Below are 142661 nucleotides of genomic sequence, written 5' to 3' on the forward strand. Positions count from 1 at the left end.
TTGACTCGGGGGAAAGAGAGTGTATTTTTCAGGGTAGCGGTAATGATCTGAAATCTAATGACTCATGACAAAGAATTGCTTTTTGTTTGTGATCATTTAAGTGTTGTGCCTTTTGATGGATGAAGAAATTAAAGTTATGGACTGCAAGAATATTGGCCTTGAAATGTGAAAGAACCGAACTTTAATCCTAAAGTAAAAGAGAGATTGTACTACTTGCTTTTGCGTGTGGTATTTCAGTTTTCTCACTTAAGTGCAGGTTTTGAGATCACAGAACTTGCATAATTCCTGTAGTGAATTTGCAGCTAAACAATTAGACAGCATGTGGTCATTTGAATGATTTTGTGTTTTTCTTATTGTCGTCACACTGAAGCGGTGTGATTTTCATAGTCGTGTACCCTTTAAGCTCACCTTAAAATAATATGATATCTTTAAAATTACAGCACTGTAAAACGACAGACCAGCTATAAACTGTCAATTTATAATATTATGGATGTAAAAGTACAAGCCAGTAATGCCTGAAGTAATATGTTAGCGTAGCACACAATCTTATACAGCTAGTCAGCTAACTGAGCTCTGCAGCATCTGCGCTACAGTATGTTGCAAAAACTACATTTTGGATCTAATGTTATTATTTCCCACATCCAAGTTCCAGGTTATAATATGCAAAAGTCTGAACATGAATCTCTTCATTTTACAGTAAGTAGTAAAACTTACCTAAAATAAAGGCTTAAACATCTAAAAAAACACATTTAAGGGGCTCCTCTTTTGGTGAAAGTTTTTAGACAACTTTCAAAATGGCCGCCAGACAGTGTGAACACATGGAGACTCATATCTCAGTGTGCAATGATCTGGTTGACTTGAAATTATTGGAGGTATATAGTAACACACATATAAATTGGTTAAGACATCAAGTAGGATAATAAATATTTTTTTCTTTTTATAATCTGATCTCAGAAATGGAAGTGTGGTTAATGGGTACATGAGCTTAATAGGTACGTTTACCCTAGTTGCTGAACAGCTGTTTTCCTGATTTGTCAGACATGGTAGAGATACCTACATAGTAGATTAAGGTTGGTTTAAGTTTTATTCATAATTGTGAAATTCAGTTGCTCTTCAGTAGATTTCAGTTGCTCTTGAAATGTGCATTATTTTTTTGTGCATATGCTATTCAATTTAGTTAAGACAAACCACAGACAACTTTGTCAGTAGTCAGAAAAAAAAAAAACATATTCTGTCCTCACATCAGAAATGATTGCTGTGCTCCTGGTTTAACTTGTGTGGCATTCATTTGCTGCCTATGAAGTGCATCCCAGTCAGTTTATTAGAATTACTTCATATTTTTGCATATATTAATTGTTTCACATATTACGTTTTCATTCAGTTATGATTAATGAACATGTTTGGCTTAAAATTAGTTAAAAGTCTTGTTTAAAAAAAAGTTTATACTCTGTAGTACAGTGGTTGGGAAAAGGTAGATGTGCCATCAGCCTTTCATCCTTTTATACTGAACTGGAAGTAAAAGTAGAAAACTGTGAAGATGGATTTTATGAGCAGTGTCCTTTTGTTCTGCTGACCAACTTTAGTAAAAATAACTATGTTCTGAAGCTGTCTTTCCATTCCAGCTGGATATCTGCCATGTTGTCGGATCCATCAAATGATTAATGGACAAATCTCTTGGGATGGGTCTGATCAATTAAAAATAGATACTGAGACAGTCTGCAAGAGCGATTGAAAAACAAAACGCATCAATTACAGAAGGATGTCGGTTCTTATTTGGTGAACCACATTGATGACTAGACCAAATCTGCTGTGAAGCCATTTTCATTTAGTTTCTAAGCTCATGCCTTGACAACTGACAAAAGAGTCATCGCTTTGCTAGAAGACTGTATGCTTGGAAGATTCTCGCTAAACATGTAAGAGGTAATAATTGCAAAATGCTAAGGACAATTAGCACAAATAAAGGAAGATCACGAATGACTGGAGCACAGATGGTGCATGCAAAAACACACTAGCATTTGTCCAGGATGTCTTGCCAGTTTCTTAGATTAATTCTGGTAAAGATTTGATTGTCCCTGCAAGGAGAGGGTTTCATTAGAGCTCTATCTTCTGGCGCAATCACCACTCGCTATTTATTGAGAAATTCCCACTTTCAAAAGACTGCATCACACAATCTATAGTCATCATGAGTCCTGTTTTCTTACCTCTATCTTTTTTTCTTATGAAAGACAGGTTTTAGTTGTTTGAGCTGGAGCCTGACTGATGGATGTTTTGGGAGATGAATTATTTGCAGTAAGTTTGCCCTTGAAAATTAATTCACGGGAGCATAGAGGGCAAAGCCACCATGGCAGTGGGAGCTCAATTGAGATTTTAGTCAACTGTACTGACCACTCAACAGTTTTGCTTTGCTTATGAGTGCCCTTAAGTCTTTAACTCACCCTTTGGTGCTGTATATATGTACTTTATTGACTCGGGGGAAAGAGAGTGTATTTTTCAGGGTAGCGGTAATGATCTGAAATCTAATGACTCATGACAAAGAATTGCTTTTTGTTTGTGATCATTTAAGTGTTGTGCCTTTTGATGGATGAAGAAATTAAAGTTATGGACTGCAAGAATATTGGCCTTGAAATGTGAAAGAACCGAACTTTAATCCTAAAGTAAAAGAGAGATTGTACTACTTGCTTTTGCGTGTGGTATTTCAGTTTTCTCACTTAAGTGCAGGTTTTGAGATCACAGAACTTGCATAATTCCTGTAGTGAATTTGCAGCTAAACAATTAGACAGCATGTGGTCATTTGAATGATTTTGTGTTTTTATTATTAAAGGTGCCATAGAATGGAAAACTGTATTTACCTTGGCATAGTTGAATAATAGGTTCTGTACATGGAAATGACATACCATGAATCTCAAACACCATTGTTTCCTCTTTCTTATGCAAATCTCGTGAATAAAAAAGACCACTGAAAAATAGGCAAATCAGAACATAACACAGACTGTGACTTAACAGTCGGGATCACTAGTAGTTACGCCCCCAACATTTCCATATCATCATTTGTATAACATCTGCCCATGTTCTTGGCCAGCCACCAGCCGAACCATCAGAAGTTCTGCAGTGAAGAAACAAGCGAGGACAACAGCGAAAATGGCAGATCATGGAAATAAATGTTATATTCCAGGCTGTGCAGGGGATGTGATGTGCAGGGATGGGTTGGTGTCTGTATTCAGAAAGGCACGGAAAGCAAATAATGCGTTCTAATAAAATAACGCGAGCCACTAAAGGGACATGGTTAGCTCCTTGCTAGTGGTAGCCTGTTACATTGCAGTACATAAGATTTCACTTACCACATAAACAGAGTAAGTAGAGATGACTGCGAATGATTTACAGATCCTGAGTACCAATGACAAGCGTCTGATCTTGTGAAATGTGTGGTAAGTAGCCTACTGCTGCTCCATAGTATAAACAGAGTTCGTGCGATCGTGAATCTCGAAAGTGAAAGTAAAAAGCGATCGTGCATTTGAAAGCAGTTTCAGTGCCCCGCATATTAATATAATTACACGACGTATAATAATATTAGTATAATTACCCGACGATATAACTGCGAGAGAAAGTATTGAAATATATTTTCCTCCCTGTGTTGCCTTCCTGCTGTGAGCTACTGAAATGAGCCGCACTGTGAAACAGCCAATCAGAGCAGAGCCGCACTGTGAAACAGTCAATCAGAGCAGAGCTCAACATTATTATTCATGACCCTTCCAAATAAGTCAATAACAGACCATTTCATTCTAGGGAGAAATCCTAGGGTTGTAAATGCACATTTAAAACCGTTTCTGGAGAATTTTTGCCCTTACCTAAGCCACATACCTTCTATGTAGATATCAGAGAACAATTTAAAATATTGTATCAATGCATTCTATGGCACCTTTAATTCAAATAAAAGAAAACTTCACAATTGGCGACCAATTATTTCTATTAAACTGAAAGAAGAAAAAAAAAACACATTTTTGTCTTCGAAGGTCAAACTTTTACTTGAAGTTGTCCAGTGTGACCTTTTAATGACATTTGAGGAGGTTTCAGACCCGAGTGTAGCTTGACCTTGAAGGTCTGGTGGCCCTGCATTGCTCACCATGATGATTCTTCAATTACAGGCAGGGCATTCTCTGACAGGAGATGACATCATGTTTCATCTGTACTGGACAGTCTCTTTGCTTCAATTGCGTTATTGTGACTTGAGGCAAACCTTTGGCTTTGATGAAACCGTTTTGCCCAAAGTTCGTCTTTCTTCCCCATAGATGTTATATTGGATCAGTGTCAGCAGATAAATTGTTGGTGTATGACTGAAATCAAGTAAGGTGAAATAGGAACATAAAAAGGAAACGGAGAAAAACAAAATGGCCTTGTCCCTCTGACTCTCATTAGAAAAGTCACATGTGGTTGAGTGCACCAACAAAAGGTCAACAATGGCCAGTGTAAAATGCAACCAAGAGTGAAATAATCTAATGTGGGGCAGTGCAGCATATTTTCAGGTTTTTATTTTTTTTCAGTCTTCATCCTTCAAAGGCTGTGTTCAAAGGTTTGAGTGCAATGACAATGCCAAATCAATGTATTATACAGGCATCTCTCAGAATACTAATACACAGATGACTTTTGTTTGAAAGTGCTTGATGGTTCTCTCTGCTGACAGGCCTTGATTGATTGGGCGACCAAAAGTACCAAAGCATTTCAAGCTTAATTTTGATCATTTCCATTAAAGCCAAGTATAAATGGTAGCAAGAGTCATCAAGGGTGCATTTAAATAAAACTACAATTCTCTTCTGTGTAAGGATTGCATTATTGGTGCCATATTGGTTTGGTTATCAGCTGATATTAGAGATTTTGGTAACACGTTACAATAAAGTTCCATTTTTAACCAACAATGAGCAATACATTTGTTATAGTATTTATTCAATGTTAGTTCAAGTTGAACTACTGATTAAATCTTATTTTAAAGAGTTACCAAGATATACACATGTGTGTGTCTATATATATATATATTTTAGGGGTGTCAACGTTAACGCATGCGATTAATCAAAAAATTTTAATGCGTTAATATTTTTTAACGCAAATTAATCGCTTGATAGGGTTTGACCCCAACTTCTTCCCGTCATCGCAGCGCGGAAGGTTATCTATCATTGTGTGATGAGGGTACAGCGAGCCAGTGTTGCCAGGGTAATGGAACAAGTGGGCTATTTTGAAAATACAGTCGTGGGAAAAATGACAGAGCAGTTTTGGGCTACTTTTTTAATGTACCACGGCCGCCCAAAGTGTATATAGACAAATAAAAATTAAAAAGATCCTTTTACTAATGTGTATTATACTTGGAATGTATCCCTGGCAACTTAAGAACGGAGAGGCGGTAACATCACAAACAACGTGAGTTTCAGCAGAAATAAACATGACAACAGCCACTATAGATTATATAAGATAATAAACACACGATTACGATAGGATATGGTCTGTATGTTATTTTTTTTTAGTTAATGTGTACATCTGAAATGCTAATTTGTGCAGCGATATAAAAGGCTATAAATAGCATATTTTAACAGTAAACGACCAAATTCCACATGTGATCGCAAAAAGAAGTTATTACAAACACTCGATGGTGGTTTGAAGTGAGTTCTGAGTAAAAGTGCATTATTTGTCACAAACAGAGACGTGAACCAAGAGTGAGTGTACGACAGTGATGTTTATTAACAGATAGCTTGAGAAGGATAATGACGTGCGTCTGCGATGAGAGTGAGTGTCAAGTGGTCCGTTGTGGAGATTGACTGAATCTTCTGATAACAGGTGAGTATCCGAAACTGCTGTTACCTTCCCCTGGTCCATCTGGATTCCCTCCTCACCGATGATGTAGCCGAGGAACTGTACCGTGGGGCAATGGAACTCGCATTTTTCTATGTTTTCTAGTTTGAGGTAGAGATGTTGTCGGAGCTTTTGAAGGACCTGCGCAACGTGATGGCGATGGTCGGCCAGGTTCCGGGAGTATATCAGGATGTCATCGATGTAGACTATAACAAAGTGATTCAGGAACTCCCGGAACACCTCGTTCATGAATCCTTGGAATACAGAAGGGGCGTTGGCAAAGCCATACGGCATCACCAGAGATTCGTAGTGACCGGAGGGAGTAATAAAGGCTGTCTTCCATTCGTCACCTTCCCTGATCCGAACGAGGTTATAGGCGCTGCGCAGGTCCAGCTTTGAGAAGATGCGGGCCCCACGGAGTTCCTCGAAAGAGGCCGGGACCAGGGGAAGTGGATAGGGGAGCTTGACGGTTTGGGAGTTCAGGGCACGGTAATCAATACATGGCCGCAAGCCCCCGTCCTTCTTACCCACGAAGCAGCTTGATGCCGCGGGAGAACTGGATGGCCGGATGCACCCCTGTTTAAGAGCCTCCTTGATGTACTCGTCCATGGCCTTGCGCTCCGGGATGGACAGTGGATATACTCTACGCTTGGGGAGTTTAAATCCAGGCAGCAGATCTATGGCACAATCCCATGGTCGATGTGGTGGTAACTGCGTGGCTGCCTGTTTACTGAAGACATCCTGGAACACCCTATTATCAGATGGGATCGTGGGAACTACGGCTGACTCCGGACTCTCAATCCGTGTGGAGGCAACTTGAAGATCGGAAGACTTGAGAGGTCGTGGAATTTCCTTGAGACAGTGTTGTTGACACCATTCGCTCCAGCGAATTACTTCACTTGATTCCCATCTGATTTCTGGAGAGTGGAGTATGAGCCAGGGGCGTCCCAGGATGATATCCACGGTTGAGCCCTCCAGTACCAGAAATTTGATCTCGTCCTCATGTAGAATTCCGATCTTGAGCTTCATCGAAGGAGCTTCATACTTCACATTCCCACGTCCTAGCGGCTTTCCATTGATAGTTTCGACTCTGAGCTCCTGGGTACGCCGTTGGAGGGACAGGCATAGGCAATCGGCGAAGTCTTGGGAGATGAAGTTACCCGAGGAGCCCGAGTCGACCAGGGCAGAGGCTGGAACGGATTGAGTGGGGGTGAGTAGTTGCACCGTGATCACAAAAAGCTTGGAGATTAGGGGATTTATATGAAGTGTACTCACCGCAGGACGTGGGGATCTGATGGGGCACGACTTGATGAAGTGATCGGCGGAAGCACAATAGAGACACAGGCCTGATGTTAAACGGCGTACTCGTTCTCGACTGGTGAGACAGGCTGTGTCGACTTGCATCGGTTCTGGTACTGGAGGCGCGATGGCGGGTGAGACTGGCTGGTGCGCGGCTTCGGGAGTCTCGCAGGCTGAGAGGCGTTGGGAGATTCGGTTGGCTCGTTGCATAAAACCTTCTAGTTCCAATGAATCATCATATATCGCCATCTGCCTGCGAATAGTACGTTCCAACCCTTGTCGGTAAGCGCTGATGAGTGCAGTCTCGTGCCATCCACTAGAGGCCGCCAGAGTGCGGAACTGTAGCGTGTATTCCTGAGTAGAGGAAGTGCCCTGACGCAGGCGCAGAAGTTGAACCGACACCGAGAGCGCTCCGGTAGATGATCCAAACACCTCCTTGAAATGACGAGTAAACGCTTCATAGGAATTAAATATGGCAGTATTGGCGTCCCATATGGCTCTAGCCCAATTTAAAGCTCGGCCGGAGAGAATGGAAATTAAGAAGGCTACCTTGGAGCGCTTGGTGGTAAACTTTTGTGGTTGCATCTTTAGGTAGAGCGCCATCTGGAGTAAGAAGCCGCCACACTCAGCCAAATCACCCGCATAGGCAGCTGGCAGTGCCATGGGACTGGCAGAGGCAGATTGGGGAGGTGGTGGTGGGAGAAGTGAGGCCCGCAGAGTGTTGACCAGCTCCTCCAGGATTTCCGAGGGTGATGAAGGCCGGGGATCCATACTGGTGACGGTGTTAGTCCGGTCTTCTGTCAAAAACAGAGACGTGAACCAAGAGTGAGTGAACGACAGTGATGTTTATTAACAGATAGCTTGATAAGGATAATGACATGCATCTGCGATGAAAGTGAGTGTCAAGTGGTCCGTTGTGGAGATTGACTGAATCTTCTGATAACAGGTGAGTGTCCGATCGAGAACCAGGAAGCTTTGTAATCCACCACGGGGGAAACGTTGGAGAGACTGGGGAGAAATACTGCGGAGCAACAGGTGGGTAAACACACAGGTTGGTATAAGGAGAGCCAGGTTACTGTTCTGCTAGTGAACCATAGACCGGACGATGAATGTCAGAGAGCGTGGGTGCTTTATGGGAGTGCTGATGAGGGTGAGCAGGTGCAGGTGATTAGAACTCAGGTGACTGTGATCTGGTGATTGCAGTTGATGACGGTGACTGTGACTCTCTGACACTATTAATCTCATAAATTGCCTTATGAAGCATGATGCTAATATTAGCTCTAATGCAGCTGCAGAACAGGTCCAATTCTTCTTTATAATGCATTTTGTCATAATACTTCATAAAGTCGCAAGAAATGTTTTGTTGTATTTATTTAGAAACACGTTTGATAATAGTTGGGTAAATGTATACTGGGATTGAAGCGATGTGGCTTGGTAAATGTTGTATTGCCAGTTTAAAGGCTGATAATGGCCGAATAAAAACAAAAGAATAATAAGGACTATGTCTCATATCTGGCGGAGGTGTGAAAGGACTTTTATTCAAACATAATAGCGGTGATGGTTCTGTGGCGGCCGACCAATACACTTATAAATGTAAGTATTGTACTTTAATTTACTCAAATAGCTAGCAAAACAAATGTTAAATGTTAACTTAAACTAACAATACCACTGAACAGATTCATTTGTTAGGTGGTCTGAGGCATAAGTTCTTGTATTTATTAATTTGAGGGCTGAATATGATAATTCCTTTACTGGGCATACAAACTCTGCCATTCTACAACAATAAGACAAGAAGTAGATAAGGCTTAATTAGATAAGTCTTTCACTTGCATTTTTATTTATTTTTTATTATAGTGCTGTCATGCTAGATATGTCCACAAATGTTTTAGGCAAACTTGATCCAGAAATATGATTTCTGGAGTATTTTGTAAGCATGTCCTGCTGTGTCATATTTTCTAACCTGAAGATTGCAGCCCTAATTTTCATAAGTATTTCCCTTTTCTTTTAGGACAGTTCTGGAGAAAATGGGGCTGATGGGAAACTTAAAAATGTAATGAATGAAGTTGTTCTGTATTACTTTTGTAATTTAAGTTATTTGTAAATTAAGCAAAGTAATATATGTGCATTGTTTTATTTATTTGTATTATAAGTTGAAACGTCCTGGAAATTGTTTATTTTTGCAAAGCAAGTTATAATTTGTAAATGAAAATAAATTGTTCTGTACTAAAAGTGCTTTTTAGAACCAATTACAAAATAACTTCAATTCAACATTAAAAAAAAAAACATAAAAATAAATTAACAATATATAAAACAGATTGGAGAAAAAAAAAAATGTACCAAAAAATTTGGCCTATGTACACTTTCATTCAGCTGAGAAGGGAGACAGACCCTGGTGGTGCTGCTGGACCTGGATGGGCTGCTACAATAGTGTGGCCTCTGCCAGTGGGACACCATCTGGGATGGGTTCCAGAGTGTTTGAGTGCATATTTCCACTGTCCAGCACTGGGACGTTCAGGTTTATCTTATAGTACAGGTGTTACGTGTTGTGCCCTCAAGGAGTACGGGGAGATGAAGGAATGATGAAATCATATACTTTAATCGAAATAATCAGTTCAGGAACAAATGAAACAACACCAAAATAACTTCAAGACTCGACAAAGGTGGAACTCAAACTGAATGCTTATAAAGCAAACTGAAACTAGGGAGGAAACGAGATCATGACAAAAACCCAGGTGAACAGACTTAACCTTAATTAACTAATGAAGAACTAATGAGGAAAACCGAAACAAAACCAAATTAGGGAAAACAAGAACAGATAGATGAAACAGAAACAGACTAAACTGAAGTCCCAACTCCGAACAACAGGGGTCTGGTCTGATTTAAGGAAAGGAGGAAAGCAGGAAAGGACAAAATGTGTAGAGCTATGAGTCTGACAAAGTAATTGATGGAAAAAATATTGGGTAACACTTTATTTCGATAGTCCACTTTAGACATTCTACAAACAGTAAGTAACTTTGCAACTACATGTCAACTAGCAGTCATTAGAGTATTAGTAGACTCTCTGCTTAATATCTTCTAATACTTTATTTTGATGGGTCCACAACATACAACATACTGACTACGAGAAACTTTGCAAGTATGTCAACTTATTCTACTAACCCTAAACCTACCCTACTGAGAGTTAGTAGACATGTAGTTGCAAATGAAAAAGAATTAGTTGACATGTAGTTACAAAGTTACTTATAGTTAGTAGAATGTCTAAAGTGGACTATCGAAATAAAGTGTAACCAAATATTGATTCACTTTAATGAAGTACTTTCAGTAACTACGAATAGCGCATTGAGGAAAAACTGCATGCATTTAAAACCTTAATTAAAAGTATTATCTTTAATGTGCTTATGGTATGAAGAGTATAAGTAAAGGTACGAACGATACGAACGCTATGTGTTTACTGATACGTTAGTTCATTGACAGATTGATGTTACAGCTAATGGTCATGAAAAATAAATTCGGTAAATGTAGGCTTGTCAGTGATGCGTAACGTTATCTATGCAGTGTTAGGTACAACTCTCAGGGCGGAAACACTGATATGAGGTCACGGCAGGAATTTTTCATATTGAGAACGTCAGAATAGAAAACTTGCATGTACCCTGAATGTAAACATTAGCCACATACATCGTGAAGCGTGCTAGCGATTTGCAAAGATTAATATAAAGATTAATATAAAGGTTAATTAAACGTTACACTCACTTCTTCTGGAGGTTCAGCAGGAACACGAATAGTTGGTACCGATTCTTTTTTCAGGAGCAGCTTCTTAGCAAAACCAGCTTTATACTGACATTCATTTATAAAGCAGTCTGGTGAAAAATGATTCGCGCAAACATGAAAACATTGACGTTGCTCGTGGGGAATATTCCTTCAAAAGCAAAACTCAGCCACTGTGTCTTCAGCGGTTCGGACTTAGGAACATCAAAATGACTGCTGTGTTCATTATTGCACCGAGAACAGAACACCACAATCGCTTAGACGCCATTCTGCTCATAGACAGCTCCAGCGTATATCAACAATGACGCGCGGACTATGATTGACAGCTCGCTCACGAGCAAGGGCGGGTCTGTGTTGAAACACTGCTGTCAATCAACCATCGTGGGAGGGGCGTCCGACCGTGTGGCGTCACACGGTCGAACGGCTTGATTTGAGACAGGGTAAAACAAATAAGGAGATTAAAAAAAAAACACTGGATGGATTTTTATCATTTTATGATGGTTGTGTACAGGCACTGCTAACACACATTTCAGTACAATCAACTTGTAAAAGTGCATGTACCATTATATGACCCCTTTAAGACAAATTATATCACTTGGCGGCCATCTTTGAAACACCTTTCGGGCATGCAATTGCAGCTCCTATCTCTTTGAATGGGGAAACATCAAATTCTCCAAAACTGTTCACTAAGCTTACGATTCAATTTCATATTTGAAATCACCAAAGAAATCTGTCAACAACTGTATCATAAATGTTATTTCTTTTGCTCAAATAGTGTTATAAAAAGCTTATTTTTCAGGCTAGATCAGCCAGTGCGCATGCGCAGTCCTCAGCGAACGTCTCAGAGCGCTGACTGTTTCTACAGCAACCGGGGCTTCTAACTGCAGCTGCAGTGATGCGCTGACTTTACCGATTAGCGATTGGCTCTTTCATTCAGAAGGCAGGGCTTCAGACTACACGATTCACACAGATTGATTCCTCTTTCACCTCTCTTTGAACGGAACCATACATACCAAGTTATGTATAAATACCCATTTTGGCAAGCATTCTGGTAAACACAGTCGATGTCTTAAGTGAACCGAAACAGCTGAGAAAGAAACCAAATGTGTGTAAGTATTAGGTACGTGCATTTGGTCTTAAAGAGACAGCAGCCTATAAATACCTGCAGTGAAGAGCATTATTGTGCTATTTTACAATTAATTATTACATTTCTGAACCTGAATACTGAAGACTTTATTAGTTCAGCTAGTAGTTTTGCTGTGGTATAGAACTCCGAACCTTGAGTTTTGTGATCCGTTGCACCACTATTTGCTTACCAGTGTCAGCTTTTTTTTTATATTGATACATGATATTGTACTTCTGTGCCATATCTACATACTATAACCATTAATATTACTATGGCCAATAATAGAAATGAATAGTCCAGGTTAAGCACAGAAATGCATTTTATTTCACCATATCATGGCTAAAAACTGTGTATTTTGTACAGGACAGCCTGGCCAGCAGGGTTTTTGCTTTATTTAATGTGAATCACAACCCCAGTGTTCAGTGAGAAAACAAAAATCAGCATGTGTTTTTATATGAAGAACAGCTGGTGCAGAGATATAGCCAATAATTTCAGTCACCTCAGACCTAGAATATGTAATTTTCTACTGCAGGCCCTTTTACTTCATTCGCCTGCTTCACTCTTTTGTTTATACTGAAGTACATATTCTCCTCTTAAGGCTGGTGTGTTTTTTTGTTAAAATTTTTGTTAAAATTAACTAATATTGATAGGCAACTAAAAATAAGCCATTCAAAGGTTGATTTCCAACTAAAATAATAAAAAAAAGTGGCTGTGTGGTGCTTTCAGATATTGCTTTGTTTCAGTATTTTTGCAGTTCTGTTTAGTTCCACAGAAACTGCAGTTCACCTTTAATCAAATGGAAACTTTGCAATGTCAGACTTTTCTCCTTAATTACTTCAACCATGACAGCATGAAGATTGATCTACCCAAGTACGGGCATCAGATCCATGGCTCATCCAGAGAAGGGAACTTGTTCAAGCACTGTTAGACCCTCATTAAAGGGCCATTCTGGGGCTATACGGGTAATTGAGATTGTGCTGATCACAACCTGAAGGAAGAGGCTGAAGCTATTCAAGTCTACTAGAATTGAAGCCTGGCATTGGAGACAGTTGGAGGCAATACAAGGTATGCTGGACTTCCTTCACTTACTAACTGGGAAACTGTTAGCATGGTATGTGCTGCAGTATGGATGGATGTACTGATACTGTCACCTCGTCTGCCTCATTCTGTGAGGAAATCTGTCTGCCTAAGAAAGCAGTCATCAACAATAATAAGTCCTCTCCGGAGATTTGACAGGGCTCAGAAAAGCAAATGGTCTACAAATCAGGAAGCAGAATGGAGGACAAGGAAACTAAATTGAACAAGGATGTAATGTCTGCAAAGAGGGATTGCAAGGAGCAGCTGGACCATGACTATACAAACAACATCAGTGTGAACATCTCAACAAATAGTCAGCAGGTAGTTCAGAGGCGAAATTATTTCTTAAAAAATAAAAAGGAAACTGCAAACAGATGAATTAATTAAACGACAAGGACGCAAATACAAATCAAATGTAGCTAATGTTCCATGATGGTGGTCAGACTGCATGTGCAAGCGTTTGAGCAAAACCCTGAAGAGGTGGAATAAACAAAAGATAATAATTACTCATTCTAGCATACATCTGTCACACCTTAGGACTGTCTGTGTGTGGTTTTCTGTCTTGTGCTCCCCTCGACTTACCCAGGTAAAAATAAATATATTTAAATTGTGCTTTTTCAGACACACTTAATATATTTATATTATACTATACTAAGTGTATATTAAATGTATTATTTTGAAACAACTTTAAGTATATTAAGTGTATTTCAAGATATGTTTAAGTTAAATTTTAATCTATTTGTAATATATTTAATATATTGAAATTGTGTTAAATTGGAACCACTTTAAGTATATTTAGTGCAATTTAAGTGTATTTCTTAAAATACATTAAAAATGTACTTTTAATACTTCATGAACTACAGTTAGAGTAGATGTGAAGCATCATTTTAATGTGCTTCAAGTACATTTCAATTGTATTTCAGCTCATTAGAAATGCATTAGCATTACACTACTAGTATATTATATTATATTTATTAGTATTATATTTTTCAGTATATACACACACGTACACTTTGATATCTAGAAAACTTTAATGTATTACATATTGTGTACATTACAAATATTCATAAAGTACATTTAAAAAAGTACAGCAGCATATATACTTTGGTGAAAAACAAAAAAAAAACATACTATTAAATGTATTAAAAATGCACTTGAAATACAAGTATGTTTATAGTATATTTGTATTACTACAAACATACTCAAGTACATTTTAAAACATTATACAAAAAACATAATAAATGGAAAAAAGACTGAAATGCTATGGAAGAGCCATCATATCCATTTGTAGAACATTTCAGTTATACCTGTATTACTGAAAAGTAAAGAATTTTACATCAATGTATAAATAAAAATTACAATGCAATTTTCTGAAGAAAAAAAACATGTAAAGTGAATAGATGTGTGTGCAAAGACTGAAGATGATAAAGTTCAAGCAACAGAATAGGGAGGGATGGAGGGGGTTTTGGAGGTGGACGAGGAGATGGTGTAGGAATGGTGATGAGAGGATGACGATGATGCCCTGGCGGCTTAGATGGTGTTTGGCACATGGCACAGACCCAGAGCATCCCAGTGCTGACAACACACGGCGGAGTCGAGGGAGGGAGGAGCCAAGATGTAGATGGTGTGGCTGCCGACATCTGGGGGCCGACCGATGGAGACAGAGCTGGTGGACCCGAAGGCGCAGACTAAGGGCCAATGGAGCTGAGCGTCGTCGCAGGTTCCGGAGACCTGGGCACAGCCTAGTCAGTAGTGCCTTGCAGCTTTAGAAAAAAAATAAAACAGAAACAAAATTAGATAACAGATTTGTACATGAATGACTGAAAAGAAGCACAAGTTAGCCACCTGGAATGGACACATTGCTAACGTTTTTCTTCCTAGATTGACCGAATCCCCCTCTATTAGGCCTGATTCAAAAATCTCTGTAACAGAGGTGATACGACATTAAAATATACTTACTATTCCTTTGCTTGTCTCTGCACTCAGATTTCAGTTTGTCTTCTATAGCAGCTGATCTGAAAAACAACAAATGTTAATATTTCTTACACGCACACACACAAAAAAGGCAAATGATGATTGATGATTTGTTTTCTATTTAAGAATGACAGAACAATGTACCTGGCTGGAAATATAGTCAAAAACCTTCCCAGCCTCAGCAGTTTCAGATGTACTGTATGCTCTTATAAGCAACCCTTCTTACAATTTAATCTTTGTTCTTATCTGTAATGAGAAATATATATATTAGAAAATAAAGTCATAAGGTTGTCAAGCTTGAACAAATATAGACACCAATCAACCACTACCACAGTTTGCTGATCAGCCCAAGACAAAGTAACTGTATGTTCATAATCATGTTTTTTCAAAGATCATTAACATCATTACAATGAAGCCAAATTGTTCAGGAAATCAGAAATAAATATACTTCATGCTGCAAATAAAATAATGTTAATGTTAACTAATTTTATTTTATTTTTTTCTGCCAATGTGTCAAAAACATGACTGGTACAGACAAATAACGTTAATTAAATACAAATCTTACCTGAAGTCACAGTGAGGTTCCAACAGCCAGACGCCATACACGCTCGCAGAAGCTGATAAAAATAAGAACATACCGCTATATTTTCTAATTAATTTCATAATTCCCCCAAAACAATTTGAATTCTGCCATCACTCACCCTTAAGATGCTCCAAACCATCTAAGACTTTCGTTCATCTTCGAAAGAAAAGCGGAGATATTTTAATGAAATCTGAGATGTATGTCCCTCCGATGAAAAGATTCGTCAAAGATGTTCACGTTTCAAAAAGTTAATCGCAAAAAAACATCGCCAAAGTAATCCATATGAATTTAGTGGTTTCCTCCAAGCGCCCTAAAGAGACACGATCGCTCTATATAATATAATACTGTTTAAATTTAGACTTATATGCACATTCAAGGGACATTTGCACGCACATCATATTTGATTTATGAAGCTCTCTGCTGCGAGCTCATTATCATGAGAACCAATCAGAGCCATTCAATGGCTCTGGAACCAATCAGGTTTAGTCTGTGTTGTTTGAATTTAAGAAATTTTAAGAAAATTGAATTTATTTCAGAAATATATATTAGAAAATAAAGGCGTCAAGCTTGAACAAGTTTATAAACACCTAGCTTATTACAATTAATGTATCATGTAATGAACAACAGCCTAATCAACCAAAGTAGCATAACCCATATTAAACAACATATTTTAAATACTGCAATGGTTAATAATATTTGACAAAGGTTTGTACACTGTAAATGTAAAAAATTTTTTCAAAATATCGTACTTTTCCAAATATTAAAATTATAAATACATAAATATTTCAAATATAACCATGTGTAGACCTACTGCAATATAAAGTACATTAAAAACCTACTAAAAGTGTAATCATTTTGTTACGTTCTTACACAAAGTACACATAAAATATACTTTAAGTAAGAGTAACATAAGTGTGTTTTTTGTAAATACACTAAAACGTCACTAAAATTATGCTTGTGTTTAGTATATTCCTTAAAAGTGTAACTAAGAATATATTTATTAACATAGTATTTCTACTATACTTTTTAGAAATATAGTAATAGTGTGCTTGTGTTTAGCATATTCCTTAAAAGTGTAATCAAGCATATATTTATTACCAAAGTATTTCTAGTATACCTTTTATAAACACATTAAAAGTATGCTTGTTTAGCATATTTATTAGAAGTATAACTAATCATATATTTAATACAAAAGTACTTCTAGTATACTTTTTAGAAATGTATTAAAATGAAATTCAGTATATTTTTAATGCACTTCAAATAAGCATGTTGGGAATACAAATGTATTATAAACATACTACTTGAATTTCAAGTATATTTTTAATACATTTAATACTATGCCTTTTTCACCTGGGATGTTCTTACACAAAGTACACATAAAATATACTTTAAGTAAGGGTAACATAACCTATGTTTTCTGTAAATACACTAAAACATCACTAAAAGTATGCTTGTGTTTAGTATATTCCTTAAAAGTGTAACTAAGAATATATTTATTAACATAGTATTTCTACTATAATTTTTAGAAATATAGTAATAGTGTGCTTGTGTCTAGCATATTCCTTAAAAGTGTAATTAAGCATATATTTATTACCAACGTATTTCTAGTATACTTTTTTTATAAATACATTAAAAATATGCTTGTGTTTAGCATATTTCTTAGAAGTATAACTAAGCATATATTTAATACAAAAGCACTTCTATTATACTTTTTAGAAATATATTAAAATGCAATTCAATATATTTTTTAATGCACTTCAAATAAGCATGTTGGGAATACAAATGTATTATAAACATACTACTTGAATTTCAAGTATATTTTTACTACATTTAATACTACGTCTTTTTCACCTGGGTAGTTTTACCTCTTGTATGCCCATATTTGGTTCTGTTCCTGTCCTTATTGTTTTATTATGAGTTCATTTGTTTCCGGCTGTGTTTGTTTAATTATCTCGTTTACGTTTATTACTTAAGCCCTGTGTTTTCTATGGTCCTGTGTCCGGTATTAACGTCGATGTTGTGTTTCTGTGAGTCTTCCTGTCTTGTGTTACCCCGTTTCGGATTATCTATAAAAGACTTTAGTTCGAGTTAATCCTCGTCTCCAGTGTTCTTTGTTTTGTAACAGTCTGCAATCGTGACAACATCTGTCTTGTTTTTGAATGTATTTCTCTTGTGTTTGATGCTGTCAACCAGTCAGACACAATGAACTTTGACCGTGAATACAAAAAATTTTGATATATATCTTATTAGTCTATCTTATTATAATAAGTGTTTATTTCCACTTGCTGGACATTTTATTTTATTACTTAACCTCCATTGAAGTTGCAGCATTGTATTACTATGGTAATGACCGTATTACTCTTAAACTACAATACCACACTTGAAGTTAACATTGTGCTATAGTGTTGAGCACCTTGAAGACATGACATTTTTTTTTCTTATAAAAAATAGCATCTGAGTTACAAGCTTGTTACATTTTTATTAACTTTAATTTAGTTAATAAAAATGCAAAGTTATTTGGAATCAGGTACTAGGAAACAATAGAAATACAAAAAGAAGAAAATATCTAATTTTAAGAGTTTTTGAGAAACAAGTCAAAAGGAAATAATATAAATTAGTTTCTTTTCTCAGTGGATGTTAACCAAGACTTGGCTGGGTTTTAGACTGGCAGCTAGTAGCCAGTTGAACTGTGTACAATCTCTTTACATCCAATTGCTGTCCACTGACATGAATAATTGCTTGGTATGATCAATACCATCTGTCCCTACAACTTGCAACATTTTATACACTTGAGTTGCACTGGAGTTCTTACAAAAGCATAATACTTTGCAGTAATTGGTATAGTTTGAAAACCTACCTTTTAGGGACCTAGTGGGACACAAGGGTGACGATAGTCTTGTCAGCTGATGCGCTCTATTCTTGAAAAGTGCTTGACCTGGCTGGCTCTGGAGTGTCACTGTGCCTTGAAGGATACAGCCAGAGGTTAGAATGCCTAGGACTCAGGCGTCAAGCCTTGTGGCAAAATTGAGGCTTTTGAGCAAATCACATCCACCAGCAGACAGTCAGAGACAGCAGAGTTTGACCTATGACACCACACTGAGGAACAGCTATAAATGTGTGCTATTTCATTTAAGAAGTCTTTACTCAGCCGGCAACATGAATCCAGACCCTATGTCATTTTTTTGTTTTGTTTTTTTATTGTTGTTGCTAAATAAGTACAATTAGCGCAGTTTTCTCAAATAAGCTGTCAAATCTGCTCAAATAAGCTGTTAAATCTGTCAAAACTCCTCAAACTTGAATGGTAGTGTAAATTCAGTTTACCCTTCTTTATTACATTACATATTAAGCTGCTAACAGGCTGAAGTATGCAAGTGTCATTGAGGCTGTTTTCTCAGCCTGACGTTGGAGTGCTAGGTATCCCGTTTGACCATGCTAAATGTCTTTTTGCCACTTTATATCGATTAGGCCAGCATGTTAGGAAACTATTAACGCTGTCTTTCAAAAGGTTGAGGATTGGTGCCATCTCTGCTGTTGAGCTTAAATTATATCACACACATCTGTGAAGTGCAAAGTCTTACACCAGCTGTGCATCATTTCACACGATGCAAATGCAAAGTGTGGAACTAATATATAGGTAGATCAGAACTGGGGCCACATCCCAACATCCCAATCACACTCACAACCTCACACACCATTTATCTTTCATCAAACAAACTGAATGTGCCCTAAATATGGAATAAAATGAGGGGAAAAGTGGTTGCTTATCGAGGAACTCCCAGGTGGCAGTGCTTAATGTATAATTATGGCGTATGGCATGTGGCTTTCATTTTGAAGAGAGCACCGGTTTAATTACAGAGCTACCTCTGTTGATAGGAGTGTCTCGGCGTCTGCTGCCGTTGTCAGCTAAAAAACTCTGTGTGATCCCATGTTCAGATACTCCACATGTCTCATTAACCTGCCGGCGCTGCTTGTGTTTTTCCTCACAGAACTGCAAGACGTTAGTCTTCTAAAAGGCAGTAGAAGTGTGCCTTCAGCATCCTCGGTGTTGAAATCAAACGTTTGAAGTCGCAGCTCTATATCTGATGACACTCAACCACAGGAGATGGTAGACATGCAGTTGTGTGTAGAGGTATTCAGTGGTGAATCATCCATATCCATCTCATTATTGTCAAAATAGTAAAACGAGGCTGGCAAAAACATTGTAAAGATAGGTCGTGCATCATATTTTAACATATATGAATATGCCATCTACAGAGCTAGCAACTGCCATGTGTTACATGTCACTGAATGGCAGTCATTTTTTCTGGGCACAAATTAGCACTCTTTCGTTTGAGAGACGGATTTGTAGCAGTGAGTCAATTGACCAAAAGCTAAAGTCCTTCACAAACAGTCTGTATGCTGTCTGTGAGCATCTGAAAGGTACCTTCTTGTACTTCTTGTACTCCCATTTACGAAAAAAATAAGACCTGATTGTTCAGTTTTTGATGCTTTTTGTTTTAAAGCAGCCATCAGTGTTTCCACCATTCCTTTCCTGCACTGCAGATCACAGTCTTTTCAACCTGATGGAAAGCTTCGGTTGAATGAAAACCATAGTATATGCATATCATATGCATTCAGTTTGTGCTAAACTATTCTAGACAGTCGATAGGTTTCTCATTCATCTACAAACTTGATACCATATTAGTGGTCTGAAATTGACTGCTTTGTTTTAAAGGAATAGTTTGCCCACAAAATACCACATATGAGATTTGAGAGCTTTGTTTCTCACACAAAGCTATCATATGAATTCTGAAGACTTGGAATGAGTTTGAGTTTTAGAGACTATTTTATAATTCCTCAAAAGTTGTCTTTATTCAAATTTAGGGGTATAAGTAACCATCCTCTTTTGCTGAAGGCAGAACAGAACCTCTGACATTTTTTGTTGAGATCCAAGATAAAATTAGTGTCATGTATAATAAAAAAGTACAAACCCGATTCCAAAAAAGTTGGGACACTGTACAAATTGTGAATAAAAAAGGAATGCAATAATTTACAAATCTCATAAACTTATATTTTATTCACAATAGAATATAGATTTTTATATATTGAATATATTGACATTTTGAAATGTCATGCCAAATATTGGCTCATTTTGGATTTCATGAGAGCTACACATTCCAAAAAAGTTGGGACAGGTAGCAATAAGAGGCCAGAAAAGTTAAATGTACATATAAGGAACAGCTGGAGGACCAATTTGCAATTTATTAGGTCAATTGGCAACATGATTGGGTATAAAAAGAGCCTCTCAGAGTGGCAGTGTCTCTCAGAAGTCAAGATGGGAAGAGGATCACCAATTCCCCTAATGCTGCGGCGAAAAATAGTGGAGCAATATCAGAAAGGAGTTTCTCAGAGAAAAATTGCAAAGAGTTTGAAGTTATCATCATCTACAGTGCATAATATCATCCAAAGATTCAGAGAATCTGGAACAATCTCTGTGCGTAAGGGTCAAGGCCGCTGCATCACATACAGGAATGTTACTGTAATGGAAATCACAACATGGGCTCAGGAATACTTCCAGAAAACATTGTCGGTGAACACAATCCACCATGTCATTCGCCGTTGCCGGATAAAACTCTATAGGTCAAAAAAGAAGCCATATCTAAACATGATCCAGAAGTGCAGGCGTTTTCTCTGGGCCAAGGCTCATTTAAAATGGACTGTGGCAAAGTGGAAAACTGTTCTGTGGTCAGACGAATCAAAATTTGAAGTTCTTTTTGGAAAACTGGGACGCCATGTCATCCGGACTAAAGAGGACAAGGACAACCCAAGTTGTTATCAGCGCTCAGTTCAGAAGTCTGCATCTCTGATGGTATGGGGTTGCATGAGTGCGTGTGGCATGGGTAGCTTACACATCTGGAAAGGCACCATCAATGCTGAAAGGTATATCCAAGTTCTACAACAACATATGCTCCCATCCAGATGCCGTCTCTTTCAGGGAAGACCTTGCATTTTCCAACATGACAATGCCAGACCACATACTGCATCAATTACAACATCATGGCTGCGTAGAAGAAGGATCCGGGTACTGAAATGGCCAGCCTGCAGTCCAGAACTTTCACCCATAGAAAACATTTGGGCGCATCATAAAGAGGAAGATGAAGAAGACCTAAGACAGTTGAGCAACTAGAAGCCTGTATTAGACAAGAATGGGACAACATTCCTATTCCTAAACTTGAGCAACTTGTCTCCTCAGTCCCCAGACGTTTGCAGACTGTTATAAAAAGAAGAGGGGATGCCACACAGTGGTAAACATGGCCTTGTCCCAACTTTTTTGAGATGTGTTGATGCCATGAAATTTAAAATCAACTTATTTTTCCCTTAAAATGATACATTTTCTCAGTTTAAACATTTGATATGTCATCTGTTGTATTTTGAATAAAATATTGAAATTTGAAACTTCCACATCATTGCATTCTGTTTTTATTCACAATTTGTACAGTGTCCCAACTTTTTTGGAATCAGGTTTGTAGGATTTCAAGAATAAAGTCATATTGCTAAAGTTATTTTATTGCTCATAATAAGCCTTTTACATGAATAAAATTATAAAATGAAGGCATTATGTGTTGAGGTATTATGAGAATAGAGTTGTAAGCAAGAAACAACAAAGTGGCATTCTTTTAAGGTGCTTTATATGAAAAACATGGCTATTTTCAAAACAGTGACATTGTAATACATAGTGAAAGACAACACTTTTGCATTTCAATCATATTGTCCTCCATTGAAAACAGTAAGAAAGACCTGCTGTTGATGTGACGTGATGACTTTAATCTCATAATGCTAGGACTTAATTCTCATAATATTGACTTTATTCTCATGAAAGGCATATTCTCATTCACATATTCTTGTAATGTTACACCTTTTGACATTATATATTACATAAAGTAATCACTTTTATTTTATTCTCAATGCTATGACTTTATTCTTTTTTTATTTATTCTAAATATTACTACTTTCGTCATGTAATGTTATAATTATATTGTGAAACCTTTGACTTTATTCTCATAAGAAGCATAATGAGATTAGCCTCAAAACATTAAAACAACTTAATGTTACAACTTGATGCTCATAATTTTGAAGTTATCCTCCATATTATTATTTCAATTAATTAATGTTATAATTTTAGTCTTGAAATATTTACTTTATTGCTTTTATTGTTGCTGTTGTTTTTTTTTTTTTACTTTATTCTTAATATTACTTTAATATTACTACTTTAAATCACCATTTTAATGTTACAGTTTTATTGTCAAAACATTGTGGCTTTATTCTTGTAAAATGGCTATTATGAAATTATTCTTGCGACTTTATCCTAATTTTTGTGGCAGTAAAACTCAAAAAGTCACCTTTTGTGTTTCACAGAAGAAAGGGGAAAAAATATAGGGTTGGAAGCTGGAACCACTCGGGGGTGAGTAAATGATGACAAACTTTTGGGTGAACCATTCCTTTAAGCCTTTGTTATTATCATTTAGCACTGTCAATATAAAAAAGTAATGCAAAGATCAAAGCAGAAAGACAAGATGAACTATTTGAAATACATTATTCAGTAGTGGTGGATACTGTTGAGACCACCTAGAGCAGATTTTTGAATAATTGCCCCCATAATGGCATTGGCTGTGCTTTTTGATGTGAAAGAAAGATAAATATTTCACATGCTGCTTCAGAACGCCGTCATTAATATCACTATGGCATCAAGAGTGACCTGTGGGAATGTGTTCTGAACAAAGCACTTCCTGTGGCATTCCTCTATTTGATTTCCTGCAGTAACCTTGGCGATCGGCTCTTAGGGCCAATTAATTCAGGTCACAGTTTCATCTTATTGGTCCATGCAGCAGAGTACCCAGCGCTGATGCAGCCTGAATACCAGCCAGGAAGAAATGATTCTCCGTTCCCCTGGCTCCTATTGGCGCCTGCCTGACACCACTCCCAAACTGGGCAAGTCCTTGGTCTGAACCCAATCTCAGCTGTCAGACCAGGGACCTTTCAACTTCCCTTTTAATTTACCCGGTGTGTCTCTTCCCTAGGAAAACGGCTTTTTATTCACAAGTCAATCTTTCGTAAGCCGTCTGTAAAGCTGTTCGTTTCTATTTGCGTCTCATGGCGATAGGGTGTAAGAAGACGTCGGCATGTGTGTTTGCATGAAAAAGGGGAGGCTTGTGCTTCTGTGAGTGGCTTGCAGATTACAAATTAGGCCCACATCCTTTGCAGAGCTCGTGGGCCTTATTCTGAGAACCTCATTATCTATTCAGGTCACTATGGGACAACAAAGCTGGTCTGCTCAGAATAAGCTGAATATAGCTGATGCACTAAGGGACGTTCGGCTTATTCAGGGCCTTGATTTCAGCTCCTCCTATAAAGTGGCAGCTTTGATGTCAGGTAGGTAGGCCTAATGGACAACTAATGAGCCATCACATGGTGGCCAGGCATTTTGAATACATGTCTGATCTTAGGATTAAAAGGCCTGCATGTCTCCATGTTGAGATGTACGCGGCTTGAGACGCTGTGAGATGAAAGATGAAAATGGCTGATTATTTGAATGATTTTCAAGGCTACATCAAGCCATACATGTTTTAGCTTTGCAGTGTTGTTGGTGTTTTTACGCATTTCCACAGTAGATTACTTGATGTTTTGGTGAGATAGGAAAAGATTTTGGACTGCAAGCTCGATATATGTTGCATAATACACAAGGTCATTTATAGAGTGGCTTAGCAATGCCCCTCAGTCCTTCATAAACACTGTAATTTTCCAGCTGTTTACATGCCAGTCTACCTGAAGTCCTACATTTTTGAGTCCATATTAAAAACAGCATTGAGTCCATATTAGTGGTTGATGCTGAATTCTTTTCAAATGTACATATAGCTTTAGATGGCAACTGAATAGTTTGTCCAGAGCGGCATGATTGCTTTCACTCTAACTGTTAATGTACCGGAGCCCATTCACCCTGAAGACCATCATTTGTAGCCGAGCGAGAGTTGAGAGTAGAGCATATTATAATGCAATACAAATTTGTGAATTAGAGCCGATTTGAGGCCACTCGCTTGTCGCTGCGCTCTGTTGTGTTATTTTGAAAGGTTATAGGGTTTATAGCACGGACCAGGCGCGTTTTGTAACCTTTTGTCATGATGTGCCAAGCCCCTCTAGGCTGATTGCTGATGCATTAGTGCTCTCACTTTGACTTCATCATACTGTGTTTAGAACAGGACACACTCACAGTTCCCTTTAAAAGCAGTTGTGACCCCTGCTTGCTATGTGCTGCTGGCTTTTCAGCTCGGTCCAACACAATAAATGAGTTTCTATTGTTACAAATCAAAAGAGCTCATATGAAAGGGTTGTGTAAAATTCTTGAGTAAGAAACGTTCTTGCCACAAGGCTGTTTTCTTAATTTGCTGTATGTATGCACAAGGACTGCATTTATTTCATACAAAAGATAGTAAAACAATAATGTTGTGAAATATTATTGCAATTTGAATGACTTATCTATTTTCTACAGTATGTATTCCTATGTTGTTGACAGTCATTACTCCAGTCTTCAGAGTCACATGATCCTTCAGAAATCATTCTAATATGCTGATTTGATGCTCAAAATACATTTCTTGTTATTATCGATGTGGAAAACAATTGTGCTGCTTAATATTTTTGGGGAAACCGTGATTTATTTCAGTTTTTTTTTTTTTTTTCTGAATAGGAAGTTCAAAAGAACAGCATTTATTTCAAATAGATTTTTTGTAACATCATGAATGTATTTAATGACCCCTTTGATAATTTAATGCATAAGGTATTCATTTGTATTATTTTTATAAATTAAGCCACAAATTAAGAATCCATCATTTTCCCTGTATATATTTTTTGCATGTCATTTGAGGGGCTTTGTAATATATGTATTGTTTGTTTATTTATTTTATTTTATTTATTTATTTTTTTGCTTTGTGCAGAGCCACTTCCAATGACAATAACTGAGTCCTATTGGGGTGAAAAGCATCTGTCTGAGCCTCATTGTAATTGGCATTGGTGTGCCGTCGTCTCATTAATATGGAGCCCATGAGAAGAAAACAGCCAACTTCTTCCCCAGAGTTTGACTGTTTGACTTGGTCTTCATTGATGCTAAATGCAGCTCACATAGGGCACTGCATGCCTGTTGCCTGTTTTGTTAAAATAACAAAAATTAATATTAATGTCACAGGGAATGTATTCTGTCCTAACAGAGGGGGGAGCTAAGAAAAATGCTGAAAGCGGTAATGCACCACATTGTTAGTGGTAAGCTATTTCGAGGGTTAAATGTTACATTTTTTATACAAAAAAAAAAAAAAAGAAGAATGCACCCCATTCCAATGTCTCATTTTGCAGCACAGCATTCACATGTTTTATTAAAGGCATCCATAAAACTAGCCAGGAAAATCTTTCATATGCTGAATGTAACTCTCTGTTTTTTTATATTTATATTTAAAAATCTTAAAAATTCATATACAATTTTTCAGTTTTGATTCATTACAGATGTTCTGAATTACAAATGTGCATCATGTTACTCATGTTCATCTCTTGACCACAGGCATTTGTATATGATGTATGCTTTAAGTATTGTACATGATTACACAAGAACATTTCTGCAGGTTTTTTTAGATCTAGCAGTGCACTGTAAAAAATGACTGTGACTTGAACGGTAAAAGATGCTACAGTAAAAACCTGTTATATGGTTAACGGTAAGTTCCCCTACTATTTACGGTGAAAAACTGTATTGGACATTACGTAATTTTACAGTAGTATACCGTTTTTGGAAGTGAAAAAGAATGTAAAATTTACTGTAAATTGACATTCCCAGAATTCCCTGTGTTACATTTCAAATTTGATGTTCTTTTGATTAAATAACTATGTTTCTTAGTTTTTTTTTCTTATCAGTTTTGCACATTAGGGTTGTATGTTGCACCATGTTGTGTTACCATGATGGTGTTTAGTGTTTGTGTGAATGACACTGTGCACCTTCTATCTATGTAAATATTTAAAAGCTTCTTGTAATAGGCTTTGGATCATCATGCGACTTTCTCATCACCACCTGTTTTTGGTGGTTAGTGCATTAAAAAGGTACAAAACAGATTTCAGTACTTCAATAGGTTGGTATATTAACATTATATCAGTTAATGAAATTACGGTATTTAACTGTAAATTTAAGTTAAAACCGTAAAACCTAAAGCTACCATATTTTTTTACGGTAAAATTCTGGCAACCACAGCTGCTATTTTTTTTTACCGTAAATTTTACAGATTTACCATAAATATTACCAAGGAACAATTTCCTCATCTCCCACTAGTGCTTTACAGAGTCTGTCGTCGTCAATGCAGGCTTGAGATGAACCTGATTGCCATTATATGAACGAGATGGTGATTCTGAAGAAGCAACTTGTGTATTAACTGATCCATTGAAGAGGCGCAGATCTGTGAAAACGCTTTGACGCTTTGCCTTTGTGAATCTGGCAACAGTGTGCTGGTGTTAGAGCTGTACTGTGTGAATATAGATGAGTCTCTGATCCCATTATCTAACCAGTTTAACTTGGAAATCCCCTTGGCTAAGTAATCGCTTTTGAAAAGCCTTTAAATATGAATGAGCTGTTTGTCTTGCTGTAGGGGTTACAGGAGGGTGGATGAAATGATAATCAATGTTTTAATGGTGAAAGGCAATGCTGAAATTAGTGATGATGAAGAATTGATGAGTAGAATTATTACAAGGAAAATGTATGATTGTGTTATTGTAAAATAGGAAAATCAAATTGATCAAAGGGTGGCTTGGCTTTGTCTTTGCCTACTGCACATCAAGTGTGTGTGTGTGTGTGTGTGTGTAGGCTATTACCTGAAGAATTCAAATCAAATGTTCAATCAAATCAAATTAATTATTTTTTGTTTGTTTTTTGCTCTATTACTCTAACAACTGATACATTTATTATTATGTATTATTATTTAGATATGCAAATGCAATATTTGTGGATTAATGTCAATCTAGCCCAAGATTACCTCAGACCTCCTATCAATTCACCATCAGTTATTTAAAAAAAAAAAAAAACACTTACTACTCTCATAGGAGCTGATTCATAGAGGAAATTAGAGGTCAAATTAAAATGGTTTCCTCATAGACTATTTAAAGACAGAGAAGAATAGATTCATAAAATTGTAAGAGACCTTTATATTCCCTGTGGAAAAATATTCCTCCACTATCTTTGAACAAAGTTCATAGAGCTTCAATTAACTGTAAGGTTTCAAGTTGTGCCACATCCCATTTCCTTTTAGTTTTCAAGGTAGTTTGAAATCCTCTGAGGTTCTTTCTCCTTGTTAATAAAGCATATTATTTTACAATATGCTTTAATAACAAAGCCAAGGCTTCCATTCCACTGCATGTTTGATGTTTGATTGAGTCCTCTTTTTCATTTGGACTCGACTGTTAATTGTTTTATATTTTGGTGTTTTTTAGGATTGACCTGAATGAGATGCAGTGAAATTCTCCTCCAGTTTACTGTGTGTGTGCTCTTTTAGAGCACGGATTCTTTCCTCCACCAAATCCCCTCCTCTCTGCTCATCCAACTGGCTGGAAATCTTCTAAACACCAGCACAATGGGTCTGCGGTGATGGCAGCCTGTTTAATAGGAGCTGATCCCCAGCTGTTTAAATATGCAGTCTGATTTACAGCGGAAACTTTGCAAGCTTCTAATTGATACTTAGACTTTTTGAAAGCACTATGGCTGCCTGGCACTGCAAGGTGAGATGGGCTGGAATGCCATTGTTCTCTTTACAAATTGGTGGTCTTTATTGGGGACTGCCATGTTTTAAAACATTGTCTCTAGGACAATCAGCAACATGCTGGATTGCGCCACCCTAAAGATGGTTCAAGGAAACAGCCCGTCATGCGTTTGAAGCCCCTTGGTCAACAGTGTTCTCAAACATAAGGTTTTATTTGCTTTGTCTGTTTTATTGCCTTTGTATCCAGGTTTTCCCATTCACTCTTTTTTTGTTGTTGTTTATTTTTTGGCGCTTTGTGTCCTTCCCCCCAGGGCCACCACCCTCTTTCTTCCTCTCAGGTTTTTTTTTTTTTTTCTTTGTCCCTAACCCTAAACCCTCTTCTTTTACTTTCTATAAAGCTCACTATCCTGTCTTCTTTCTTCTCAGTTATTCCTTACTTTGTTTCATTGTAGTTGGTGCTGTCAAGTATCTCCATGAGAAGTTTATTGCTGCAGAATGTATTTGTCTCACTAGGAGGGTCAATATGAGTAGATGATGGAACGGCTGTTGATAATGAAGTGTGAGTGGGTAGCACTGCAAGGACAGTAGACACATTCTCCTGCTCAGCCAGCTGTATGCACCTGCATTGTGAAAAGAAATGAGAGCAAATGAGGATGGAGGGAGTCAGAGGAGATGGGGTGGGTGGTGAGATTTGTGGGAAAGAGACAGGCAAAATGTTTGAAAAATCATCTTTGACAAATGTTCCATGGGGAGGTCAGATAAGCTCAGCATTTTGCCATTGCTTCAAAGTGCTGTTTGACCGCACTGACCAAATTGGCATGACTGAAATGAAGAATGATTGGTGTGGGTGAACAAGGTTTTAACAAGGTTCAGAATGCTAAAAGTGTACTCAGTGTTTTTTTTTTTGTTTTTTTTTAATTATTATTATTATTATTTTAGAGAAAAACAAAATGGAGAAATAGAATTTAAAAGAAAATTAGACCATTTCCACCTCAGAATAAAGAGGTTGCAACTTTGTCACCGATTTTTACTATATATTTCACGCTGTGACTTCAAGTCTCACAAATTGTGATTGTTTCTTTTTATTGCAATTTACAATGTAACTATATCTAGAAATTTGACTTTAAATCACACAGTTGTGACTTTTTATTTCCCAATTGTGATTTTATATCTCAATGTGATTTAAATTTTCTGTCTTGCCAACGTGATCGTCCCGGGTTACTTGACTGTAACCCTGTTCCCCGAAAAATCAGGAACGAGATGCTGCGCTGAAAGCGCTATGGGAAAACATTCTTTGTTCGACCGGTTGTGAAGCACGTGTGTCAAACACGCCAAGAATTGGCCTAAATAACCTCGGTTGGTGACGTCATGATCACATGCACCTGCGAGGTTATAAATAGACGTGACACGGAAACATCCTCAGGTTATACCTTTGTCTGAAAGGACGTCCAGGCACGACTACAGTGCGGCATTGAGGCACAGCATCTCGTTCCCGCTTTTTCGGGGAACAGGGTTACAGTCAAGTAACCCGGGACGTTCCCCTATCAAAAGCTACTATCGATGCTGCGCTGAAAGCGCTATGGGAACGAGAATACCCACGCCGCCGCACTGGAAGTGTCTGGACCCCCAACGTTGTGTAGTGTGTGCGCACAAACATGAAAGAGGTCTCAGACACGACTCTGGGATGTCGACTCAAGGACATGCGAGCCGGAGTAACATGAACATCCAAACTATAGAATCTAACAAATGTGCGGAGAGGACCAACCTGCCGCATCACAAACTTGCTGCAAGGGGACACCTCTTGCCAAAGCCATTGAAGATGCAATCCCCTGGTTGAATGGGCCCTTACACCCAGAGGCGAGCTTGACCACGCGCCTCATAGGCTAGGGCAATAGCATCCCTCACCCAATGTGACATAGTCTGTCGAGTGGCAGCTGCCCCCCGGTTGCGGCCTCCAAAACATATGAAAAGCTGCTCCGACTTACGCCACTGGCTAGTGCGGTGGACGTAAATCTGGAGAGCACGTACTGGACACAGTAAGTGAAGTTTCTCCTGCTCCGGTGTCGTGAACGGCGGAGGGCAGAAGGCTTCGAGAACAACCGGATTTATGGTCGAGAATGGAACCTTCGGAAGATAACTAGGGTGAGGATGCAAAATAGCTTTGACCAGCCCAGGGGCAAAATCTAGGCAGGATGACGAGACTGACAGAGCCTGCAAATCCCCAATTCTCTTCAGAGAAGTAATAGCTGTTAGAAAAACCATCTTTAGGGTCAGAAGCCTGACAGGCGCTGACTCTAGTGGTTCGAAAGGGGTGTCCACTAAGCCCTCAAGCACTATAGCTAGGTCCCATGAAGGAACTGTCGCTCTAGCGGGTGGCCTCAACCGCTTAGCTCCTCGAATGAAGCGGGCAACTAGAGGGTGTTTCCCCAACGAAACCCCATCAATCAGAGCATGGCAAGCCGAGATGGCGGCCACGTAAGTTCTGAGAGTATTAGGACATGTTCCTGAGGACAGTTTCTCTTGCAGAAACTCCAGTACTGAAACAATCTGGCAGTGAGCTGGGTCTGCATGGTGTGTCGTACACCAACTTTCGAAAACGCGCCATTTACTGGCATAAGTTCTTCTAGTGGAGGGAGCCCTAGCGCTCAGAATAGTCTCTATTACATCGGCTGGAAGGCCAGCATGTCTCAGTTGGTCCCCCTCAGGGGCCAGACATGAAGGTTCCAGAGCTCGGGCCGGGGATGAAATATTGTCCCCTGTGCCTGAGAGAGAAGGTCCCTCCTCACCGGAATCGCCAACGGCGAGCCGTCGAGGAGAGATATTAGATCTGAGAACCATATCCTGGTCGGCCAACGGGGCGCTATCAGTAAGAGGCGAGACCCTCTTGACGGACCTTGGCCAGGACTCCTGGGAGCAGAGCGACCGGGAAATGCGAAGACGCAGTCTGGGCCACACGTGGGCCATCGCGTCCAGACCCAGGGGAGCTGGATGAGTCAGAGAGAAGTAGAGGGGACATTGTGCTGTCTCCTGTGAAGCAAAGAGGTCCACCTCTGCTTCGTAAAATCTTTCCCAGATTTGACTGACTACTTCGGGGTGGAGTTTCCATTCCCCGTGTATCACAGCTTGTCTGGACAGCAAGTCTGCTCCCACATTCATATGTCCGGGGATGTAAATCGCCCTGAGGGACAGGAACTTGTCCTGTGCCCAAAGCAGAACGATTTATGTAAGAGACTACCGCCGTGTTGTCCACCCGCACTAGGACATGGTAGCCTCTTAACTGCTGGAGGAAGTATTTCAGGGCCAGAAATACAGCCTTCATTTCGAGGCAATTGATGTGCCATTCGAAAAGATGACCTCTCCAGATCCCTTGGGCTGGACGGCCATCTAAGACCGCTCCCCAGCCCGTGAGGGATGGGTCTGTCATTAGCATCTTGCGACGACAGCACGGACCTAGAGTGGGACCCAAAGTCAGAAACCGGGTCTGAACCACATAGAAAGTGCAAGCCCTGGCGCGTAACCCTTATTTGCCTCTGGGGATTGGCCCTTGGATGAAATCCCTGGCTCTGAGCCACAACTGAAACGATCTCATGTGCAGGAGACCCAAGGGTATCACCGTGGATGCAGCTGCCATGAGACCTAGAACCCTCTGAAGGTAATGAACAGTAATCCTAGCTTGATGTTCTTTAGGGGGCGTTTAGAATGGATTCGACGTGCAGGAGACAGCTGTGCCCGCATCGTGATCGAATCCCATACGACCCCAAATACGTTGTCCTCTGAGCAGGAGAGAGCGCTTTTCTTGGCGTTGAGTCTCAACCCCAGAGATTCGAGATGAGCTAGGACGACATCCCGATGTCGAGCGCTAGCTCCTGAGACTGAGCCAGAATCAGCCAGTCGTCTATGTAGTTTAAAATGCGGATGCCCTGGAGTCGTAGAGGAGCCAGAGCTGCATCCATGCATTTGGTGTAAGTCTTGGGGTGACAAGGCTAGGCCGAACGGAAGAACCCGATACTGGTAGGCCGCCCCAAAAGCGAACCTCAGGAACTTCCTGTGTTGTGGCAATATTTCTATATGAAAATAAGCGTCCTTTAGATCGATAGTCACAAACCAATCCTCTGATTGATGTGAGAAACAATCATCTTGATTGTCAGCATTTTGAACTTGTATGTTCTGAGGTAGCGGTTCAACCCGAAGATCTAAAATCGGACGCAACCCCCATCTTTCTTGGGAACAAGAAAATACCGGCTGTAATAGCCTGACTGTCTGTCTGGCAGGGGAACACGTTCTATGGCCCCTTTGTCCAGCAGAGTTTGCAACTCCTGTGTCAACAATGCGCTCGTTCCGGTTTCACGGGAAGTGGAGACCACGCCGTTGAAACGCGGAGGACGATATGTAAACTGAACCCTGTAGCCTCTCTACAGTCCTTTCTACCCACGGAGAGATATTTGGCAGTAGCTTCCACGCTGCCAGCTTCTCTGAAAGGGGCACTAGTTTTGACACTTCGCTTTGATGGGGGATGTTAGATGTCTGGCATCCTGAAACGTGGCAGGAGGAAACCGAACACCTAACATTTTGCTGGAGACCGCTGGTCCCAAACGCCAGTGGCGGCGGAGATTGTACAGCGGCCCCTGAGGGTGCCAGGAAGGAGCCTCTATTCTCTGTTGAATTGTACGCGCCTCCTGGGGACACACCCCACGGTCCTGGGCGCACCAGCCTCAGGACTTCTTTTGGCGGAGATGATGCTCCGCAGGTCCGGTCTCTTCGAGGCAGATTGAGAAGTGCGGCGAGCCGCTCCCAGTCTCACGAGGGGCGCACGACTCGCCACACTCTCCTTCTGGGCTTCTCGCCTCAGAAGAACCGGACCTGGTCGGGACTGGTGGCCGACAGTCCCGACGCTGAGCACGGCGGGAGGAACCTCACAAACGCCAGAGCGCCGCCTCCCGAAACCTAGTGGCGACCGTGTTGACAGCCTCGCCAAATAGGCCGGAAGGCGAGACGGGGCATCAAGAAGGAAAGATCGATCCTCTCCTTGATGCCCGTGAGGTTAAGCCACAGATATCTCTCCGTGGAAACCATGGCAGCCATAGAACGGCCGATGGCACGGGCCGCCTGCTTGGTCGCACGGAGAGACAGATCTGTGGCCCGGCGAAGCTCTGAAAACGCCTCCTCATCGATGGTGCCGCCTGTGCTCAAGTCTTTGAGCAGGTCAGCCTGGTACGCCTGCAGAACCGCCATGGTGTGCAGGGCAGCACCAGCCTGACCCGCTGCCTGAAAAGCTTTCCCCACCAGCGAGGATGTCATTCTACAAGGCTTGGTGGGGAGCATAGGCTTTTTCAGGGAGGATGAAGTCCCAGGGGAGAGATAGCCCGCAAGCGTCTCTTCCACCTGGGGCATCATGCTGTAGCCCGTGCCTTTGCATCCACGATAGTCGAATAAATCGACGTCGATGGCACGAAGACACGGGACGAATAGGGCTTACTCCATGACCGAACTAGCTCATCATGGAGATCGCCAAAGAAGGGGAGAGACCGTCGCTGAGGCCCCTCCCCCCGACCACCTGACAGAAACCTGTCATCTAATTTTGAGCGCTTGGGGGTCTCGTGCTCCTGTGGCCAGTCTAGTTGTAAACGATCGACTGCTCGAGTTACCACCTCGAGTAACTCCTCATACGCTTTATCATCGCGAGAGGAGCGCTCTGAGGTGGCACTCTCCATCTCCACAGAAGCATGAGATGAAGAATCCTCGGCCCGTTCAGAAGAAGCGCCGAAGCGCGCTTCAGAAGCGGACGCGAGGACCTCGTGATCCGGCGAGCGCGAGAGAAAGGCGGACCGTCTCGCGCCTCAGCCAGATCAACATGCGACCCCAGGATTTTCCCGAGGAGCGGCGGCTCGCTCGTCTTTGAAAAGCGAGCCGCCAAGCACTTTGATAGGCAGAACATCGCAGTGCTCGCATTCTCCCTCGAGCCCGAGGGCAGCGTGCTCTTCCCCCAAACACTCAAAACAGAATCTGTGAGGATCGTCCTCCGAGATGAGCCTCTGACACGGAGGCACGCATCTCTTAACAGACTCTGCCATCTTACTAATATATATATCTTATATATTATATATCCTTTTTTTTTTTTTCTCTCTCTCTCTCACAACACACGCACACACACAATGCGGTCCTTGAAGACAAAGAAACCTGAGGATGTTTCCGTGTCACGTCTATTTATAACCTCGCAGGTGACGTCACCAACCGAGGTTATTTAGGCCAATTCTTGGCGTGTTTGACACACGTGCTTCACAACCGGTCGAACAAAGAATGTTTTCCCATAGCGCTTTCAGCGCAGCATCGAGAGTAGCTTTTGATAGGGGAACTCATGATAATTCATATGTATTTTACGTAAAATGTGGTTCTATAAAACTTACATTTACTTACATTTTTACAGGCACTAAAACGTACAATACTGACCTATTTTCAGCATTTAAACATACAAAACTGACGTATTGACAACACCTAAAAATGAATCCTTATGAATATTGAAATCGCGGCATTAATTTTATTATTATTATTTTTAGTTGTCATATCAATGACCTTGTTTTCAATTGCATGATTAAATTGTTTACTCGTTTACTTAATATGAAATGATAACATTTCATTCCATTCTTTGCCAGCTCTTTTCCAAGAATAGGCCTACATAATGTTAAACAAGACTTCACTTCAAACCCTTAAAATAAATAACGTTTCTGCAATCGTTTAACCTTTACTTGTCATGTAATGTTTACTTTGTTTGCCATGGGCCACAAAAGGTGTTTTCTCCAACATACTGTGACTGACAAAAGAACTATAAAATACACCAAAAATGCAACATAATTCTGAAATGAGACAATTTTATTCGTGCGCTGTAATACAAATCTTCCGAATCCATAGGCTTGCAAGGAACAGACCCAAATCCAAGCCTTTATTCAGCGATCTCCATCTCAAGCAGCAAGTCCAGTGACTGTAAACAGCAAAGCCCGCGCTGACTGATTTGCTCTTTACAAATTCAAATGTTGCCGCTTCAAACGACAGGTTTTACTGCAGGATAGTCGATTGCGACATATCGTGTTTCTAGTGAGGTGTGGTTGAATGATGCGCGTGAGCCTTCATGAGTTCACGGAGTGGATCAGGGAAATAATCTGGGTAATATTTTCAGCGATTAACAATTTAAATTCTGCTCTGCACCTCACACAAACCTACTGTATTCCGCCAGAGAGGACTGCAGCTGCAACGCATCGTCATTTGTATTACTTTTGGTACTGATTTTGACATTTTTGCAATAAATAAATGATTGTAATTGCATACTGTACATAAATAGTCATGTTTAGGTTTAGAGGCAGGAGTGGGATTAGCAACTATAAAAATATTTTTAATGCTATGTTGTTTCTAAAATGGTTGTTTTCCTGCATATTTCGGTCACATGCATTTTATATCCTTTTATATTAGCTAGGTTTAGGTTTGGAGGTAGGTTAAAGGGTCTAAAAAAATCTAAATCGCTTATTGATAAAATTATAAAAATGCGTATTCGCTATAAAATGGGTAGGTTTAGATTTGGGGGTAGGTTAAAAGGTGTAAAAAATATAAATGGCTTATTGATAAAACTATAAAAATGCATTGATACGAATATCATAAGATAGACTTAAATATTTAGTTTTTTTATTTTTAGCTAAAAATATGTTTTAAATGTTGAAATACATCTAAATTGTACGTTTTAGCATAAAACAAAAATGAATGTTTTAGGCTTGTAAATGTTATGTATTAATACCTACGTATAAACAATGAGACCAGGCTGGTCTTGCAATGTGACTAAATATTACAAAATTCAATTTAGTTTCTCATAATTGCGACTTTGTCTCGCAATGTGACTTTAAATCTCTCAAATTGCCATTTTGTTTCTTTTAATTACAACATACAGTATATCTAAATCTATCAATTTGACCTCAAATCACACAATTGCAATTTCTTTCTCCTAACTGTGGAATTGTGTGATTTAAAAAGTTAAATTATCAAAAATTGCAGAAAAATCTCCAGTGTGACTTAAATTGAAATTTTGCAATTGTATTATTTTTTTTCTCACAGTTGCAACTTTCATATCTCACAGTGAGACATTACTTTAAACTTTCTATCACATGAAAAAGTACCTTTAACAAATGTGAATAAACAGTTTTATTTTGCATCCATGGCACTTTCATCAGTAAAAATCCAAGGCAACAGCCTTATCTCCACCATAAATGCTGAGAGCATCAAAAGACTGAAAAACTGAAAAGCTGCTTGCATAGGTTTTGATTGGCTAGATAATGCTGCAGTTATTTGAGGCTGTGATCTGCCCTGGCCTCTGCTCCATGCCTCTCTGATGAATCCACAGCTCTGAATGGCATCATTAATGTCCCTCACCATGTCCACTTTGTGGAAAATGGACATTGCAATTGGTGGTTCAGCCTTGCTTGTAAATTTGAAGGTAATCAGAAAAAGGAGCATGCGTTTACGTGTCCCCTCAACCTTGATCAGGTCAATAAAGCTCCGGCAGTGGATGATCTAAGCTCTATGATGGGCACAGAGGTAATGAGAGAGCTTTAGATGCAGAGTTGAAGAAAATTAATCTGACCTGATGGAACTGAAAGGGAAATGAAACAGCTAAATATCACCCGATAGAAAGACCGAGATTCTATCTCTCACAAATGAAATGTCACTGACAGTACTTCATTGAGACGTCCTTACCTGATGATCAATCAAACCATCACTCACCTTTTTTTCCCCACTTTCTCTTATCCTCATGCACTTCCAAGTTTTTACTGCAACTATCTAAAACTCTGTGCAGGGGAAATGGGCATTGGGGTGACCTATAAATCCTTCATCGCTCACACAAGTCCAATCAATTGCCTGATGTCTCCTAGCCACTCCAGAGAGTTAAGGTCACAAAGTTACATGTCCCAGAAGCTCCCGTCTTCGTCTCACTCTGATTCTCCTGGCACTTTTCCCCAAAATTTGGCATGCAGCCTCACTGCTTCGGACCCTCCTTCTCTGACTCTGACTATCAAAACAACAGTCATTAGGCAAATTTGCTTTGGTGCAAGATTATGTTAATTATCGCCAAATTATCACTTCATTAAAGCGGGCAGAGATAAATTATCTTTTTGATGAAATGGTTGCAGAATGGGAAAATAATGATCTGACTAAAATAAATGAATAAATGCAGTCTCGCGCAAATGAAATAAATAACTAATCAGGGGGAGCAGGCGGCAAGCCGTTCGCTCGCAGCACAATGGGGATGTGACAGAATGAGTTTTGTAGAGAGAGCAGAGACCACCCATTCCTTCCAGAAGTCTGCGTGTACGGCTTTCTATAGTGGGACCCATACACTTTCCTAATTGAGGTATACATTAATCATTCCAAATACCAATTATAATGAAGGCCTTCATCAGCCTCGCACAGCACCCTTTGTTTCCAAAACAAAGTGTGCTGCTCCAAGGAAAGACTGTGGTATAATTTTGTAGATTGATGTCTCCATAATAATCATTATTATTGTAGGTATTATCCTCATGACAAATTTTGCTCTGCTTCTTTCGGGGGGAAAGCAATTATGTTTGAATGCCACCGCTGCTGAAAACACGGCAGCGGAGGCATTCAGACTTGTTCTGCGATGCCGTAGCCTACCACATTATACCTGAATGTGTGTCAGAGGAGATTATAATGCTGGAGCCAGTGCCCAAGTACAGTATGTTCTAACTCTGGTCTGAGAACGGTGGAAAGATTGGATTGCCATGGCAACGTCAGCAGGACACCTCATTCCCTGTTGCTGGCCTGTGGTTGGTGGCACATAAAAACAGATGGAATGGGTTTGGCTTCAGAGAGCATACGCTCGGATTGGTGAAGTCTCTATGCTCGCGCTAGGCTTTTGTCCTTAATCCAAGGAGGTGCAAATAATTAATTGTGGCCCAGGTACAATTAGTATTATTGCCGTATTTACTGTATGCACTTTTTTAATGCCTTAATAGACTCAGTTTCTGTAAGAATGGTTTGTATATATTAGTGCTGTTGATCGATTAAAAAATAACTAATTAATCGCATATTACCATATTTATATTGCCATAATTTCACATGATCTCCAAATTAATGTAGACACAACATGTAGATGGTATATTTTAAATATGTGTTTAATTGCATCTTTTTGCTAAGTATCCTATTATTAATGAAGACCAGAAGACCTATCATTGATACCAATAATTATAATGTCTCTATTAAATGCATTTTCCCCTTGCTTTTAGCCATCATAAATTGTAAATGCATAAACTTTTTGTCATTAAATTAAGATTAATCTATAGTCAGCAAGCAGAAAACTGAGTGATTCGTCTTTTTCTTTTGCTCTTTGATTCACATCAATGACAGACTGCAGCAGGTTTCATTTTAAAAGCAGCACTCTCTCTTTAAAACCTGATGCACGTGACGTGGATCTGACACACATCCAGTTTTCTCCCAGTTCTTTACGGTCATCTAGGACTTTCCATTCTAATATGATGATTTGGAGCCCAAGAAACGTTTTTTTTTTTTTTTTAAATATACTGTACAGTATTATCAATGTTGAAAACTTTTGTAGATAGTTTTGAAGATACTTTGAATAGAAAGTTCAAAAGAATAGCATTAATTTGAATTCAAAGTTTTTGTAACCAATCTTTACTGTCAATTTTGATCTATTTAATATGTCCTTGCTGAATAACAGTATTAATTTATTATGGACTCTTTTGAACAGCAGTTTAAATATAACCAAGAATGGCATAAACAAAAACATTTGACTTTGTTGCAAGAAAGCATTTCAGAAAAATCAAGTTAGCCTTTTTCAAAAAGAATGGCTGCATTTGGCTGTCTTTGCTTATGATGTCTTTTCCTGTTGATGTCAGCACATTATCATTATGTTCGGTTTGTTTATAGTGCAAGACATTTGGTGGTGATTCTACAACATGAAGTTTGATGTGACTCACCTTCTGTTTGTTAAATTGTAATTATGTTAATGCGCGTGTTGACTAACACAAAGCTTTTGCTACTCAGGCCAGTGTTCCGTTTTCTTCGACACGACGGCATCTTAAATCTAGATTTCAGAGTGCAGGAAGATGAAATAAACTGTTGCCTTTGGCTGAGCTGAATCCAATGCTTTTGCATTTAGATCCCTGTGACTTCATGCCTTTTTGCTTTTCCTTTCCCTCCACTTATCTTTTCTCTTTCAGCCAAGCAAGGAAATTGCTCCTCTCAATCGGTTGCTGTAGTAGCCCAGTGAAATGTATTTTCCCGATGCTCCTCTGTCTGCACAAACTGAAACCCAGTGGCCGTAGATCACATAATCCCCTCAGGGTCCACTGCAATGGCACTGCAGCGTTCCACTGAAACTCACTCACTCACTGGTTGCGTCATCTGAATATAGGTATGTCTTCCTGTTCATTTGAAACAAGCATACGGATGCAAGTGTACGCTTCTCAAGCCTCTCCACTGCAGTTATTTACAGTCGTCATGAAAGCATTGTAGGGACCTTATATAACTCCAAGTTAAGTGATGTGAATAGGGATGTAACGATTACTGGTTTGGTGATAAATCATGTTAAAATTCCCCACGGTTAGTATTACCGTTTCATATTTTAATAATCATTAAAACCGTATTCGATTACCGCGATTTGAACAACTCACGATAAATAAATACTGTCCAGCATAAAGCACAGTTTTAAGTAACAGTCTCACGTGCGCACAGCAGGCAGAATAGTTTTGTTTTGAGTGAAAATAGGGCGTAAAAACTGGGATGTTTTAAAAGAGTGCTAAGGGAATTATACAAATTAATATATGAATGAATTAATTTTATGAATGTACCTCTGAAGGTTCTGACCGTCTTCAGAAACGATTTGATGGCATTTTGTTTTCATCTTCGCTCCATGTAATACCTAAAGGAAGTGTTCTTAATCGCAATACTGCTTTGTGCACAGAGTTTACAGGAAACAGCTGTAATTCAGCTTTTCCATAAGCGCCACCTGCTGTCAGTGAGTGTATTTACAGAGACGTACTGTATATTTACATTCAGCCTGTGTGCAGTTTCTGTCTGGCTAAAAACGAACCGAATTTGCATGCCCTGCTGTAAATTTTGACCGGTTGATGAAAAACAAGCTTATGTGGATTCTACACATTTAAACAATTCAGATAAGTTATCTAGAATTATTTATGGAGCAGATAAAATACATATAATCATTTATTAATCAATTATCATTTTGACTTTATTTAAAGGCTGAAATGTGAGGTTTACCCTTTTATGAAACTTTTTCAAAGCTTTATTTGAACATTTACATTAGATATTTGAACATGCTATTAAACTGTTGCCAGTCAAGTTGTCATTTAAAATCCGAACATCATTGGTAATGTTATCGTTTTAGTGATTATGCAAACAAAAAGTCATTTTATTTGTTGTTTGTTTATTTTTAAATATAAAACTTGTGAAGTGATTTATGTGTCGGTACTTTTTGAACATCTCCAGCACATTTTAACAATGTGATAATACTGATAATTTCGGTCACTATAATCGTGATAAGAAATGTTCATACCTTTACATCCCTAGATGTGAATAAAGACGCGATAGCAGCAGAGCATTATTGTGATTTCAGTAGCTCCACAGTTCCCGCTTCCCACAAACTGTAGATTGAACCTGCGACCTTTGTGTTGGCGGTTGAGATGTTCTGAATTTAGCATATGATTTGGCCACCGTGATTAAATAAAAATGGCAGAGTGGGCTCTCAGTCATTGTGAACTGATGGCGGACTCCATGCCCTACAAGGTTATGGAAATGTCCCAGTGGTAAAGTTGTTTATGGATTATAGACCTTTGTGGTTCTTCTGCCAGACAACCACTGCTGAAACATTAAATGGAGCACAAATAAACATCAGTCTAATGGGAGACTACATTTTCTGTGTACTAGTCGACAACAATACAGCTATAAATGTAATCTACTGTATAATTTGCAACTATCTCCTCTCTTTTTAATACAGCTCTACCTCTGATGATCTTCCCAAGTCAGGCTCAAGAGACACAAAATCCAATTTAGTCCTCCCGCTGTACTCTGTACACCTGTCCTCTGAGCTCTGGGCTCATTTTCAGCTTTTTGTTTCCACCTTTAATTAACAACTGAGAAAACAAAGGTAACATGCACCACTAAATAGTGCGATGTCACACAGTTCAGCAGAGACTTCCATCGACCACAATATTACTCTCAAATGGAATTAATCCCATTCTGGCACACTCGCTTACAAAGTACGCTAATGCGCTGTGTTATGTTATTCATTTATTCATGTGGGTTACCATGGAAATATATTCCTTTTGTTAATTGTCAGTGATTTTGTGTTTACAGTTGCTTTAAATGCATTTAGATTTAAAAGGCATCTCAGATTTTGTGCCTGCAAAGGCATAACATATTACTTTAGTAGTGCAATTTGTTATGTTATTAATGTAATTCAAACTATGCACAAACAAATGTATTATGTACATGCACAGTTTAGATTATATTTCTTTAGTCTTACTCATATCGTGCCGGTTGATATTAAATAAGGGATAAGATTTTATAATGTTTTAATTGTTAACATTATTTAATGCATCCGGGATCATGAACAAACAATCCTGGTAAATATTTATTCATAAATGTATTAATATATTTTTAAATGTGTTGGAATAGGTTTATAAGTATTTGTAACATTAATCTTAATAAGAATAGTTATTTATAAATGGAAAAAGAAGAAATTAAGTGTTACACATGGTTTGAAAACCAAAAACCACAGTGGGAACCATTCAATTCCTATTAACAGGTGCATGTTATTGTCTTGTGCACTCTGGCATCCACAATTCTTGTCCTTTAATTGCACAATTGGTTTGTGCACTTGAGAAACATGCATTGCTAATGTCTGATTGGGAGCTGATTAGTGAATGAGATCTCCATATCCCCATGAATGGTGTTTATTTGCCACAGAGTGTGGAAAGTTTCAGTTTGTGGTGAAAAGCTTGTGATTCAGGGACCATTTCATTGAAATGCGTGATCTGTAGGAGTCAGAGACGTCATTTGCTATAGATTTGCACTCATGTATGATATTGTTCAGGCAATTCTATGACAGTAAGGCATTGCAATTGTGAAGGAGGGGGGAAAACATGCATCTAAAATGAGATGGCAGATGTTCTTTCGTTCTAGTTTTCAGTTGTTTTGCTCAGTAACATGAATGAGTTTGGCGATCTGTCTTGTAGGTAAAGATTAGACGTCAAATGCCATCTTCCCAAATAATGAAATGTTTCTTGTCTTTACAAATTGGCCAAAAGTTTCCCACTGTGTAGATTTACTTGCTTTTTTGTTGTGCCATGATCAGTGCAGGCTATGTCACATCACATTACTTAGCAACATAATCTGCATTTTTCAGTTCATCCAAAACCAACGTGAGCTGAGCATCAAAGCAAACCGCTTCCTATTGATACTGAATGTTTTCTTTCGATGTGAAACAAAGCTAAAAGACAGCTAAAAGCAAAAAATAAAATAAATAAATAAAATGCTGCATTTGAGGCTGGAACCAGAAAATTAATTAGAAAACAAACTGGACAGAACATATGAATCTTAGTGGGCAAGCCAGTGTTTCATCTGTTTACTGTTTAAATCAGAGAAGCTGTTTGTTTGGCATTGTCGAAATATTCTGTATCCCTGTTGCTTCATTCTGCTCTCCTACAGATGGATTTCTCTCTTTGAGCTTCCTGGTTTATCGGCAGCAGTTCAACATTGCGATAGAAACTTTGGCTGCAGAGAGCAGAATGCTTTTCCCACCGGTGCGAGACTTCAAGATGTTGAGGAAGAACACAGTGAGTTTACTCTTCTCAGGGCAACAGGGTCACCATAGGGAAATACTTCCTTCCTCTGGAAGTTTATAACAAAATGCTGAAATATTTGCTCAGTATGCTGTGTGTTTTCACTTTGCCCTCCACAAAATGAATGCCCTGGGAGAAAATCATTATTTTATTATATCATGCATAACCATTGTAATCTTTATCAAAATGACCAGCTGAGTGCTTTGAGCTCTATCATCATGAGGTTTTTAAAAGTCATTGTAGTGTGGAGAGCACATTCACAGCATTGTCTGTTTTAATAAACAAATGCAATCAAATGCATGTCTCTGTTCTAAAATCTAGTGAGCTGCCTACATAGTCTGCATTTCAAGGCATCATAGCCACATTCCTGACATTCCTAAAAATGATGGTCCAATTTTGTATGAATAATGTGTTGTGCATATTGTTTATTCAAACAAAGAGATAATGCAATGTTGCAATGCAAAGTAAGTGTAGATTTTATTTTAGGTGCAGGTAATCATTTGATCTAGTCTCAGGATGAGTGAATACTAATCATTCCTTACATAAGCTATCCCTGGTGTTCAGCCATTAACACATGCTCCAACACCCTGCCAAAAAAACCCTGCGTGCCATCCAAATCTCCCCAACCCAGTGCTGTTCACCTTCGTATTGTATCACGTACACCCTGGGCTCGTCCTAACCTTGGGCCAACTCAAGACCCCAGTCCCTTGTAATGAACAGGGTAATTAATGAGAAGTATAACCAAGCAATGTGAATTATGTTGGCTTTGTTACCAGTACTATGGCACACAGATGTGTAATAAACCTTGTCTAAAATAAGACCTCTTGCTCGAACATAGAGAGAAAAGCTATTAATACAAGTCATCATGGCTACAATGACTCATTTGCACAAAGGAGGAGGAAAGAATGGTAATCTGAACGCATTTACACAGAATTAGAAGCTGACAATGAACTTGGTCCAGGCAAGTGTGCACTTGGTGCATTATTTAGTTAGGATTTCTGATCCTTTTCTGAATTTTTTATTTTATTTATTTATTTTAAAATGTATTATTACATATCCTGACCTTTATGTATTTAATGAATAAATGTATCGTTTTTTCTTTTCTTTTTTTTTTTCTTTACATTTTAATTAATTTATTTATTTTGAGAATTAAGATCTTTGTTGAGATTACCTGGGGGAAAAAAATTATTTTTTGGCAATAATTCAAAATAAATATATGAAATCAAATGAAATTATATTCTTATTGAATCTATATCCTCTCTGTATGCATACAGCAGCTGTATATGTAGAGAGATGGTTAAATGAGAAGCCGCTGTGATTTTAGCCAACCTTTGCACATTTCTGAACTTGCTTGAGACTGCAATCCATCTTGTCGAATTACTGTAATGTTGAAAGAATAATCCCAATTATTTTTCAGCCCTCTCCATTGTCACTTTTGGGTTTGTATAAAAGGCTGTTGGCCGAGGAAGAAATGAACATAATAGCTGTAATTCAAATGGAGAAGACGGAAAAAGATATCACAGGAACATTCGATCCCTGTCAATGCAAAAGCCTCAGGTGCTCTTGTTCTTTTAGTGTGTAGTTCTTCTTCTCTAAGGTGAACTGGCATATCTGCCATCTATTCTTTTGCTGCTGGGAGAATGTAGTCACCTCTTTTTCTTCTCTCTTCCTTTCAGATTATACCAAGCGTGTGACATATGTTGCCAGAGTATTCCACTGACATGCAGAAAGTTTAGGTCAACTAATCAACCCCTCCGTACTGTATGCCCGCTGGACTAGTGGGAGAGATGCTTCACCCCGATTGGCGTGGATGATAATGCAGGCTGTGAAAGGCCAGTCTTTAATTTCCAGCTCTTCCATCGGCTCTTTTGTCCTCTCAAGAAGGGGCATTGGCAGCTGTTTTCTAGGAGCTTTGGCCCATGTCCTACATGCCCTGGACTGAGAGGAGTGGCCTGGGTCAGGCGGTGAGTACGCCAGCTCAAGACTGGCCTCTCTAAAGGCCACTTTCCTCAGACAGCCGAGCCTGAGGGAGTCACAACTATCAGGGAATCAGGCGTGGTTATGATATCATCTGTCTGCCTTTAGCCCAATTACTGCGTGGTGGCTTCCTCCCGGAGCCACAATGAATCTGGGCAGCCGGCGGTAAACACAAAACAGTGTGTCATTTCTCATTTGCAGGGCTGATTAGGGTTATATTGTGGGGACGACATACAGATGAGGCAGCGTTTGTCAGATTTGTAATGGTAGGTGAGAAATGGACGGGCTAATCAACCTTGTGACTGACGGTAATGATCGACCTCAAGTTCTGTTGGTGTGTAAACAAAGTGCAAATTCCCCTGTGATGCTTCTCTTAATGGTGTGCCTGAGCATTTAGCCTCGCTAGAATAACTTCTCACTTCTCACGTTGCTACAAAAAAGTACATATATGTGTAACTGGTTTGTCTGGTACATTCAAGAATGTCCTCATTGTAGTAGATGAATCTGGCCCTGTAGAGTCACGTTTGGTTGGTTTTATTTAAGATTTGTGAGACAGCTTTAAAAAAAAAAAATCACATTTTGCTGTTTGTGGGCCCTACAATAAATCCGTTTTAATTGTCAGATTCCTAGTGAAATACTACACCTACACATCATCCTAAAGAAGGATCATCCAATCAGAAAAGTTGCTGTTACTATGGAAATGGGATTAGTGCAGACTCCAGTTGATCTTCCCACACTCTCAACTTTGCGGTTTTGTGGGGTTTTTTCTATATATCTGAATATTTTCAGCATTGTGCACCATTCACAATGAAAGTGAGGTAGAAAACAGGACGCAGAATTGTAATTTGATGTTTAATGTTATAGAGTAACATTAAAATGAATTTAAATTAAAAGCAGTACATATAACTGTATTTTGAACTAGAAAAGTAAACAAAAAGCCATGTTTTCAAGATAAATGCTGAATCTTGACTTGGGAAAGCCTTGTTTTAAAGTTTTAGAAAAAAAAAAAAAAAAAGTCTGACGTTGTAAAGTTTGAAGGCTTTATGTTTTACCATATAAGCATTTTCATCATGTTTATTAATTAAACGTTTTTGGACCAGAATAGAAGAACACATTTCAGTGGGATGTGGCCATTTCAGTTCAAATTCTATTCAAATGTCATAAAATGAAAACAAGCCAATTTTTATTTTTATTTTTATTTTTTCAGTTCTGAATTTTGCATATTTTGAAAATGCCAATTTGGCTCTAATTCTCTTGCTGTGTTCATTTATTTAGTTATTTTATTTTTGATATATGTATATGCTTTATTTCCCTTAGCCATTTGAGATGGACCTCTAAGGGTCCACAAACATCAAATTCTGGCATGTGTAATGCTGCCTGCGAGACAAGTTATCTCATTACAGTGTGCAGTTCTTTTTTGGCATTGGATTTCAAACATGGCTACAGTTTAGCAACTGGTTGAATTAGTATTGGCCCCATTATATGGGTACATTTCCTGGCAGACAATCTTTTCCTTCCTTCCATACTCTTTGGACCCATTGTTTTGCAACTTGTAAATCTATAACCCTATTCTCTATTGTAATGAACTCTGACTTCCTGCAATTCACACTCCCGGATCCTTTCCCTGAAGAATCTCAGTTATAAGATGACTACAGAGAAGAGCATGGGAGGCACTTAACATGAATAGTCTTCAGCACAGAGAAATCAAATCTCAATTTGTGGCTAAGGTTTAGTTTTGTGCAGGTGCAGGGTCTTTCCTAGTCGAGGCCAGGCCAATACATAGCTCTGTGAGTCAGACAATAGATCAAACAAAGAGTCACCACTGTTTCTTTAGTCCTTTGATTTGTATCCTCATTCACATCACACATGGGCTTCTCAGTTCTTTGTTAATGCCACAATTCCCAGTGTTCTTCACTTTCAAATGAGTCTGACCTTCCAGTACAGAGGCACTCCTCCTCTAGCCTACTGTGCACCCCAGGCACCCCTGCACCTCATGCAGATGGGCTGTATGGCTGCATGCAGGTAGGCTCTGTGCTGGCTTCAGGTCGATCCGATTACTCTCCTGTGGTGAGGATAATGGCCTTTCCTGAAGGTGTGGATCTTTAGGAGAGGCCATTATCTGCCTGACAAGTCCTCCTTGGTCTTCTGCACAAGGCCAAAGTGTCTAGGCCAGAAAGGTAGCTGGTCGCAGCAGCACCTCAGTATATCACATGCACTTAAAATGACAATATCCTACACTGCTGATGGTAAATAATGTGACATTGTTTTTTATTGAGGATAGAGTGTTGCAGAGACAGAGCCAGCCATTGAGTTTAATATAGTGTGTCCTCCTCTTGCCAGTCTTAAAGGGCTAGTTCACCCCAAAATAAAAGTTTTGTCATTGTGTACTCGCTCTCATGTTATTCTAAACCCTTTAGATTTTTTCTTAGGTGGAAAACACAAGCCTGATAAAACTAATTTGGGACTGTGGGGGTTGAGTTTCAAAGATAACAGCAAAAGAAAAAGAAAACAACACAATAAAAGTTGTTCAAATAACTTGTTTGCTGTGCTCTTAAGTGATACAGTGTATAAATATAAAGAAATTGACCATAAAAAGTATAACATTTTACCTCTCAGTTAATAGTTTGATGTATTAATTAATTAAACCTCAGTTTATTCCTCACACAAAGCTATCGTATTACTTGCAACAGTGAGTATGTCATTTGGGTCGTTTTATGGTGCTTTTTATACATTGTGTAAGTGATAATATGCAATTGTTACCTTAAGGAGGTAGTTCTGGTGTAACCTAATTTATTTAGATTGATTCAGTGATGCAAAAATGTATTTATCTCTAGTGCATGCAAAAGATTAACATTGTTTCTTAATTTATTTTCTTGTTCAGCAGTTTTGGAACGACATGAGGGTGAGTAAATTGTCAGTATTTTCACTTTTGGTTAATGTCTCTTTAAGATATCTTTTACTTTGCTGCTAGTGCACCCGCTGTGGCCCAGTCCTTATTTGCAGCTCTGTGCCATGATGTGTTCCAAAATTAGCATCCAAATTAAGAGTATAAAGAAAACATTGGCCCAGAGATTTATTGCCCTGTCCCAAAATGCACTCCCACAAAGGGCACAGCAGGGTGACTGGGTTATAGCCCAGTACTGACAGTCCAAGTGCTTTTTGGCTGCAGTAAAGTGTATGTCTATATTATTAAGCACAGCAGTTGGTTTTGATATAATTTTTTAATTAGTAATAATAATAATAAGCTTTTAATCTTTTACATTTGAATCTTACAGATAAATGTTTTTTTTTTTTTAAATCCTTTTTTTAATATATATATTTTTTTTTATTTCAGTTTGCCCTCCAGCCATTGCTTGGTGGGTATGGGATACAGAACTGGTCCCAGAGGTTGGCCTGAATGAACAGTGGGTCACAATGAGCCCTTTCCCCGCTGCTGGAGCAGCTGCGGCCCTTTTGATAGAATGAGGTCAATTCAGGAATGGAGATGGCTGGAACTGATTGAGGGGCCTACTCAAAGGAATAAGGTACAAACTGTTTTGTATCGGTGGAAAAGAGTAGCACCCTTCCCCCCCTTTTCCCTCCCCGTCTCCCTCTCTTATTTCTTTGCATGTCGGTGTCAGGAATAAATCATTTAAATTGTTCTCTGATTCCCCCTTCCACCATTTGGCAAAATGATAATTGAAACATTAATAGGACGTTAATAGGATGTGTGTCCCGGTAACCTTTGAGATAAATCTCTGTATAATGGGAAGAATTCACCCTGACCAACAGGAATCCAGAGTAATTAAACATGAGGTGACGAGGCTCATTTGGGCATGCCTTATAATTCATTTGTAGCTCAGAGCAGTGTGTGCTGCCATTGGAACAGATTTAGCAGTCGGAGGAAGAACGCATTTGTTGGTCATTACGCTGGGTTCGTTTGCAGAACTAATGATGAGGCCTACAAGCCTTTTTGAATTAGATGCTTGACTTTTAAGCCTCGGGTTAAGTGTAATGTCCTGTGAGCGACCCTGATTCTGAGCGCCATTAAAACATCATAATATAGAGTAGTGCATTCATTATAGGCAGTCAGTTGCATTTGAGTTTTGTGAAGGGACCTGGTTGTAATGGGGTACCCCTCTCAGTGTTATTTGGGATCTTTTGTCAGTTGTTGTTTTGACAGATAAGTAGCATTGAATTGCACTGGGTATGAATCCAAGCAATGATGTACTTGGCCAGTTGCGTGCTTCATCCACTTCAGCAAATTAGAACGATCAGCCATTTGAAATTGACACTCCTCAGCTGGATGATTCCCAAATGGCTGCTTTATTTGGCAGCACTAGGTGTATTTTCTGCAGTCGTTTTTCATTTTTGCAATTAGCCAGAATCAGGATATTTAAAAACGATGTCGCAGAATGATTCCGTACCGAGGCCTTCTTCAGATTGGACTGCAACGAAAATGAATTTTCATTTGATTCTCATCGCTGCGGCTGCCATTTCCACGCACATTAGCATATTACTTTCAAGGAAAATTAACAGTAGATATTCATATCACATTATAGATTTTAATGAATTATGGCAAGACAAAAGATCGCTTAAGAAAGGATAATTGCTGTATGCTGAACTCGGGTTGCGCTCATTACTTTTCAACAATGCCGTCTCGCTCTCTTCCTCTCCAGTTGAGGCGGATCTATTCCATTATGAGCCATTTGATGGCAAATTAAAAAGAGTGTGATGGAAACATGCAGAACTGATGAATTTAGACAAGGAGACAAAGTGGAGAACATTTAATAGTTTAATAATAAGCTGCAGTATACATTCAGTGATAATTCCGTTTTTCATGTTGCCAGAAGCTGTTTGGTGAGACCAGCAAAAACATTCAACTACTAGATCTATATCTTTTTCACACGTTGCTGCTGTTTGTACTTCCCACATTATAAAACAAGTATTGCAAAGAAACTGATTTTGCAATTTCTCTCTGTTCCCTGCTATGGCAATTCCACCAAATCTGTTTTTTTTTTTTTTCCTCTTACAGAAAAAAACAAACTTGTTTGGTCGGGCTTGGTACAACGTTCTTAAACGATCTGGAAAAATGGAGGGCTGTACTTGATGATATATAGCAAAGCAAGTCTGTCTCAGAGCATCTGGGTTTGTTTTACATGTAACTTACATCCATTTAGCGCCTCTCAAACACTTCAGAAATGAGTGGAACTGCCTTGAGTGACTTGAAATGGTAGTGTTACTCTTACCCTTACTTGAGTATTAAGATTAAACAACAACCTGTTATCTTGAAAGTTTAATGCTTGTCGCAGTTTTTTGGTTTCTTTTGCTATCTCACTCTAAGCTCATTGTACTGACACACTACTGTTGGTGTTGATTTTTTCTTTTTCTTTTTTGTATTTTTTTTTTTGTCTTTTTCTCATTTTTGCCCACACAGAAACTTGATGGCACAAGAACTGACCAATAAGAAACTCTTTTACAACAAGGTAGACTGCAATAAACAGTTGCCAGGGGTAACACAGTGAACAAAAATTCAAGATCAATTGAAAAAAAAAGAAAGAAAAAGGAATAACAGAGTCAATAAAAAGGGGACAAATAAAGAAAAAAAAAAAGCCAGTTATTTTCAAGTATAACTTACTGATAAAATAACTACACAGCATTAAATATTCTCATTATACATTTTAAATTATTTATAAAATATATTTTGGCATATATGTTTTTTTTTCCTTTTTGTGTTTGTGTACAAACGCTACTGTAGCTTTAGTTGAACACCAATGTTTATTTTTTCAGTTTTTACTTTCGCAACAAAACATTAAAGGGATTGTCACATAACAACAGATTATTAAAAATGATAGTAGTAAACCCTAAACAGAGTTTCACATAGCAAGACGTAAGTGACGACCCCTTCTATCCTAGCCCCATAGTCAAAATCCAAAAAAGTACAAGACCAGAGCACGAAGTTCTAGTAAACTGCGCTCCACTGGCTACAATCAGGAAAGGGCACAGGAGATTTCAAAAGCAACAAGTCTGATGATTTTTTTTCTTCTTTTTATCCGTATATATATATATATATATATATATATATATATATTTATATCTGGCTGTAAGTCTGGGGGATCGGTCTCTCCCTATTCCAGTTTTTCGGTGAGCTTGAGCTGATAGCGCAACTTCATTTAGCTCCATCTGTGATAAAAAATAAGCACTGTAACGACCTCATGGTTTGCTGACATTGGAATGTCTTGAGGGAAACAGAGAAGGGCTGTCTTATCAGACCAGTGAGAAGCCACTGAAATGAAATGAGATCTGCAGGAGTGTTCCTGTGCGCGATCAGTTGGACTGCTTGTGTTAGATGGAAAAAGTCTCGCCATCCGTAGCGTCAGAGAGACCCACGTCCTCTTCAGGAACAGTGAGCGGTTTGGCAGCTGAAGCAAAAACTGCATACCAAAGAAGGCATTAGAAGAAAGTTAAAGTCTCTTTAGAGTCTACAAGGCATGACTGTACTTGGGAGTCACCAGCGGTGCACTGGAAGGTCTTTCTCCTCTAAGGGTAAGACGTGAGGGCAGGGTGGAGCGCGTTGCGCAGCACACAGTAACCAGCCTGTCCACTGCTGACAGACGATTGCGACGAACGTACAAGCGTTGCTGTTACTACCAAGCCACGATGACAGTCTGAGCTCGTAGACACATTTTCAGCTTCGTTTGTTCGGTCTCTGGAGAATACGTTGTGCTGCACATGTGTCTCCCTTCCCCAGGCCCGTTCGGCTCGACGCTTGCAAAAGCACACAAATACACACACACGCACACGTCGACACACACTCGTAGTAGTGTATGCGCTCTGTGTACACGCGGGAGCCGGTTAAAGCACGATGTCCTTCAGCCGCTTGCTGCCGGGGGACTCCTTCTCACGGCCGTCCTGCAGGAGCGTGTTGATCTCCCGCATGGCCGGCTCACTGTCCTTCCCCTCCGGCTGCCGCAGCAGGCTGTGGTTGGCTATGCGCTCTGCGTCCCGGCATTTCAGCGTGTTGTAGGTGGAGGGTGGTTTGGACTGGGGGCTCTTCAGGTGCACTGGGGAGGTGATGGGGCTGACGGCCTCCCGGCCATTTCCGGCCTCGCGCACGGTGCCGTTGGTCTTGGGGCTGCAGACGGCCGGCTCCGCTGTTTGCCGCCTGCCCCTCTGTTCGGCCCGCTCCTCATCCGACCCGTCTTTGCCAAAGGTGGCAAAAGTCCTTTTGATGGTGCCACAGTCCTCGTAGTGAGGTACGTCCACGGTGGTGGCCTCGATGGACAGAGCGATGACGTTGCGGCCGTGTTCGGGAGACTTCGCTCTTGCTGGCATCGGCACCCGGGGCATCCAGCAGCGGTCCGAGTGGCCCAGGATACGACATTCATCTTGGCAGTGGAAACCCTCGGACTGATCTGCACAGAGCGAGAGAGAGAAAGTAAGAGTTAGTTTTGTTGTCTAAATTGTGCCGTTTGCACAGCTTCTGCTTATTTGCGCTTTCCTTCGTGGATTTCAGGCACAGTTTGTTTTGGAGCTTTCATCATTTCAGTACATGTCAGAGCTGGAAATGGGGGAAAAAAGACTGTGGCATGGTGAAGAGCTCCGCTCCGTTTTTACGTAAGCTGGCTCTACTGCTTCAACAAGTTTTAATGCTAGAACTTTCGAGGGCCTTTTAATGAAGCATTTAAAGGGTGCATTGCTAAATCAAAAGTGGATCCCCATCTTGTGAGTAATTGTTTCACTCTGTCGCCAGGCTTGATGAAAGGAGGGTTTAGAAGTGCAATCAGAGATTTCACAGTAAGGGACACTGGCAAAGTAGCCTCATTGTTAAATGCTGAACATTGTGCTACGTCTCTGTCATCTAGCTGGCAGTTCTAAATATGTAATGATGTTTTAAAGCTGTTGTGGAGTTTAAAAAAAAAGAAAGATTTGTCTGAGCCAGTTTTAATACAGATCTGTCCTTTGTTGTGTTGGAGGGAAGGGCTTTCAAGCTGCTTTTTGTATCATTATAACAACAAAAAAGCAGAGCTTTCATTCGCTCAAGTTGAGGAGCTGTCTGCCTCTTTTTCTTTCCTTTTATTTAAAAGAGATGCATCTGTAATAATCAAGGCAGCGCTCTTTTTATTAGCAGTCAGTCCAAAACAGCTTTCTGTGTGAGTCCTTTTGACTCCATACATATTTCATTATTGGCCATCTGGATAGACAAGCACGACAAGGGCACTCTCTCTGCTTAAATGTTTGCTAATATACACAAATGGCATTTGCATAACAAAATCGCTTCTTCAGATTGCTGTTTCCACATGCACCACTCACATATAAAAAATAAAAGCAATTACAAGAATAATTATGGATTCACTGTTATTAAAATTCAGATCAAGAGCGATACTACTAATTATTTTTAATTGTATTGCTGATAAACAATAATTTATTTAGACATCTGAATTCTTATTTGAATGTAGGCAAGATATCATATATATATAAAAAAATCTTAGAATAAATGTTAAAAACTGTTTTTCTTTTTGCTTAGTATTTATATGGACACCGTTAAGCAATTTATTTTTCAAGATTTCTTTAATTAACAGAAAGTTCAAAAGAAAATAAATATGAATCTTTTTATAAAATTGTTAATGTCATTAGTGTCACATTTGATCTGTTGAATGAATGAATGAGGCATTTATATAGCGCTTTATTGTGTATTGCAATACACCCAAAGCGCTTTACAATCATGTGGGGGGGGGGGATCTCTCCTCAACCACCACCAGTGTGCAGCATCCACTTGGATGATGCGACGGCAGCCACAGGACAACGGCACCAGCGCGCTCACCACACACCAGCTACAGGTGGAGAGGAGGGAGCGTCATAGAGCCAATCAAGTGGATGTGGATTATTAGGAAGCCATGATTGACAAGGGCCAGTGGAGGGAATTTGGCCAGGACACCAGGGTTACACCCCTACTCTTTACGATGAGTGTCATGGGATTTTTAATGACCACAGAGAGTCAGGACCTCGGTTTAACATCTCATCCGAAAGATGGTGCTTTTTTTACAGTATAGTGTCCCCGTCACTATACTGGGGCGTTAGGACCCACACAGATTGCAGGGTGAGCACCCCCTGCTGGCCTCATTAACATCTCTTCCAACAGCAACCTAGTTTTCCCTGGAGGTCTCCCATCCAGGTACTGACCAGGCTCAGCCCTGCTTAGCTTCCATGGGCAACCGGTCTTGGGCTGCAGGGTGATATGGCTGTGTTTGCTGAATATATGTTAATTTTAAAACTTTTGAAAACAATAATCAGAAAAACTGTTTTCAACATTTCTAAAAAGAATAAAATGTTTCTTATATACAGTATATGCAATATTGTGTGATAGTCAATAACTGTTATGGTACTATATATGTGTATTCCTTAAGCATGACATTCCAAAGACACATTGATGAATGTTGATATAGAACGTGCAGTATTTGTAAAGCCAGTGGACACCTGTTATTGTTGATTAATTGTTGCCAAATGATTCGTTGCATGACAGGTTCTCACCCCATCAATAAAAATAGTCAGAGAATCCACCAGACAGATGCTTGTTGACACATTTTGTCAGCTCCCCTATTGGTAAATCTGCCCAAGGGTTGAGACCTTGCTACAAATGCTTCGCCCCCAGTGACAGCAAGAGATGGTGGGAAGGATTCACACATTTACATCTGGCACTCCGAGCTTGACGGATCATCCAATTAAAATCACTAATTATCTGCTTTTCCTGCTCTTTCAGGACTCCGAGGGACAACACAGCTTTGGGCCCTGAATCAATATTTAAAGATTGGAGCATTGCTTTCCAAGATCTCTGCTGCCAAATCTGTCACTCTTTTAAAATGTGATCTGATGAGATTGACAGATTACTGACTGAAGTCTGGGGACACTTCAGATCTCCTGCGGCACAAGTGAGAAGATGAGAGCTCCTGTGTGTTTGTATATCCTTGTCTCGGTGCATTACAAGAGAGGTTTGACCCACATATATAGACGGCAGCACCCACATACGCGCATGCTTCCTCATACTGAAACTCAGGCGAGCAGCAGGGAGAATGGAGAAATTAAATTGAAAAAGTAAAAATAAATTGGAAAGTAAAGCTCTGGATCGACTACGGTATCTCAAGTGGCTCAAATTTAGCCCATAATTACCAAGCCCTGTGAACACACACACAAGTCCATATCTTGAAAGGGCTTTTCATCACCAAAAGTCAATGTTATCACCATAGCAACAAGGGTGAGTCTCACCATTATCCACATATACAGCGAGCGACTGCCGAGGACACCACACCTGCCAAGGCGCAGTCTGCCTACCCAGAATTCCTCCTTTCATTTCATAAGAATCCGCTTTTCTACAGAAGCATGGATTTATCTGCATCCTGCGGATCAATAGGAGGCACTTTAACAAGATTCAAATCGTGTTCACCTCTTGAATGGGCAACGCTCAAAAAAAAAAAAAGAGTGCATTTTCCAATTCCCGTGCCTTACGACGAGAGGGACACGTACATACATCGAATGTAGTCGTCTTTTTCAGTCTCGGTCCTTTAGGGTGTCTCCCGTGGAGCGATTCTCTTGTAAATTACATCGGCGTGAAAGCAGAATGCCATTAACAGCTTTCTCACATCCTGTCAGTGGTTTATCCACAAAACTCACAGATGTTTCTCTCAAAGGTCTGTGCTAACCACATAACAAATTGCAGCAAGACATGACAGCCTGTCGACCCCTGACAAAACAAGAATCTCTTCCTATCTTTTTTTGCCCTACGAGAAATGGAAATATAATGCCAACAAATGAAGCAATTAAAGCTTCAATGCAGCTGATCTTTGAGTTGTACAGAAGAGAGCAGTGAAAGGCAGACGGCCCTCCCACAGAGAATGTCTATTGAAAGTCATCAGGAAAATACGCTTGCCAATCAGTTCCGGGAAAAGACTTAAAATACAGTCCAGAGCACTATGTCAGAGGGAACATTTGCTGTCTAGGATTTAAAGCCTACTAATTATGTTCTTGGCTTTGGCTGGAGGCGGAAGCTTCAATGTTTTCTCACTCTTCCACATTTGTAAGTAAAGCGCAGAGTTTATGAAAAATGTCACAGGGATGAAAGTCCCACAGCAGTGCTGACATATCGGAAATATTGGGGTTTCATTTTTGCACCGAGAGGATGAAAGAATGCAGGAGGTGTTTTAAATATGTGTACCGCAATCTGCATTCTGCAAGGCTGAAGAATAATGAATAGTGCCACTTGTGATGCAAAGGCTCTCTTCGTAAAACCCACCACTGCTGTCAGATTGCAGCAGAACAGCATCAGTTTACTTCATGAGAGAGGAGCCCAATCAGATCTGCCCCCAAATGAGGCGGAGAATGAACCTTAGCTCGTTTATTTAGCTCCGGTAACCGCAGGTCAGAGGTCACAGCGAGTCTGAAGGTAGACATGGCAGGTAAAAGATTGCACTTTGCTCTCTAGCCATAACAGGGTAGTGCTCCATTCAGAACTGAATTGAGAATTCCAATTCACTTCCTGAATTTGAACTGATGTAGCAAACAGGATACAGAATTTTCATCTTTAAATTTAAATGAAAACTGAAATTCATTAAAAAAAATATAACTCTAAATTTCTAACTAAAATTTTGGATAGATAGAGTGGAAAGATGGAACACTTCAGTTTCCAAGAATTCATTGCCTTTATTACATTTCTCAGTATGTTTCTCTTCCTGTCACTCCAATTCTAATCCAGCTTCCTGAACTCTAAATTCCGTACAACACTGCTCCATATAGTGGGGTTTTAATTCATTAAAAATGTCTGTTATCATAAATATGGCTAAATGAGCTCAATTTGTGGGTGGGCTGAGTGTTGCATACCCCAAACAAAATGAATGGCTTTTAATTTGGAAAAAAAATTCTGAACATCTTTTGTGTCACTGCCAGACTTTCATCTTGTTTGGAAGCTATTATGCTCCTCCTTGGAAAACGCACTTTCTTTCCTCTCCAAAAATACAGGCACGAGTGCTGGAGGTCTGCAGTGTTGATGTAATGCGGGAGAGGGCCTGAGAAAATGCCGCTAATGTACCTGTTTAAATAGGCTCGGGCTCAGAGAGTATATGAGGGAGAGTAGGCATACTCACATCCTCTCAAACACACTCTGGGGATGTAATTGCAACCACAGGGCCCTGCAGTTTTCACAGTGACACTATTCAGTCACTTTGGATTTACGGGCTCAGGGAAAGAATGTCATTTCTTTGAGGAACAAGGTGAAACAGCCGAAGAAACAAGCAAGACGTTCCTAATCAATCAAACCGTTCTGAGCTACACAATGATGCATCGGTTTAAAGATTAACTATATTAAACGTGAACGTGTTTTGATGCGGTTTTGAGCGTAAAGATTGTATAAATCATATTTAGACACATTCTGCCTCAAAAAGCATATTTTTCTTCTTGTTTGTCTCTCTGTATTGTTGTTCCGTGCAGACTGATGAAACAATACAGCTGCAGCCGGCTCCTGTGAGAAATAATATGCTGGAGTGAGAGGCCAGACATCAGTTTGGTCCTCACTTTATTTATTTCTTCTCACTGCAGGTGGGGCAAACACTGGTATGGCATGAGAGAATATAAGTGTGATAATAATAATAATAATAATAATATATTCATTTATTTATTTATTAATCCTATCATTTTTGTTTATTAATAATTAAACTGATTTCCAATCAGTCATTAGAAAGCATAATAAACAGAAACAATGTAAAATTCTGTACTTTATTTATTTTATTCATTTATTTGAATTGTGACTATTTATTGTTATTAATAATAGTAATAAATAAATTATTTAATTATATTAATTATAAAACTGATCTCCAAACACACTTAATAATGGAAGAATTATTATTATTATTATTATTGTTTATTATCATTATCATTATCATTGTATTATTATTATTATCTATCTATCTATTTTATTATTTAGTTAGTATCTCTGGACCTTGCTGCTTGCCTATTCTTTGTAATAGATGAACCATTAAACCGTATGCCAGGTTTATTTGGATATATAAGATTTGAATAAATGTTTTGCAAGCATCGTTCATCTCATTTACATCATTCATTGCAGGCAGAGGAAGTGGCCGGGAGGTCCTGGGCGGCTTTGCGGCGCGTCGGTCCAGGACGGGGGTCATGTTGGGAACCTTGTCTCCACTCTAACACTATCGCAAGCTGCCATGCACAGGCTCCAACAAGCCAGGCAGACGCTGGGGGCTTCCCACGAGGGAGAGTCCAAGTGCTGCTGTCATCCCAGCCAGGCAATTCAGTCTGTGCACCATAAATCAGCCGCGAGCCCTCAGCCCTGCGGGACCACAAGATGGAGTGTGATGGTCTTGTTTTTACAAACAGTGGAGGAGGATGCGTCACTGAGCCACGAAGACGGCACTCGGTGCAGAGACCTTGCCATCTAGAGCAGCTCTCCAGTATTCTCACTCCATCTGCTCGCTCCCTGTCTTCCTCTTTTTTTTTCTCCCTCCCTCTTTCACACCATTCGGAAAATGAGTCTGTTTCTGTCTTACCCCTGTACATCTGCTTCTCTCTGTCTTCTCCCCTCAATTCTGCGACTCTTTCAGGAAAGTGACCTTGACATCCTCAGTCTTCCTTTGGCTCGGATATTAATTATTGAGGATATTATACTCGCTGCTTAGCCTTGTTAAGGACTGTCACACGGATGGCAAATCAAGGGTTCCCTGTGCCTGCTTCTGTGTCTTAACATTAGTACCAGTCAATTTATCAGGAAGTAAATCAGGGTCTGGTCTGTCCTGCTCTGGTAAGTGTGTCTGACAGCCAGTCTCCTCAGTGAAGCCATCTGCAGTCCTTTAGTCTCAAACGCACACTGACAGCTCAACTTATATCTGTGGTTTACCACCGCACCCTTCTTTTTCGACCGCTGCCTTTGTGTGAATTAGTGCCACAGCTCCAAAATATGTCTCCCCGCCTCTCCTCCCGCCCCATCAGACCCTCTGTGGCTGGTCCTAGTTAAAGAATGAATTTCTAAACTGGTGCTGACAAACAATGCGGTAGCCATAGATTGGTACAAACAGTATCTGCTTAACAGCTGTGTAACTGCATGAGGGGAAAAGACATTGTGATGCTGTATTATGAATCACTTTGAAGCAAAAATGAGCTGCTTTATGTTGGGGAAGAGGAGGGTGGAGGCTAGCAAATGGACTGCTTGATGTTGTGGTAATGAGCTGAGCATGTGCTTCACACAGGTAGAATCTATTTCTTTACTTTATGGTGAGGGACGTTTTAGTAGCATTATTTGTTTACAACAGCATTATGGCGTAATTGTTACAAATGCATTTTATATACAGCTATATGTTGTGATCCATTGCTTGCCAAGGTTTACCTAAACTCGGTCAGGGGATTTCAAGCTTTTTGATACCATAGACCACCATATATTGCGATCTGCTATCAAGAGGGCCCTTCCTAAAATTATTATATTTATAATAAAATATAGTATAATATAATAAAGGTAGCTATATATTTTCAGAAGAATAATTTATCAATAGAATTAAAAAAAAAAATTAATTCATGGTTTCAGACCAGTTCGAAACACTAATACTGTTAAATCATGTACTTTATTTATTAATTCATTTAATAATAATAATAATAATGATGATGATGATAATGATAATAATAATAATAATAATAAATATTATTATTATATATTTTTATAATAATTTTTTTTTAGGACCTTTCTGCTTATCAACACTTTTAACAGCTACTGAATTACATGACTGTTTATTTGTTTATGCTAACAAGTATTATTCTTTTTAATTTATTTATTTTTCCAAGCTACCGAATTGCATGAGAAAATTTTAAAGCTGAAGGTATTAGCATGCGATGACATGGAGACATTTTGTGCATAAGGCATCTTAAGCATAGTTTAGTCATGACTGCCTGCACTGATTTAATTTAACCACTGAAATTAAAAGGTTGATTATGAAGGATGAATGCTTTCCATGGTAACTTCCACAATCTTTCTGCTCTTTATTATATAGAAAGCCAAAGCTTCAGAGCCACTATGTGGAGCTGAACTGAGCTGAAGGGTTAGAGTCTCTTGAGGAAGGCCAGAGACTGACGTCATCTCCCTGTTGCCGTGCCACTGCACCCTTAAAGCTCTCCACTGAATAGTGTCATGGCCTGAGAAGTAGATAGCATGCTAACACAGGGTCAAGCGACCTCTTAGACTCAGGCCACTGATATAAAACATGGGGAGATATTTGACAGAAAACAAGATTTTATGTCTGTGGGTTTGGAAATTACAGATTAGCTCATTAGTTCTGGATAAGCACAGAGAAGGCCATTGTAGTGGTACTCAGCCACCGAGTTCTCGATAATGGCGACCCCAAAATTAACCCGACTCATAGATCTGGCACCCACTGAGGCACGCACACCAAGGCAGCCAGTCACAATAGCCAGCTCTTTTTTTCCAAAAGGATTGGTTTGTAGAGGACATCTTTAAATACTCTTACAAATGCTGCATTCTGTGTTTAAGCTTGACCGAGCAATGTAGCTAATTTACTCAGAAACCCTTGAGTCTGAGAAGAGCAAGAGGGACAAAGCAGACAGTAAATTACATCTGTAAGGGGATGGGCTGGGCTTTGGGGGTTGAGGGTTTGGATTGGTGGGGAGGGGGGAGTGGAACGGAGGATGCAAACTCACTGGCTGCAGTGAATTAAATCATCTGCGAGAAGCACATTGCCGAAGTCAGTGAACCCCTCTGAAATCTGCAGGCCGGTCTCTTTACTTGAAGCAAGCCTATGAGATATTCTTCTATTAGGGCTTTATTTGCTATTCATAAAGCATCCAGCCTAGAGAATGTAACTGGCTTCAGGGCAGGGGTGGCAAAAATAGATTTGTGGGTGGATGAATGTACAGTTTTTCTTCTGTTTACTTTGTCTCTTGACCTTCCTTCTTTTAAATTCTTTTATTCAATTAATGCTTGCATAAAATTTGAGTTTAGAAAAAGATGAAAGAGAAATTCATTATAATTTGCCATTTTCATTCAGACAAATGTAAAAGATTATTACAGTTTAAAATAACTGATTTCTATTTCACTATATTTTAAACTTGTAAAAAAAAGAAAAAAAAATTAAATATCTCCACTGTCACTTTTGATCAATTAAATGCATCCTTGCTGAATAAAAGTGTTAAAGTATCTTTCTAACCCCAAACTTTTGAACGGTAGTGATTCACGGACTGACCAAATCAGGAGTGGCTATTTAAAGCCCAAAAGAAGAGTTAACTTCCTCTCCCACAGACTGCTATTGCTTCATCTTCCTCCCATTGTGCTATTGAAATGATTTTAGGTTGTTTTTAAGCATCTTGTTTTATTCAGTGGGAATAAAGCCGATGCCCTGTTCCTGTCAAGCTAAGACTGACACAAACGCACCTGGACACAATGCAACCTGAGTGCCTAAAATCAATGTGTCTTCTCTTCAACAGCTGGGCCCAAATGCGTCAGCTGAATACTAATATCTCCAGACTGTCATTCCCTGTGAGACTCGTGCGAACGGCCTGCTTGCATAGACTCTGTTACATAATTAATGCAGTGTGCCTTCTCATTCAGACATGTTCACTGTGTCAGTCTTGGCTATGCGTTTTATATTCTGTTTTATCTTGTTTTTCAAGCTGGCCTATCTCATTCACTTTCTTTCATTCTTTTGTCTTTCTCTTCTGTCTCTCACTCTCTTCTTCATGCCCATGTCTGCGTCTTTCTCCTACTTTCTTTTAACTGACTCCCTCATTATTTCCCACATGCCCCTTCTGTCTCTCTCCTTCTTTCACATTCTTTCACATTCTGCATACAGTCTTTTCAGGGAGACTGTATGCAGTCTGACTGCTTGTTAGCGTCCCATTCATCTTTATTTTTCAGAGTTGATTTACCTTCGCATATAAAGACGGTTGGAAAAGTGCTACCTGTAACAGAAGAACCACCTCCCATCATATCGTCATTGCCCGGCATGACAGGAGCTGGCAGCCAATAGGAGGAGCCCTGCTGGCTCACCTGATGCTTATAGGTACACTATAGCCATGCAAGTCGGTGACCGTCTGGCCTCTCACCAGGGACGCCACACCCCGATTTGTTTTCACAGCCCTATGGACACTTACAGTCTCCCTTTTTTTGTATTTCAATAGTCTCCACATGCCCAAAAACAGCAGCTCTTGCCAGCCACTGCAAAACGTGGTGTAGTACTGAGCAAAATTGACAGGCGGATGGCCAGCTGAAATGGCAGCTGACCTTGCCTTGAATCGCATTCAGGCGGTGGGGAGGGGACATATGTTATTGCTCATCTATATGCTGCAAAGCTTACCTTAAAGAAAGCATGAGTCATGCAGTGAGCAGAGACTCAGCAGTGGGGCGTATTCCTCAGTGAAAACCCTGAGATCACAAACAAGAAGAAAAACAGCATAGACGAATGTCAGACTCGAGTTGAGTCAAAGGAAGTTAGTGGGTCATTGGCGATGGAAGGCACCCGGTTGTGCCAGAGGGGTGGGTGGGATTGCGAAAGGCACAATGTGGGCAGTGTTGCTGTGGCTGAAGTTAATTGGATTTCCCTGGTGCCCACTCCTGGCCACATGCAGGGCCGTGACATTAAATGCCCTTATCCATGACAGAAGAATAAGACAGAGTACAGAGAAGGCACTCGTCTTAAGAAGCCCTACTGATGGTCCCCAGTCACCTATCATGCTCTTTCACAATTCCAGCTCAACTGGGGCGATGCTGGACTGCAGGGGTGAGCAGCTTGGATTTATGCTATAAGAAGTGTCTGCAGAAAGTATTAATGCACTTGAATCACACTTACAGTAAAAATATATGAATTCTGTTCAAGAATATTAGAATATTTGTCTGCAAACAAATGATGCTAACAGAACTACTTTTCCCAACCACTTTTTCCATTTTTATAAATGCAGCATTGGTGAGCATAGCATACGTTTTTCAAAACCATCATCTTACCCACCCCAAACTTAGAGAATGAAGTTAGTTGCCATTATTACATTTTTTGTTCCCATCTACACATTTTTTAATTCTGGTTTTCTGTATTTCACAACAGGGTAGCATTCTTCAGGATCAGGAGCGAAGCCTACGAGAGGAGTTCGACATGGGAGCTAATGATCCTGAGATAAAATGAGACATCTATCACCAATGAGGATCATGTAAGTGACAGCTCAGATTAGGATGGTGACATATTAGAACTTTGTGATGTTAATGTGACAGAAATAATGGGTAAGATTGCATAATATCCTTTAACATGGGAATATCCTTTAACAAAAGGGTCTGAGCCCCTGCTGCGATGTTTAGCCCATTTGATTGTGTTGATCTCCAGTCTTGCAGTGCAGCAGCCCATTCCAGCCTACTCTTTAATGGATAGTGCATGAGAGCAGGGGAGCATCATTAAAAAACCCATTTTGAGGCCTCCTTGTCTCCCATTAAACTTAACAGCCAGCCTCCCCCATTACTTTTTATCCTCCTTTTTAAGGGGTTGGGGGGCAAGAGCCCTAAAACCATGAAGGTTAATTGGCTACCAAGAGGATAGAGTGATTGAGTTCAATCTCCACTTTTTGGAAGCCTTGAAAACAGACCATAGAGGTGGCATGGAGGAAAACAAAGTATGTTGCAGTGACACACTCAGAATGCACATCACATTTTTTTTCCTCTGAGGAAAACGGCTGCTTAAGCTCTGGGGAGAGCTGACCGCTTTGAAAGGAAAAAAGGAGGGTATTTGCACGTAAAAGGTTTGCTGAGGTTTTCCGCGTTGTGAAGCTGACTTTATACAGAGATGAAGCCTTTGGGCAAGGTGGGGTGGGTCCCAGGGTTTGTGGCCGTAACTGATCTCACTCACCAGTTCCTGCCTTTAATCTTTCATCAATAGCTGATAATCTGCCCAGCTGAAGTCATTTCTATGCAGGAGGAAACTAAACTGAATTTTAACCCACTGAGATCATCTGCAATGGGCTGAGGGAGGATGCAGTGAGGACAGAAGGATGAAGGGGTGAGGAGATGAAGGCATGCCTGTGAACTCTGTCAGTCGTTGGCTGTTTGATGGTACGTGTGTGTATGCATTTCAGCCCATCATTTCATGTTTACACCAGGGCAAATTAATATACATCAGAGTGGCAGGATACAGAAAGGCCAGCTGCCCAGGGTTTTAACCTTTTCGTAATGGCTGTAATTACTTCAGATGAGCAGGAGGCGTCATTTTACTGTTACGATTCAGGAAAAGTCGTAATAAGGGAGAAATGGAATTCCATAATGGGCTGTATGACGACAAAACCGGAAATCTAGCAGGGAAAGGGAATGGTGTAGAGCTTCTCTGCACTCAGATGCATGCTGCGTTATTATAAAGGGGGTTAAAAGAGAAATTCTCGCACTGCCGCAGTGACAGAGCAGCCGGTTCTCGCTTGTATTTTCCCTCTATCTTTTTCTCCTCTCTTTTTTTTCTCTCTCTCTCGTTCACTCACACCCCCTCTCTCTTTTCTACCCAGCTGCAGTGATAAATGTCTCTTTGTATTCTGGACAGAAAACTGCCGGGTACAATGTACTTGTCAGAAGACAGCTGATTTTTTTTTTTTTTCCTTCACCGCTGCAGAGTTTATTCGTAATCTTTCTTTGAGTGAGCGAACCCCGACGATCCAAGAAACCAAATGCAATACACAATTGACATCTGCTAAAGTAAATAAGGTGTGCAGCATATTATCGTGTTTGCATGAGTGTGGGTGTGTTTTGTGAGTGCAGTCCGCTCTTTAAATCAGTATGCATTTTGGTGGACACGCATGTAGTTTTGTTCGTAAGCATGGATCAGGAATGTTGAGTTTTAGTGAAGCGAGCTGAGCTATTCTAATGGGAGTTAATGGAGTTGAGTGGGGCTTGCTGTGGGTGCTGTGGGCTTCATGCCAGCAGGGATCTCTCATCCTACCGTCTATTAAACCGCCTGCCTACCGATCGCGGCTCACTTTTTTGGCAGCACTTGCCACACAATCCCGTTAAACAGAGAGCGGCTGTGAGGATGAGGGTCTGGTTCAGCTCAGCATCGGCACTGATGAGATTTCGCTGATTGGATAAATTTCCTCGTTCTCTGTGTGTGATCTGAAATTTACGTGACCCCTACAAGGCTCAAAAATATATATACAGTGGGTACGGAAAGTATTCAGACCCCCTTAAATTTTTCACTCTTTGTTATATTGCAGCCATTTACTAAAATCATTTAAGTTCTTTTTTTTTTCCTCATTAATGTACACACAGCACCCCATATTGACAGAAAAACACAGAATTGTTGACATTTTTGCAGATTTATTAAAAAAGAAAAACTGAAATATCACATGGTCCTAAGTATTCAGACCCTTTGCTCGGTATTTAGTAGAAGCACCCTTTTGATCTAATACAGCCATGAGTCTTTTTAGGAAAGATGCAAAAAGTTTTTCACACCTGGATTTGGGGATCCTCTGCCATTCCTCCTTGCAGATCCTCTCCAGTTCTGTCAGGTTGGATGGTAAACGTTGGTGGACAGCCATTTTTAGGTCTCTCCAGAGATGCTCAATTGGGTTTAAGTCAGGGCTCTGGCTGGGCCATTCAAGAACAGTCACGGAGTTGTTGTGAAGCCACTCCTTCGTTATTTTAGCTGTGTGCTTAGGGTCATTGTCAGTGGCGGTTCTACATTGAATTACTCCCCGGGCGAGACCCCCTCTGAGCGCCCCCATTCGAGAAAAAAAAATGTGTAGGTTTTTTTGCTAAAAAATTTTGCACAAACAGTTTTACTATAACAATATAAGTGTAAGACAAGCTTATATTTCTCAATTGCACAAATCCTTCAACATGAAAAACACAATTCTGTACAAAACAGTATAAGTTATCAGAACTTAAATAAATATACTCTATATACATAATAAACACTCTGTGTTTATTTGGCACTCGACAATCAACAGATTTCCCATCCCCCAACACTGTCACTCACGACCAGAAGTCAAGACTAAACCACAAAGTGAAAATAGCAGTATTCTTTAGTGATATGTTATTTACACAGTGCAAATAGCTTTAGATTCTATTTATTCTATGTTAAAATAAAATAAAAACATGGCGAAAAACATTATTAGAGAAAACATTACTTATTGCAAAAATAGTGGTAATTATCTGCACTTCTGCATTGTAATACATTATAAAATAGTATGCAATAACTTATTGAGTGTAATTTTTAAATTTTATTTCTAATTATTAAATGGATGCCACCTTATTGGGACAAAAGCCCTCTCTACACCTACCCTAACCCTACCCGATACTTTATGTTCAACTCTTTGATTATTTCCTTCATTTTTATTAAAAAATAAATGCTTTTCTGATGTGATGTGATTTGAAATTTAAAAAGGGAGAAAAAAAGTTCGCCAAAAGGCAGACTCGAACCCTAAGTGTAACGCAAATTTTACCATCTGCACCACTGAATCTGACAGCTAGTAACCGTCTTTTGCATATTTGACTATCCCAATCATACATTTGTGGGTGGAGTTAATCTAAATAGCCTCTGCCAGCAACATAGCTATTTGCACTTAAATAGACACTCCGATTTTTTTTTTTTTTTATATTCCCAACAATTAAACAGTTGCCCACATGAAAAAAACACTTCCCGCACCCCTGGGTGTGACTGACTTTAGCCCACTTGTCCCACTAATTTGGGAGAGGTGAACTGTCCCCCGCGGCCGCACCCCCCTCCCCTTTCCACTTCTCACACAGCTTCTGTGCTCGGTACCTTCTCAACAAGCAGGGCCGCCAATTTGCCAATTCCCCGCACAGTTATATGATAGATAATATGATAGATAATAGAAAACCGCTTAGCGTCGCAGATGATTTATTTTTTTCCAAGTGCTTGTGCCGCCCCCCACGTGTCATGAAAAAATGCCGCCCCGGGCGGCTGCCCCGTTCGCCCATGCCTAAAACCGCCACTGGTCATTGTCTTGTTGGAAGGTAAACCTTCGGCCCAGTCTGAGGTCCTGAGCACTCTGGAGAAGGTTTTCGTCCAGGATATCCCTGTACTTGGCCGCATTCATCTTTCCCTCGATTGCAACCAGTCGTCCTGTCCCTGCAGCTGAAAAACACCCCCACAGCATGATGCTGCCACCACCATGCTTCACTGTTGGGACTGTATTGGACAGGTGATGAGCAGTGCCTGGTTTTCTCCACACATACCGCTTAGAATTAAGGCCAAAAAGTTATATCTTGATCAGAAGAAATGGACAGCACCTGAGTTAAATATATGAGTGTCACAGCAAAGGGTCTGAATACTTAGGACCATGTGATATTTCAGTTTTTCTTTTTTAATAAATCTGCAAAAATGTCAACAATTCTGTGTTTTTCTGTCAATATGGGGTGCTGTGTGTACATTAATGAAGAAAAAAATGAACTTAAATGATTTTAGCAAATGGCTGCAATATAACAAAGAGTGAAAAATTTAAGGGGGTCTGAATACTTTCCGTACCCACTGTATATATTTATTTATTTTATTATTTTTCTTCTGCTGGCCCTGCAAATATTTCCATTGACTCCAAAACAAAAGAATGATTGATTTTTTTTTTTAATTTGCAACAACCTGGATATGTCTACAGTGTAATATAACTGCATACATTCATAAACACACTTTTGCTGAAAATGATGGGATGAAATAAAAAAAATATTAAGAAGGAAATTTGACAAAACCAAAATCTGTGAGGGCAATCTATAGATGACATTATCTTGACAACATGTCAGCGGAATATTGAAGCCCATTTCCACCACTTGAATATGGAATAAAATAAAATCATGGTTTGATAAATCAAAACTAAGTCAATTATGAGATGAAAAGCGAAATTATAAATGTAAATTATGACAAATTCATAATGCTGACTTGTGAATTTTTTGTAATAATTATAACTTTTTGCCAAATTTGTCTTGTCTCAATTTTGATTCATATTTCTGACTTGTCATAATTATGATTTATCATTATTTACTTGTATCTCATAATTTTGACATTTTATTTCATAATCGACATAGAATGTCAGAATTTTGACTTCAAAATGATCATTTTGACTTACCAAAGCATTTTTTTTTTTATGTTGTGGAAAAGGGCTTCCATAGTATAATTTCCAACAACAAAATGCGTGAAACCAAAATGTGAAAACCAAATGTTTACATTTCCAAGGCATGAAGATAGATATAAACGATCAGTGAATGTAAACTTCCCAGTGGCAGGGCGGCACTTATCCAACAGGGCAAGTGACAATTTTGTCAACTGGCCCAGAAATCTCTCGCACTGATCAGCGGACCATCCTAATTGTTGAGCAATGCTCTGCTCCACCTGGCTAGAAGTATCTGGGGCAGGATGCAAGAAATGCTTACTTGGAAACCTGGGCTCCCCAGTAGCAGTTGTTACAATGAGCCCATTACGCATGGAGAAGGTGCAAGAGCCCTCCACTGGGATGGACTTTGTCTCACCTCACTATTAGTTATGTTCTGGTTAGAGCACAGCTGGGGATGCGGTGTGGTTAGCTTCATTTTACCTTCTGCACCCTAGTGGATGCTTTGCCCCTGGGCTTTGTTACCTGTGGATTTCCATGAGTGCGAGAGAGAGAAAGTAATGTGGGTTTGGATGAGGGCCACGAGTCAGGAAGGGCCAGGAGGGTGCGGAGCAGATGGACATGAGGATGAAAGGTGGGTGGGAAAGAAATTCAGGGTAGTTAAAGACAACTCTCCAAAAACACAGATCAATCAGAATAGCGCAATTTGGCACACTGCAGACGGAGTGGCGCCACGTTTCAGCTGACCTATCTGTCTCTCCGGCTAAAACCCTCACTCAATGCTTTTCCTTTTTTACAATCTCTCTCTCATTAACCCTTAGATGCACGCTTTTTCATTTCTCCTTCCCTTCTGTCTCCCAAATTGACTTGAGATTGAAGAGCAGCGGTTCTTTCTCACCGTGACTATCAAACAGCATATTACCTTGCCTTAATCTTCTCCTCTATGTTGAGCACAAGGCCAATCTTCCAGCATTCCTATCTGCACAGAATTGCACCCAGTTACATACGTGTTCAACAAACAATTGGGATTCAGCCTGTTTTCTGAGGAGATTATTAACACACAGCCACAAGCGCTGGTCCTGAATAAGCAATGGAATCCTGAGCCCTCTTTTCCTTACCGTCCCGCTCTCTTTCTCACTTTATGTGAATCAAAGCCAGGATTGTCTAAAAAATGAGCTGTCAACCGAGGGTTCGCAATGAGATACATCAGCCTCATTGCCAACCCTAGAAATAATGAACCGCTCCTTTTTTCCCCTCTGATATGTTCAATAAGCTACCCATAACAAGTGCAGAAAGATAAGAAGCCCCCTCTTGAGCTGATTAAACCCCATTCCGAGTATTCAGAAGAAGGGTTTTGGAGACTGGGGGTTCAAGGCAGAGCAGTGCTATTCAGAGTTATGTGATTGTATGAGATGTTTTTATGTTTTTGAGAGAAAGGCACACCTTCAAAGAGAACGACCTCAAGGCCTACCTGCCACTGTATGGCGTGAAAGCTCTGAATAAAAACACGATTAATTTCCTCATTTTTACACACTGTTGTGAAGGTAACCGCTGCAGAGCTAAGCTCCAACACCTTGCATTAATACTCTGACACCTTATAGAGAGAAAAATGCTTGAATGCAGGAAAATAAACAGCACGTTCAAGGGGACGTTCACACAGGCACTCTGTCTGTGCTATTTTTTTAATCGCTAGTCTATTTTACACATACGGACCTGGCCAATATACACGTTCTGTTCAAATCCATTGTGCTCTGCCTAGCTTGAATACACAAGAATACATCACATACAGCCAGTGTTCTTTTTTTATTATCAAATTCAAAAATTGTATATGTTTATTTACATTTAAATGTAAGAGTGGATTATTTGAAACAATAATATTCCTTCTAGATTTTTTCTTATTCAAACTCTTTGCCAGTGAATTGTTAATACAGTGTTCTTTTTTGTAATGTTTTTGTCAACGGTATGTTTTCATTGAAATTGTTTAATTATCGTGATTCACATTTTTCATCTCATCCCTTCAAAACCCTTTCTTCACAAACATTCTTAATTCCACCAATAGCCACAGTTCCAGTAATATAGATTTTTTAAATATATGTACGTGTCTCATGACAGGAATTCAGTGAGCCTTTAATGTCTGATTCAGTCAAATGTTAATATTAGTTTTTTAGGGGAAGTCAGCTGTCATGATGCACCCTTGAGACTGCAGTTCAGTTCAGAGTCGAGAGAAAACCTCACCAAACTGTCAAAGACATCATTTCACCTGCTCTGCACCCTGCTTACCTGACTCTGAATCCTCTCTGTCTTTCTCTGTTCCTGTCTTCATTTTGACATCTGTCAGCATTTGCATTAGGCGATCAGAGGCCTCCACGCAAAAGCAAAAAAATAAATAAATAAAGAATGTTAACCTAAAAGTTTAGGGTGAGACTGCAGACCAAAAACTGTTATTTATACTTGTCAATTCCTTTAATATGAGGAAAACTGGCTGAGAAGTTGAGCAGTACAGGCACGTATACAGATCTTGCCAATAGCGGATTCCAGAAAACGAGAGGGTGACTGAGGGGGAGGGGTTTGGAATAGGTGGGGGGGAGGGGTCCATGGGGGTGATGGAGACAAAAAGGGAAACTCTTTTATCAATTTCATCAAAATCAATTAGAAGCCGGAGTCTGCTGATGGGGCACTGGGTGGTGGAGGGAGTGTGAAATCCCAGGGCATGGGAGGAGATACAAGCCCACGGGGACAGAGGAATTGATGAATAAAAGACTCCCGGGGTCGGGGACACTCTGAGTGGAACATGCTGGAACTCAGCAGCTGCAAATTGAGCTGCCAAAGCTCCTCAATCTCCTCGGGGGGTGGGAAAAAAGAGAGAGGAGAAGAAGAGCTTAATGGTGACTGTCATTTTGTCTGGTGGGACTGGGATCTCTACAAATAGCCTTCAACCAGACCTTTGGCCTAAAACAAACAAAATCAGCAGTCGGTCCTTGAGATTCAGAGATTCGTTTGGGCCTGTAAATGGACTTGAAGGGATGCGGAAAGTAAACGCACAAGTATTTTTCCTGTTTGTATGCTATTTATATCAGGTACCATCATTCTTAAGAGTCTTTTGCTAGTAACTGATGTATAATTCAACGCAGGGAGGCTTTAAACACAAAGGGAAGGGTTCAGTCAGTGACGTCCACACCGTAACACATTCATCACCGTTTCACTGAGCACTGTAGGTAATTCTGTGCTAATGCAATCATTAGTCTTGGCTCTTGACCACCACGGGCCTGCTACAGTAGCATTAGCACCATCTCCCACGATTTCCTGTCAAGGACACGCCATCTCCCGATAAGTGCAATGTTTCGTGCCATAGAAGCCACCATAAATTGTTGTACTCTTGAAAGAAAAGGAGCTCAAACTGCAGGAAAGAGACATAGATCCTGGTAATAGAATAAAAGGCTATGAAGGAAGCACCCCTGAGGAAGTGTTTGTGTATGGTGTATTAAGAGACTACAGTCCTAAGAGGGCTTTTTTCCCCCGTTCTCACACTCCATCTCACAATGGAAAGAGAAATCGGGGAGGAGCCATTTTAAATCGGAGATAACACTGTGTCCCTGGTGCAAACGTTACCTTTTCAAAGAGCTGCGTGAATCATAAACATTTACACTGCTCTGGAGCCTGGGGAACGAGACGGGAGGGAGCTTGCCATCCCTCAACTTCCTGCCTCTGTTTGTTTTAAGGAAGAATGAGGGTAAAAAAAAACATGAAAACAAAAGCAAGACGGGGCAACAAAGAAGAGTCTTTATATCCAGAGTCTCTGTTTATGTCCTTTGGCAATTGCAGTTTAAACTTGTTTCACTGTACAAGAACAGTAAAACGGTAGATCAGAGGTATTCCCACTACAACCGATATATGCCTCAGTGTCCCGGTGAATGAATGTGTCTATTTCCTAGCTGGGAATTCTGCCTCATTTTGGTTTTCAGTGATTCCGTGATTGTCTAAATTTATAACGCTAACACCAGACTCTAGTGTAGCACTTTTTACCCAAAAAATATGGTAAAGGTGTTGTCAAACACCAGAGGTTCTATCAGAATGTTCAGCAAACGGTCTACCTGAGGTTTCTCAGTCCTGGGATTGAAATTCTCATCCTGGGTATTGTGTTTTGGGCCAATTCAGTCAGTGAGTCAGCAAGCATCTTATTAAAGTGCAACAGCGCCCACTTACTTTTTTAGCCACTTTTTATAAGCCATGAACCAAACCGAGCAGCTACACGATGAATCACAACACTGTAAACTTAATGTTGGATAATGTTGGAGATAATAAAATAATGTAGGCTGATGATTTCGACAAAAGCATATACCATTGATAAACAACCTCATAGTTACCGATATGTCTGTCTTTGAAGGTTTAGAAGTGATTGTTAAAAATCAGTTACCTTGCAGAGAAAATGGCTGGGATTTTTTTCGGGGACAGTCGCACTATATAAGACAACAGAGATTGAAATGAAGGATGAATTTCATAATATTTCTGGATATGTAAGGACAATTGTCCTGACAATTGTTCATTTCATATTTTCAACAGGCTTTGGCACATATGTGGCTAAAGACATTTAAAGCATTAAAATGAGAGCCGTACGTTCACTGTACTGCATTTCAGTGGGGACAAAGGGCCTGTAGCTGCTGCAGAATAATGTGATAGAAGACATGCCTCAAAATGACATTAGTATCTGATACTTGTCACCGTCTAATGGCTTTGGTTAAAACTGATGACAGCGACGTTGAAGTGCTTACTCATTTTGCTTATCTACTATCCTTTAATTTCAATGTTTGCTTTCTCATGAGCAGATAAGAGCTTTGCTAATAATAAAATGGCTGACCTGGAAAGGCTTCATCTACTTGTAACATTCTCTGTGTACATTTTTCTAATTGTGTCCAATTATGTGAGTGCCGAGCTGGAGGGTTTGTCAGAGTGCATTTTATGAGTCCTATATATGCATTTCTCTTATAGAGAGACGTCTACAACAGCTTAAACTGTAGTCATGAGACTCGCTAATCATTGTTCATTATACGTTGACAGGAAGTTGGCAGTGGAAGAAATGCAGAGAGATCTGCATCATGGAAACCCAGAGGGTTGTAATTCCTCTCAGCGGTTTCCATAGCTCAGACAACACGAGGACGCTGCGGCAAGCCTAACGATGCTCAAACAAATCTGCTGATGCATCTGACGCATTTACATATAAAATGTAAATGGGAGGAAGTTTCCTCCTCTCCGGTTGCCAGGTAGCCATACGTCTTGCGATTCATCTGGAGAACAAACCGGCTAATTAGCCTGCTGGAATTAGCCACAGAGTACACGATCTGGACCAAATGAGATCTTAATTGGTCATCTGCCAATTCTACATAATTCAGGCTCCTGCTTTACAGAGGAGAAAAAAACACAATGAGGAGGAACAAGCTAAATTATTTTATAGCCGTTAACTCAGTCTTTTCTCTTCCTTAGCTTTCTTATTAGGCTCTTCTTCCCCAAGCAAGACACTGAGATCTGTAAGCAATACTATGAGTCAGACGCAGCCAGGCTTGATATTGCACATCGCAGGCAAGCCACAATGCCTCACGTTCTTTAAACTCCAATCTGAGAGACCGTCCTGCCGATTTTAATGACCTCGTCTCCCTCTGAAATGCTCTTTATTCTGCTCTCTTTCTATTCAGCAAATGTCAAGCTCTCATTGTAATTCAGAAAATTGGTTGACTAATTTCCGTCCGACAAGAATAGAGTTCTCGCTATTGACTATTAGCGGCCGCTGGAGGTGTTCTATTGTTCTAAATTACACAGATCAAAGGCTGATTGAGCATGACAACACAAAACAATCGGTGCAATAAAACCATTCGGAGCCCTCTTTTGGTCTTCTCCGCGCTTTGATTCTCTGTAGCGCTGCCACTCGTGGCTCTATAACTTTGTAGCATTGAGTGGCAGTAGCTGAGAGTGAACATGACCTCCTACTGACTCCTGCCAACATACCGGATGTCTTTAACGGCAGTCGAAAAAAAAGAAACATCAACATTAATTCCCTGCTAAATGATCCGCGTGAATTATGCATGAGGAGACTGCGTGATATGTAGATTTCCACCTTCAACCTTTGTCAGCCTAATTGCTGCCATTTAGGTCTGGATCTGAAGTGTTGCAGTCGACTGTAGACGTGGCTCACATCCGTCAATAATGTTCTCGGGCTCGTATCAAAGACACGCCAGGAAGAGAAGTGCTGCCTGTGCATTAGCAAGGCGCCCCAAGGCCGACTCTGCCTGCTTGATACTTTTTTTTTTTCTGGATGCTTTCAACTAGTCGAGACCTTTCTGTCTTACCTTGGTCAGGTAGCTGCGAGTTGTTGGGGGGTACGGTCATATTCAGTACGTCATTGACAGCTGTGTCGGCGTAGTGCCCTCTCTGAACATCATGTTCGCTGTCAGTTTGGTCGCTCTCCTCATGGCCACTGTCCTTCAGACTGTTTCCTTCCATGTCCTTGAATGTTGACGTGCTATAGCCAGGTGAAGTAGAAAAACGAGAGAAAGAAGGGAGGTGTTATTTAACTGTCAACTTTGGTTTCATCATTCTTTTAGTCTCTTCACCCAGTGCTACCTTTATTTAGCTCTTAGCTGCACAGATGGTAAAGCTGAGAAGAGGCGGCTTTTCTCACATTCTGATATGGTGGGGTAAAGGGTCAGGAGTGACTGGTCTATGGCTGTGCAGAGCTCTTATGTGTTGCTATGGTCAAAGTTCCTACATTTTATATAGACTATGTCAGCAAGCCGTCTTGTATATCTGTTAGTTGTAGAAGCATTAAAGCGATAGTTCACCGAAAAATGAAAACGCTGTCAAAATTTAAGAAATTCAAGGCTCTTTAAAAGATTTTAAAAGTGGCCCATTTGGCTTTGTGGCTTTGTGTGAGGAACAGACCAAAATTTAAGTCATGTGATGATAATGTAAGTAATTAATAACGGTGCTGACATATTTTATTTGAGAGCAACAGTGGAGGTGAATTTTGTTTTCTGATTTTTTTTCCTGACTCTGTGACATCTAATGGCTTCAGGAATACTTACAGTAAATGACTCACCTGACACCTGTATTACTTTCATAATATATTCAAAAATTCTATAAAATTCACCTTCTGTTATGACATGAGGGTGAGTACATGATGGCAAAAATTTCATATGTGGGTGAACAAAAAAGCATCTCTTTAAAAAATATTTCCATGTATTTCATTTCCAAAAAAAAATAAAAATACACACACAGACATCTCGTTTTACACCACTGCATACAAGATGAGCTATAAACATTTATAGTTCTTACATTTTGACAAAAAGCTACAAATATTTGATTTCATGGGGTTTTCGGTGTAAAAAATCAGGTCGCTTATTAAGAAGAACTTATTTTGCTCACATACATTTCTGGAAGTTTTTAAGCAGAAGTGTAACAATTTGATCAAACTGTGCTTTTCCCTCTTTACCCTCATTCACTGACATAAAAGAGCGAGAGGAGGGAAAAAGCTGCCAATTGACAGCTGCAGTGCACAAGCCTGATTTTTCTTAATTTGATAGTTAGCCCAGTGGAACACATTCTGCCTCTGAAGCAACAGCGAGGATCAGAAACGCATGCGTACACATACACACACTGACATACATAGACAAAAGCATCTCTGTAGCCTCTTCTAAGGAGAAAGAGAGGAGGGAGAGAGAGAGAGAGAGAAGGATTCTAGCAATGTCACTGCAATGGTGGTAGTGCAGCCTCTGATTTTATCAGTCTAATTGCACCTGTCCCAGTCTGTTCGCCCACAGGCTCCAGAGGGGATTTCTTTGTAGTGCCGCAGAGCCAAACAGCCGACACTTGAATACTCTTTGTTTATGTAAACATAGGCAATGCTTTTTTCAGAAGATAAAATTGCTGTAATTGGTTTGAAAAATGCAGTACTGAGGTAAACTGGAATGTTTTTTTTTTTTGCTCCAGGTAAGAGAGACATTGCGGTCCCGGTGCACATCTGTAGCAGCCGGGACCCCAGGCGGACGATGACCTTCATTAGGGATGTCTGCATGCCAATGCTCCGTGTCAGTCAATAGCCTCCTTTTAGGTGGACTGAAGAATGCAGGCCAAGTCCTGCCAGTACAAAGGATCTATTGTCCTTGCTTTTTTCTTCCACAATGCAAAATAAGGTTACCTTTTCCTTATCTCTGTGGCCTTACAAAGCCCTCCTTGTGTGTACTGAGGAGGAATTCTTCGGAATTCCGGGATTTAAATTCTTGTAGATTTAGCTATCTGATTAACATCCACATGGATGTAGATTAACCGCCCAAGCCTCTGCTCTGGGCTACAGCTTTAATATTCTCTAACATGTAATATGTATACACGTTTTTGCAGGGATTTGATGGAATTATTCATATTGGGGAAGAAAGGAGAACTACTCAATGAGGATGTGCTTAATCACTTATGATACTGAATTATTAAAGCTTAACACTGGCCATTTATAAACATGTTGAGTATTAATATCTTGCCTACAGTATGTGGCCAAACCCTAAGATGGTTTATGAGCCAAAAACTGTATTTTTATTTTTTTTATGACAATTGCCGTCTTAAAAGTGTCATGCGTTTTTTGTTTGTTTTTGCAAGTTGTACTATATCTGTATGTCTATCCATTGACACTAATATACAAAAACATCTCATTCTAAAATATCTAAGATCAGAAACCCGAAACATTAAAAACTTGTCTGTCCAAGAGAAAGCAGAATATATAGTACATAAATTGTATTGCTCATTACACATGCAAACAGGGTGTTTATTAAATGGTGAGCAGCATAAAACAGAAAATGTAAAAGTTAAAAAATGGTAAGATCTGACCGCTTTAAGAATGCATCAAAATGAGCGAGATAAACTAATCTGATTGCTTTATAAAGACATACCTTTTAATTAGGTGTGCTCTGCTGTTTACATAACTGGAGTCAATGGAATAATTCTCCGTCTGGGGGAAAGAGACAGAATTAAAGAGAGAGAGAAAGAAAAAGAAAGAGAGAGAACAAAAATGAATTTAATTACGCAGCAACCAAAATAATGTCACCAGTAATTGCCTTTCAATAGAAATGTTATTTTACACAAAGACTCTAGTTAGCTGCCTGGGCTTTCAAAGGCAAACTCTCCCATTCTCTTTCTAAGCACATGTGGCCTGTTCTGCTGCAGTGAGTCTGCTCCTGTCGTCACTCCTCCAGCCTCCCCCCACCCACAAAACCATCCTTAGTCAGACCACGCTCTTCAAAATGTCATTAAGCCAGATAGGGGAATAGAGGAGGGGTTGGGGGTTAGAGAAGAAAGTTTCCTCTCTTCCAGTGCTGCTTTTCCTCACACCACTTTTGAGGATCCTAATATAAACATATCAAAGAAATAAATAAACGGAGGAAGGAAATTAAGAGCATGCCAGGGGATTTTTCAACTTCACAAATGCAGATGAAAAGGCCTCAATGATCTGCATACGATGACTCTTTGACCCACATTGAAAAAGAGACTTCAGAGTCTTCTGGAAAGCAGTGCTTTTTGAATAAATGACTAGAAGTACACAGTAGAACTGGGTGATATATATCAAGTATTCACAGTATATTTGTGGTTGTATTACTAGTGTTATGAAATTAAGCAAAATAATGAATTATGCAGTGACTTTAATGCACTTTATATTTGGCCATTAATTTTTGCAAACAGCATGACTAATTTCACAGTCCTCTTTTGTAAAATGTATTTTGAGCGTTAAGACAGATGACATGTAAAATAAGACGTTCTATTCATTTCCATCAATCAGTTCAAATTTTCAATTGAATTAGAACTCTATAACTATAATGATTGTTTTGCATGGACAAAAGTTCTCCAAATGGCATTTTTCATATTTAGTGTTATTTGGTGAACAAATAAATGTAAACAATTATTGCTGTTAATGACTATTGCTCTATTGGTGCATATAATGATGATTAAATATTATTCCTTACGTTCATTAAGTTTTGTAATTGTAATTTGTAACCTAACTGGCTAGTTCATTCAGGTATTTTCCATGGCGAGAAACATGCCTCCTCTCTCAGCTTCAACTTCAGCTGATTCTAAACTGAGATAGAAAAAGAAGTCAATGGCTTCCTTCCAGGGGTATGTCTAGCCATCAGCCCCCCTGACAACAGCAGTCACCCAGACGATAAGAAGGTTAATGCAGACAGTGCAACACGACCAATGATTATGCCGTCAGCTAGGGACATTCAGACTAGCTGCTGGGAGACAAATACAAGCTATCATAATCACAGATGGAATAACTCTGCATAAAGATCTATGATCTCAAACACATGCTTTTCCCCCATCTGTGTATATCAACAGTGGCTAGGAGATCCCTACAGCGTAAGATCTGCACGTCAACAACTGTAAACACTTAAAAGTGACATGTTAGTGGAATTAATTTCAAAAATGCTTCATGGAATCCTACTTTTACAGTTTTCACAAATTCTTTCTTGGTTTACAGGGTAGTAATGCTCACCACTGTCCACCTTAGTTCTTCTTCCATCACCAGTCAATGAGCTGCTGCGTACCGTCTCACCTCCACACTCTCTAATTACCACCATGCATGATAATATTTTAATTACAAGTGACGGCTGACCAGGCGTCTAATTGAGATTTTTGGGCTGGTGAAATCTGGACCCACTGAAGGTTAACGCTCTCTTTTGTGTGTATGTGTGCGTGTAGGGTGTGTGTATGTTCTTGCCTGCGTGGGTGTTTGCTATGGCTCTAATTAAACCTTAAGTCATTGTAATCAAGGAGATAATTTGTAAAAAGCCATTTTAATTAACATTATATTAGCAGACCTCAATTTGGAACATACTCTTGTTTGTTCTCGTTGCAGTTCACAAGGTAGTTATTTGCCTCTTTGTTCCTGTCCGGCTTGACTCCATTAATATCAAAGTAATGGGCATGAGCAATTATTTCAGTACTCTAACAGGGCAGGTGTATATATATATATGCAGAGAATTTTGTTTTTTATGTCACCTGTGCTCTACTTTAGTCCCTGAGAGAACTCATTACAGAGCCTTTCCATCTCCACGGTCGTCCACAAAAAGACTAATGAACAGCAATGGACTGAGTAACAAGGGGAAAGCTTCATTAAAAAAGACAGTATACAAATTTCCAAATGATCTGCCTTTGTGTGGCCGGCCCATAATTGGTTCTGAGCGGCGCGATTCGGAGCTCTGCTGGGAGAGCGAGATTCCAGGCTGTCCTTCTTGTGCGTCTGCACATACGACGCTTTGCTCTCGCTCTCCTCGGTCGCGACACTTAAAACAAATGAGAGCCCTGTTGAAATGCAGTTATGCTGCGCAGATCACTGACCCTTTTACGAGAAGAGTCGCTATTGATGATGCAGGCTCAGTCATCTCAGCAGATTTCCTTCTGTTGACATTTTGATCTCTCTGCTTATATCAGAGTGGGCTAATTGGAGTAATAGCTTCAGTTATGCAAATGCGGCTGCTGTTCCATAGAGACATCTCACTGCTGGAGATTACGAAACACGCTTCAGTACTGTATTCCAGCAGATATCAACATGTTCTTTGAAGAACGTGATAGATAAGTGCCATTATTCCACAACAAAAGCATCTATTGATGTGCGGTGATGATTCGCTAATGGATCGTCATAATTAGTAAGCTTCACCCAAAAAGGGATATCAATTGTATTGCGCAACGCTGTTTTGTGTTTTTCATTAATTCAGGTTGATGGCCAGAGGGCATTTAAGAGGCGCCCTTGGCCCTTAGAGGTCTTTATGCCAGAGAGCTTCCATGCATTAGCGGCAATCTTCCTGTAAAGTAATGTACTGTATGCCTACACCGCTGACCGCCATGAAATCATAAGGGCTATCAATATTTCTTTCACAGAGGTCGGGTTTCAGGCTCGGAGATGAGGGCTGCTTAAACTACAGACGAGCTGCCACAAATGGCTACTTAATCAGGTTCTACAATGTGTTGTTATGATCCGAGCGGCCCCAGTTTGGCGGCCGGTGTCACCCTATCCCCTTAATTATTGTTGTGTTTCTTTCCACATAGTTGAGGGTCCGGTGGGCCAAATCACACCGTAAGAGCTCTGTGAACGAAGGCGGAAGGGCCAGAGAGGAAAGTAATGGAAAGGGGGTGGTAAACGAGACCCTAACCTCATTTTTTCTCTCTCTCTCTCTTTCTCTCTAACCCGCAGCCTCTAACCCCAACAACCCTCCCTATCTAACTCCTCCAACTTCAGCCAGCGGAGAGGAAAAGCAATCTCCTCGCTTAGTTGCCGCTGTGAGATTTGATTTGCCTTCTTCTCAGCGTGACAATTGGTTCCGTAGTCCGGATGTGAGAGCATTCATTGTACGGGGGCCAGATGCACCGAGTGAGTGGAGCAGGAGTTCTTCAGGTGGCAAAGGAATGGAAAAAAACATACTTGTCACACCTCTGCTGCAATTTATGTATTATCTCTTCTGAGATTATACATCAGCCCGTACTGAATTTACACATTCAAATTATGCAGTAATTCAAACTGCACGCTATAACAGCAATTAATAATTATCAGACTGTACCCTTGTTTTCACAACCGTAGATAAAATGCCTGTTAAATCTGATTTCAGCACACAAAACTAGTTAAATTAAGGCTTGAAGCATCTTCTTTTTTCATTTTAGGGAGTGGTTGGGGACGAAAAACGTGTTTTGAAGATCAAGCAAGTCTCCTTTTTCTTCTAACACCACTAAAGTACAAATGCTCCTAATATGTCACAGTCAGAGGCGGAAAAGCATATTCTCACTGCGCTTCCACTGAATACAAATGCTGTGGCTAAATACAAATTCTTTTTAAAAAGCAATATGTATTACATGAACTAAAAGAAAAGCAATATGAAGGACCTCAATTAAAATAAAAACCGTTCCATTTACTCATTTTAATAGCAGTTCGGTGCTCGGTGTTATTTGGAAGCTGAATCTTCAGTCATCTTAAGGCTTATTTACACAGTCCCCAGAGTGCTGGGAGGAAATCGGTACTCATAATGAGTCCTGTTGTTTATTTACCTCCATCCACAAGGAGCTTACTGAGGAGAGGTTATCATGAGGCAAAGACAGGTAGCGCATAGCTATTTTCTCGTGAAAAAAAAAAAGAAAAAAAAAAATGGAGACAGGCTTTGTTGAGCGGGGCTTAGTGATAGGAGCAGAAATGAGCCTGTAGCAAGGGTGGCATTTTCCACGGAGGCTTAGGAGATGTCTATATGTCTACAAATGTAGTGCTGCAGTGAGGCTGCAGAGAAATTACGTGTGTGCTGTTTGACTGCGTGAATGGAGCAGGGGAGTCTCACACTGAAAGCCAATCTCAACATGGAGTCGCTCTTCGCAGACATCACGCACTTTCCCTTTCTTCTTTCTGCGACATGCAGGCCTTCCTTTACTTTTATTTTCATTGTTTCCTGCCTCCTACTTTCTCAAAGCCTTCTCTTTTCACCACACCATCTCTTTGGTGGATCTACGGCATATCTAAGCCGCATGGCACCCATGACGACAGGAACGGACCACCGCGGCTTCATCTCCGCACCTGGTAGGAGTGGATTTATCCTTCCTTCCCCAGCTCAGAGAAACACGGCGCTCCTCAGCCCGGTGTTAGGTTGCCAACCCCTGACTATAGAATTTCCCATAGATCCTCTGCCATCTGCTAGATTATAGATTTCCCCCCCCCCTTCTCTTTCAGACCGTGTGAGCCCTCGGGGAGGCTCGACGGTATAAAGGGAGGTGAAGGAGCGCCATAGGCTCGCCTTGGCATCGGGATGAGATTACGTGTTCTATTTCTGCCTCTTCGGCAGGAGCTGTGATGAATATGAGGACTTGTTGACGTTTAATAGCGGCTGGCTACCTACAAACACAAATTATAACGAATCAATCGCTACAGGAGCCCATGTGACAAATAAGCTGCCATATCCTCGAGATCATTCCACTTCATCACCTGTCAATTCACACTCAACTCAATTTGGCCCGTTTGAAATCCATCTTATTATGAAACAGAACCATTTCCAAGGGTAAATGCTTTTTGAGCTTTAAAAACTGGCTGTATTTTTTTTTTTTGTTCAAAAACCAATTGCAGAAAAAAATAGGTAAAGGAATCATTTTTAAGACGACATCCTGCGGTTACATCTGTATACCCGGCTTCGCATTATTCCACTAACTAAAGCAGTGTTCCGTGGGGACGAAACTGTGTGTTACAAATGAGTAAACACAATCCGCTTCCCTACCTCATTCATTCAGAGTTGCTTTTCCTGCGAACTGCAGCAGATATATTTCCTTTAAGAAAACAATCACAACGCTCTCATAAACAACGAAAGCAGGAATGGGTATTTCCCAGATCAACAGCTGCACCGTTAACCGAGAAAGAAAATGCCCTTCTGTTTGATCCTGTAAAAGACTCAATCTACATATACTAAGGACTATAAGCTTCATTCACTTTGTGTGTGATTAATTATGCATACATTAATAGCAACTATGTTAATAATTCATACGGTCATCATATGTCAGAACTCTCTGCCTTTTAGCATGATGATAAGATTTAAATAACCTGTCCTTTCATGCATATCTGCATTCCTGCAAGGAGGGCCGTACTCTTGTGTTGTTTGCTAATGTAAGGCCGCATTCCTGCTGTGACACTCGTTTCTGATCTACTGTATTATGTGTACTTTGATATTTCTCTTTTACAAGAAGACTTGGTTTGTTTGTTGTTGGCCTGTGGTGTTTGGGAATTGATCAGATACTCTGTCCACTAAAAATAGCTCTTTCGACGTTATGATATCCTTCTCAACCTGCAGTGTGTGCCTGTGTGTGCGTTTCATAGATTCACAATCTGCTTGGATGTTTTACAGGAAGCAGACTGGTCATAATAGAAGGTGTATGTGTGTGTGTGATTGTGGTAGTGCGTGGGTGGGGGGCCTTGACTATCGCATTTCATTTTCAAAGGACAATTTAGCCATAGAAACTAATGAAACTCAAATGGCCGCAACTAGCAGAAGTCAGTCCTGTGGGATGCTATTCTAATTCAAATGCCTGGGCTAAAAGACATTCAGTCCTTTCATTCAAATTACTCCTCATATCCACCTGGCCTCACCTGGGATGGAACAGGAGAGCCGTCTTGAAGCAAGATAACAGCAGTATATACAAACCTGTGCTGGTTCGCTAGCTTTCAGATAAATGGATGTGACACCCACAGGTTATTCAGGTAGAGTCTTTGTTTCTTACTGCAAAACAGCTGTTTTTTTTAAGTCTTCGATGAATAGAAAGTCTTTACTGTCACATTTTATGTGATGTATCCTTGCTGAATGCGCAAGAATAAACATTGATTTCTGACCCCAAATTATTTGTGTAAATAATTAATCAATTTAAATATATCATAAATTCATAATAATTCATAATTTTTAAATAATTAATCTAACTTTTGCTTTTAATTAAAATCCTTAAAAAGCATTGTTTGTAACATCTAGCATTTTTAATAATGCTAAATTTGCTTATTCTTAAAATTAGAGGTTTGCTCATCATAGATAGATAGATAGATAGATGCCAAATGACTCTAGCTGCACTTTTGAACATGAAGAGAGTGAGTGCTTCGCCTGTTATATTCACAGCTCAGGATGAGCACCATTGAGCCATTTTACATCATAGTCATGCATCTTTCTGTTTCTCTCTCCCACACAGACACACTCACTAATACACACAGAGACTCATTCGGCGGGCGCGAGTGGAGATGAGTGATGTGAACACCTTTACATCAGTGTAATATCCAGCACTGGGCTCCAGCAGGGAGTGCCGACTCATCATTCTGGACGCTGCTTTTGTTATGAGTGTAAATCATATACCCGCCTGACACTTTGATCCAAAATAATGACATAGTATCTCGGGGTATGTTCTCCCAAATATCTGTCAGCGTACTGAGATGTCTAACAGACCGTCCCCCCCTCCCCCCCCTATACTTTCAGCCCATTCGCCTCCCCCGCTGAAAGCACAGCACCTCTCTTCACAATGACAAGGCACAAAGGCATCTTTCCAGGCTTTTTTTTTTCTCTCCTGTGGATGGAAATTTGCAGCAACTCATTACAGACTCTTAGTCTTCCCGGATATACTCCCTGTCTGTCTCTGCCTCAAGTGCACTTTCTCTTTCTCACTCTGTCTTTTCATCTCTCTCTTTCCCCTCTCTAAGATGGATTGAGCCAGCCTCCTTACTGACATCTCCTTATTGACATCCCTAACAGATGAGAAGGTGTGCGTGGAGATGCAATGTGATGCAATGTGCAAACAGGAAGCGGCACGGTAGGGTTCAGGCGGAACTTCATCATCTTTTACTAATCCTTCCAACCTTCCCCACTTATTCAAACAAACAATGTTTACCGCATTCTTGGCTTCGGATCCCAGGCTCCAGAGGTACGGTGTAGCAGTTAGCACACGGTCTAGACGCTTTGAAAGACTCAGGCTTCTCTATCTTTCCAGTATCGAACAATCTAACTGTGTTTGATAAGGATTTTTAAAGGACAATAAAGTTTGTGCAGTTTTGTTTTTTCTTAAATGCTTTTAAGAGCCTCATCCATCTTCTTTTTTGTTCCACAGATAAAAACAATGCATATTTTGAACGAAATAAGGGTGAGTAAATGTTTTAACCTTTTAAATGTATTTTTTAATAATTAGAATATTTCATATTTTTGTAAGCCTACTGTCAAGTTCATTCACTGTTTTATGAAGAATGCAACTTTCATTATTCAACAAAATTTTAAACCTGAAAGAACTTGAAAATATGACTTTATATAAAGTTACTTCCTTTTTAGTTCCAAAAGGCTGCTCTGATAATACTTGGCTTATTTATATTTATCTAAATGTAAATGTATTTGTATTATTATTACTAACATTATTAAGGACTACATTTATCACAATGTTTTTCTGGTAAAATAAAATACGCAGAAGATGCAAAAACCAATCCCCGATTTTTCTCTAAACGCCTCCTGTTGCAGTTCATGCCCTTTTGCACTTTTCTACCTTACTACGCGCTGCTGGACGACAGACGTAGTAGTGGCTGGACGGTCCCGTGATGCTCTAACGAACAGATGGGCGGATAAAAACTCCACTGTAATCATAACAAGCTTGACCCAATCAGCACAATTCATGATGCAATACTGTAAGAGTAGTTAGCGCTCAGATTTAGCCACGCTGGACACATCTGCTTCTAATATTTGAAATGGCCTTTTTCAGCAGCTGTCAGCATCGGATCGAGAGCGAAGCTTTACCTCGCCACACATCAGTGGCTCATCTGTAGACCGATGAGCAGATGTTAATCAGGGTGCTGACAGTCTGCTATCACCACCGCACAACAACGTCCGTCCCCTCATGTTACACGAGGGACTGCCGACAGATATGGGGCTAATTCGAGCATGCATTTCTTCGGATTTTCAATTAGCAATTTGCTTCAGTACCTCCTCCCCACTGCATCGCGACACTTATTTAACACCCTTTCCTACACTCCTTTAACACTGTACAAACAAATAAACCCACATATGCAGCAAGAGACTTTACATGCGAGTTGACAGGCTAACAACCTTGTTTTACATTCCCACATCCTGGGCCCGACCACATGTGTACACACACACTCCTAAGTGGGCCAGTAGGGGTGCTGCTCTGCTCCGGCTCTCAGAGAGAGCAGAGCAGCTTGTGGGCTTGCTGTGGCGAGGAGGGCCAGATGCTGCGGGCTTGACCCCACGCCGCCACAGCAGCTGAAACACACCAGGATTATCTGTGCAGACTTTCTTTAATTTAATTTGTATTAGAACGTCTTTAGGCCCAAATAGGTTTGGGGGGAGGATGGCAAAGGGGTCGTGGACACAAAAACAACAGCATACGGGCCAGTGCATCGCCCCCTATGAGCTTCAAACATCTGCATTCCTGCTGATAAAGAGATAAAGATCACTTTTGTATGTGGGCATTGCTCCGGTGTAGTTAAACTATCGTCACCATCACTTCCTCGAAATAAAAAGCTGAAATCATTTGGCTTGCACCGTAAACAATGTGTGGTAATTGTCTCTTATCAAAGCCGTCTAGGTGTACGTGGGTGTGCGTCTATGTATTTTTCGAAAAAGCCAACATATCTTGACTGTGTGTCTGTTCAGATTCAGATTTTACGAGTTTGTGTTTGTGGTGAATCATTTTATTCATCTCTTGTTATTCGGCTCCTCCTGATTAGCAGCCGATTCCATTTCTTGCAGGCTGATAAAAAATGCGATATCCTATAGAGTTGGACTCTTTTTATTTATTCAGAGGGCTCCAACTGTGGCCTTTCCATTTAATCTACAAGATGTTTTTCAAAAGCAAAGTGGTGAAATCCCTCTGCAGTTGGACAATTTAAGCTTCAAAACCCAACACTTAACTGGGATTCAAGCTAAGCTCGGGTGAAAATGGTTCCCCCTCCGTATGTGCAGCGTGGCTGTATCTCTAATTTAGCGTTTTAATGCCACTCTCCAGAGAAGGATGACAAGTCATAGCCATTCTGCATGAGGAGCTGCAGGGTTCTCTTTGTGTTTTTGTTCAGGTGGCAGGCATGTTGATGAAGCTATCATGCACTAAAAAAGCATAGGAAAGCTACATACATGCGCATATGCAGCGGTTGCGTCGAAAAAAGAAAAAGAAAAAAAAGAAATAACAGCACAGCATAGACAGATCAAGAGTGCGAACATCTATAAAAAGATAGTACTGCTGGAGAGTGTCAAAGTGGAGAAGAGTTAATCTTCCTCTGTTTTGATGGCAAGTGGAATAATTGGGCTCTCTTACACTCATTACACGAGAATAATGCCAACCTAAGAGTTCTCCAACAGCTCCAATTTTGTTCAGTTCGAGCTCTGAAAAATAGCACTTCCCCTGATTAGCAGAAACAGAGGAGATCTGACACCTGGGGTCCCAGGCTGTAGGTTAATAAGCAATTTAAGACATTTTTTGAAAATGAGTCTTTAAAATGGGGTTGTAACATCTGAATGGGGAATTTGATGGAGATTTTAGTAGCTTACGCTCAGGTAATTATCGACACAAAATATGCCGTCTCTTTCTTTGACTGTATTTGTCTTCAAATTCCTTTTCTTATTTGAAACACTCCACATATCCTTTCCAGTTTTGTCCATATATGCCAACATACTGCAATAACATGCTAAGTGAAGCTGATTTTTTACGCTTTAATGAGTAGAATCCTTGATATTCTCTCTATTGTTCTCATTATAATTATCGCAATTAACTGTCTACCTTTATAGTTCCCATACTGAGAGTGTGGCTTGACAAATCTGCCAAGACTGGCAAACAGCCCCTCAGATAAATGCGACTTAATTACTGTCCTGGTTAACAGGCCCGCTTTAATAGAGATCATTAGTTAGACTAGAGTCGAGGTCAGCCTAAACAATACAGTGAGACTGTCGGGTCTAAAAAGAGAGAGAGAGAACATTCATCTCTCCTTTTGTTCGTGCAAAACCAATACGTAGTGATTTCTGACCATATGGATTTCTTGAAAATTGTTAGGTTTTCTCATGAAAAACTGTACAGATTGGATAGCACGGCTGGATTCTTCGTTAATTAACACCCAGAAAGTAACTTTAAGGTGAATTCAGAGAGAAAGAATCAAGTGACGTCCCTCTCCCAGTGGAGAACAGATGCTCTCAGGAGCATGCAGTTAATAGAAGGTTAAAAAGGTGTCACCTTGTAAACAAGAATCTACACACGCGCACCTCTATTTTTGCATTGCTCCCTGAGTGACTCTCTCCCCACTGGATACTTGCTTTCTAGACCAAAAAAGGTTGTGCTCTCTCTGCCTCTGCCCCTGCGGAGTCCTATTTCTCTCGCTCTTTACCCCCGTGAGACACATGGCAGCCTCTCGCTTTCATGCAATTTCAAACAACACGTATCATGACGTGCTGGATTAGTGCTTGTTCCCCGAGCAGCCCTGACAGTGAGACAGGCAAAAACAAAACAGAAAAAAGTAACACTTCATTAACGGCGCTTTAAACAAACAGGCTCAATTTGGATGCGTTCACATTTTGCTCTGTGCCTCACTGCTGTGAAAGAAAAAAAGAAAAAGAAAAAAGAAGATAAATAATTCAAGTAATGACAACCGCAGCCTTTGTTCACCAACTTCCTTCTAGATCTAAGAGTTATCCACTTTACAAATGTTTGTTTTGCGGTGTTACATCAAGCAGGTAAATAAAACTTCCAACCGTCTTGCCATCATTCCGAATGAGAATTGTATTCAAAGTGAAAACTGAGAGGGTGTACATATGCTTTCCTGTCAATTCACTTGTCAGTCCATTCCTTGGAATAAAATAAATAATAAATAAATAAAGGCATAGAAAACAGCTGTGTCTGGCATTATGAAAAGCATGATTTCACAAAACTTCTGTATTTCAAAACACACCTTTCAGGGTTTTATTGTGTTGCCTTAGTATTTAGAAATGAATATGTGGGTTTAATGAAAAATTGAGATAAATGTATGCCTATTGTAAAATTAGCAGACCTTTTTTTTTTTTTTTTTTATTCTTAAGAGTTAGTTAAAGGGACACATTTTCAAACCTGACTAAAAATATATATATATATTTAAAAAAATATAATGTGAAACTATACTAGTGAAGTATTATTTGATTAATTGTACAGCATTTTGGTCAACAATTTTTGTTTTTAAATGTGCTAAAAATATGACAGATTTCTGTGTTTTAGAGAAGAAAGAAAGTCATACAGCTTTGGAACATGAAAGTAAACTAAAAAGGTTATCCCTTTAAGAATTAGAAATAGTCCAATATTAATGTCTAAATAGTAACACAGAGATAAAACATGTCCTACTGATTTGCAAGAGGCTAGATTATATGTGACCAATGAAAAACGGATTTATATTTAGAGGAAATTTAGAGAACGTTGTTAAAGCGAAAACGGCTTTAAGCTTCCTAACATACTGTGTTTTCCCGCCTTAGGAATTAATAGCTTGCTACTGCTTGTTTCACTCATTCACTGTAGTTTCTGCTTGCATGTCTGCGTATTCTAGGTGACACATAATCGCTAATAAATGGCCACATTATCTGACTGGAACCAGTTTCATATATACACTTTTTTGGAAGTCACTAGGAAGTGTTGAGGGAAGCACTGATAAGCAGCTCTTATCCTTTTAAGACTGCCCCTTAATCCGACAGAGGGGAAGCTGCAGCTTTAAGAGATTTAGTCTGGATTATTGCTAGTCTTCCAAATTAAACCAAAAGTCAGCTTTCTGCGGTTGCTCATGCAAGCTTCAGCCCACCACAGCACTGTGACTGGAGTGTTATAATTAGAAACACTCCCTGTCTCTCTTTCTTTCCCTATCCAGCCCAGTAAGCGGCACCCAGGTAACATCTTTCTACTATCTGTGAGCGGTTGCCTGCCCACGGTCTCCAATTCTCCATCCTGGCAGCCTGGTTGTTCTAGCAGCTGAACTTTGTGAACCAGGGTGAGTTGTCTCGGGCACAACAAGGTCAAATCTGGTCTTAAGTCTGTCGAGTAATCATTATTAAGACACGGACAGATGAAAGAGGGTCCTGAGAGTTTCTCCGATGTCCCCTAATCTGTTAGCCGTGCTTGTTGGCGGTGCATTAGCGTGACTATAAAACATGCGCAGGACCGCAGGGCTATCGATGGCAGGAAGGGCTCGCCAGTACCTGTGTTCTATCTAATGGCGAGCGATGTTTTGAAGTAACTAAATCAGCAAGGGCCATAAAATATGAAAATACCATAAAGCAAACACTGTCAGCGAGAGCCCCGAGCTACATTGTCAAGCTACCTCTCTTGCACCTTCGTATTTCAGGACGCGACATAAAAATAGAGCACAATAACAATTAATCACGCTCTGTGGGGAGAAGCTAAGAACCCCTGAGAGAAAACTGTCTCTCTCCATTTGTTATATGAAACACCCAAGACATAATAAACAAGAGACCAACAGAGAATAACACCCCTCCGCACACCACCCCCTCCGGCGATATTTGTGACAGATCAACTCGTGCGTTCAGGGGTGTGTTTTTTGTGGGTTTTTGTCGCTATAACGGGCTCTGTCGGTTTGCTTTAGGCTAACGATGTCTCAAAAGTTCGGGCCGCCAAACGCACGTCTTTGGAGTGACCTGCACCCCCAAGGACAAATTAAATCCGTATCATTACAGTCATGGAGCAAGACTCCTCAACCCTGTGCGATTCCAGTCTCTCGTTCGCTCACATTCTTCATCGTTCTCTCTTTCAGAGCAGCTGTCTTGTCAGAATGTGGTTAGAGAGGCTGCGGCCCCTGCTGAGAGCACAGTGCCCAGAAACAGAGCAGCAAATCAGAACACACCGATCTCATTCATTAACTTTGGCTCTCTGGCTGCAGGACATCAAACGCTGGACGTGACGAGAGAGTCAAAGCAAACTTCCATTGTGTCTTGCGGAGTGGTCTCCGAAAAAAGGGTGGCTTAAAATCTTTTTGCGTTTTGTTTTGCATTATAGACATTCAATTTCAGGGGCTTTTCGCTGGCTGATGTTTATTTTGGTCTGTTGGGTTTTTAAGCTTTTGGCACTGCGTGTCTCAGGCTTTCAGGTAAAATGAAAAAAAAAAAAAAAAACACATCAAGAAACAACAAATCAGTGAAGTAGGCCTACTGGAATCCCATTTATGCAGGAGGCTTGAGCAATCAAAATGCAAAACAGGATCAAACCTGCCCAACCCCTTTGAAAAAAAAAAAAAAACAAGCCAGAGGAAAATTCTCACAGCATCTTGCAAATAACATCAACATATTTCTTACTAAACTTGAACTTTGTTTCCAAGATTCTTGTTGGCCTGTGTCAATGCTTTTATTTACTCGCTCTCATGTCGTTCCAAACCTGTATGAGTTTCTTTCTTTGAAGAAAAGAGGTCATGCAGGTTTGGAACGACGTGAGGGTGAGTAAACGATGACCGAATTTTCCTTTTCAGATGAACTGCGCCTTTAAGACAAACAAAGAACGGCCAGAAGTGAGAGGGAGGAAGACGGGGATATTGGGGTCTTTGAAAGAAAGTCGAGGGGGAATGGACGATAGCGATGATTGGAGTGTGGAAGGATGATCCTGGTCATAGCCCATTAGGAAAGACGTGAGCGGGTGCTACAGCTCATTACATGCTCTGCCTCCTGTTCTATGGCTGAACAATGCACAATTATGTTGGCCTGCTGTTTTCTCAGCGCTACAGCTATACAGCGGCCTGCCTGCCAACAATCTCGCTGTTCATTAAGCCACCTCACCACACACTCAGCACACCCTGCCTACCTAGACAAATAACCCAGTTGCCAATAGACCCACAAAGGGGCTGGTTATTCTTGCTCTTGTAAACCCAGTGAACGCAGAAATTAATCTCAGCAGATATATGATGCAATTTCTCGTTCGCTTTCTCTCAAGAAATACTTTTTTTCCTTTCATAAATAGAAGAAAAGCAGAGGCAAGTAATAAGGAGGAGTTCTTGATATGTAATTGACTCGATACATCAGAAGTTTGTATTAGACGCTGAAAAGTGAGGCAAGCGCAGATCAATACATAAACAATTACATGTTCTGATATTAATCTGTGAAAATAAAGGAGCGAAAACCAACCGAAAAAGCAATATCACACATTCTAACAAACTGCACCAGGATTTTGTAATGTATAACTTTGGAGATAAAAGAGCTAGGCTCTGTTATGGTAAACTTTCATTTTTAAATTTTATCTTGCATATATCCAATTTATGATAATGCATGCAGTCCCTGGCACTGAAAGAACAATTTAAAGTGAAAAAAAAAGTAGAAAAACAAATTCAGTTTGGCCACTTCAAAAGGTCACCCTGTCTTCGTCTGGGATTTTAACTTGGAAAACAGTATTTATAATTGCTGTACTTTTCTTTTGTCGTCATAATGCCACAGGAACTTCCTATTCCTTCTGAATGCTTTACTACTGGGGTTAGGTAACATCCTGTCACCATCAATTGATGGTGAACTACAAATGAATACACTACATGTTGTGGTTTACTAAGGAACATGTTCTATAAAAGCACTTTCCACCTCTGTACTTGGGCATATTTATAGCCTCCCGCTTTAAAATGATTCAGACAACATAGTTTAAACTGTAATGCAAATTGCTGAACGTGAAAAAACAGAGAGATAAATAGATATTCAATTTCCCTAAAAGGTCTATGCATGTGCAGATCCCCTGATAGTTTAATTGGCAAGTAGGTATAAACATATTTGGAAGGACATCTGCTCACACAAAACTGATAGTTTTGCACATACACATACAACCCACCAGTTTGAATTTCACCCACTAGGATTTTTTCGTATTTTCTTTTCTTTATTTGCTCATGTCAGTCCACATACACATACAACTTTCTACATGGTTTATCACAGTTCATTGTACTACACATGTAACTGTGAACATTGCACGTTGGTCTGGTGGTTAAAATAAGCAAACAATGGTGCGCCTTGTCCATTATCATCTCTATATAATTTAACAAATACACTAGTATTCTGATAAACCATGTAGAAAGTTGTCTGTTCGTCATTCCCTGTGGCAATGCCTTGTGTTAGAGAATGTAGGCCGACCTTTCCCATCCTATTAATTTAACCACAGGCATTTTCAGTGCTGGCAGCTAAATCTGTGTTAATGAGAGATGAGGCTAAGAGAGAGAGAAAATCATTTATAAAGTTATTTTCCTCTCTTGTGGGTCTCAACTGTATCTGTATCTGGCCAGCTACTTTTCCATCAGAAGTCCTTTTTCACAGGTTCCATCTTGTCGCCCTGATCTAAGCGATATCACACATTATGTGTTACTTTGCAAGAGTGTGAAAAAATTCTGTTCTTCTCCAACTTTTTTTCTTTTTCCAAAATAAACCTGCAAAGCTAATTTCAAAAGTCCAACCATGAATGTGTGCAGATCTTAATATATATAATAACCATTCAGTCATGTACAAAGACTGAATAGAATTGTTTGAGAAAGCTGATGCAAATAGAATTTATATATTTCTACATAGAAGAAAGTGCTGTTTACACTGCCCCAGAACGGATTGTATCGAGCTATTCGTTTGTCTGGTTATTTGATGAGAAAAAGATTAAATGTAGTTGCAATAAACACATCAAGAATCCATACACCTGCAGCAGTGGAGGACTTCTGCCTGGTGAAGCTGTGGAAGATCTTCGGCTGACCAATCAACAGAAAGGGGCGTTTAATTCCCGTCCACATGTAGAAATCGAATATTCAAGTTGTTTATTCATTTTTCTACCCCTGGACGAAAAACGAAAAATTAAGCTGAATTCTTGTTTTTCGTTTCTTGGAAAAAAAATGAATGAATACTTTCAATATTAAATCACAAAACGAATGAATGCTCAATTCCCGATTTTGGTTTTCTAATTTCAAAAGGAAAATCCGTTGGCCGCCAAGTACACGGACCCTTATGTAACATGCATAATGTCCACATACAGTACTTATTTTTTTTAGAATGCACTCTCTCGCTCGCTCGCTCTCTCATTTTAATTCATTCATTTATGTTTTTTTTTTAAAGGATAACTAATCTAAACTTGAAGACTTTATATTTTCAGGTACAGTAAAATATTTAATAGAGATGTACAAACCTAAAATTTGGTTTAGAAGGTTTTACTGCACCAGTATACACAAAAATGTGTAACATTATTTAATAAAAGATAAAACTGGGGTAACCCTCTCCCTAACTGGGGTAAAAACGTTGTCAGCTTTTGTCCTAAATGTTTGAGAGCTGACGTTAAATGAAAGCTGGGCGTTTTGACGTGCTTATGTCAGCTCATGACTGGAGCCACAAAAATAGCGTTAGAGGTTTTTCTCGTTCCAGGTGATGCTACGAATGCCTCATCTGGAGCCTACAGTAAAACAGTTAAAAGAGAATGAGTTTGCTCGACTATATTGCTCTAATAATGTCTCACTTGAACGCCAGAGTTCAGCAAACAATTGAACATTCGTACTATAATGGAACTGTGGCCCTTTTATTAGATCCGGAAATGTTCCTGTTAGTAGGCGACTCTTGAAGGCAGAATGCCAGCAGAGTCTGTGGCTTACAAATATAACCTTCTTTGAAAACTCCCATCTTCATCTGCCAGAATCCAATCAGAACGCATCGCAAGGTACTTGAGATAAGGTGTATCTCTCACTTCCTTATCCTTTTTCTTCCTGCTCTATCTCTCGTACTGTCTATTTTGCTCTTTGGCACATAACATAAAAGAAAGAACGGGAAAGCTCGAGTTGATAAAAATATTTCAGGTTTAGGTGTAGTTGGCAGTCTGTGTTGCTTTTCTGCACTTCTTTTTCTTTTCTTTCTTTCTGTTTATTAATTCACCACCTAATTGAAAGTGGCTAAATCCAAGTTCTTCATCAGAGCAAGCCCAGTTCAGTGAAGCTTTCTGAAAGCCCTTCAGGGAGGCAGCCTGCTGTGGCCTTTACCTTATCGTGTATGGGATTTAGAATGATTAATTGGCTTAGTCTGACGAAAGTCAGAGAAACACAAAACCCCAGCGGTTCAGTTAAGTCAAAACATTTTCAAAACTCTGACCTGAAAGGTGAAACAAATGCTTTTTTAAAAAGCCATTTTGTGCTACAAAACAAGAAATTAAAATTATTGCGTGACGTTTTAGGACTGCGGGGCTATTGTAAACATGCAAACATGGGGGAAAAAATGGTAATTGCAATTAGTGGTATGCAAACAACAGATAATGTAGCTCTGGTAAATCTGAGGGTTTGGCAAACAAAAAGTTCTCCAATGAAGGTTTAATTGCATTAATAAGGGCTAATGTATTCAACAGCCACTCTTCTAAAGTCTAAAACATTAGACATATTCCTAAATGGCTGAAATGATTGGCAGCATGAAGCGAATGTGTATTATGTTTATGTTGCATGACTTTGCTTTGTATACACAAAGTGACATAAAAATGTGTCTCGTGCAGAGAAGCCTTATTGTGAAGCTGTAAGTGCATGATGGATATGCTACAGATTAGTTTGACACCCTGGAGAACAGGGCTAATATAACATCAACACAAAGCTTTGCTTCATTATAATGAAAAGACAACACTCATGTATATATGTCTATATCACTGTGGTACATAAGAGATTAATCTAAACAAATATACAGATCCTTATTGACAGGCTGATCTCAAATATTAAACTGTATCTGAGTACCATATGCTAGCAGTGGGATTTATTAGCTAATTTCTTCGGTAACAGAATGCTAGCATCTGGACGAGCAGTGCTTAAATTATTGTTCCAAAACTGGAGAGGGGTTTTCTCTGACAGAAAATACAAATGGTAAAATAACTAGGTTTTCTTTTTTCACATTCTCCTTAACACATTCAGTGCATAAAGTAGCAGGACACTTTCTCCAAGCAGATCAATACTTGTTGGAATTTTAGCTTATTATCAAAGTCACAGGTGGAGCGAAGCCTCATTTTATTTTAAGCAGGCTGTCATGTATGCTTATGCTGCAAAAACCGCTACTGATCTTGTATAATCGGCTAGAGAGCCACATCTCTATTACGGCCTGAACCTTATTTTGGAGACAACCAAATACAGGTTAACCACATGGCTTTGTGAAAACAATGTGTCTGACTCCTCAGAGACTGGCACCACAGAACCATCTCCAGAGAGTCAGTTTCATAAACACAGAGCTTACCTGGAGCCTTGAAATACAAATTACTGTTATCGCTTTATATTTTACGGTATTGTTTATATATTAGTATTTGTAAATGAACTTTTTTTTCATAAATATTTTGATTAGTTCTTGTTTAAGCATCTTTCATCCTCTATCCTGCTTGTTTTGTAGCACATTAGCATTAATAAATGACTTTACATTAGCATTAATAAGATACATAATCTGGTGTCTCTGAAACATTTTAAATCCATTAGTCGAGTATTGGAGGATGAGTCAATGAATTGTAAATGTTGCATATTCTATGCTGAACATGTTATTTCTGACCTAAACTATTTTGTAGCACATCTACAATAATAAATTAATTAATAATTTTTTTTTTTTAAAGTATACTTTCACCTAAAACTACTCATCTTTTATATTTTACCCTGTACATTTTTGTTGGAATACTTTGTACTGCATAATTTCTCATATTATAGGAATCTGTATTATTTGTAAATCAATGTCTGCTAAATTAATAAATATTAATCTCGGACAATAGTTATCAGCCTTATTATGTGTCTGGTTCACTGGTGGCTTTAGATAAAAGGTGTATCTTCCACTGCTGTTGTGCTGTTCACGAAAAAGCACACTATGTGTTTTTCAAAGCATGTTATCAGTAGGATGAAAAGCTGTGCATCCACTATCTAGATTATCAGATTAGTTTCATTATCAATAAGCCGGCAGTGTGTAATTTTAATTAAAACTATGCAATATTTCTTCTCCTGCCGGAAAAATTGGCATAGCACTCTTCCAAACATGCATTTTCCGAGTATAAGCTCCAACTGGGACTGTAAAGTAAACAAACAAACCTCATCTCAAAATCATGTCTGAATCACGAAAACGCTGAAAAACAGTCCTCAGGCCTTGATATTTCAGGGCAAGGAGATGCACGGTTAATCACAACTGTGTACCAACCAGTGTGTCCTCAGCAGACCTCTGGGAAACCCTGACTTGTAGAGTCAAACGCTTCCAAGCCCAGACTCGTAATGCATGACAGAGCTATTATCGGTCATTTAACAGCTGCAATATTTGATTGTGCCCCACATAAATGGATGCGTAATTATACTGACAACATTTTTCATATACAGCATGTTGAATGGGAAGCCAGTGTATTTTGTAAATGTCACACCAAAGGGGAAAAGGATATGGCCGACTGTAGTCAGCCCGTCTTTGGCCTCTGGTGGAGAAATATGCAGAAATGTGGTCAAAGAGATGTTTGTCAATGTCAGGTGGAGCGCCGCGCATGATGAAACCAGCATACAAATAAACCCACACCATTATCAGGCCAATCACTGGCCTATATGAAATTGGAAAATGTGTTGGGCCCAGACATCTGACATTAAGATGCATATATACACCGTCTCGTTCTCTCTCTCTCTCTCTCTCTCCCTCTAGCTGCAGTGAAACAACAAAGCTTTGCATTAGAGTTCACTGTACTATCACACTCAATCTACAGGCTTATTCAGCCCACGCCATCCCCCTCCGTTAATTCTTTGTCTTTTCATCAGTTGAGAAAAATAGATGTTCTTTAATCCTGCTGCTTAGGTAGTTTTATTAAAGGATTACGCTACCATGCCTAGCTACTACATTTGCTGTTACACACCGTAATTCCTTTGTCCAGCCAGTGTGCAGCTTTAAGTCTTGTGTTAACCTCTGTGTAGTCTGAATATTCCTCCATTACCTAGTTGGATTTTAAATATCTCCGATATGACTTTGAGCATCTGGTGACAGCTTTAATATATTAGTGCTATATTAACTGTGTTTCATTGATTTCCACAGGCTTTGCAAACAACGGAGAGTGCTGGATCAGCCAATCAATGGATCGGTGCAAATTTAACATCTCATTTTGCCAGCAGTGAAACTCCTTATGTGTGCTGTGCTCAGTCTCTTTGTTTACCACCTGACAATTCAAACAGCCGTACTATTCACTACAGTTGAGTGCATAAGTTTGCATACTCCTTGCAATATATATAAATATAAGGTCTTTATTATTTAGTATTGCCCTTCATAATTTGTGTAAGATGTTTACACATTTACATTTATACATTTGGCAGGTGCTTTTATTCAAAGTGACTTGCACTGCATTCAAAGTACACATTTATTTTATTTTCTAAAAGGCTAAATAATAAGTGAAACCAATCATCCTTTTCAACAGCGTACACCTCCTCATTGAGGAAACTGCACTGTCATAAGAACTAAGAATAAGTTGTGTAAATTCAGTTTTATTTATTCATAAACTGTCTTGTGAAATATGTGATAAATAAATATCTGTATTTTGAGAGCTTAATCAGGGCAGTACTAAATAAATAAACAAAATACAACATTTTCATGATCCATCTTATTTTTCTAAATGATAAATCATTCTCTTTCAGAATCTGAAAAATGGTTATCATTAAAAAATAAGATGCATTATAAAAAGTTTACACAGTGCCTACTTTGTCATTGCATTGCCACTGAATGGTTGATTATGTCACTGCTGATTACCCTGTCATCGCGATAAAGCCTGTGTGTAACACAGATGTAACTTTGCCCTTACATTTCAGAAATCCATCACAAGCCGCTGCATGCCACCTATGGAGATTGAGAACTTAGGTGCAAATCGTTGTTTCGGCAATGATTGTTCTTAATGGTTGCACCTAAAATTACATGCAGCGCTACCGATTAGCCAGGTCAGTGCATTTGGCAGATGTTCAGGCTACAGCTCTTTTGCTCAGCGTGAAAAAGAGAGAGCAGAAACAGAGGTGGCCAAATAATCCACTTTGGCAACTGTCCAATGGCAGCTTGCTCTCTTTTTTAATACACCTATTCCTAGGTTTCCAACATTGACAAATAATGCATGTAAGCACGAATATCTAAGCACCATTGAAGGCTTAGTTAAAATAAACCACACAGTAGTTCCACTTTCCTATCTTGCAGTTAAAAAAAAAAAAAATAACAGCAACCACAAATCACCCAAATTCCAGTAAAAGTAATAGCTAACTATCAGGTTGGGTTAGCGGCCCTGCAACGGATTTCCCTCGACCCCACCCTCCCTTGCTGCTGGTAGCCATGGCAGGCTGAAGGATGGAGCAGACTGGAGCAAATCTCACCTCAGGCAGCGGCATGCCGTTGATGATGAGGTCAGGCTGCTGAGGGCCCTGCCCTGTGAAGGTATGGTGGTAGCCATGGTTGGGTGCGGCATTCCTGGAGTTCTGGTTCTCCACGTTGAGGAAGGTGCTCTCGGAGCGCCTGCAGCCCAGCGGCAGAGTCTGCTGGTGGTAGTCGAAGTAGTTGAGCGAAGAGGTGAGAGACGAGCAACTCACCACATTCATCTTGTCCGTCTCCTCCACGTCCCGAGGCACCAGCCGGATGTCGTTCTTGCTCAGCTTCTTCTTCTTGCTGGACTTCTTCTGGTTGCCGTAGGAGTACTCCGCCACCCTGCGCAGGTACAAGAAACTGAACAGACTCAATAAAGCAGTGCTCTGCGTTCCTCACTGCACGCACAGCCGGCGCCAGGTCCTGGCCTGGCTCGGGCTGAGGTGCCAGACCCATATTCAATGTCGGCACAAGAGAGAGCGGCCACATTCGAGCGACCTCCGGCCGCCAATGGAGCCGACGTCCCTCATTTGTTTGCATTTCCATGCTCGGCGGCTCGACTTGTCACAAACACACATACACAATGCAAACATGCCCAACCACAGAAGCACACACAGCGACAAATGATACCAAGCGTCATTGTGAGCATAAGCAATAATATTCAAAGTTAGGCCCGCATATGTCTGCTTTTTTTCGCTTGTGTTACAAACAAGCCCGCTGGCTGGTGGGTTGTGAATCTCAATTCTCTGAGCTACGCACTGTGGCTACAGCTAACTTGATTTGAGGGTTTTGATTCTAATCACAGTAAATGAGAAACTTTGAGATCTCGCCCCAAAGGATGCTTGGGTTGCAATCTAAACTTAAACTTGAGTGCTCATAAGGAGAGTCGGGTGTAGTAAACAATCTTTGTCTTAGCTATTCCCCACTGACCCCTCTCGCTTTTTCCCATGAGGATCATTAGATCTTATAGCCTGAAACAATCTTACACTTATTTATTTTTATGTCCTCAGAAGGGCACACATTCGCCCTAACGTACGGCTTGGGCTTAATGGTACGCTCGCTCTGCCTGCACAACACAAAGCTCTTTCTGTGCTTTTCATTTGGATTCAGGCTGTGTCTCCCTGCTCCTTACTTTTTTCTGGCTCGGAAAAATGATAACGGTGCAGGACCTTATCTTTTTAGGAGGCATCTAAAAGCTTTTTTTTTTTTTCTATGTGTGAGTTAAAGCTCATAAAAAAAATAAAAAAAAAAGTTAGCCAGTCCAAGGCATGCTTAATAGCTGCTCGAAAAAATTTACTATTATGACATTGAAGGAATAGTGAGCTTGTTTCTTTCATTAAAGAGTTAGTGACAAAGCAGATTGCAAATATTTGAGAAGAGACATAATAAAGGCTCTAAATATATATATATATACAGTATGATGTTAATTATCATAATGAATAGTATTGGATGTTGTTGTCTGTGTTGTTTTATTAAAACCATTTGTTTTTCTTCTGTAAACTGCAACAGCACCAGGGTCTTTTATTTAACTGTGTTAATAAACATGTCTCTATGGTCTGTTTGGTCATATGTGTTTGGCTCTCGTCACTGTGAAGACAATCCAAAGAGTCTCAGATGAGCCAGAAAGGAGAGTCAGTGAGCACAGCTGAAGCAAACCGTATCAAGCACTCTCACTAACCCCCTGTTGGGAGAGCTGAAAGCCTCCATCAGGTTTCTATCTGGAGAGGAAAATAAATGTTAACGATAGCAATCTAAACACGGGCCATCTCTAACCATCTTCCGATCACGGCAAGGTAGATACTCTGCGTGCCTAACCATCGTGATCACGATGTAGCCTTCTTGAAAACGTTCACTTACATATGTCTCTGTTAAGATGGATCATTTACTGTATGCTGTTGCATTACAAGAGAGAAACATCAACAACAATTTGAGGTAAAAAAATATGGTAATGGTTTCAGGTTAAATTTGCAAAAGCAATTTATATGGAAATGTTGAGTGGTAATGTAGCAGAGGGAAATCAACACAGTGGCCAATGTTACAGATTGATAAGTATTCATACTACAGTAGATTAACAAAATAATATTCTCCCCTACACACCATGTGTCAAAGACTATTACCGTGCTATACATTTACATAATTTACCCTTTACGAGTGTAATTGTTTTTATGACAGTGTGATCGTTGACAGTAACATTTGGTTGCCATGGCCTTGCTATTGTATTCTGATTTAGTGGCCTCTACGATCACAACCATAATATGTTGTCAAATCATAAAATAAATCTCCAAATTTGAGCAGCAAGTCAATATTTTGATTAGCGCACATTTGAGAAAGGACAAAAAGGTCATAAAATTACACCAATTATTCATGCAAACACCAGTCTCAGTGCAGATAGTGTGTATGAGGAAAGGCCTATACTTACCCTTCAGTCATCAAGCAATGGTTAATTTAACTTATTTTAGAGGACTCTATCATTTAGATTTATTTTTTCTCTTGTATACTTTTTCAAAAATGTCTTAATTGCAATAAATAATAATAATAAATAAACTCAATGAATTTACATTCAATTAAATTTAAGCTCAATGTATTTTTCTTCTGCCACTTTGATTTGGATTATGATAAGGACAGCTGAACTGAAACTTTGAAAACTCTAAATCAAATATAAATGTCAAATTATTGTGACATTTCTTTTGTGGTGTAAAATATTTGTTTTGTTTTGCTATTACAGTATAGCCTATCTGATTTTTTATTAGTATCATATATTTATTTTAAGCTCATGTAAGGGCTTCATCATATATATCATCATAATTGATGAATATGTTATTTTTTGGTAATATTTACAATAGCGTATACACAATAATCACAATGAACAAGTGTAATGATCTCCTGTTAAGCTTCCTTCTGTTATCAGCAATGGCAACAGCAGAGCAAGGCCCGAAGCACATGCACAGTTGAAGACACAGCGCGTGCACAGCCAAGATACACATCAAACATGCTCTCTCTTTATATCTTAATCATGGTATGCTGACAATTGATTCATTTCCGGTAGAAATATAATTATATGCTTGATAACTAGACCAGGGTGCGAATTATAGGAGGGTTGGTGACACAATAAGTAAGGCCTGAATTTCCAGAAGTAAAAACAAAAATATTTTTAGGCCTATTCATTTTTACATTTACCCACATTTTAATATTTTCTCTAAAACAATGTTTCTGTCTGAATTAATTTCTGTCTGCAATTGTTGAGGGCTTGAGGCGCAATTATTGGAGGTTAGTCTGTCTCGCAACAAAAATTGTTCTTTGGCGCCCCAAACTAGCCAACTGTCAGTTACTTAAAATGACTGAAATAAACAACCTTTTTGTTGTTGTGGTTGTTGTTGTTGCTTTATGACATGTATATAATATTTGATTAACTTATTAATGTTAAATGTGATACAACAAACAGTAGGCCTACTTATGTTTTGCCTATATTCCATACTGACCATAACATTGAGTTGCTAACGTACTGTTGCTATGGTTACCACCTCAGGCGAACGCAATTTCTGTTCGCGAGCAAGTGTTTAGCGCAATACGACCTTTATATGGTTAGGCCTTTTGTTGAGTCTTGTTCGTTTTTGTGGTTACTCCTCTGAAGGTCAGTGAATAATTCGCACACTGAACTAGCTGTGTTTAACTTGTGTATCAAAAATTGTTTGGGTACCTGCAGTTGTATGTTCGGATTTCCTTGTTATCCCTTTTGCACTTGACTGCCACAAATATCATTGTGACAAACAGGATGACTGCAATAGAACCCAGGGCAATGATGAAAATGAGCGACAGGTTGACAGGTCCGATTTGCTCCTGTGCATTGAGATCAGGAGAGAGGTAAATGACAATATAGGCAGAGGCAGAGAGAGAAGTTTGGCCGTGGTCGTGCGCCACCACGGTTATTTGATAGGATGGTTTCGCATTCTCCCCAAACGTCTTTGTGGTTCGCACCTCGCCGTTTATCTGGTCTATTTCAAAGTACGCCATGTCTCCTTCTGAAATTGAATACGTTAACCTTCCATTTTCCCCCTCATCGTAATCATCAGCTTTTATTTGTGTAACCAAATAACCAACTCCAGCATTTTTAGGAATGGACACCTCCGCGGTGCCGTTCACCAGGGGCGGGGTTGTCATCACAGGTGTGTTGTCATTTACATCCAGTACAACAATGCGCACGGTGGCGTTGCTGGTCAAAGGTGGATCTCCCCCGTCCTTCGCAGAGACTTTAAACTCAAAGGTCCGCGTATCTTCGTGGTTAAAAGCCCTAACGCCGTATATTTCGCCGTTTGAGTTCACGGTAACGTAAGATTCCACAGACATGCCCCGCACCTCCGATTTGATGATCTCGTAGGACACGGTGCCGTTCATGCCCAGGTCAGGGTCCCTGGCGGACACCGCCAGCAGAAACGCACCTGGGACGTTATTTTCGAGGACCATGGCTTGATAGTGTGGCTTGGTGAAGTACGGGGGATTGTCGTTTTCATCCGTTACTTTCACTGCAAAAGATTTCGAGCTTCTGAGCGGGGGGTACCCGCTGTCTTCGGCTAGAATGGTCAAATTGTACGTGTCTCTCTGCTCCCTATCCAGACGGCCATCAACAAGTAAGGTGGAGAAGCTCTCAAACTCGTTGAGTCTAAAAGGCACATTGCCCTGCAGTCTGCACTGCACTTTTCCATTCGCTCCCGAATCATTGTCTGAGACTCTCACCAGGGCTATTACATATCCGAGAGGAGCGTTTTCGCTCACCTCTACCATCTCGCTGTTTTCTGACAACAGCTTGATTTCTGGCGCGTTGTCGTTGATGTCGATTACATTAACAATCACTTTGCAGTGGGCAGGGATTGAATTTGGACCCAGGTCTTTGGCTTGTACGTCAATTTCGTGGACGGGCAATTCCTCGTGGTCCAAAACGCCATTCACTGTTATCACGCCTGTTTTGGGGTCGATTTTAAACATCTGTTTGGTCAGGTTGGACACGAAGTTTATGAATGAGTAGACCACCTCGCCGTTGGTTCCTTCGTCTGGGTCCGTGGCGTTCAAGTCTATGACTAAGGTGTTAATGGGAGAATTCTCCAGCACGTTTACAGTGTATACTGGCTCATCGAAAACGGGGTTGTTATCGTTCGAGTCAATGACTTTGATGTTAAGTTGCACGGTCCCAGACTTTGGGGGGTCTCCACCATCCTCCGCGGTGAGTTCAAACGTGTAACGAGACTGCGTCTCTCTGTCTAAAGTCTTTTCCACCACAAGTTCTGCGATTTTGGACCCGTCCCCCCTCGTCTTAATCTCAAGACCGAAAATATCATTAGGGGTGATTGTGTACGTCTGAATGCCGTTGCTCCCGGAGTCCGGATCGCTTGCCCCCTCTAGGGGAAATCTGGTACCGGGAGCCGCGTTTTCTGAGATCTCGATGTCAATGTGGTTGGTGGGGAAGCGGGGCGCGTTGTCGTTTACGTCGATAATCTCAATTTTAATCACGCAGATCTCCATCGAGTTCGACATCACCTCCAACGAAATAAAACACTTCGGTGTCTGTCGGCAAACAGCGTCCCGATCAATTTTTTGCTTTGTGATGAGCAGTCCGGCGGGGCTCAGATTAACCCATCGCGGCTCGGAATTGGAGATAACCCGCAAATAAGGCTGTCGGTTTCCCAGTGCAAACCCCGCATTTTTTGCGTCTGCCGTCACATTGGCTATCTTTGTGCCTGCTCGCAGCTCTTCTTCCACGGTGTATTTCAAATTGTAAACGGCATCGACTCCAGTCCAGCACAAGAGAAAGCAGAAAAACATTTGTACGAAATCCATGTCCTTGGAATGCATTATACCTGTTGATGTCTGCCTTCACACGCTCATTTGCATGATTTTTTATTAACATTTAAACTTATGCACGTTCAGTCGGACGTACAGAAAACTCCCAATAACTCAAAGGAATGGAATCACAGTCTGATCGACATCCTTTAAAATGAACGAAAATGTTTATATTTGCGATGAAATTCATCTGACTTACTGATTACGCAGTTGATAACTTCCATTTACTTTATCGAAATCTTATCAGGCCACCCATGTCTTGTATTATTTTTTGGGGGAAAAAATACGAAGAAAACTGGTGAATAATTCTTCATATAGAGAATGTGAAAACATTGTGAATGAAAAACATGGCTTCAACATGAACATTTGCGTAATTCAGGGTAACCGAAATGTAAACCGACCATTTTGGGCCAGTGAAAAAAAAATATATATATTCAGTAAAAATGTAGGCTAAATGTCCGCTGGAAGGTCCTCAAGTTGTGAATGAATGAAAGGAAGGATCCAATTCAAAAATATTTTCTCTCGGTATCATGATTCGTGACGACCACTTAGACTGAAATTGAGTTTAAAACATCGCTCATGCCAAATCAATCCATATAACAATGTGAAGTTAGGATGTCTCCTCCTTGATCCGCATTTATGTCCATGCACATATCCAACTGAAACAACAGAGATTCCAATTTCAGAAAAAAAGAGAACAGTCCAGTCTCTGAAACTGGAACAATATGGCAAACCAATATTAATTAAATATCAGTCCAGTCCACAATTCACTGATATTCCCAGTCGAGCAAGAGGTGGGTGCCTTGTCCACTGAAGATTTCTCTCAACAAGCGTAAATGTCTTGTATGAAGGTATTTCAGCTGGCCTTAGTCCAGAAAGAAACTAAATCCGTATAAAACACTGAGAAAAGATCAGTGTAGAAAAATCAAACATTTGCAAGTGAAGCTAGGCTCTTCTCGCCGTAATAAAAGCGTCCGGTCTGAAATATCCAGCCTCTGAATGAAACGAAATAGTTATTGATATAGTTCTTAAATGTGGCTCACTGAGGTAAACGCACGGCGCGCATCTTCAGCGCATACTGTCGAATGCACAGCTCAGTGTCTCGCGCTCAGTCTCAGGACCCGCAATCCCCACAGCCAATCAGAGGTTACACTGGAGAGCTGGATTTGCTGGTGGGTGGGGCAAACTACAGCTATGAACTCGGCCAGCTAGCTCTAGTTCATGCAACGCACAGTGTATGTTATTCGTTCTAGTTATGTCTGGACATACAGTTTGTCAATACAATTATTGACTTTTGGGAAGGTAACCCTTTTATAAGGAATTTCCGTAAGAAATGCTGGGGGCGCAATTAGTTGAGGTTCACACAGTGACAGAACAGATATTGTATTTTTAAACAAAACACCAAGTTCTTGTTAGGCTATATATTTTTCCCGACTTAAAAAAAAAAGTTATTTTATTTGTTCTGTTTAATGTTTCGTCCGACAATAGGCTCTCCAGTGGTCTGCTTGTTGCCATGGTTTCCTCCATAAACTTTTTTGTTCTCGACCTAACTTAATTTGGTTTAGATTTAAATTTACCCTAAATTAGAATATGGTAATGATAATAATGGGTTTAATGATTTATCATCATTATATTCAAAATTAATTAAGCTGATATTTTCTTGACCGCTGGGTGCAGCTAGCCTATATAATCGGCGGACAGAAATGACCCTTCCGCACACATTTGTAGCCTCAGTTGTAGCCTATTCTTTGATAGTAAAAATATGAATGTTGCTGCCTAATTTTAGATCCGTCAGATCTGAGTAGCCTATTATCCACGTCATAATACGCCGTTTACTTATGGCAAGTAATTTATTGATTTGTCTGTGCTAGATTTAATAAGATATTAAAGGTTATTCACGTGTTGCGCTAGTTCTAGTGAGTAAATATGGCAGTAGCCGTGTTAAAAAATATTAATGACATACATGCCTAAGAATGGGAGCACTATATAAACACTACTGTTTGCGTTTGGATCATGCGCTAATTGCGAATCTTTCAGAGAGCTGCCTTTCGTTTACCTCACAGATGACGACCACAACATATCAATCTCTCTCTCTCTCTCTCTCTCTCTCCTTCCTTCTCCTCTGACACACAAAGACATAAAGGCGCGCTCGGGCGTAACATGATATGAAATGCTATGAGATTTAGGTAATAATAATAATATAAATAACAATAGTATTATTATTATTATTATTAGTGAACTTTTTGTTTTTTGTTGTTGTTTTTGCTTTTTTGTGACTGAATATTCCTCGTCAGTCTATAACATATGTTATACTGCGCGTGTTTATATTTTTAAATTCCTCAGTATCTGGTTTATGAACATGCACAAAGAGTCAGGAGTCATGTGCACACATGACAGCATGTTGAGGGTAAATCGTGTTTAAAGTCACAAGGCTGACACCTAGCGGCCGACACCACATTCACCTCATATATGAAGACAGTAGTTTTTTAGTGTGTTTGTTTATTTATTTATTTGTTTTTGCTCAGACATAAAATATTGGAAAATTAAAAATACAAATGTGCAAACATACATTGGTTCCAAAATATTTTATATAGGTTTTTCTTTTTTTTTTAATATATATATATATATATATATAAATAAATAACAAATGTTTTAACAACAAGATTACATATTAGTATGGTTCTATATCTTAGTTAGTTAGTTAGTGGGAAAAAAAAAAAACACTAATACAAGTAATCAGTGCTGTATATTCCCGAGGGGTGGAATCCATAAGATTTTACTTCTTTCTTGTGTCATTTCACTTGAAATGCCTGAATACGTCATATGAGGTTGACTAACCACAGAGACATTGCTTCTTTGTTTGCCATACAGCTGTGCAAGTTCTCAAGCAGTCATATTCATGAGCAAGCACAGATGTCATCATCTTTAAATATTCCAGTTCATGTTTGTTTCCAGCTTGCAATGCTTTAGGGACAGCTGTCAACCTATTGCTCTGTTGACTGTTGAAACTTGCCAAGCTTCCAAGGCATATCAAGATACTGAAGGTGTATTTTCACAGCTAGTTTTATCCTCCTAATAAATTCTTAATGGTGTAGAAAGAGGATGATTGTTGTTTTTCCTCTAGCCTTAGCTCTGGCATGTTTCATCAGTAAAATTCAGTTGTACAGTATGTGTCCAATGGACTCCTGCTTGACAAGTTGTTTGTTATCATGTGAGCTCACAGGTTTGGACACACACCTTCACTATGACATCAAGGTTAATAGATTTAGCTGTTTTGGCAATGTCAACACACCATAATGCATTACAGTACAAACTGAGTTTTCTTGCATGCATTTCTGTTACAAATACGCTCAAATTAAGAATTAGTTGATTATTTTTGTGCAACATTCTTCTAGAAGCCTTTTCTTTCCGATTTCCTTCATTTTAGAATATTTGTGATATGACGACGGCATTTGGCGGTTTTGATTCTGCAATAGTAAATGATGCATATGGATGGTGGTTTTAATCTTGCTGTGTTTCATTAGTTGTAATGGAACAGAAATGACCATCAAAGTGAATTCAGCCCAGTGTAAAATGGACCCTGCATCAAAAAAGCAGCAGTGGCTCTCAAATAAATAATAACATTGCATAGCAAACCAATGCTTTGAAGTTCTTGGAAATGAAGTAAAACATAAGGTGGAGAAAAAGAAAAAAAAGAAGAGGAAGGGAATATGTCTTTCTTGCTATCTGGCTGTCCAGATATCTTTTTTTCGTATGAACAATACTTTCTTAGCGCTGTTGCTGTATTGTTCTCAGCCAAATACCCCTCTAACTGTTAGGACACTTCGTGTGAATTACTTAGTAAAGCAGCTCAAACGTGCTCACAGGCTGCAGCCCAAGCTACTTTGTGCAGCAGGAGCCACTCAATCATGCAGTGGTTTTGAACTTCTTTAAGACACTTTTTTGCTCCAAGCCTTGAGCCAACACTTTCCACAGTACATACAGAATAACTGATTTGATGCTATATTTTGCTGCTAAAGCATGGCACACTTCTATAGCCAGTCCCTTCTGCTCACTTTGAAAGGAATATCTGAGCTCAGCCGATATGTTGCTGCCTTATTACCCTTAGTGTGCAGCAGTGAATAGTATGGGCGCTCAGTGAGACTCAAACCTACAGGTGTCCACTGGAAAAGAGAGAGAGAGTGTGATTTATTCAAATTCAAATTCAAGATGGAGGTACTTTCTTTGGTTGGATGTGGCTACAAAGAGGACAACTCCATTATGGTCATCATCTTAGTGTATTTCGGGGCATTTGATTTCCTCTAATGATCATGGTTGGAAGCAGACAGCAAGATGACTGACAGGCCCATCTTCAGTGTTGCCTAGCCTTGCTATCTGTGCCTTGATACATTGTGTTAAAGCATTCTCTCTCCATCTGAGCCCCCCTGCTAAGCTGGGAGGGCACTGTTGCATCACTGATGGAGCTCTCGATATTGAAATGCTCGTTGTTTGTCTCTTGGTAGAACTGAGTGACAAAGGGCAGTCGTTTTATTTACTCTGGGAAGAGATTTGAATTACAGGTGATTCATTTTTAGCACATTGTTTGGGTCTGTATCTAAATCCTTTACTTTTGTTTTGTATGCATATATTTATTAGGAGATTGAGTTTTGTTTCCAGAGACTCACTGAGCACTATTAGCATCTCCTGCCCCTCGCTGTGTCTGGTACAAACTGCTAAGCAGAGGTCATGATAAAAGATTTGGTCTATTGAGCCAAACTACCCTGCATTGCTGATGAGGACCTTGAAGCGCATCCTTAAATGTTTTATTGACAGTAAAAGTACACAGGAATAATTCTCCAGCTTAGCCTTCTTTTTTTTCATTTTGCCACAGCCAGGTTGTGCAAGTGGATGGAGAACTATTTAACTATTGATACATGACATTAACATGTTGCATTAAATTTACATTTACATTTAGTCATAAACACAACAAATGTTTCCACTGGAACCTCTAAAAGCTATTATAAGGCGTTGAGAGGTTTTAGCGATGGCTGTATTTAAGATTTCATTAGGAAGAAAAAAATGTTTATAGTGTGAAATGAAACTGCTGTTAACTGTTGTTGGCAACTGTTTACACAGCCTGAGTAAAGACTGGCACAATACCAGAAAACCATTTGCTTTAGTCATCATTTTCCAACAGTGTATATTGTGTCATGTTTTTACAGAAGTTGTACTTTGAAGATATCTCATTTTTATTTTGAATTCCATGTGCAAAATTGAAGGGTTTTTTGAAAAATAAGTCATAAATGTGTTTGCTTGTATTTAGATTGGCAACTTGTACTCTGCTATTAGATTAACGCTAAATTAGCAATTAGTCATTTTAAATGATTTAAATAATATGGCCAGCTCGGCCCCGTAATGTCAAAGACTTGCTATCAGCACGAGATGGAGAGGGAATACTCAAGGGATGAAATGCACACAGTGGTGCCAGTCACGTCGTAGGATTCATCACTGTAACTGGCACTCGGCACAGCTGCAACCAATTAGATTTCACTCCACTCTAGGCCCAAACAAGATTGAGCTGTATTCACACTTCATTGTGGAACTTATGATGGCTGCAATTGAGACTAATAATTAGTAACCCAACATCCCATTTGCTTTTAGTATGACGTGTTTAAGAGCACTGTGCTCTATTTATGCAAGATTAATTTGAATATTTCAGCATTTAGATAGCAATTAATACATGTAGTTCTACCATCTTTATGGCAAATTGAATCCCTGTAAGACTCATGTCTCTCTAATTGCCGTAATGGCATTTAGTATACGTACCTCATGATGTTATGAGTTTTGAAAGCTGAAATAATTTAATAACAATGGAGACTATTTGAATTCTGACAAAATGCTCTTAAAGGAATAGTTCCTTGGATGATATCAGCATCAAACTTGTATGCATTTCATTCTTCTATGGAACACAAAATATTTAGTTATTTTTTACATTTTTTAAAAATTATTATTTAGTACAAATATAGCATTTTTATGTTGGGGTAACCTGTACTTTAACAGCCCATAAAATAATTTAGGCTACAACATTTCTATGTTAGAATTTAGAGTAAAATGGATAAACCTTTGCGTTTTAAGCTAATAAATTGCATATGTGAGTCAAAGTTTGTGCATTGTATACTTCTAAATCTGTTTGCAGAAATCTTGGTGTAAATGAGTCAAAATTTTACACCTGTAAATCAAATGAAAGCCATGCATAGCACTGTATCCTACACAATAAGGTTGCATTGAGAATTGAGAATGAAACAATCAAACACCTGCAAAACAAGCATTGCCGTGCCATTTTGTTTCCTTGTACACCATCGTCTGAGCATTCCAAGCAATGGTTAGCGATACCAGTTTGGAATATCCAACGTCCTACTGACTGAAAGGAATGCAGCATAGAAGCCACAAAAATCACATTTTGATTTCAAACGTTTGTTCCTTCCTGGAACAAACAGTTTTTGTAAGTTCACTGGCTTTCAGCATCAAATGATAAGGACTCTGAAAGGCCCAGTTTCTACAGTTCCTAATTTTTCATTTGTGCTCTAATGTTTAGCATTCTTTTCTCACCTCACACTACCCAGACAATGAGCATAATCATGTGTTCAATACACCACGAGAGGCTGAAATTCCAACCCTGATTAGCCCTATACGCAGAAATCAGTGGCCTTTGTTTAGCAGTCAGCACAAGTGCAAAGACCACCTCGCACAATCATAACCACTCAAACGTACTGTAGCATGGCACAGTTTGTTCTCGTTGCCTTTGGAATCACCTGTTCTATGGTCAGTTAGTATGATTCAATGATTATTTTTTATCCTCTTTTAGCCCAGGCTCTGATTGATGTCAGAACATGTAGGCTAAAACACCTGGAAATGTGCAGCCCTGGGTGGGGCAGCCCTTTGTCTGATAGCATCAGCAGGATGGAGAGCTTATCAGCCCTCATCCCCCTGGGTGTGTGTTTACAGCTGTTCTCTAGTCAAGACAAATTAGCGGAGTATAAGCCATTAGGCCACTTCAGACGTTTTTTTTTTTTGTGTGTTCGTAAGGGAGGTTTGTGTGCCTGTGTGTCTTTGTGTTCTGTTTAGATCATTTCAGGTAAATGAAAGCCAGTGGGTGGTGAAAGTATAATCGAAAACAGGGCACAGACTTGAATTGGTCTTGGGCACAGCTTGACAGTATGTGTAGAGAACATATGTGACATCAAGTGTATTTATTCACAAGGGCTTACCAGCGAATGACATATTGATGTTGTTTATTTTCCTTCTCTAAATCTGGCTGTCTAATCTAATATCTAAATATATATTTTAGAGTAGCTGGGCCAGCTTTATCCCTCATATTACTGCAAATCTCCTTCAGTCTCTTCAGTCAATTGTTAGCTTAATCCACAGAAAAAAAGATGCATTGGGTAGAGTGCAAGTCATCGCTCTGAATGAAAGCGTGTTTATGTGCTCTTACAGGTCAGGAGAAATCGTTAGATAAATTAAAACACTATGCTCAGGGATGGTGTTAGTTTTGAGTGCTTTATATAATCAGCCTATTTAATCACACAAAGTTCTTTTTGAATGCATGCTGATATGTTTTTAACACCAGGGTCAAACAGCACCTGTTATATAAACCTAGTCTTACTATCATCATAAAGCCTTGTCTACTTTGCAATTTATTCTTGCCAAAAACCACCCACTTAAACAAGTTCATATGACATTTTTGGAAAACACATTCTGTATTGTTTCTGCATGCAGTTTATGTCATGTTCTAACTAGATATGCAGTGATAAAGTAACAAGCCATCCGTGCAATGTTACAGTGTACTTGCCCTAACCATGCAATGCTGCATATTAGGTGTGTTTCGACTTCATGCGACAATCCAATTGGAATTTGACTTGAAGCAGTGCATTCTGGTTAGAAATTTCATCCAACTTGAGATGCCACCAATGGCATGTCACTGTAATGTATGCCATAAATGTACTGCTAGAGTGATTTGAGAGCAATTGGCTGGCTCTTTCTGTGCAGTTTCTCCAGAGCGGCTACACAAGCTCTAATTTTAACGACACATTTATTAAATTTATTTTAATTCTGCGTAGCCACGCCCACATCGAAAGCTCATTGGACCTACCACTCCTTATGTATATTAATTAGCAAACATGGATGGATGAGGCTGATTATGCAAATTTAATTGGATATTATATGACACATCCATATAGTCACAGAAGGAAAAAAAAAACACAAAAGCGTGCTGTCTGGTAAAAGGGTTACCATGAAAATTTTGTCATTAATCACTTACCCACATGTCGTTCCAAACCTGTAAAAGCTTTGTTCATCTTCGGAACACAAATTAAGGTATGTTTGATGCATTCTGAAAGCTCTCCGACCCACCCATAGACAGCAATGTACAGTAATTAACATGATTACCGTCCAGAAATGTAGCAAGGAGATCTGTAAAATAATCCATGTGACATCAGGGGTTCAGCCTTTACTGTGTCAGCTGCGTCACACGGATACGCTGTTTATGTTGTTTACGCTTTGATTTGAACAAAAACAGCGTATCCGTGTGACGCAACTGACACAGAACAGACACATTTTTGTTTGCGTTCAGTGGATACTCTCCACAACGGTGCTATGGTGAGGCAGAGGAGACAAACTGTTGAATAAAGTCGTTATTTTTGTTTTCTTTGCATACAAAAAGAGCTGTCAGAATGCAACAAAAATATCTTAATTTGTGTTCCAAAGATGAACGAAGCTTTTACGGGTTTGGAACGACATGGGGGTAAGTGATTAATGACAAAATTTTCATTTTGGGGTGGAGTAACCCTTGAAGCATCGCGGAAGTCATGAAATGAGAAGGTGAGAGCACAAATAGAGAGAAACATGGTTTTGATTGACCATGTTTTGTAGAGTCGCATCACATTTTCGCATAGTCACGATTCAAAGCATTACATCTTGTAAAATCACTCAATCATTGTATTTATTGCATTATATATTTTGTCCCCCACAATTAAAACTACAGAGCTTTGATTATAAAACTAAGCTTTTAAATATAATCTTTTTGAAACATTATTAGAAGTGACAACTGATATGTAAATCTGCTGTATGTTTGTATAAAGTTTAAGGAGCAATTTTAAATATTAAATACCACAATAATAGACTGCAATAAAAAAATCATTCTGATAACTACACAGCAGTGTTGGTCTGCCAGCCACTAAACTATTTCACAGAAATAAACAAAGTAGTATCTAGTTTATTTGTTACTTATTGCTTGAAACAAAACTCATATTTCAAAGATTTATTGCTACTAACCTAGCAAACTTTGGCAATTTTAGAGATTTTCCCCCACCCTCTCCTCCCAAACACAAACCTACAGTGTAAAAAAGAAAAACCTACATTTCGGGAAAGAGGCCATTAAAAATGTATTAAATGCAACAATCAGGGCCGGCCCCTGTCTTAGCAGCAAATATTGATGTTGCAGAATATTGGACAGGTGATATAGGTGTATTACACACTCCACCACATATATCAATTTTCCCTTTTTTTCATATTTTTCCTCCACATCTCATAATGTTTGCTGTCTACAACAGCTTACAACAAACCCATGAGAGAGCTCAGACAAACATTGCCAGAAAGTAGCTCTGTGTAGTGTGCTGTAACCAGGGAGGTTTTGCCAACCAGGCCCTGCCAGACTCCCCCGTCCAGACGATGTGACAAGGAATTGCAGTTTTTTTTCTATCTGGATTGTGATATCAATAAAGGTAGCTGTCCGCCGGGACTACTGTCAATCCAATTCCCTCTACCCAAAGGAGAGTTATAAATGGCTTCTGTGTTGTTTACGTGAGCGTTGTTCTCAGAGGTGTCTCGGCTGACTTTTTAGATTCCACACATGTACCCCAGAATGCAATTTGCCCTTCTGCCATTGGACGAAGCTCACGCCAGGGCGAGAATTAAAGGGGAAGATGGAGAAGAAAGAAATTAATATGGAAATTAGCCCGTATAATGCCTCAAGCTATTAAGGTGCTTTAAGGGCCAATGAGAAGGTGGCAGTTTCCAGTGCCGATAGCTGCTGTACTGCAAATGGAGGGATATAGAGATTTCATTTCTTGGGAGGATCATTCTCCTCCCCGCTGTACGGATTAAGGAAATAGCTTCTGAGAGGCATGGCATGCTGTTTAGTGTGCGCTAATTGCACATCCAGTATTGAAAAGTCTGTTCTGAGCAGATTGTGGTTTTTGTACGTATTTTCCATTTTCTCTCTAACCCTCTCTTTTTCGTTCTTTTCCTCTTTGCAAACTCTCCGTATGAAATTTTTGTTAAGCTTTGATCAGTAGAAGCGGTATACAAGCAAGACTAGCTTATGGCTTGACTTGATAATGCAAGCAGATACAGCATGCATGAATATATTTGCTCCTTAAGAGGGTAGGAAGTCCCATTGTGCATATGCTCACTAAGAATGGGTCAAAGAGTGGCCGTGGGTTGGCTTTTACTAGATTGATCTGTCTATTTTTATCCCCTGCTTTTTATCTGAGGTGGTCCACCCCACCCAGGCATATCCTCGGGGCGAAGTGCATTGGTAAACATTGGCTCTCGCAAGGTAATTGTGGCGGAGATGGCTGCTGGCTTCATTATTTGGCTTTGCAGGTAACAGGCATTAGCGCGCACGGGAGGATGGGATGGCCTCGGGTTATGGGAATTCCTTCACTATCAGTGGCAGCCAATGTTTACTCATCCCTCAGGGACAAGGGAGGATCACAGGGTTTCGAGACCCTCGGGCCCCAACGTGTGGGCTGTGCAGACGAATAGAATTCCCTCAGTGTCAACATTTGTTTTGTTCATATGTAATTTTCCCAAAGCTAGCGTCTAATGGAACACACACGCACACGTACACAAACGCAATATAAAAAGGAGAGGCATTTCGTCTGTCTTTCCAAACAGCGTGCTTTTTTGACAGCAACAGAATTGTTCAGAACATATTACCCAACGAAAAACGTTATTTACAGCCCATTGTGAACGGATGCAGTAAGAAAGACAGCTCTAAATTTTTTATGTGTTTCTTTGTCTTTTTTGTCAACTGTTTCATCCTAGAATATACTCCAAATATACGAGATATTTTGTCAAACTTGGCATCACTGGAGGTTACAAAGACATTCCCCTGCTGTTTTTATATCCTTCTAGAGACAGAACACCCTGGGAATCCTTGATTTGATATAATTATTGTAGTGACATTTTGTAAGGTTGATGTCTGTGTCGCTATGATATTTTGCTACATAATACTTTCTAAGAACTCACAGACACACGGATAACTCCTTTTAAGCCCTTTACTTATAAAACAGTACCACAGAGCACTCATATTGATTTTTTTCTTAAATAATGCGATGCTAAAAACAAGCTAAGCTCTGCCTCCCTTTTCTCTGACATCAATACCGATTATTAATAGAAGTTAAAAGGGCTATTCTTTTGAACAACAGGTGTGATTCACCTTTTGCTTTCCTGTTTCTACCATCTCCAGTTTGGATCCAGCCTTTGCGATAATTTCAGATGACACCAGTACTTGCGATGACTCCAGATGATGCCAATTTTGGATTAACACTGACACAAGCTTTTTCTGTAAGGCTGCTTTGAAACAGTATTGTGAAAATAAACTTGTAATGATGACAAGGTGTGCTGTTAGTTATGGCTGATGTTTATGTCCACTTGTAAATAATCATTTATGGCATGCATATTAGATGTGAATAGTAGTTTTCTTTGCATGTTTGTGCATTTACCTATTAGGAAGTTTATGAGTCAACAGGATCACTTCTCAAAGCTTAGTTTGAGTAGGAAGGGGAGCGGCAGTTGAACAGGTGACCTGTACTCTTGTATAAAAGTATGTGTGGGCGTGTGGACGAATATGCAGAGAAGATGAATTCGGTTTCTAGAAACCTTGAATTTCAAGGCGACCAAATGTCGTATGCATACACGCACGCTATATACAGTACTTGTTCCTTTTCACAGCTAAAATGTCACACAAGAGCGCTCAGGGACATATCATTTTAAGTGTTAGCGTTCTGAGTAGCATGTGCCAGAGTCTTTGTTTTAACATCAACTGCGGCTGTTTCTATTCAGTCATACTCCCTCACTGAGACCAAAGAGATTTCAGTTTTTGATTAAAAAGGCCAGAACAGTAGTTGTTCCCCATCAGAAGAGATAAATTGTGGGTGCGAAAGGCCAACATCGTTTGCCATTGTTTACTGAAACGGTGGCGCTTGTGATAGATGTGACTGAAAAAGAGATACCGTAGCATTTTAAATCTGGCTTTGAGCTGCAGTAAATGCTTTAACTAATCTCTTCGTGCTGCATGCGCATATTCTGGGCTGGCTGATTTTCTCTGCCCTCGGGGTGGTCTCCCAGGACAAGAGAGGAGGGCCGAATTGCCTCGCACAGCTTTTCCTATGGAGAACATCAGAGAAATGTCTGCACATGCACATATACAGATAGATACACAAACAATCCCAGAGTGTTGTACGCTGCCACTTCTCTGAATTCAGGGGTGATCTTTGCCAGCGCTGGTAAACAAAGGAGCAGGGGAGCCTAATCCGCCAGTAAATCTGAGGATCATAAGTAAATCACCTATTTTAGAGATTAACTCCCATAACCATCTGAAAAAAAGAGGGAGATGAGTGGGAGGGGCTCGTTTGCAGGTATTTCTTAAAGGTGGCATGGTCTCCTCTTGCTTTTTTCTTTTCGCTTGTCTCCCTCACGTTCGTTCGCTGTTAGATAAGAATGTAATGTGATATACTCAAAGCCGGGTAACTAATCTGATATTTCACCTCGGTGAGAGATAGGAATGATATAAAAACACATTAGGAGTGGGCACTAAGAGGATTACAGTATGGAAACGGATGTGTGCTGACTGTCTAATCCACTCATGTTTAACCCTTGCAAGCTAGCCAATCCAACGCAAGCAAATTATTATTCTTTGTCTCCTCCGTTGATCCCGCTCTTGGTTTAGGCCGATGCCGACTTGACCACCCTCTCTGGAATAAAAGCCGATGAGAGCGAGCCTCGGCCTGGTCTTGAGTAACACCCTCTGCTGACAGCACCGCACTGAGTTTGGGTGTGCGAGCTTTAATCTGCTTGGAGACTGTCATTAGGAGTTTAGTAGGGTTTTACGTCTGGCTGCTGGAATATTTGAAGTGGAGTGAACATGTGTGTGTTTTGTATTTATGCGGATTTGCGCATGTGTGTGCTCGATAGCGATTGTTCCAAACTCTCATTGGCACTGCATAGCACACTTAATCTTTGTCTTCACCTTAGCCTTTTGATACCATGACTGGAGATCAGACACTCAAACAAGCCACTGCAGCACTGATTGGCTTAACCCACAGTTCAAAGCCTGTTGCTTGACATAGCCGTCATTATAGCGGCGGCTATAAAGCCAAAGACTTGAGAAATTACATAGAGGTGATAGTCATTTTACCCCTGCGGGGCGTTCTTTAGAAGTTAAAGATCCTGGCTTGAGGCGTTGACCTTATGTCACCTCCCCTAATTACCTCATATTAGAGCCGTGTGACCTTCGGGAAGGCCGCGGGGATCAGTTATATCCCTGAAATAACAGCTGCCAGTCTTCATTAAAGAGGATCTGCTTCCTCTCAAAATTCCTTATCAATCATCAATTAAGAGGAATGAGACTGAGGACACTTGTAGTATGTGACATCCTAATTAATTGCAGCACAAATGAGGAATTGACACCCCCGTCCTTTCCTACCAAATCCCCCGTGTCACCTTGGACTGTTTCATAATTAGCAGGAGTGTAACATAAGGTTCCGGTACATTAAACAACCCACCGTTGGATGGTCCCGAATATGTACGTGAGATAATATATAAGTGCCGGTGAATTGTAATGAGTTTAAATCTGTGTGGATTCGTATGCATGATATGTATGAAATAACGTGGCTTATTCTGCTTCGTTAATAGACTCTGGCGAACAGATATAATGCAGCGGTGCTGTGAAATCACAATTGGAGTTCCATTATCAGATTAGATGTGGTGAATTAAAAGACATGTCATTTGAATATTTAGTTGACCGTCAAACTTCATGCATTGCTGAAATGCAATACCATTCTGACCATTTTTACCGGCTGATTAGAGATTATTCACTCGGAGAATAGATGTAGAATAATCAAGAGAGGGGAAAAAGGCTTCCCAGTGAGCAGCACTTGAAATACAGACATAGATACAGATATAACAGTGCTTCCTCACTATAGTAACACAATGGATGACACAGTTCCTCGCTAGGCTCCACTGTAAGTCTCTGCTCCAGTTAAGCTCATCCCTTCTGGGCTGCGGTTCATTACTGGGCCAGGTGTCTGCATTCTGAAGGGAGCTCATTGACTCTGGGTTCCCTAGAAAGAGAGTTAGGCAGTACCATTCATTTTCAGATTCTCTTTACTCTATATACGGGAATGTATTGTAAGGCTTCTACTTCTACTGTTGGCTTTTGGCTGGAGGGAAAAAAATAGAAGAAGCCGTAATATTAAACTGTATGCACTCAAGCGCTGTGAAAATCCAGCCTACATGAATTCAATACAAAATACCCTGTCATTTCCATTGATCAGGTGTGCTTTTGATGTTTTAATTCACTTTCATTCATAGGCTATCCTGTCTCCACTGCTTCTTAGTGAATTGTCAGCCAACTTGGTAAGTGAGTTATGGGGCCCTAAGGGGGGCTCGACAAAGTGCGCCATTGGCAGTTTCTACCCTGTGTTATCGCGGGGCCAGTAATGCCACGCCGATCAGTGTGATGACAGCCCGCCGAAACCGTGTCTGGGTGTAACACGCTAAATAACTCAACAACCAGACACCTGCTTCAGAGACAGAAGACGTCTCTCGGGTCAGGACTCATGTAAATTCTGTGAGAGGTTGCAAGCGTTATTGTTGCTGAAGCTCTGTCGCTTTAAGATGATCAGATGGTAATGGTGTAGCCTGTCAATAAAAGCAGGTGCATTCAATTACTCCACGGTTCTTTACAAGCAATGGTAAACCCTCCAGAGAGTGTTTGGCACTTCAATATTAAGAGCAGGAATTTAATTACATTTCATTCATTATACTGAGGTGTTTGTCTGAGACAGCACAATGCAAATGTGCAATAGTGTGTCTTTTGGTGTTTGTTCTACAGGTATTATTTTGGCTTTTTAAATCACGCTGATGAGTATTAAGTATTTTGAACGTGAAAATGTGTAGATGTCTAAGATCACTGTTTTTCAATTTGAATTGAAAAATAAATATGAATTTCTTAAGATTTGCTATTTAAAGTGTTCAAGATGAGTTCACATGATCAGTGTCACAAATTATTTGAAAAGTGGCTTTTATGTGATAGCATTAAACAAGATTATGACATTATTAGTAACATATGCTCTCTGGAATGCTTGATTGGTCAAATGTGGCATTCAGCGGTCAGATGTTTCCTAATATTTTTCATCATCCATAGCAAAGCTGTATATACTTTCACGTGTTCCTTGCTTGACCCCTGCTTTAAACAAACGCAACTTCTACATCTAACATCTCAGTTATTGACTGCAGTACATTTATTTTTTATTATTACAGTTTATTTCCACTGTATTTTTTATTTATTTTTTTTTTTTTACACTGGAGGGGTTCATTTTGTGATAATGAGAAGTTAGAAATTTTAATTCTTTGAATCCCATATTTTCATAGCGGTATCATATTTTTGGATTCCGCTGTATAACACGATACACCCACAGTAAACAGTTGGTTTGAGTTTTACACTTTCTATCTATCAGTTTCAAAAAAGTTTTGAAGCATTTTAAATGCAAATGCCTGCAGGAATATGAAGACCTGCAGAGTGAAGACATCCAACCATGTATTTCTGCCCAATCCTCCTTAATATAACGCAACCGTTAAAAAGTGAAGTGTGGATTATTGCAAAATAGCTTTGACTCGCCAAATGAATAAAGAACGCAATTCAGGTCTAGTTTAAAGAGCTGTGTATTTGATGGAGGGAGCGTTTGTCCTGGTTCCAGCACAGTGTGAGATAACCAGCAGAATGAAAATGTGTTGCCTCATAAGCGAGACTTGTTCACGAGATGAAATATTAATGCTTGCGGACGGGAGCAGTAAGCATTTGGAGATGCTCGCCTGATGAACGATCACTGGGCTGTATTTGCATTGGAGATGAAAATGTTGAACAAGATTCATGGCTGCACCGTTAAAACGTAATAGATGTGACTGCACAAGAGATTCTCAACTAATGTCATAGTCTATGTCTTGGCTTTTGTCAAAAGAACGCACAAACACAAGGGGGAAGGAGGCCGTTGAAGCCTGGAGATATAAACACTTTGGGATTGAAGGGGATTTTATTGGGGACTTTTTGGTGAAGCTGTGTTTTTATTAGGTCATTGTCTAGCTCTGTTGTAATTCCGACTTCCATTCTGCTGCAGCCTCACAGCTGTTGCACTAATATCCACATTAATTTAAAAGTGACAGCTATTAACAGAGCAACTAAGCTCTAGGATCGAAATGAGAGTTTTCCTTTTTGGTGGAAATTTCACTGTGCTGTGCTGAAATTAAGTGAGGGTGCTCACTGGATCTAAAACAACTGCAGCTTGTAAATATCTGCACTCTTGATATAATATACTCACAAAAATCTTTGTATTTACTAGTGAACTGTCGGCAGTGACTATTTCAATCATAACAATGTAAGCATGGACTTCAACTGAATTGACAACTCATTTTGGAGATCTGTGTTTCAAAATGGTCAAAAAATAATGGACCTCTTTCTGACAATTTACATTTGGAGGTTTTTTTTTTTAAGAACAATTTTCACAAAATTAGTTCAGCTCATATTTCATGATTGAAACCTAATGACATTTTGAAAAAAGGCACATGTCAATGACAATAACGTGAATTCAGGTAAATTGGGCCATTTATTCATCTCGGCATTAAAAGTGACCCAATTTGACTGAATTAATGCTACACTGAAGGTCACCAATGAGCTTAATGTAGTCTAGATCCAGTCCCTGATTGGTTCAATCTGCACTGTGAATCATTTCTCATAAATTAATATAACTAGAAACAAATATTGTATTTATATTGCACACAGAACGCAGGAAGCAAGAGGCCCACTGATTGTGATGTCAACTGAGAGCCTGGTGTGGTGCTAGATCTCTCCTATTATAATCAACAGAGCTGTCAACACGACAACCGCTTCATATGACGGACATTATGTTTTTATATTTGACCAGATAATTTTCCCTGTCTGACTAAAATAATATTTTATTTACATATATCATATGTGTATGTTGGATGCTAAGAACAGTATACATTTTACCTTTAACTCCTGAAGATATCAAAGTCAGACTGTGGTGTTTTTACTAATTAAATTCATATTTTAAATTTTCTATTCATTTAAAGGATACTGAAAAAATGTTAAATGTTACTTGAGAACCAAATCAGAATGAATACGTTTTCAATTATAAATTGTACAAATATTTCACTGTTTTACTGTATTTGTGATCAAATAAATGCAGCCTTGATGAGCAAAAATATGAAAAAAAAAGTATAAACCCCAAACATTTGAATGGTGTTATGTATAGTTTGTTTTGCTGTTGTTAATTCGCAATTTCAAAGAAAACTGATGAATAAATAATATTTATTTATAGTCAGTGCACTTTTTTCATTGTTTTGAAAATAATTACTATTTTCAATCATTTCAGCTGTTTTATACTTTGGCTGCCAGTTTAGGAATTTACAAAAACTATTCCAATAATGTGTATCCCTTATTTTTGTAGTTCTATAGCCATGCAAGCAATATTGGCTACTGAAAAGGTATAAGTTATTTTTTGCCTTTTTGGTGGTGAGTAAATGTAAAGACTAGTCTGCAATAGCCCTTCCCTATAAATGCAACAATGATTATTTTGATGCATTTGATGAAATCACCTTTCCCCCTAAACAGTATGTCATCATCAATGTCAGCTTCTTGTTTATGCTTTTGATTTTCCATGCGGCCTGCAGCCCGCTGAGCCAGCCTGGGCTTCATCAGCTTTTTGAGACGGCTTAATCTTGTCAGTCTTGACAATAAAGCCTGATCTCCTCTGTTCTCTTTGACGGCAAAATCGGCCTACAGCTCGGCCTATTCAAACAGCCCCAATTCCTGCTGAATCCGTAATCATTTCTATTAAGAATATGAATGTATCCGACTTTGAGAAGTGAAAGCAGAGATCTGCATTCAGCTGAACATAAGCCAGTCGGAGTGAATACAAAATGGCTTCTAAATTCCGGCAGCTTCACTACTTAACGGCCCGAGATGCGAATAAAGGACAGAGAGAGTGAGAGAAAGAAATCATTTCTCCTCAGAAAATGAGAGTAGAGACAAATGTCTTTGGGAGAATTCACAGAATGGGTGGCGGAGGGAGAGAGAGATGGAGCTTTAGGATCTGTATTAGCACAAGGCCACTTACGCCGCTCTGCAGAGGGCACTTAATCAACCCATTTGTAATGGAGTATTCCTTTCCTCTCCCTGACTGTGTTCGAAAGCACACTCACTCGCATCAAAATCCAAAACTGTGAATATCAGCCCAAAGCCGTCTGACTCCTACAAAAAAGGTGAGGTTCATTCAAAATATAGCATTCTTGTGATTCATTCTCATGGCTCGAAAGTAATGCACGTAGGAAGTTGTATTTTGCTCTGAGATGATCAAAGAGGAGTACGATTTCATTTACCGTGATGATTAGTCATGAAATACTTAAGAATATTTGCCAGCATGAAGCGTTGCATTGCATTACTGTCACAGTTTAGCTGAAAAGCCTGTGAAAGCATGTGCAAACGTGTGTATTTTAGTCAATGTCGTTGCATGGGAACAAAACGATAATTAAGCGTCATCACCTTCCTCTCTCAAATCTTGGCAGACCTGTAACCTCTCGCAATATCCTCCGTGGCATTTCAAATAGGATAGCGGGTAATGTTTGACTGCGAGCACACTCTCAACCACAGAGTCACTTAAAGATCCAATCACTGCCTGCCTCAGAGAGCTCACTTAGTAATGCTGTATCACTGCATCCTTCCCCTCCAGAACCTTCCCCTAGAAAGAGAGAGAGAGACTTTCGTCTGCCAGTCAGTGCTGTGATGTCTCTGATAATGTATTATCTTCAGGTAAGGCCTGTTACTTCTTACCCAGTTACTGTGAAGCCTCGCTGTCACTTTTTCCCACTCCACTGAATCACACATGGTCATCAGTCAAACTCGCAGTGCGTCCCTTCATCTTTGGGGGTGCTTTGGAGTAAATCTTGGAATAAATTTTAACCTTAAAAATATTTCAGCAGATAACATTTTTGTTCGTTGGACAGAGTTAATTTGTCCCAAAGCGTACATAAAATATCCTATTTTACACTGCACAAAGTTGAAATTTTCACCTGCGGTGTTTGCAGCATTAATCAATGCTAAGGGCCCGACTGGGGCCCATTAAAAGGACGATAAATCAATAGCTAAATAGAGCTTTAAGTTAAAGGGAAGGCAGACAGTTGTCAGGTACTCAGATAGATTGAATCAAATTGGATATTGCATTTCAAGTGACAGCTGCAACCCGAAACAGTGTATAAACACGCCGCTGTAACTTAGCAGAGAGGCAGTTGTCAGGCCTAGGACAGTTTGTATGCCGGGAGAGAGTGACAGTGCGATATGGAGGTGTTGCACATCTTTTCCTGGAGTAATGGCCCACTCTGCAACAAGCCACTGTGAAGGAGGAATAGAAATTGGCTTTGATTCGAAAGGGAATGGATGAAGGCTGCATCTGTCTCTCTATCTCTCTCGCTCTGTAATGATGTCTTTATATTCCTCATGTGGAGGGGATGAGCTGTGTTGGCTTGGAGCCCCGTCGTAGGTATCAGGTGGTGTGCTGGTTTCCAAACACGTCTTTCCAGCTCACATCTAAGCTAATACAAGCTTTTATTCTTAAATATGCTCAAGTGGAATAATTTAAGCCTGCCCTGATTTTACATGGGGCTTGAACATTTCTGTCACACTTACACATCTGATTACCATTCAAATGTTTTTTTTTTGGAAAGCACATCAGCTTTCACTATTTTATAATTAACGTATTCCACCATCCGTTACACCTACGCATATATATGTACTGCCTAACCCAAGTGTTATAATATTAGACCTAAGCCTAACCATGATTTATGTTCTATGAATTATTATAAAGCTGTTATGAGTGCATGTAGTTATTGCTAGCAAAGCTTCAACCAGCAGTCCTTCTAATGAAGATGGTTAAGCTAAGTCTTGTCCAGATCCAGAGCACCAGCATCCAAAAGAGCAGTGCTAGTCTTTTGAGCATGGATGTTATGCAATGTTATTAACATATCATTTCATGTCTTTGACAGAAATTACTTGCACTTGAGCAATGCTAAATGATGCAATGTGTCATGCGACTTTGCAAACAAAGACACTCAACATTAAGGCTGGGGAAATAGACACAAATACTATTGAAAGCCATTAGTATCATCCGGAACATGTGTTTAGACAAATGTTTACTTGTTTTCAGACAATACAATAGTAAGTTCTAGTTGATAAATTTGTTGAATACAAACATGACAATCAATTATAATTTTTTTTAATGCCGGCTTGAGAGTTATTTGAAATGTTTAAAGACTGAATTTGAATAACATTTGGTTGAACATGTTTTGCTAAGTCTCTTGTGCTCATACCGAGCTAATTTACACTTATCAAATAATAAATGCGGTGTAATAAAAACAGTACAACAAAAGGTAAACACAAGTTTAGGTACTGTGACAGCTGGGGTAGCCTCTTACTGGAAAGGATGAAAATATCATGCACATTGTTTATGTGTGGGTCTATTAAATGCCATTGCAACATATTTTTGTCTAGTATAAAAGAAGTCAGTTTACAGAGACAGTTTACAAAGCATTTTTTCCTAATGTCTTGTCCCCAGAGCTCACTAAGCCATAAATAGTTTCTTTAATAGACCTATGGCATGGCAGACAGTACAACTCATTGCCGTCTCTGCTGCACTATCAGAAGAACATATTGATGTAGATATATGCAGTTAATTCTGGTCTTCCTAATTCACTGGATCCATTTGGAGTCACAATGTCTACCTAATAGTCACAGGGAAAGAATAGATTGGAAAGAGAAGGCAACCCATCTTGTTTGTCTACCAAAGGATGAGAAGGTCATGGTGGGCACATACAAATAATTATGGTTGTCACGCCTCCATTGAGTGCTCAATCCAGTTATTTAGCTAATCAGAGATGGAGTCAGTTTTAATGCTGAATTTGGATACTAGTCTGTCTGTTTCCACTTTCAGTTTCCTGAGGTCTAATAACGGCCACCCATATGTTATGGTTCAGAGAAAGCGGCTGCTTTATGAGTCTGCAGCAACAGTTTACTAACAATTTTCAGGTGAAATGTAGCTGGCTGTTTGCTAACAATAGTTTGCAAAATCAGGACTGTCAAAACCCAACTTGAATAAAATGATTATTATAGTAACACTCCACTTAATCTTTTGCTGTAGTTACTGCAATGTCTTTAGAGCCAATCATGTACTTTTATTTAAAGCAGAAACTGCACCTTATTTCTGAATTTGACAGTGCATTTTGATGTCTCTAAGTGAAATAATAGCGATGAAAAATATATATAAAAATAGGCTGGAAATTAAAAATCACACACAAAATTACTCAACCTGGTCTCATAAAAATACATACCTCTGCGCACTTTTTGTGCGACACCGTTTTACGTACCTTGCTGCGCGTTTCGCCGCAGTTTCACATAGAAATGTCCACTGAGTGGCGCTAAAACACAGGTTCAATATGTGAACCCTGGCACGTTTTGATTACGTAGATATTGGTACGTATTGCTGTTTTTTATTACGTTGCTTCAGATACGTATTGCGGCGGTTCAGAATTCAAATATCCGGGGACTGTCGCTAAAGGTTAATGCTCTATCGTGTTGGAAATATGCCCTACACCAAATTCAGCCCTAAACCTACCCGATAGTGTAAAAAAATGCAAAATTGATATAAAAACATATTAGCTGATGCAACTGTGCCATTTGAACTTCCTTTTACGCAGATTTTAATTGCTTTGTCAAACCGTAGTTACACGGGATTCGAACCGGTGCTTCTCGTCTCCTAAGTCCGTCTCCGTACTCCGTGAGCTACCAAACAAACTTATCATCTGTGAAAACCCATAGATATGAAGCTGGATGTGTGCGATGCTAACGTTCAAAAGCATCAGTTTTCAAATCTCCCAGCATATTAATATTGTTTTGAAGTCATAGCATTATATTCTTCAAGTAACTGTGCAAAAATTACTCAATCAATCGCAACTCTGTAAATTTGTGTGAAAGTGTTCATTTATTTTGGAAACTGCAGTGATATGTACTTATTGGTACGTATTTCATGTCACGCTAAAAAGTGCACCCAGGTACATAAATGCCATGAGACCAGGTAGAAATTACTTGAGGCAACAGCAATAATCAGAAGATGAACATTTATTAATAAGCAAGAACACCCATGGACAAAAATATAAGACAAATTGAATTTATTTGGGTGAATACAGCATAATTTATAGTATTAAACCGCATTCTTGATTTGACTTGACTATTACATACTTTTAAACTCGTTTAACAAGCATTATAGAAATAAATTAAAAAATGTAAGATTTAAAAGAAGCATTTCAATTTAAGTGTATTCAACTGTTCTCTCCAAATCCCATTTCACCGAAATAGTGCTAACTCTCTTGCCGGTATGTCACCAAAATCTGAGCCAGTGATGGGTAAGACCTCAGACCGCCCGGCTTTTCACTCATGCATTTAGCTGACTGACATCTCGTCCTTGTATGTTAGCGTTGCTTAAAATAATATAATTTACAGCACAATAAAGACTATAATTGAAATAAAATGTGCACAAACCTTGAAATAAAATGTGCACTGACTGTAACTCAGCAGCTGGGTTTGAAGTAATGCCCCAGTGCTGGGTTGTTTTGTCGGAGAGAGAGGAGGGGTGTATAGTTTCAGCTGTCAGTGAGAGTGACCCAGCCACTAACCGTGACCCAACAGCTGTGTAACAAAAACTACCCAGCATATGACCCAGCAGGCTCAACCCAGCAGTTGGGTAGAAAAATAAAAAATGACCCAGCAACTTAGTTACAGAAAAACTACCCAAAATATTAAAAATAACCCAGCAAAATGACCCAGCAAACTGAAACCAACATTTGGGTTAAAATATTAAAAACAACCCAATAAAATGATGCAACAGGCTGAACCAAGCATTTTTTTTTAGAGTGTATATACTGTATACAGTATATAAATTTATATGCAACATTCTTAAGATTCACATTTGTTTGCTAGGTTAGATGCTGGGTTTCTGTGTGACTCCTAACAAATGCAATCAGTGAGCATAGGCAGCTCATTATATCGACTTATATCAAATGTTGTTGTTTTCTTAAGTCTCTCTAATCACCAGAGGAAGAAAATGTAAATATATGAAGACAAATTCTTATTTTTGGTCTTTAAAAGAGATTTAGTTTCTTTGATCCCTAATGTGCATGAAAAGCTGAAAATGTGTAAGTATTAACGTTCTTAGAAGGAGATTAAAACAGCCACCCTTTTTATTGTTTATGTATTTTATGCATATATGTAAGTCAGAGTGTTACTGTTTACGGTTGGTAAGACTTTTTCATGTATTTGGAAGAATATTTTTGAACATTTATTATTATTATTATCAATGTTGAAAAAGGTTGTGCTGCTTGATATGTTTGTGGAAGCTGATTTTCAGTTACTTTTTTTTTTTTTTTTACTGACCCTAAACTTTAAAATGGTAGTGTATGTGTATGTATATATTTGAAATCAACTTTGCATTAGGCTGATTCACAACATATGGAAGTAGGGATCAGAATGACAAAAAAGCTTAAAAGATTTTTTTGAAGGAGACTTACAACCCAGATACATAACAAGCACTTAAAAATTAAGTTTGTGGTAGGGACACACGTTTAAGAAGTTTAAGTCAATGGAATATTTTTTTATTTTTTGATCAGCTTCTGTTAAATAAAGCTAAAGACCCTGCAGATTTATTAAAGTAACACAGGAACAGCACACTGAGTGTAGCAGAAATCCCTCAGCATGCTGTTGATTTGGCACAATGGAGTAGACGGTAGGATACTACGGTGTCAAACGTTCAAGTTGTCAAGTTATGTGTTTGTGCTAAAAGTTTCTCTTCTGCATAGTTTAATAACACATCATGACTCAGACAGATATGATGTATGTGCTGTGCAGAAAAGCTACAGCGTCCCAATTATTATAATGCCTCCTCCAGTGCTTATATGCATAAATAAAACCATAATCAAATAGTCCTAAAATATTCAAAGACTTCAAGATCAGTACTAAAGCTCAAGACAGTATTTTAACTGAGACATCATTAGATTCAGCTTTGGTCAGAAAGGCGTACGATGCATTCCTAAAGGTCAGTATATTTTTACCCACACAAATTATCGACCATCTGCTTGTGTCCTGGATGAGAACATGTAAATGTTCCAATTTAACCATATTTGGATTTGACACATTTCTGCGGTAATGTACTCCCAATTTCCCATGTGAAAATGCTTCTGCTTGTATTTGTAGAGATAGCGCCTTTATTTTCCAAGGGTGAGAATGAAATATACCCAAATACCAAATAGCGTCGTCCACAGATGTGAATTGAAATGCCGGGGTGTCACGTCTTTTTAAAGCTGGCTTATTGAAATGCGCTCTAAATGAGACCTGCTTTGCAGCGAAACAGGGCTACACATCTATGAAGCGACACGGGGAGGCCTGTCAGAGCCAGTCACGGCTCAGATGTTGCTACTGCTAGGCTATTAGGGCTCTGCTTATTAATTCTGCCGCGAATCACTGCGGCCCCTGTTTTCGTCCGGCTAATCTTGACTTCATAACTGGTACATATGGCACGAGTACAGTTCATTACTGTTCGGCTCCGGCTCCTTGGCCAAGTGGTAATTTAATTCCGGAGAGGCGTCAGGTGAACTGAGACTGCCTGAAGATAGCTGCTCTCTCTCTCTCGTGGTTGTGCACAACAAGATGCACAGGTGTGTGCTGTGGTTCCGATGAGAGGAAGCATGTGCTTCATCTCGCCGGAATGTGAATGTGGTTCCTGTATAGCTGCTGGAAGCTGGCAGAGTTTGTTCTTTGCAGAGAAGGTGAGGTCCGAAATGTTTAAACAGAAATATGCAGCCTATATTTAAAAATACATTCAAAAAGTGAGATTTCAAGAGATTCTTCACCCAGAAATTAAAATTTTGTCATTATTTACTTAACTCGTACAAATTTATTTCTTCTGCTGAACACGAAATTAATTGAGAAAAACCATACAATGAAAGCCAACGGTGACCAGGGGACCTGTTAAGCTCCAAAAAATACTAAGCTTTGCGTGACAAACAGACTGACGCAAAGTCATTATGCACTACCCCCCATTGCTATAGCTCTCAAATCTCATTTGTGTGATTTGAATATGTGCATATTTAAATTTGGCACATCACACCGGTTACAAGACACATGAGAACCAATGATGTTTTGCATCATTGACGTCAAACATGGCATTAGAAAAATTAATGTCATATTTGAATTTACTTGAATAGCTGTGTTAGAGCTGTCAGACTGAATATAACTTATTTTTGGGCATGTTCTGCTTTTATTCTGCATTTTGTTATGTTTTGAATTCGACTGCTCTGGGTCACCATTAACTTCCACTGTATTGAAAAGAACAGCATGAACGTTCTGTTAAACATCTCTTTTTGTGTTATACTTGTGAAACTCACTCAGGTTTGGAACATGAGGCTGAGTAAATGGCGACACAGAATTCATTTTTTGGTGAGCTATGCCGTTAAATATATATTATTTTGCTGGATGGAGAGGGAGGGAGATGGAAAGAGAGATTTTGTTGACAAGTACTTGTCATGATATCTTGACACCCATGGATGTCTCACAGCAGAGTGACAGTTGTTGTGACTAGCATACCACAACCGTAACAGGTGTGACAACATTAATCTGTGACTCCATGCAAGAAATGTTTTTTTCTTCTTCTTGCAGTGTATAATGTCTGATTCTACTCTCCAAGTTTTTAAAACAAAAAAAGTGACATTAATGGCATCTCGCAAATATTATGTTACGCAGAGCAGGTCATGCAGCTACATTAATTCTTTATTTAATCATTTATTAAATACATTTACCCCACTGATGCACAGTATTATGACATATCAGCTGTTGCTTTTAGGACATTTTGTCTGTGTGCATGTCGACATTTTTTTCCATGCACGTCGTTTAGTGCTATGTCAAGAGATCACTGTTGTAAATAATTTAGTTTTCAGCTAGAGACATCGACGCGAACCTCACAGTGAACATCATGCATATTCATGGTTTTTCATTTTTTCCCTTTATTCCAGGGCAGTTGTACAGTGAGCCTTTTTTGTCATTATTCAAAAGCCATCTCACAAGCATTTATTACACATTGAAAGCCACAGTGCTCTTAGAGACCTGTTGATGAAGGGTCTGCTGGGTAAAGGGGAGGGTCTAATACATGGCCATGGCCAAATAGATATGCCTCCAACACATGATCGCTTTCTGCCAGGAACTTTATAATTATTTACAAAAGCAGCTGCCAGTCACCCATGTGTGAAGGAGCATGAATGGGGAATAGATGGGGATTTACTCTCTTGGATTAAAGCTTGCTTGCTGTCAACAGCATTTGAGCAGCAGGACAGAGCAACAAATACCATGCTGTGTGTGCTGAAACAAATCTGAAACAAATATGGGCTTTTTATGACTGGTAAAGATATTTTGAACCCCGACATCTTTTGTTAGTTGTCTATATCATAATAAAGCTTTTATTGTCTCCTCTCGAAAGCTATACTGTCACCATCTGCATGGTGTTCAAGCGGTAATCTCACAAAAGGCATGATGAAATCAATCTTTTCCTTTTTTAGATCATTTCTCTTTTTATAAGTCATATTCAGAAATCAATGAACAATTACGTTTTTGAAGTCACCAGTTTATGCCCCCCTCGTTGCAACAATTAGCAGTGTTAAATACAAATGCAGTGCCCGTGGATTTTGAATTGAACCACCAGGGGGCAGTACACATGTAACACTTCCTCAGGGTAATCAACGCCAACAAAGTCCCCTCTACATGTTACCATACAAACTGAGCAAGTACTGTAATTAACAATCAGTGCCTCGGATTCCTACCAGAACAACTGCATTCTGCAAACTCGGGTCAGAGCAGATGGGAGGACAGATAGAAAAACTAGACCTCATTTTAAAATTCTATATGCTCTTTCCTGCTCGCGCCTGGCCGGGTACATACAAAATTTGATTCTTCGAAATATGAAACTAGTTTTTTTTCCTTTGACATCAATATTTCCTCTATTAAATAATGTTTAGAGCTCTGAGAGCCTGGTGAGGGATGGTTGTGACTGGTACAGAGACTCCTGACAGATGCAGTGTAGGTGATGCGAATTGAGCGCCTTCACTCCCGCTGACACAGCTTCCTGCTTTCGAAAGCCGCGCCATGGGACCTGAGAGACTTCATTCAGACAGCAGGTGTTTAGCCAGAGAGATGGATCACTTTGATGACACCTTGGGATTGTGTTAAGCTTTGTTGTTGCTGTTCACATAAATTAGGCCAGCCGGTCTTTGCTCCCTGCATTCGCTAATGGATGCTGATTAGTGTGTAGACACAAACGCTCAGAAAAGGGGATTTGGCTTGTCAGACGATGGCTGGCCAACGACCTTCACCTCAGGGTCGAGTAGCAGGTGAGGGAGAATGAGGGACACAGTACATCCTTGAAATCCAATTTGATTTGCTGCATTGGGGATCAACACTTGCCTGTATTTGGAATAGGATACAGTGTACTTGCTATTTCTGCAGTATATATAACATGTAAACGGTGCATAGTGAGGTATGTTATTTTTCTGTGTGATTTTTGCTATGTTTGCCAGATTTCCATATTTTTCAACCTGGGGAAATGCTGTGTTTTTAAATACATTTCAGCGTCATCTAGCAACTGTGTGCGGGACATTAGTATCTCAGCCAAGATCTGAAATTAACATTCTCGAGTGCCAAATGTAAGTAAGAATCCCACTGGCGAATATATGATACAGTTGTAATTGCAGGTTGGTGCGATTTATCAAATCACAAAGGCTGCAATTTAATTTCATAAATATATAGTCTGATTATCTGTGTGTTTCACTTTTTTTATGCAAGCAGTTCATGATCCGGTGTCCTCAGTGTCTTGGAATGGCTTGGCCACAGTAAATGCTGCTGTTGCTTATAACATGCATTTGAAATTGCAACATGAGCCAACCATCTTTCCAAATTTGTAATGAGCCACGTTCATAAATCTGTTGTCAACAAAAGCTAAAACAAAAACAAAAGCAAGCTATATTGTTTAAAGTTTACAAGCATAGAAATGATAGCCCTAAATACTAGTATTGTAATTTTACTGTTGTTCTGTAAAATATTGATGATTATTATTATTATTAAAATGATTTTACAATAGAGGGTGGTACATTGTGTTGAGCATACTATTTAAAAATAATACCACGATACACGGTAAATACTGCAAAGTATTTAGTAGCATGTTAGTATTCCATTCCAAACATGTGAAAAGCTAAAGCTTTTTTTTTTTTTTTTTGCTCCGAGAATTCAGAGCTTAAAAATAATGGTTTGTTTGAAAAGAGCTTATCGTTGTGTGTGTGTGTGTGTGTAAGTGTGTAATAAGTGTGTGGGATACATGACCACAAATGCACCACATGGTGTTATTTTCAACATTTGTTGTTAGTGGGAAGTACAAAATTAGCACGTAACTCTCACCTTCTCACCTCATAACGAATAGTGATCTACACAGTGCTTCATAGAATGGCTGCATGACATTAAAGCATTAAAAAGCATCATTTATTATAAAAAAAAAAGGGTTTTCTTGTAAAGATCACATTGATGTTTTTGCCAGAAAATACCTCAGGATGCTGTAGATATAATTAGGCCCTCATTCTGCATTGGATAAGTCAATATCATCAGTCAATACAACCAGATTATTTCATCTTTAATGCAGCAGATACATGATTAAGTGACCATGTGCTAAAAAATAATTATACTAAATAAGGAGGGGAAAAACAAAGTGAATGATGGTATCAGAAAATCTGTCCTTATTTAAGGCACTGATGAAATGTATCTACAGTTCCTATTATCTCTATTTGTATTCACGGTGTGATAGATTTCAGTCTGTGTTGTCAAGACTCTGGTTTTTATGCTTTTCTGTTGTTACGTTCATAGCACTTGAATACCTGAACCTTTCATTCTAAGATCTGACGTTCATTCAACACGGAAGCACTTCCAAACTTGCAAAGTGTTTTGTTACCTTGACAAGATTTTTTGGCAGTAGATCTCCCTCACTGTTTTGTTTGCTCGCTTTAATGTCCTTCATTTGCATGAAAAGCTGTTTTCTGGAATTTTAGTTTAGGTGGCGAAGAGATCCGTAGCAGTTGAGCCTGAAAGGGGAAAAAGGCGAACCCGCATTCATGATCTGAGCTTAACAACTGCATATGTAGTGTGTTTCTCGATGAGTCATGGGCTAAAGAGGGCAGTGACTAGCATGTAATTCACACTTGATGAAAAAGCAACAAAGCAGGAGTTTATTTTCTTGTCCTTGGCAGCGGTTTCATTTCCTCTGGTTGCCATGTGAAGTCGGGGAAGAATGCGGAGCTCCCAGCCAGTCGGTTCCACCGTAATCATTACCACTGGAGCATAACTGTCAATGTTTATAAGGCTGCTGAAGGAATGGAGAGAGGGAGAGACAGGTGAGGGAGCCGGAGAGTTTTTGAGACGGGACAGAGGCAGACCGCCTCTCCAGAGTGTTGCGGCACGGCTGATCTCTCCTCAGTATGTTTGCTCTTATTCACTGCGACAGCTGTGGGCAGCACATTGCCTCTGCTCACCTGTGCTTCTCGCCAAGCCCACCAGACTGGGACATTCATCAAACCAAACAGCCTGCGTTTAATTGGTCCACATCCCCACCTGCTGTCACTCACCTTCGCGGAACGCGGGCGAGGGATACAGACGTGCCGCCGCGAACACAAACCCTCTGCGCCCACAAACCAGGCAGCGGCAGGGTCATCTGAATTGCAGATGGGGAGCTGAAGCTCTCCTTTTCTCCTGCTTTGGTTGGGTTTCCACAGTGGTGTGTGTGGGGATGGTAATGATGTGCCCTATCAGTTTACCTGCAGTCACCCTCGGCATCCCGGTATGCCCTGGGGCTGGAGGCATGAGAGCGCACTGAGCCTCCTTCGTCTCCAGCTAGCGAGACTTCTTTAGTATTCGACTCTTTTGCTACTTAAAGAAAGTTTTCTGGAACCAGCCTAATAACACCGCTGACTGAGTCCCTGGCCTAATTCCCTCTGTCTTATTTGAACGGCGCATGGCACTTCAGATATGAATTGCATATGCCCCATAAGAGCCGAATGGCACCAAGAAGCACCTAATGAGCCTTTTACATTTTACTGTTAAACCTTCCATAAAACATCCGGTGTTGTAGATGGCTTCAAGCAAATTCCATGGTTTTAACTTTTTGGCTCAATAGACATGAAGCGAGAGCGCCATTTATTCAGGCTGATTTTAAATAAATAAATGCTCAAGCTCTTCTGGTCAAGTGTAGATGAGGCCGGAGCTTAAACTTTGGCGGTCCGAAGAGTTGGTTTAAGTGCGGCACATTTACATTTTTTGTCTTTGTTCATCTGCTTTGTTTGAATCTCTGTGTCAAACTATGCAAATATGGCCGTCTGTATCCATTACCGTTTGGTGTGATGGAGACCAGCATTTTCTTTTTTTTTTTGGTTTTTTAAATGAGTGAGGAGACAGACACTGGCCTGTGACTTTGAATTACATTGCCTACTTTTATGGCCTCAGATGTAATTAACCTCACGAAATGAGCAGTTTTTCGGGAAAACTGTTTTAAAGGAGCTATAAAACCAATGCTAGGCTGAACTTAAATGGAAAAAGTGAATGCAGAGTGAATGCATTTTTTTACTTTAAGATCTTTTTGTGTATTGACCTGGAAAGAAATATCTGCAGTGCAATCCAGGAATCATACAGCAATTTTTATGCCCAACCAACTAGGATATGCCTGTATCTGCAGTTCTGTTAAAACAACTGAGCTTCATAGATGGATGGAGAGAAACTTGTAGTGACTAAAAATAAGAAACTGTCACATTGTTTCAGAACAAGGTTGCTATCTTGTTCTTATCTTTAACTCCTGATGTAGTTTTATGATAACCTTGGTTGAATCATCAACTAGCACGCTATTTTTGGTAAATACATCCTTGTTTTATTTTATTTTATTTAAATATCAACAACAATAATAATAATGGTGGTAGTAGTAGTAGTAAATAATAGTAGCTGCGTTTATCGATAAAATAGGCATGTTACACAAATAAATACTAATCTATTATTATTATTATTATTATTATTAAGTGCTGTTGAAGAAGAAGAGAAGGAAGAACAACAGCAACAGCATCAAAAAATAAAATAATAATAATAATAAGGCTGTTGCTCTTGTTCTTCGTCATTCTTATTTGTCATTTTTTCTAAAAAAAAAAGTCATACAGATTTGGAATAAATTGTGAGTAAATTATGACAGAACTGATTTTGGGCAAACTATCCCTTCAAGTAAAAATAAATAAATATATATATATATATATATATATATATATATATATATATATATATATATATATATATATATATATATATATGATAATTAGCCATTAAGTCGTATCCGACACTTGGCGATCCAATGGGCCAACTCTCGCCATGCTTTCCGATCTTCTACATTCTTTTCAGCTGTTCAATGCCTAAGTCTGTATCACTTTTAAAGATATCAAGCCAATGTGTTTTTTGGCGGCCTCTTTTCCTTTTTCCGCTAACTATGCCAAGCATCATTTCATGTTCTAGTGAAGCTGTTTGCATCACATGGCTGAAAAAGGTAAGACGCAGTTTTGTAATTTTGCCTTCCAGTGACATCTCTGGTTTGATATGTTACAGAACCTCTCTATCGGAAACCCTTGCTGTCCATGGTATCCTCAAGAGCCTTCTCCAACACCATAACTTGAAGGCGTCTATCCTCCTTCGATCAGTTTTTTTTCACAGTCCAGCTTTCACATCCGTATACTGATATAGGAAATATGACTAGTCTGCATTTGGTTGTAAGATTGATGTATTTACTCTTCCAGATGTGTTGCATGCTTAGCATTGCATTACATCCTAGTGATATTCGACGCTTTATTTCAGGTGTACATTTGCCAGTTTTGTCAATTATAGATCCCAAAAAGCAGAACTCCTTAATGCATTCAAATTCCTCTCCATTGATAGTTACGTACATTTTTCCAAGTTTAGCTGTAGACATGATTTTAGTCTTTTTGATGTTCAGTTGGAGTCCCATCTTTTCACTTTCCCTTTGAATTGTTATCGTAAGGTGTTTAAGATCATCCTCAGTTTCTGCTAATAAAGTTGTATCATCAGTATAATGAAGAGTTTTGATATTTCTGCCTCCAATCTTCACACCTATGTCAGAATCTTCCAGACATAAATTCCTCATGATCACTTCAGCATAAAGATTAAAAAGAAAGGGGGAGAGAATACACCCTTGTCTCACACCCCTTTCAATTCTAAACCATTCTGTGTCGCCATATTGCGTTCAAACAACGGCTTCTTGATCTGTGTAAAGCGATCTAATCAACTGGGTCAGGTGAGGTGATATTCCCAATTTTTGAAGTACCTTCCATAGCTTATCATGTTTAACACAATCAAAGGCCTTACTGTAGTCAATGAAACACATAGAGATACCTTTTTGAAATTCATTGCATTTTTCAATGATCCATCGCAAATTTGCTATGTGGTCACGTGTGCCACGACCTCTATGGAAACCAGCCTGCAAATCAGGTAGTTCTGTCTCTATGATTGAGTAGACGTTGCAGAATGATTTTACTTATGTGAGGGACCAAGGCTATTGAGCGGTAGTTGCTACAATTCCTTGAATCACCTTTCTTTGGTATTGGTATAAAAACTGACCTTTTCCAATCTTTTGGCCACTTCCTGGTTTCTCAGACCTTTTGGCAAATTACTTTAATGGCTGCAGGTGGAATTGGCCTCAGCCATTCCATTTGGATACAGTCAAACCCAGGGGCTTATATATATATATATATATATATATAAGATGAACAACCTGGTCTCATAAAAATACGTACCTCAGCACACTTTTTGTGCGACACCGTTTTACGTACCTTGCTGCACGTTTCGCCGCAGGTGGCGCTAAAATACAGGTTCAATATGTGAACCCTGCCACGTTTTTATTACGTAGATATTGGTACCTATAGAGTGGGGGAACTATGACGTCAGAACCCGGAAGAGTAATTCGCCGCGGGTTCCTTCGAGATTTTTCTATGGGGTTTTATAATGGGGTTTTTCAATTTATGAGTAAAATAAAGCCTGTGGTAAACATAACTTGACGATACTTTTACGTTAACAAATGCAAAACTGATATAAAGATGTATTAGCTGATGCAACTGTGCCATTTGAACTTCCTTTTAAGCAGATTTTAACTGCTTTGTTGAACCGTAGTTACACGGGATTCGAACCGGAGCTTCTCGTCTCCTAAATCCGTCTCCGTCCTCCGTGAGCTACCGAACAAACTTATCATCTGTGAAAACCCATAGATATGAAGCTGGATGTGTGCAATGCTAACGTTCAAAAGCATCAGTTTTCAAATCTCCCAGCATATTAATATTGTTTTGAAGTCATAGCATTATATTCTTCAAGTAATTGTTAGAAAATTACGCTTTATCAATCGCAACTCTGTAAATTTGTGTGAAAGTGTTCATTTATTTTGGAAACTGCAGTGATATGTACTTATTGGTACGTATTTAATGTCACGCTAAAAAGTTCACCCTTATAAAAGATAAAAGATATACGATATAAAGAAATAGAGATAAGAGGAATGCTATTCATAGAAAATATACATAGAGAAATGTTTTTATGTCCTCCTTATACTGTTGACATAGACGGAAATCTTTAAGAGATGCATTTTCTTCAGGTTAACATTAGTGAGTGATCAAAATATCACAGAAGAAGGGTTATAATCCTGACACCTTGAGACACCTTGAGCTCAATCTTTGAACTTAGCAAAGTTCAGAGCAGCAATAAATGTAAAAATTATGGCCTATTGGATTTTTCCCAGTAGTCTCCATCACAGTGCTTTTGCCATAAACGTACTGAAGCAATTTAAGATCCCTAAGCGGATGAGAATATAGCCTGATAGAGGATGCACCCATAAGGACAACAGCTCCTTTAAGCGCCACTATGTCTTTTTGCATAATGGTGGATCTGTAAGTCCAGTAAGTCACCACAGTTTTGATGGGGGCCACCCTTATGTGAGACTCGTTGACAGAGGTGTAGCTCCTCGCATTCAGCAGCCTCATTAAAAGGCCGTCCAATTAAAAAGCTGTAATTGATCGCCTGTTTGCTAAATGCCTGCACTGCTCTCGCAGAGGTGCGCTGGAGGTCAATTTCAAATGTTCCAATGCCAAGAGATGGTTTGTGTCCCAACGGCCAGGCGCTGGCCTTCCTCCACCTCCTTAAAAAGACCCTTAACATCTCCTTTATAAAGAGATGAGTCAGTCCACTTAACAACTCCTGCCTCCCTTCTTCACATGATACCACAGACTAATTCAGTGAAGGACCTGGTGCACGGGCTATGCTGAGGGAGCTTTAGTTGAATGCAAATAAACCTTTCATGGAACCTCTTGTGCCTTTTGATTAATAGCAGAGATACAGCAGATATTTGGGGCCTAGTGTTTGTCAAGTATAATGCAAATCTGGGCCTCTAGGTGACAGGAAATGTATTCAGTGATTTAACTCAGTCAGTAGAGCCTAAATGGTAGATCAAAGTCTGTATGTGTGTGTGCATTGCACAAGTTTTTTGCTGTTGATGTTTTTGGGTCAGAGACATGACATTCAATTTTGTCTACCTATGAATTTATAAAAAATATATATTAAAATGTATTTGAATTATTTTATTATTTATATTATTATATATTTATATTATTTTATTACTATAAAGTACCTTTGAGATATATATAGATATAGATATTGTGAAGAATAACGACATTTCTAGTAACCAACATTTCTAGTTCCCATTGACTTCTATTGTATGGACAAAAAATACAGTGGAAATCAATGGGAACCAAAACAGCTTAGTTACCAGCGTTTTTCAAAACTACTAATTTTTTTTTATTTTTTTAAGTCATACAGGTTTGGAATGGAATGACATGAGGGTGATTAAATGATGGCAGAAGTTTAACTTTTGGATAATTATCCCTTTTAATATTCAAGCGTGATCAAAAAAAAAATTAATAATTATTGGTTACACTACATAAGTCATTAAATGAAATTGTCTTGAAAATGATTGAAATGGATATATTTTTCAGAACAGTATAAAACCAACATTTTCCAGTGAGTACGTTCTAATTACTGTTTCATGCATTTTCATTTTTCCTTCCTTTTAAAAATGTGTTGTTGTTGTTGCTGTTATCATGAACACACTTCTAAGTTATTGACCCTGTCGCATGTTGAGTATCATATAGTGATCATACTACAAAGGATGTACAGTACCAATTATCACATAAGCTCAGTTATCCCAGCACCCTCAGAAGCTCAAAGTGCAGTAATTACCCTGCAGCTCAAGCTGATGTATATGTTACTGAAATTAGAGGCATTCTCAAATAAGCCACTCAAATGTCTACAGCCAAATGACTCTACGTGATTGACTCTGAAAGAAAGCTAATGGCAGGATGGAGCCAACTACTATCTGAGACAAAGCACTCAGAAAAAAAACAAAACACCAAAACTATTAACCGCCCTAAAACTGCTGCTTTAAATAACCGTATCTGGGTGTGCATTTGGAGTATACATAACTTGTCTGGAGCCTCAGATGTCCTCGTAGACTCCTTAACTGCCGTGTTATTGAGAGAGACAGAGTTTCATGGCTTCTGAAGTCCGTCAGCTACAAGGCCCTAATCATCTCTCAATTAGATCTATCTCTTAATATTACCACTGTCTCCTATGATGTGTACACAGCACAAGACAGTTCCGCTGACTCCATTATGAATAGAGACACCGCCTTATGTGGTCTCATTATTGGATAAGTAAGAGGATACAGGAGGCAGACAGAAGTTTTAAGGCCAGCCGGAATAGACGCCATTCCCATTAGCGGCAAGGCATTAACAACGTCAGCGACACAAATGAGGAGAGGAGAATGAGAGGGGATTGAAGACGGATGGGTGGAGGGGAGGGTTGTGTTTTGTGGGACATGGTCCAAGAACATCAACTGTAATTACAGTGATGCTGCCATCTTGCTTCAGATTGAATGTGTGCATGATGATTGGTGTGTTGGATCAGCTGGAGGGATAGTTTAGTAAACGTTCTGAAGTGTATGATTGTGCGTCTCGGGAGAAGCTGTAGTTTTTGTAAAATACATGTTGTTTACTTTAAGTGCTTAAAGATAGACAAAAGCTGCACTTACACAAGTACCATGAATCAATGTTGTTGTAAACTAAAACCATTAAAAATTGTTTTTGTTAAGTGAAATAAAATAAATAAGAAATATTAGTTGAAAAACTTAAATTTTAGCATAATAAAAATAAATAAAATAAAAAGCTGCAATAAAATCAAATGTAAATGTTAGCTGAAAAACATGAAAATAAGTGTAAATAATGGAAATAAGAAATGTTGCCCTGCATGGTGACTAACTGAAATTAAATAAATAAACTAATAAAACTAAATATAAACATTTTTAAATAAAACATGACTAAACTCAAACTTAAACTAAAATTTAAATGTAATAAAACTGAAATAAAATAAACAGAAGTTGTAATATTAAAATTAGTAAAAATTATTTTTTTATTTAAAAACTCAAACCAAATTTAATATGAAATCTGAAAATAAAAAGTTAATTCAAAATATTTGTATAGTTCAAAAAACTATAATATTGTATGAATAATACTAAAATAACAATGATATGAATATTTACATTTAGTCGTTTAGCAGACGTTTTTATACAAAGCAACTTACAAATGATGACAATAGAAGCAATCAAAACCAACAAAAGAGCAATAATATGCAAGTGCTATGACAAATCTCGGTTAATTGAATATGAATATTGAATATTATACCAATGTATAAACTTTTTTTTTATTTATTTTTTTTTAGTGTTTTCATTTCTTTCTGTCAGTAGACTAAAGTAATCGCATGATTTCTGACCATTATTATATAAATGAAATGAAACATTAATATTGTTAGTTATATTATAATGTTAGTAATATTATCACTTAATGATAATATTAAATGTTTATTTTGTTTACTTTTAAATGTTTAAAAGGTTTTTTTCTTCTTCTTCTTCTTCACTTGGGCAGCAGTTTGAGAAGCCTTAGAAAACTCATTAGTTCTTGCAGCGTTCTGATATGTAACGTCTACTTTTTGCCATCCAGTCAATTCCCGAATCACATTTATTTGTCAATCGAATATCCAATTTTGTTTTTTTAAACATGCAGCCATAAAATGGATTACAGTCAGCAATTCACATTGAC

At 39.5% G+C, this 142661-nt stretch overlaps 1 protein-coding gene and 1 long non-coding RNA gene across 5 annotated transcripts; both read right to left on the bottom strand.

The window, feature by feature from the left end:
* Window positions 1–14382: 14382 nt before the first annotated feature.
* On the bottom strand, window positions 14383–15906 carry LOC131553884 (uncharacterized). The gene is made up of 5 exons (XR_009274288.1): window positions 15778–15906; window positions 15642–15693; window positions 15221–15322; window positions 15062–15117; window positions 14383–14865 (listed from the first exon to the last, which is right to left on the bottom strand). It is a non-coding gene; the product is annotated as an uncharacterized LOC131553884 (long non-coding RNA).
* Window positions 15907–50022: 34116 nt separating this feature from the next.
* pcdh19 (protocadherin 19) lies at window positions 50023–106112 on the bottom strand. Of its 4 annotated transcripts, none has more exons than XM_058798407.1 (5): window positions 102829–106112; window positions 99359–99473; window positions 77253–77311; window positions 74667–74839; window positions 50023–52655 (listed from the first exon to the last, which is right to left on the bottom strand). In XM_058798407.1, exons 1-5 carry the CDS (start codon window positions 104973–104975, stop codon window positions 52096–52098), a joined length of 3054 nt encoding a protein of 1017 aa, XP_058654390.1. In that variant the 5' UTR covers window positions 104976–106112; the 3' UTR covers window positions 50023–52095. The 4 variants fall into 4 exon arrangements, with proteins under 4 accessions (XP_058654390.1, XP_058654388.1, XP_058654389.1 ...); XM_058798405.1 differs by having other exon boundaries at window positions 99146–99473; XM_058798406.1 differs by having other exon boundaries at window positions 99359–99491.
* Between the last annotated feature and the right edge of the window lie 36549 nt (window positions 106113–142661).

This window comes from Onychostoma macrolepis, chromosome 14 (assembly GCF_012432095.1).
Source record: "Onychostoma macrolepis isolate SWU-2019 chromosome 14, ASM1243209v1, whole genome shotgun sequence".
Taxonomy (NCBI): Eukaryota; Metazoa; Chordata; class Actinopteri; order Cypriniformes; family Cyprinidae; genus Onychostoma; species Onychostoma macrolepis.

Coding starts and splice junctions, on each gene's coding strand:
- pcdh19 (XM_058798404.1), bottom strand. CDS start 104,975: ATGCATTCCAAGGACATGGATTTCGTACAAATGTTTTTCTGCTTTCTC. Junction 74,840..77,252: donor AGAGCACACCTAATTAAAAG/GTATGTCTTTAT, acceptor ACCTGGCTATAG/CACGTCAACATTCAAGGACA. Junction 52,656..74,666: donor CTCGCAGCTACCTGACCAAG/GTAAGACAGAAA, acceptor CGCTCTGTGCAG/ATCAGTCCGAGGGTTTCCAC.